At 51.7% G+C, this 141908-nt stretch overlaps 3 protein-coding genes and 1 long non-coding RNA gene across 10 annotated transcripts; 1 reads left to right on the top strand and 3 right to left on the bottom strand.

Moving 5' to 3' along the window:
* The first annotated feature begins 23169 nt into the window (after positions 1-23169).
* On the top strand, positions 23170-23997 carry LOC121817468 (uncharacterized). Its single transcript, XR_006057379.2, has 2 exons — positions 23170-23558; positions 23648-23997. It is a non-coding gene; the product is annotated as an uncharacterized LOC121817468 (long non-coding RNA).
* Positions 23998-33994: 9997 nt separating this feature from the next.
* Positions 33995-42519, bottom strand: GATD3 (glutamine amidotransferase class 1 domain containing 3). Of its 2 annotated transcripts, none has more exons than XM_060402237.1 (7): positions 42332-42519; positions 42082-42134; positions 40715-40828; positions 39762-39881; positions 37680-37772; positions 35059-35214; positions 33995-34535 (listed from the first exon to the last, which is right to left on the bottom strand). In XM_060402237.1, the coding sequence occupies exons 1-7, from the start codon at positions 42488-42490 to the stop codon at positions 34406-34408; spliced, it is 825 nt and encodes a 274-aa protein (XP_060258220.1). In that variant the 5' UTR covers positions 42491-42519; the 3' UTR covers positions 33995-34405.
* Positions 42520-45480: 2961 nt separating this feature from the next.
* Positions 45481-61231, bottom strand: PWP2 (PWP2 small subunit processome component). 3 transcript variants are annotated; one of them, XM_042237605.2, is made up of 21 exons: positions 61166-61231; positions 59817-59929; positions 58820-58914; positions 58051-58168; positions 57325-57468; positions 56308-56443; positions 55928-56151; positions 55582-55725; positions 54716-54786; positions 54284-54420; positions 53823-53971; positions 53530-53677; positions 53109-53259; positions 52341-52521; positions 51273-51420; positions 50654-50762; positions 50117-50182; positions 49427-49645; positions 49128-49278; positions 48911-48985; positions 45481-48763 (listed from the first exon to the last, which is right to left on the bottom strand). In XM_042237605.2, exons 1-21 carry the CDS (start codon positions 61181-61183, stop codon positions 48586-48588), a joined length of 2775 nt encoding a protein of 924 aa, XP_042093539.1. In that variant the 5' UTR covers positions 61184-61231; the 3' UTR covers positions 45481-48585. The 3 variants fall into 3 exon arrangements, with proteins under 3 accessions (XP_042093539.1, XP_027816832.1, XP_042093545.1); XM_027961031.3 differs by having other exon boundaries at positions 58051-58150; XM_042237611.2 differs by lacking the exons at positions 58051-58168; positions 61166-61231 and having other exon boundaries at positions 59817-59859.
* Positions 61232-62502: 1271 nt separating this feature from the next.
* TRAPPC10 (trafficking protein particle complex subunit 10) lies at positions 62503-139678 on the bottom strand. 4 transcript variants are annotated; one of them, XM_004003376.5, is made up of 23 exons: positions 139425-139678; positions 120576-120657; positions 116202-116337; positions 106651-106847; positions 104238-104433; positions 102176-102287; positions 99507-99754; positions 92850-92996; positions 92177-92291; positions 91272-91348; positions 90131-90222; positions 88009-88149; positions 87602-87714; positions 84522-85036; positions 83616-83757; positions 81942-82100; positions 80907-81136; positions 73432-73532; positions 71936-72062; positions 70773-70943; positions 68481-68658; positions 66047-66241; positions 62503-65738 (listed from the first exon to the last, which is right to left on the bottom strand). In XM_004003376.5, the coding sequence occupies exons 1-23, from the start codon at positions 139489-139491 to the stop codon at positions 65500-65502; spliced, it is 3780 nt and encodes a 1259-aa protein (XP_004003425.1). In that variant the 5' UTR covers positions 139492-139678; the 3' UTR covers positions 62503-65499. The 4 variants fall into 4 exon arrangements, with proteins under 4 accessions (XP_004003425.1, XP_060262067.1, XP_060262069.1 ...); XM_060406084.1 differs by lacking the exon at positions 139425-139678 and adding an exon at positions 120941-135203; XM_060406086.1 differs by lacking the exons at positions 99507-99754; positions 102176-102287.
* Between the last annotated feature and the right edge of the window lie 2230 nt (positions 139679-141908).

The following is a 141908-nucleotide window of genomic DNA, read 5'->3' as shown; positions in this document are numbered from 1 at the left end:
AGAACATGCATGGGAAATGGGCGCCTTTCTAGTAAAATAGAAATTACCAAACTCAGTCCTAGAAGAACTGTGACATTTATAAAGTCCAGCTTCCATAGAAAAAATTTAAAAAGTGAATTAAGTGAACAAAGATAGCGGAGGTAATGGAATTCCAGCTGAGTTATTTAAAATCCTAAAAGATGCTGCTGCTGCAAAAGTGCTGCACTCAATGTGCCAACAAATTTGGAAAACTCAGCAAAGGGCATGGGACTGGAAAAAGTCAGTTTTCATTCCAATCCCAAAGAACAGCAATGCCAAAGAATCTTCAAACTACCACACAATGCACTCATTTCACATACTAGCAAAGTAATGCTCAAAATCCTTCAAGCTAAGCTTCAACAGTATATGAACCAAGAACGTCCAGATGTTCAAGCTGGATTTAGAAAAGGCAGAGGAATCAGAGATCAAATTCCCAACATCTGTTGGATCATGAAAAAAGCAAGAGAGTTCCAGAAAAACATCTGTTTCATTGACTACACTAAAGCCTTTGACAGTGTGGGTCACAACAAACTGTGGAAAATTCTTGAAGAGATGAGAACATCAGACCACCTTACCTGCCTCCTGAGAAATTTGTATGCAGGCAAGAATTAACAGAACCAAACATGGAACAGCGAACTGCTTCCAAATTGGGAAAGTAGTATGACAAGGCTGTATATTGTCACCCTGCTTATTTAACTTACATGCAGAGTATGTCATGTGAAGTGCCAAGCTGGATGAATCACAAGGCGGAATCAAGACTGCCAGGAGAAGTATCAATAACCTCAGGTTAGCAAATGACACCACCCTTATGGCAAAAGGGAAGAAGAACCAAAGAGCCTCTGGATGAAAGTGAAAGAGAAGAGTGAAAACCTGGCTTAAAGCTCAACATTCAGAAAACTAAGATCATGGCATCCATCCCCATCACTTTATGGCAAATAGATGGGAAACAATGGAAACAGTGAGACTTTATTTTCCTGGGCTCCCTGGGCTCCAAAATCACTGCAGATGGTGACCGCAAGCATGAAATTAAAAGATCTTTGCTGCTTGGAAGAAAAGCTATGACCAACTGAGACAGTGTATTGAAAAGCAGAGACATCAGTTTGCAAACAAAGGTCCATCTAGTCAAATCTATGGTTTTTCCAGTAGTCATGCATGGATGTGAGAGTTGAACCATATAAAAGCTAAGGGCTGAAGAACGGATGCTTCTGAATTGTGGTGCTGGGGAAGATGCCAGAGAGTCCTTCGGACTGCAAGGAGATCAAATCAGTCAATCCTGAAGGAAATTAATATTTCTGAATATGCTGGAAGGACTGGTGCTGAAGCTAAAGCTCCAATACTTTGGCCACCTGATGCAAAAGCCAACTCATTGGAAAAGGCCCTGATGCTGGGAAAGATTGAGGGCAGTGTAAGGTGAGTGCAGAGAAAAAGAGAACGAGCCGGGGAGTCAGGCAAGAAAGGGGAAATTTATTAGAGGGAAAAGAGAGGGTGACTGGCCCTTAAGGAGAACCAGCATCCTCCCTTTCTGAGAGGGTCTTTCTTATACCCCACTAATGAAACTTCTCTGAAGGGATGATTCATTTTTAGCCTGTAGTTGAGTCCTGTGGTCATGTAGCCAGAGGTCTGGAATCTGGTGGTCTTGCAGCTTTGAGAAGGTAGGCGCCAGTGAGAAAACAGAATGTCATTTGGGCAATTCGGTCATTTTCAAATTTCACTGTGAGTTTATTCTTGGTTTGTGAGGTCAACATAATGAGCCATCTTAACAATGTGGGCGGTATCAGTCAGGAGGATAAGGAAGTGACAGAGGACGAGATGGTTGGATGATCATCGACTCAATGGACGTGAGTTTGAGCAAGCTCTGGGAGTTGGTGAAGGACAGGGAAGCCTGGCGTGCTGTAGTCCATGGGGTCACAGAGAGTCAGATACGACTGAGTGAACAACAACGGACTGAGATTAGTTAGTTCATCTGGCTGAATTCATCTGGGGGACTCAACCATGTCTGGCCAAGCGCTCCTCTCAGACTTTCCAGCGAAGATTGTGAGGTCATCTGGGCACATGGCCAGAGCGAGGATGAGCACAGTGGCCTGCTCTTGGAGAGCATGCCAGCACCCTGCCTGCAGGGTTTTTTGTGGACAGAGGGGCTAGTCCCACCCTGTGGTGCCTGGACTGAGCCACCCCCCAATCTGAGAACATGTCACCCTCAGTCTGGGTGTCATGGGTGAGTGGCTGTAGTCGCAGCTTCATACTCCTGAGGGAGGGGTCTGATGGGCCTCCTGGGCCCGTCACCCACCCTGGGCAGAGGTCAGCGCCAAGCTGTCCATGGAAAGGGTTCAGGCAGGAGCTCGGCAGGTCACAGAGACCGCCCATACCCGCTCACTCTCCCTGCCCCTCCAAGGAGGCCAGCAAGCAGCAGGCCAGGCAGGCTGGGCTGATAGCACATCAGCCAAGTTTGTGCTGGGGCTTCCACAGGGACGGAGAGGTTTACATCCTTGTGTGGCCAACACAGCCACAGTGTGAATAAGCAAAGCAGCTCTTCTTAACCTTCCCGCTCTCCTGCCGGAGGGGTGCCGTGACTGCCTGGAAATTACCGATGGGAAAATGGAGGCAGGGAGTGGTTAGAGAGCTTACCCATGGCCAGATACCTCGCCAGCAGGTGAGCAGACTCCGTTTGGACTCCTGGCCCCTCACCTGCCTGTGTTAGTGTGACGGCTGAGGACCACACAGTGCGTTTGGGGAGGACCACTGCATCCCTGGGCCAAGGCTCTCTGACGCACCTTCACCTGCGTGTCTGTGGGATCTGGCCTCTCCTGGGCCTATGGGGCCCTGGAGGAGGGGCGGGAGTGCTGGGTGGGCGAGGAGCCTGTGTCTGGGGGCTGCCCCCTCTTCAGGTCCCGAAGTCCTGGGACAAGTGGCTGGGGGCAGACAGGTGTAAGCAGTTCAGGGGCACTTGGGGAGCTGCTGACAGCAACGAGAGCTCTGTTCCAGTTCCCCCAGGCTTGCCTGGGTGGGTGCAAAGGCCTCCAAAGGGCAGACACACCTCATGGCCCGCTGAGCCAGAGCACCTGAGCGCACCATTGGCTGAAACCCAGGCGTGGTCGGCCTGCACATGGAAAGTCTCATCGGGGCCTCCTGACACTGGTGCCAACTGGTTGTTTCAAAGGATGCTGATAGTAACTGGAGGAGAGGCGTCGGGGATCCCAGAGCCCCCAGTGTGGAGTCTGAGCCACAAGGGCAGCCAGGACCCATGTGGGGACCTCAGCACTCTGGGCACAGGCAGTTGAGCAGGAAGCTCATGGTGGAGCCAGGCAGCAAAGCCCTTCCCAGACCCACCAGGGACAGCTCCTGGAGAGGATGGGCTGGGTCTGTGCCCGTGGGGCCAGAAGGCTGGGCACAGGCTGCCTGATGGAGCAGGGTGCAGGCCATGCAGAGGACCTTCTGCCCCAAGTAGAAGACGGAGCCTGCAGGGCCTGGCCCACATCAGGCTTCAGTCCATACGACAGAGAACCATGGAATTTCCCAGGGCCTCTCCTCCACTCTGCCTCCAGCAGCTGCAGACACCACCCACGAAGTGACCGCAGGAACCAGGAACGCACCACCAGACACAAAGGGAGGAGAGTCAGGAAGACCCACTCCCACTGTGTCGGGGGAATCTCCAGCCTCTGTGAGGAGTAAAAAGAAAAATAAAACTAGCACAGAACCGTTCATTGTTCTGCTCCATGAACTCAGGAAAGGGCAGCACGTACTTGGGAAAGAAATTCTAAAGGAAGTATAATAAATCCAGGCTGCTTTTTTCCACTCCATTTAAGAAAATTCCTATGTAGGAAATAAAGGCTGAGATGCAGATGAAACGGACTGAAATTGAGCGGAAATTGGTGGGTAAACGGATGTCCACTGAGATGAGAGCACATGATGTAGGGGGAAAGTGTGGAATAAAAACACAGTCTTGGAACTTCCCTCGTGGTTCAGTGGCTGGGACTCTGCGTTCCTGACGCAGGGGCCCCAGTTCTGTCCCAGGGAACTGAATCCCACGTGTCGAAACTAAAGACTCCACATGCTGCAGCTAAGACCTGGTGGAGCCAAATGCAGCTTTAAAAAAAAAAAAAAAAAACCTCTTTAAAAAAAAAACACAATAGTAAGTTGAAAGGACACTCAAAGACAAAAGCTAGAGCCTCGCCAAGTGCTTTTCCATAGGAAGAAATATATCAAACAGAAAAAAGACAATAATCAAAAATACAGTAGAAGAAAGTTTCTTAAACTGAAGGCCAATAACAATTTATTTAACAAAAAGTCTCGTTGGGTACCAGCCCAAAGTAATGGCAGTCTGGTGAAAAGCTTTCAGGTATAAAACATCAGACAAGCGCACACAAACACTACTCTGAGTTAGTCTAGAGAGTTGTGTACAAAGTGAAAGTGAAAGTGAAGTCGCTCAGTCGTGTCCGACTCTTTGCGACCCCATGGACTGTAGCCTACCAGGCTCCTCCGTCCATGGGGTTCTCCAGGCAAGAGTACTGGAGTGGGCTGCCATTTCCTTCTCTAAGTTGCGTACAAATAGGCACAGAAGTCAGGGTTTGCAGCCGTGGCATCAAGGCTGTGTTTGCCTAGTTGTGTACAAATGCCAGGCAAATAAACACAGCCTGATGCCACAGCTGCAAGCCCTGACTTCTGTACCTAGCCAGGTCACTGTGCGGTGACGTTCTACACATATGCAGGCAACAGAAAAGAAAGATCTTAGGTACAAGGGGCTCAAAAATTGTACCAAGAACATTCCATTCCTGAAAAGCCAACTCAAAAAACTATCCAGGCAAACAAGAGGTGACTCAAAATAAAGATCCTACAAACAGAGAAAGCCAGGTTGGAAAGGGTGAACGGGGGAATCAAGGTGGTTGAAGCTGGAGTAAAGTTCAAGTAGAATCTATGAATAAAATCTAAAAATTACAAAAGAACTATTGCTAAAGCTAAAACGTTCAGCTTGCAAGGAATGGTGGTTCTTTGGGGTCTCTCTTCATAGCAGACGAGTTTAGCACGGTAGGTAGCACCTGGGAGAGGTGTGTATGCTGTGACGTTCACAGCCAGCACCAGAGTCTCAGGGTCCCCTGCTCACCCAGAGCCCTTTGGCACAGGACATAGAAGAAGGCACACCAGCCCCATCCCACCCCCATAACTTGCACCCTTAGCCTAGGCACCTCCTTCCTTCCAGGTCCTTCCACACCTTCCTGTGGATTTCCAACTTCTTGTAACATTCGGTCTACCCATTTCTGTTGTGTCTGAGTCAGAGTTCTCCAGAGAAACAGAACCAATAGGGGATATATCCATAGTCATATCCACATTGGTATAGAGCTATGGAGAGAGAGGAAGAGAGGAAATTATATTCAGGAATCGGCTCATGTGCTTGTGGAGGCTGTGTGCTTAGTCGTTCAGTCATGCCTGACTCTTTGCAACCCCATGGACTGTAGCCCGCCAGGCTCCTCTGTCCATGGGATTCTTCAGGCAATACTGGAGTGGGTAGCCATGCCCTTCTCAAGGGGATCTTCCTGACCCAGGGATTGAGTCTCCCACATTACAGGCAGATTCTTTAACATCTCAGCCACCAGGGAAGCTTGCGTGTGGAGGCTGGCAAGTGCAAAGTCTGCAGGGCAGGCTGGAGTCCTGGGAAGAGTTGCTGCTGTTGCAGCTCAAGTCTGAAGGTCGTCTGGAGGCAGAGGTCCTTCCTCCTTATGGGACCTCAGTTGTGCTTTCTCTTATGGCCTTCCACTGATTAGATGAGGCCCACCCATGTTTTAGAGGGCAATCTGCTTCACTCAAAGTCTGCTGATTTAATGTTAATCTCATCTTTTTAAAACAAACAAACAAACAAACAAACAAACAAAAAACCTTCATGGCAATATCCAGATGTGTTTGACCAAATACCTGAGCATTGTGGCCCAGTCAAGTTGACACACAAAACTAATCATCCCTTGTCAATCATTTAAAAATTACATTTTGGGAGAAACTATAAGGAGAGGAAAATATCCTCCTTTTTGAAGAGTGAATCACCTAATCTTCCCTCACACAACATGAATTATTTCTACCATATATGTGCATATTTATTTTTATACTTCAAAAACAAACTTTTATTCCTAATTACATAGGTGGGGCAAGGGTGAGGGATCTCTAAAGACATTAGTCTAACCATTAATAATATTAGCACATTTTCTTTCTACTTACTTTATTAACAGTGAAGACTTTTCCAGTAAACCACAGATGCCGTGCCATTCCTCCCCAAAATCTCTGTTTGCCTCTCTTAAAAAGACAAATATTTCTCTCCTAAACAAATATCATCACCACCACCATCACAAAATCAGGACAAATTTTTTCATAATGTCCAACCCCCAGCTCATGCTCTGATTTCTCAAACTGCCCCAAAATATGCTCCACAGCTGGCCTCTCTCAAAGAGGACTGAATCCAGGCTGCACATGGTTTGTTCCAGTCCCGGATGTGGCGTTCCCAGACCACACGCCGTTTCCACAACATGGACATGGAGACCTGGGCTGGCGTCCTGGAGAGCATCCACTCCTGGATTTGCCTGGTGGCTGCTTGTCTTGTCATTCCTGCAGCTGGAAGTTCGCTCTGAAGGCCCGTTAGACTTGAGTTAATTGTTTGGGCGACAGTGCCCGGTAGCTGATGTCTGTGGACTTGCATCACAGGAAGAGACGCGAAATCCAGGCATCACCCTGTCGTGGAGCCAAGATTGACTCAGGTTCAGCCTTCAGCCAGCGATGCTGGCTCACCCAGCAGGGCAGCCACAGTGCCTGGCCCACCTGCCCACCCATCTAGAGACTACTCGCAGCCATTGTTCAGGAGCCCACGGGGCCATCTCAAAGCGGCAAGGCAGGTTCACGTGGAAGCTGGGGGCAGGCTGCCACCCTTGATGTTGCCAACTTTGTTGTGGTGCCCCCCCCCCCACTGTGGAGTGGGCAGTCCAGCTCCCGAGCAAGTGCGCTGCTGGGCCTTGGCCCCACCCGGGTGAGCAGGGCAGGAGGGCACCATGGCCAGGGGCACTTCTGTTGTTCGGTCACTCAGTTGTGTTTGCCTCTTTGCGACCTCATGGACTGAAGCACGCCAGGCTTCCCTATCTGCCAGAGTTTGTTTAAACTCGTGTCCATTGATTAGCTGATGGAATCCACTGAGGCCCCCAGTGCCTCACGGGGCCCCCACCCCCATACCGTGTGACCGTGTGGGCCCAGTAAGAGCTTCTTTCGCTGAATTACATTTCGGAAAGGAGCCTCTTCCTGTGGGGATGGCTATAACCCGGCAGGGACTTGCATCCGTGGCCTGTTTCTCCAGGTGGCTGTTCCTGCCTCTCGCTTTCCCCACACGGCCCTCTTTGTGTGACCACGTCCATCCCGCCCTGGGGTCACGGAGCAGCAGCTCCAAACTCACCCCCTGAGGCCAGCACAGCCTGTCCACATCCACCCAGCCTAAGGGGGGAGGTGGACAGAGGCCCTTCCCCCGGTGGGGGTTGGAGAGAACCAACAGGCTCTACAGGCTGGGCCACCCCAGGAACCAAATGCCTCTCCTGGGAGAAAAGGCCTGACTTTCAGTACCTGCCTCTGTCCACAGCATGAACACTCCACCCGGTAGGCTGGGTGACAGCCAGGTCTGACCGCCGTCCAGGGACCAGGGCCCCAGGAGACCTCGCAGGCTGAAAGCAGAGACCACATCCAGGGAGATATGGGCACACTGCCCCCTGAAAGCTGACCTCCAGTCTTCACAGTGTGACTGTTGGCTAGGTTTTGCTCACCCACTTCTCTGTAACAATACCCCAAACTCAGTCTACTTAACTCATGGGTAGAATGTGGCAGAGCTCCCTGAGGCCAGTCCGCCTCTTCTCCATGGGTACCAATGGGTGACACCAGGAGGCTGGGGCTGGAATCCCCTGCAGGCTGAGCTCAGACCTGGGGGAATGGGCTGCCAGCTGCCAGATGCATCCAGGAAATGCCACATAAGATGGTACACACTCTGCTCCAGGGCTGGAGGACAGCTGCTCAGACCGGGGGTGGGGTCCTGCCCTAGGAAGTGGGTGGGTGCCCTTGGCTGGCACAGAGCCCATGGGGCCACTGGGGACTCAAGGCCCTTAGTCTTTCTGTCCAAATTGCATAGGCCATGCCAGCTGCACGTGTAACCAGGATGTGTGGCTGTTGATGGCCAGGCTGCTGCCTTCGATTAACTGATGGCATTCGGCAGAGGCAGGCTCAGGGGCCTCCTGGGGCCTGAGCTTGGCCGTCAGAATTCTCATGCCGAACCTGATCCAGAAGCAGGCCGCCTGGGTGGTGCATGTGCAGCGGATGCCCCCGGCCCGGGCTCTTCCCGCCTCCTCACCGACCCCAGAGTCCCGTGAGGCCTCCCCCAGTGCTGTGCAGAAAGAGCCTCCACTGCCTGCACAGAAGAGCCCTGAGGGTGCCCATTGCTTCTCAATAAAATGGGGCTTGGGGGAGAAGCCTGAGTGGCACAGGAGATGTGGTTCAAAAGGGGGAGAAGCAGAAAGATGCTCACGCAACCAGACTCTGCGGCCAAGATTGAGCAGCACAGAGGCTCCGAATCAGGAGCAGTGCAGAGAATAGGAGAAGCTGGGGCCTCCCACTTCCCCAGGAGCCCTCATGGAGCCCCAGCTTCCCCAGGACCACATTGCCCACAGGCCTTGGTCTGCAGGTCTGCACCCATGCGCATCCCAGGCTCCTGGACGCCACTTGGGTCTCGCCCTCCTCGAAGGGCAGGTGGGCAGATGTTGGGGGTTGCAGGGTCCACGTGGGCTAATTACCAGCTAACTGCTGCTCTGCCCTGCCCAGCAGCTTTGTCACGGCTGGACACACTGCCAGCACTATTCTGCCACCCAGGGGTCTGTGAGAGACTGCACGGGCTGCAGTGCACACACACACTTGCACATACAGTACAGACACTCGCAGATGGAAGCGCACACACACACAGAGTCTCGAGCACAGCAATTGTGGGCAGAGCCACAGTCTGACCAGGGCAGCACGGAGCTCAGCTGGGGAGGACAGGGGGACCTGTCAGCCTCCATGGTGGGGTCGGATAGCGCCCGTGGGGAGGAGGTGACACGGGGCTTGGTTCTAGACGTGCTGCTCATGGGCATGGACAGTGGCCCAGCACCATGGGAGCGTGACCCCAGATCTCCAAGCTCCCCTGTGTTTCACAGGCCTCCGTGACTCGGACGCAGTCACTCCCGAGTTCTGGAAAGATGGGACTCAGGCTGAAAGGACAGCAAGACGACCCCAGTGCTTGCTCTGCATTGGGGGTCTTAACCCCACACTGCCCCTGCGGCCGTGGACACTTGGCAAAGAGATTGGAGCCTGTGATTTCATCATGAACCCCTGACCACCCCAGGGGAGGATCAAGGGGTCCTGGGGGCACAGCCCTCTGAAAGCAGAGAGTTGTCCCCACTGGAGTCGACGAGCCGAAGCTGCCTGGGAGACTGAGGGCCACCGGGAGAGGACCTAGTACATCGTCCAGGCCAGGGAGCTGTCCCCACCCAACAGCCAGCAAGAAAACAGGTCTCTCAGCTTTGCTACTGCAGGGCCCTGTGTTCTGCCCACGGTGCAGTGAGCATGAAAGAGGCCCTGTGCTTCAACTCAGCCCTGCCAGCAAGGGCCTTGACGGCGACCTTGAGCAGGACCCAGGCCCACCGGCTGCACTTCCAACCTACAGACTGAGCTGACCAGTGCTGATGGGATCTCCCATGTACTGCTTTGTGGTAAAGCAAGAAATTTACAGTTTTATCTCTACATCGAGCTGCACTAAGTACTTCACAGAACTGCACGGCCATTGCTTCTGTCTCAGAACCTCATCTTCCCAGGCATACCAGGTGGACAGACCCCAAGTTCATATCTTTGAAGACATACTTGGAGAAAGTGCGGGCCTTGGTCAGAAGCCAGAAGAGCCATGGGAAGCCCCAGCCTGGCCCCTGGGGCGGCTCATTTCCTCCCAGGCAAGCCCCACTCTGTTTACTTTCTCTGAGCTGCCTTCCCACTGGGGAAACTCCATGCCCAGCACACGGAGACCAGCTCCCAGGAGAACATTCCACCCCCTGAAAGCTGGGGTGCGGCGAGGAAGTGGGCGAACACTCTTCTGGGTGCTACCTGGTGGGAAAGAGGAAGGCATCTGCCCACTCTTGACCTTGGGCGCCGGGACAGTGGGCTCCCTTTCTCCGGACTTCCTGGCATCCCACCGGCACCTGCAGCCTGGGATTTCTGCAGGAGAGTGGGGGGAGGGGTTGGTTTGCACATGGCCCCCTAGGCAGCCCCTCTGCGCACTGCAGGTTCGTTCAAGGCAAGAAATCTGCAAGAGGCTGCCTCCCCATCCTCTCCCAGCCCCATTGCCTCAGTTATGTCTGGTCTCCTGGTCCCACGACAGGTTCCAAATGTAGCACCTCTCTGAGTGGACGTGAACACACACACGCGCAGGTGTACAAGCTCCTATGTACAAATGCACACGGGCCTCAGAGTCCAGGGGTCAGGAGGGCCCAGGTACCTTTTGGAGGCCACCTTCCTCCCCAGGAGCAGACAGGCACGGGGTGGACAGGGTGTCTCGGTTCCTCTTTTAACCTGAGCATGGCGCGTCAAAAGAGGAGCTGACATTCCTGTCCTCGCGTCTTCTTTCTGCCCAGCAAATTGGAAATTACTTTGGAATAACTCCCCCTCCAGTCTCCAGCTTCAGCTTGTTTATTTAGAAGTTTTCCTTTTTGCAGGAAGCCTGCATGCAGGCAGGAGGGGCCTGGCTGAGTGTGGGCGCCTCTTCTGGTGGTTTCCACAGAGGGTACTGTGAGCGGACAGATGCCCGGCCACTCCGCCAGGGCTTAGGAAACTTCTTGCCACTCACACACCCGCAGAGAGGCTGTGTGCCCAGCATGGAAGACACGCTGGACATGAGCACACGATGCATGAACCAGGTCCCGTGTACAGAGACGTGTCTGCTCCCATGAGGTCATGTCACAAACATGGATGTGTACAGCTTCAGGACACACCTTCCCACAGCTGTAGGGATGCATGGCATGCTTTCTGATGCACTTTGTGGGGAATTTGGAAAGTACAGAAGAACTCGGAGAAGAACCCGAAAATCACCCAGTTTGTGGCCAGCCACCGCCCAGGATGTTTAAGTCACGGGGGGTGGGTGGGGGCGGTCATATTAAATGATATGACCAAGTCGCCCACAGTGGCAGTGAGGACGGAAGTCTGTTAAATACAACAGGACATCCGTGCTCACATCCAGCCCCTGATCTGCCCCAGCAGCAGAGCGAGCATACAGCCAGCACGGGTGGGGGTCCCTGACTGAGGAGTGGGGCAGGCCAAGTCCCTGCAGGGTGGGGACAGATGTAGGGTCGTGGCTGGTGGCCCTCTCTGTGGCTGACGGTGGAGATGGGCTGGGGGTGGCAGCTGGCAGTTCAGTTGCCTGCTCTAAGTGAAGGCCCCTCCTGAAGTCCTGGATCCCCGTCCTGACCCCAGGGTCCTGCTGCCCCAGAAGCAGCTTCCCAGACCCCAGGATGCACCTTTAGGACCCTTGGGTGGGGTTCCGCCAGGATAGCTGGCCAATCTCCTAGAGGCTTGGCCCCTCCTTGACTGCCCCAGAGCAGGAATGAGAAAGCATTCCCCGAAACCATCCTCTCGCTCAGACCTGGGCGCCAGCCAGCATGGAGATCCGGTGGAAAGGGCTCCCTGCCAGCCGGAACCTCTGCCTCCCCGGCCTGGTCACCTAGCAGCTCTCTCCATCAGACTGTGACCCCAGGACTGCACTTGACCGCAAGGCAGCCTCCATGCTCCCGGCCCACCAGCAGCCCCCAGGAGTCCCTCATCCAGGTCCTGTGTCCCAGCCTTTCTGGCTCACAACTCCCTTCACTATTTTGCCACTTTTAGTAAAGACATGAGTTTAGGGTTAAAAAAAAGGTTAATTTTCTATCTGTAGCTTATTACAGATTTATTTAATAGATTGAAAGTGAAAGTGATAGTCACTTGTCATATCTAACTCTTTGTGAGGCATGGACTATAGCCCACCAGGCTCCTCTGTCCATGGGATTCTCCCGGCAAGGATACTGGAGTGGTTTATCATTCGTTTCTCCAGGGGATCTTCCTGACCCAGGGACTGAACATGGGTCTCCTGCATTGCAGGCAGATTCTTGACTATCTGAGCCACCAGGGAAGCCCCAGTAAAATTTAAACTAAATATAAGAAAGACCAATGTCAACCTCCACTCATCCACCTTTGTAAGAAGAACACACGTTTTTCTGAGTGATAACATGTTTAATGCACCACAAAGTGCTTGATTTGGCAGTAAACCTGCACCAGAACATAGACGGCATCTAGCTTCCTGTCCTGGCCGCAGGCCCGGGCACACCATCCTCGGAGGGGACTGTCACAGGGAAGTCAGCTGCCAGCTTTCATCGCATCCAAGCCGTCTCCAGGCGAAGAGCTTGATGCTGCAGGCCGCTTGGGTATGCTTCTTGTCAGAAAGGAGGGCAGGACTTCTGGCCCAGAAAGCAGCCTGTGGACCACACCAGGCATGGACCCACGGCACTGGCTCTGGTTCACGGGCAGCCAGGTGCGCGGCAGGTACCTCAACCTGCCGAACCACCCAGTTCCTGAGTCCCGTCAACTACAGGTGAAAGTGAGCCCCATCCTGAGCCCACAGCCTCTGCAAAGAAGGAGGTAGAAATACCCAATGCTTCTCAGTGAGGCTGGATGTGTGTGATACACACATCCTATAAAGCTGAGTTGGACACAGATCCCAGGACTGAACCACCTGGAGAGATGGGCCCAAGGCCCTGTGGGGTCAGGGTTGGGCAGGTGGACGCAGGCGAGAACTCAACCTCCAGCCACCTTTGGGGCATATGGGGGTCCCCAGATGGCCTGTCTTCTGTCCCAATTCCTTGGCAGGTTGGTCTTTTTACAGAAATCAAGCAGATGCTGCCCTAGGAACAAGAGGCCCCTGTCCTGGCCCCGCAGGAATGTGGCCCCCGAGGAGGCTGGCTGTCCTATTGTCATGCCCACTGCCCCCTGGACCTGCCCCTTCCTCGCCTCAGGCTCCAGGACGGTATAGCACAGCTGCCTGGCTGCCTTCATCCAGGGACATGATGTCCACTACCCTGGGGCCAGGACATCCGGCCTGCCTGCCAGTCTACCCCCACCTTTCCAGCTGCAAGATGTGGTGTGGATGCTTGGCACCCTGCTGCTGGGTGAGTGGGGAGCAGCAGGCACTCCCCACAGCAGGAAAGTGCCAGGGGCCCTGGGCACAGGAGCCATGGAGCCCCAGGGGACTGAAGGCTGCAATTTCTACTGCAGGAAACAAAGGCCTGGCCAGATGGAGGAGCCATCCTGTTCCCCGATGTCAGGAGAGGGGTGCCCAGGCTGCTAGCTTGGCCTCTGAACATGTCCCCCTTTTAACAACTACCTTCCAGCTTCACTGACTCCAAGCTCCAGTTCAGGGACTCCCCAGTCCTGCAGCAACATCGCACTCAGCACATGGGCTCCCGGCCAGCTGGGAGCTGAGGAGGTGGGCAGGGTGCCAGGGCACATAGCTGGCAGGAGTGCCTGCCCCGCCCACCCAGTGCCATGCCCGCCTGAGGCTCTGGGAGAGGGCTCACTTCCTCCTACTGCCTGTCTCAGGGTCCAGCTCCCACGTGAAAGAACGAAACATCAGGGCAAGTCCCCCGGCTACTTCCCAGGAAAGTCCCAACCGAGTCCCGCTCCCTTGACACTTTCAAGGCTTATTTTAGCCCAGGAGGAAAGGGGATTTCTCTCTCCTGTGTCTGACAGGCATTCTGGGCCCCTCATATGTCCCAACCCAGCCCTGACAGTCACCAGCTCCTGCTGCAGCCACGGGGCCTAAAGTTTCCAGAAGGCTGATGAGGCTGCACCCACACAGGTGGTGAGGAGCCCCCAGGCCAGTGCCCATTGCACCCAAAGGATTGGGGAACAGATCGTCCCCCAGGTCAGTGCCCACCACACCCCCAGGACTAAGGACAGACATATCCCCAGGCCAGTGCCTACCACAATCCCCAGGACTGGGGACAGATTACTCCCCTGTCCAGTACCCAACACATCCCCCAGGATTGGGGTCAGACCACCCCCCTAGGCCAGAATCCAACACACCCCCAGGATTGGGGTCAAACCACCCCCCCTAGGCCAGTACCCATCACATCCCCCAGGACTGGGGACAGACCATCCCCAGACCATCCTTCACTGCGTCCAGGACTGGGGGCACCAAAAGCACCGTCACAAGGCGCTTCCCCTCAGCAGCTCACATCATGCCTTTCCAGGCCTTTCTTGGGCCATAGATTCTGCAACCACCTGATTAGGGATACCCCTCCACCAAGCAGGGTCGTGGCCCCTTCCCACCGACGGGGCTCTGGCTGCAGTTACGAGTGGGGTGAGAGGAGGGGAACCTCTCAGCAGGGTGTCCTGTGGTACAGAAGTGTGGGGCCCTGGGGAACGTGGTGAGGGACAGTGGCCCAGAGGAGGTGAACACGGCTACAGGAGACGTACTCAGGCCCTCCTCCCTCTCACCCACCGGCAACCTTGACCTCACAGGGCCTCCTGAGCCTCAGTGTGCCTCCTTGAGCTGGCTGGTCCCAGCCCTTATTCCAGCCTTCTAAGAACTGGGACCATGCACACTTGCCTCGGTCCTGACACCCTGCCGCTCTGGTCTTTGTTCTCTCCCCGCAAACCCGAGGGGTCTGTACGTTGATCACTGACTTTTACCCAAGCCCGGACACGTGTCCACTCTCTGCCAGCTCTCCCTGGGCCTGGGGTGAGTGCAACTTGGAAAGGAGCCCTCCAAGCGAGAGGAATAGCCTGTTCAAAGGCCCCGGGGCGGAGGTGCCTGGAGAGAGCTGAGCTTGGAGAGGTCGGGGATCAGGGCGGGCCTGGGTGCAGCCTGGCAAGCCGGCACTCAGGGTGTAGGCTGGGGGAGTGGGTGCCGACTCCCACCCCTCTGACCCGGGTGAGGCTGCCCAGGATACTGGCCAGCCAGCCCTCTCTCATGCCGCCAGCTGACCTGGTGACTCCACTTTCACCTGGGGTTTCCCCGCGAGTGTCTCCGTGGCAGGGAGCCTGGCCAGGAAAGTCCCAGACCACAGGCGACAAGGGAAAGTAGGCTCCCGGCCAGACTGGGCAAGGCCAGGCCAGTGGTGCCTGGAGGACTCCCGAGGGCCAGAGTTCAGGCTCCAGTTCCTCCGAGGGGCCGTGGGGACCCCAAAGGGCCTGCAAGGAGACCCCTGACAGGCCTTGGCCTGTGTCCGGCCGGCCTCTCCGTCTCTGCTCTGCCCTCAGCCCTGAGGCCACAGCCGGATGTGGGCGTGGCCCACGGACCTCAGGGCCCGAGAGCTGACTGCCCTCTGGGAAGTAACCCCGATGCTGGGGAGTGGGGGTGGCCAAGAGCAGGGGTGCGGTGGGTGTGGGGTCTGGGGGATGAGGACCCCAATCTCAGGTAGAGGGGGCAGGTTCAAATGTGCGGGGCTGAGTGGCCACAGCAGGGGGGCTCTGGGCTCAGTGGGGGACGGGGTGGAGGGGATCTGAGAATCCAGAGTGAAAGGAGCCCCGAGAGGACATGACAGGGTGGAGGGGCGGCCGGGGATGTGCAGAAGTGCTTTCATGCCAGGAGGTCCTGCCCCTTCCAGTGCAGCCCCAGAGGTCAGAGGTCAAGCACGTGGACAGCGGCTGGGCTGTGAGGGGGGGCTCCAGGGCTGCAATAACAGGGCACAGTAGGGGTCATGCCCCAATAGAGAGGGACAGTGGGGCTGTCCTGGGCCTGAGCTGCCCACCTCCTCCCAGGGTGCAAGAGCACACGTAGTGAGGGGGGCCCCAGAGGTACCCTGTTCCCACTGGGGTTCCTGGGAAGCAGGTGGCCGGTGGAGGTCACAGTCCTGAAGGTAGGGAGGAGAGGCCCCCACCCGCTGAGGGAGATAGCCCAGGCCTCACCATCACCCCAAACGCCATGGCCAGCATGCACACGGAGTCCCTCTCTCCTCACCCGTCCTTCTCTGTCCCTGCGCTGGGGACCAGGGTTCCCTGAGAGTGTACAGCCCACAGGGAGCACATGCGGGTTCTCCCAAAGGGACCCCACTAACCAGAGTCCATTCAATGACAGACCTCGCTCCACCCTGCCAGTCTCAGCACCCTCTCCTTCTGGTCCTGAGACAGCTGGCATCCTGTCTGACCCCCCCACCCCGTGCCTCCAGGGTTTGCACCCCCGCCTGCTCAGACCAGCCTCTCCCCCGTGGCAGCCAGCTCTCTCCTAATCCTCCTCCAGGAAAAGGTCCAAGCCCGGGTTCCTGTCTGTGGACGGACGGGCTGTGACTCTCCCTGGGCCCTGACGTCATCTTGGCTGTGCCTTGTCAAGAACCCAGCCCCTGTCACCCTGGAACCAGTGCCCGAGTCCTGACTTCCACTGATTGGACTTCTTGGCCCCACTGACCATCACTGGCCCACTCGCCGCTCCTTATCTTGACCGTCCAGGCCCTCCTAAGGCAGCCAGGTGACCATCTAGAAGCCGTTTCCGGCATGCCTCTCCTCTGACTCCCGGGGGCGCACCAAAGGCACCAACAGCCCGTTCAAGTCCGCCGACAGTCCTGTGCTGCCGCCTGAACACGCACCCCTGCCCAGGATAGCCCGCACGCCCGCTGTCCCTCCAGCCTGTGTCCTCGGCTCTATCTGCACACCGCTGGGTGCACCCCTGCCACAGGGCTGGCGTCCTCTTGTGAGCAGTGGTGGGAGATACCGGCCACGTTTGGATGTGAGCAAACCATGACCCACCCCATGGAGTCCACTCCCCGCTGGCCTGGCCACATCCTCACGTGCCAGGGTCCACTGCTGGATGCATCCATGCCCCTCGCCTGCAGTGCCCACCTGGCTCCCCACAACCCTCAAGCACCTCAGGAAGCAGCTCCTTATTCTCCCCATTTCACAGGTGAGGAAGTTGAGGCCCAGAGAGTTAGGCGGCTCACCCCAGGCCACAAAGTGCAGAGGACGGAGCTTGTTCAGAGAGAAGGGGCCCTGCCCACGCCCACGGCAGCCACACCTCAGGCTTGCGGCGGGGAAGCCCCTGGAGGGAGCGTGCAGCTGCAAGGACAGGGCTCTAGCACCGGTCTGTCCCTGCTGACACTTCAGACATCAAAACAGTTTCAAGAGTGGAAGAAGTCTGTGTGCAGAGCACTGCTTTGGGTATTTGAGGAAACGGGGCTGAATGTCACACTTTCTCCACACTGACAGCACTTCCGTCGGGGAACTCAGTGCAGGCGGCTCGGAGCCCTGGCCTCAGGAAGCAGCCCGTCAGGGCCTGCGCTGAGCCCCAAGGACCACGAGGAAACCCGCACCTTCCTCGGAGCCGGAGACGGAGGCCGAGATGTGAAACCCGGGTCTCGTGAGTCATATCACGAAGTTCTTAGAAACCGAGAGTTTCAGGGCAAGGAGGAGGTGGCACAGACAACCACACGGCCGAGCCTCCCGATGTCGCGTGAGCGGCCACGCTGCCGTGCGTGTCCACCTGTGTGTTTACCCTGCGCTCCACATCCTAGCTAGCTCGATGCAATGATCTGGAGACAGGGACACCTGAGGCCACTGATTGAGCCTGGGCCTCGGCCTCAAATCCCCCTCCCTTCGGAAAGGAACCAGGAAGGAGGTGGGTGCAAACCCGCGAAGGTGGGTGGGGGGGCGCAGGTGCGGGCAGGAGGCTCTCGCCACCTGGGACTGTGGGTTGGGGCCACACTATGGACACTTTGAGGGTCAAACAGAGTAACGGCTGTGATCCACTGAAACACTCTGAATGAGTAAAAATCCATAAATCCAGAGAGATACTTTTAAAAACTCTAAGGCTAAATCTAAATGAAGACAGCAAGAGACTGGAGACAGAGGGAAAGGGGACTCGATAGTGGGGAAGCGAAAGCACCCCCACCTACCACCCCCTGAGAGGCGCAGGGCTGATCAGCTGGGCTCTGCAATTGCTCAGCACCACCCCCACCTCCTGGGACAGAGGCAGGGGTGGGGCCACCAGCTGAAGGGTCCCCGGGGACCAGGTATCTCTTAGGGTGAAGAGGGGTCCCCAGTGACTTAGGAGTTGCCCGGGGTGTGGGCCTGCCTGCAGAGAGGTCACAGGCGCCCCTTGTTGGCTGCCCTGGTAGAGGAGCAAGCTCTTGGCAGCACTCGCTGCAAGGACCTGGCAAGAGGTGTCTGAGCTGGAGCTCAGCAGCTTCCAGACCAGGGGTCCTCACCCTGAGGCTGCTGAGCTCTGGGGGGACAGCTCTGTGTGGTGGGGGCTGCCCTGCATGGTGCAGGGTGTTGAACCGTGCTGCCATCCCTGGGAGTGACTGCCCTGAATGTCTCTGGGTGTTGGTGACTATCTCCTGGGGGCAAAGTTAAGGATGACCACTATGGACCGTGGTTTCCTCCAGGTAACAGGAAACCAGGCAAGGGACTTGTGGGCAAGCCAGAGACTGCAGGGGACAGTGAGATGGATCCAGAGTGTGGACTGACTGCAGCCAAGTAGTGTCATCAACGAGAGTGTGGCCCGAGGCGGGCTGTGACCTGGAGTGCAGGCTGGTGGGCATCTGGGAGACAGGGGCAGGGAGGGAGATGGCGGTGGGCAGTGAGGAGCTACGGATATCCTGAGGGCAGAGAGGTCATTGTGGTGACCTCTCCTTATCCCAGAAGTTGGCTCAGGGATCCAGTGTCCAATGTCTACGACTCACTTTAAGTGGAACATCCAAAAACAACATATATGCTGATATCAGAAGAAGTGGAGTGAACTTGCTAACTGCTTTCCTGGGATACAGGATGTGGGTGGGGTCCTCAAACTTCCTAGACACTTAGCAGTTTTCACAATACACCCCCATTGAGATGACTGGGATGTAGAAACAAAGAAACAGGAACCCAAGTGTTGGTGACGATGAGCCTGTAAGGTGGTGCAACTGCCAGGGTGCAACCACAGGATGGTGGTTCCTCAACCAGTGAGAAATAGAATTTCCATATGACTCACTTCTAGGCATAGACACCAAGGAATTGAAAGCAGGGCCTCAGACAGGTCTTTTGAGATGTATTAGCACATCTGTGTTCATAGCAGCATTACTGACAACCGCTAAGGGGTGGACACCACTCAAGGGCACGTGCATGGATGGATGGATGGATGGACAAAACGTGGTCCATCCGCACAAGGTCCATCTTCCAGCCTTGAAAAGGAAGGAGGCCCTGACACCTGCTACACATGGATGAACCTTGAGGACACGATGCTCAGGGACCCCAGCCAGACACGAGACGAATACTGTGTGATCCACTGACCTGAGGTTCCTGGCGGGGTCAGATCCATAGAGACAGGAAGGAGATGGTGGGGGCCAGGGGCTGGGGTGGGGAAGGGGGACTGTTTCCTGGGGACGGAGGTTCAGTTTGAAAGATGGGAAGTCCTGGAGATGATGGTGGGAATGCTTGTGTACTTAACGCGAATGTACTTAACGCCACTGAGCTGTGCACTTAAAAACGGTTATGGTGGCAAGTTTTACATTATATATATTTTCCTACAACTTTAAAGAAGGAAATACTGGTTTCAAAAAAGTTTTCACAACAAAGCACTGGAGAAAACTTCCCTCAGACCCCAGGGTCCTTTCTGGAGAGAAGGCCCGCTCACGTCAGCCTGCTCATATCAGCCCGCTCACGTCAGCCTGCTCACGTCAGCCCAGCTCGGTGGCTGCAGCTGGTGAGTGGGGGGCGGGGGCTGGGAGAGGGGAACAGGGCCCTGGCAGCTCCAGTCGCTGGGCCACCACGGGGAAGGGGGTGGACTTCCGCTCTATCTTCCTGAGTCTGACAACTACCCACTCAGTGGTCCTAAAATTCAGGCCTCCCCACCGCCCACCAACCTCCAGCACTTCCCCAATATTTCCCGAGACCGCAGCCTGACACCCTGCTCTGAGGGAAGCCAGCACTGTGGCTGGAACATGCGCAGCTGGCCGCCCCCACCTGGGGGTTCTTGGATTTCTCCCCACTTCCTCCAGGGGCAGCTTCCTCATCTACCCCTGTCCTGTAGCCCACACTGTTCACCCTTCACTTGTCCCAAACCTGGAGGGGCCTGTGGGGCTGGGCAGGTGGCAGTCGTGGGACCAGGAACTGGCTCCCATCTGCAGCCACTCCTGGGCACCTGGGGAGAATGTGGGGGGTCACTGGGGCAGACACTCTAATCGGCATCACAGGCCCCCCGCCTCCAGTCGAGCCCCCCACACGGCTGTTCTCTTGGCACAGGGTGGCCTCCTCCTGGAAGTGGGGGTACCCTCCTGAGGTTGAGAAGTTTCCATAAAGCAGCTCAGCCATGGGGACCCCCGCGCCACCCACTTGCCCCCCAGACCTCATCCCTGTTCCAGAGGGACGTCCCCTCCCCTCTGGAGGTGACCCCTGCAGGTGACCAAATGGCACTCCTGGGGCTGGAGGTAGACAGGGAGGAATAAGGCTGTGGCTGGGCTGGTGTTGGCTGGAGGATAGGGGTCACGGGTCAGAGGGCACCTAGTGCCAAGGAGGGTGCCCAGATACACAGGGACCTGGGGCAGTTGGGTGTTGGGGAGGAGATGATCAGAAGAGGCCAACACAGAGCTGGACCTGGGGACTGGGATCCTGGCCCCCTCCTCTGGCTGGTGGGGGCCATGGTCCAAGCCCCATGGCCTCAGCCCGGGGCCCCACTACAGGGAGGCCAGGGGTCCTGGGAGAGGGCAGCCCTGAGGCTGGTGCTGCAGGGCAGTCTGGCCACCAGCTTCCTAGTGAGTCGCCACATGGCTCGGAGGACACTGTCCTGGTCGGGCTGTCACACCACAGAGACGGCACTGGTGTGACCCCTGGGGTCCTTCCAAAACCCTTCAGACTGGGGGCGTTTCCCTGCCTCTGGGTCTTCCTCAGGTCACTGCGGGCAGGTGGACAGATGGAGCGGCCACCCCTGTGCCAAGTGGGTGCCTGAGGCCACCGGCTCTGAGCCCAGGGGTGGGGGGGGCACGCCAGGGTGTGGTGCCACCTCCCTGCACCACTGGGGTCTCCTCCGCGGTTGACTCCAGGCTGGAATGCGGACGCTCAGGGCCCATACCTGAAGCTCCATGCGATGGCCGCACCGAGGGTCAGGGTCAGGCACTGCTCTCACCAGCTGGGCTCCCCCAGCGTCTGGCCCTGGAGGGTTGATGGCACTCTGTCAGGCGTCTGTTTCGCAACAGAGGACAGCCTGAGGTCCAAGTTCAACAGCCTGGGCAGGCGGGAGGTCTGGACTGAGGTCAGTGAGAGGAACTGACTGGGAGGGGAGGGGATGGCTCCCTGGGCAGCGGGGTCCGAGGCTGAGGCCCGCCTGGGGCAGACAGTGATCACACTGCAAACCCCAGCTGACACCCTGGCTGGCGGACAGGCCCCCACATGGCGCCCCCGCTCTTCCTCGGGCCTCTCCTGACCTAGGACCCCACGGACCCCAGGAGAGGAAGCTGACTTGGGAGCTGCCCACCTTGCTGGCCACAGCGGGCACCCACCTCCTTCTCCGACCTGAGTCACAGTTTCCAGGTCAGGCCCCGGCCTTCCTGCTTTTCAGCAGGAGGCCGAGGATTCTGTGCCCAGCCGCGGGTGCGGTGGGCTGCTTGGTGAGAACCTGGGGATCACCTTGAGGGAGTGGCCACGTCCACTCTAAGAGGGGCGGCCCCCACCCTCATTCGCCATTGTATCACTCCCTGGAGCTGCTGTAAGCACAGACATGGGCCTTCAGGCAACAGAGATCCAACCCCTCATGTTCCCAAGGCCAGGGTTGGAAACCCAGGTGTCTGCAGGGTTGTTCCCTCCTGGAGACTCAGGGAGGCCCTGCTCCAGCCTTGCCTCCAGCTCCAGGGGCTCCACGCGTCCTCCGCTCATGGCCACGTCATGCCATCACTACACAGCCTCCTCCTCTCACCGTGTTTCCTGTAGGGACACCTGTCCCTGGACTTAGGGCTGACCCTAGTAACCAGGACCATCTCATCTCAGGATCCTCAATGTAATCACCTTTGCAAAGACCTTGCTCCAGGAAAGGGGTCCAGGTGGAAGTATCTTTGGGGCGGGCATGATTCAACCCTCTATAGGATCTGGACCAGTATACTCCTTCCCAGAAAAGCAGCCGTGTCCAGATCATGTCCACATGTGCTCTGCAGACCAGCACCTTGGGGACGCAGGGTCCTGGACAGCACCCCCAGTGGGATTACAGACAAGGGGTGGGGGGATTGTTTATGATGCCAACGCCTTTAGTCCAGGTCCCAGGAAGGAGTTCCTCAGGGCAGGGCCCCACAGCATGACTGGAGCAAGATACAAGCAAAGGTTGGTGGGGTCGGTGGGGTCAGCAGGGTCTGTGACCCTGTGAGGTGTGTCCCTGGGAGGCATGTGCAGGACCCAAGATGTTCTCCCTTAAAGACGCTGGTTTGGTTCAGTTCCATTTAACCTGTTGTTTTCCTATACAGGAAAGGCCACCCACCCAGATATATGCTGGACACCAGGGCCCCTCCCCCTGCAAAAGAGGCTGGGCCATGGGCCTGGCCCTCCCAGGACCTGGGATGGTGCCCAGACAGGGGGCCTGCCCTCGCTGCACCCCCTCCACAGGCTCTCCATCGTTCTCCGCCACCCCTGGGGCTCCAGAAGGCCCTTGGGAGTGAGCTGGAAAGCAGGGCCAGCTGCTGGGCTCAGGATAGAAGCCTAGGAAAAGACTCGGGGTCAGGGTCACCTGGGAACCCAGGCTGGGCAGCGGTTACTTAAACCCAGAGCCCCGGCCCAGTCTGGAGGGAGCTTCAGAGGAAAAAAGCCATGTGACAACCCTTAATATGAGAAGGAGACACTCAGGGCCTCGGCTCAGCCTGAGTACCGGGGTGACAGAGGGGGCTGGCTGCTTGGAGATCCCGGGGCTGACAGGACTCCTGCTGGGGGTGAGTAGGTGATCAGATGGCTCAGGGGACAAGAGGGTGATGTGTCACATATAGAGGGTGGGGCTGGTGGGGAGGGAGGTGCACAGAGGAGCCTGACTGGTGCCTCTGCCCCAGGCTCTAGGTCAGCATGAAGAGGAAGGGGCACATCTGGCCCGGGACAAAGGCTGTGGCTGGATGGTGGCGGGGGCACGGGGGTGAGGAGACCAGGAGAGGAGAGAGGGTCGGGGGGAGCATGGTGGGGGGCAGGGGGCTGAACCTTCCTTTCCATGTCCTTCCCACGATTTGCCGGAGGTTCCAGTAGAAAGTCTCAGGGGAGAGGTGACCTTGAGGGCCAGGCTGGGGGCAGCCAGCGGACCCCTAGAGCCCCAAGCCCCACACGTGCTCTGACCTGCCTGGAGCCTGTGGTGACAGTGGGCCAGGGGGCCGGGAGTGGGGCCCTGGCCCATGGTCCTGAGCAGCCCTACCTGCCCTTGGATCCTGCCTGGAAGCTCCGCCTTTACCTCCTGACCCACTGCCCGCCCACCTGCACGTGCAGACGTCGAGTGTGCTCACAACACGGCTCCTCTCAGACAGCTACACAGACAGCGGGGCCTCCACCTGTCAGCCAGCGACCCCGTGAGCCCCGGACCAGGCTGTGGGGTTGCCATGCCCTCCTCCAGGGGATCGTCCCAACAGGAATTGAATCAAGGTCTCCCGCATTGCAGGTGGATTCTTTACCAGCTGAGCCAGGAGGGAAGCCTGTGGGAATGCCCAGCACAAGCCAGGACCACACGCATAGTGGAGGGACCTAACACGGGATTCCTGGGAGAAGGGCGTCTCTGCAGCAGCCCCAGGGGAGGCCTGGGGAGCCCCCTGCCCAGCCCGAGGACACCCAGCCCCTCCACCAGGACCCCGGCGGCCCCAGTCCTGGCCCGTCACGTTGGGAACGTCCCTTGAAGAGCAGCTCCCACCGTGGGAACCTCCCCCACTGCAGCTCAGCTGTGCCTGTTCACAACCTCAGTCCTGTAACCCGCTTCTGAGAAAATACTCCGAGGAAAAAGCCTTGGAGGCCAAATTGTTCTTGCCAATGTTACTTTCATCAGGAAAAATCGCAAACAACCCCAACATGGGTCACAGTAATGGGGAGAGGAGGGAGTTTTATGCAAAGGCCCCGTGGAGAAAACAGCACGGCCACTTGGAGGCCCCAGGTCCTGGCAGGGATGTCAGAAAGGCCGTGAGACCCAGGGCTTGTCAAACAGGCTGCAGGGTGCACGTTGAGTGTGCACGCCCCAAACATACCAACGACGACATGCCGCTGCTTTGGGGCCCCTCCCCCACATGACCACCGTGGAGGCGACTCAGCGGCCAGAGGAGCCCCTGGACAGCCCTCCCTCAGCTTCCCACAGTGGCGTCACGGGCCGGCCCTGCTTTCTCGGGTGCAGGGGAATAAAAGGCTTTTCCATGGGAAGGGCCGCCTCCATGTCCATCGGGGCAAAGGGCGGCATGGCCACCTCTGGACAGGCACTGGCCTCGGCTGTGCTGCCCACTGTCCCCCTCCACCCCGCTCAGCCTCCGGGAGCCTGAGGGGGACAGCAGCCCCACATCGTGCGTCAGGCGAGCCCCTTGTCAGCACAGTAGCCGTGAGCCAGTGAGGGGGTAGCCCCAGGTCTGGGTTGGGGGCTCCCAGGGTGCTGGTGTCTGCTCTGGTTTCCTATTGGCTCTACTGGGATTGCTGGGGAGGAAGGCAGGGTCCACCAAGTCAGACCCTCCCAGAAGCACCCCAAGATGCAGGTAACACATGAACTGGGCATCGGCCTGCTGGGACCAGGGGCCAGGCGGGGAGGCCCTGCTGCCCGCCCTCGCTCAGGAGCCCACAGGACTGAGCCCCAGCGGGCACAGCACGGACCTGAGGGGCTGGGCTTTAAGCTCTAAGGTGACTCACTTGCTAAGGACTGACCTTTCAGAGCCATATAGCGCCCCCATAAAAGCTGGTGCCTAAATAGAACTCCCCTACCCCACACAAAACCCCCACGGGCTCCAGAAACCAATTTCCTCCTCCGGACGGAGATGAAGGTTGTGCCACTGGCTGCCACCTGCCAAGCTCCAGACCTGTGCCAGCCCTGCCCTGCAGAAGCAGTCAGGCAGGTGAAGGGACAAGTAAGTCCTGCCCAGGACATCACGGGCCCAGAGCTGGTGGGGGACCATGCTCACTCTCACAGATCCTCTCCCAGCTCCTCCATCCTTCTGTGCCCTCATCCCAGCCTGCCCATGGTGGGCACTCGGGGCAGTGGGCTCCAGGAACCAGTCCTGAAGTCCCTACCCAGGCAGAGGCACCTGGGAACCCATGTCCCGGGCCTGACGGATGGGGCAGGGGCAATGGGAGCCCCACCCACCTTGCCGGCTAGAATCTTGAAGCTAACTCACCCTCTAGGGCCCAGGATCCACCTTGAGCCTGCCATGCTTGCCCGTCTGCCCATGTTCACGCCCCTCCTCCATCCTCCATAAACCCCTTGCCCCCCCCCCCCGCCCCAGGCCGCTTCTAGAGTGCTGGTCTGAGGCAGCCCATGGGAGCCCTGGCTCAGCAGAGGGAGGCCCTGTGGGCACCGTGGGGTCGCGTCCCAGCCCTGGGGCGGCCAGAAGAGGGTGGGCTCTGGGGAGAAAGCGGCTGTCAGGACTTCCTCAGACCCCCTTGGTGCTGGGGCCCTGCTGCTGTGCTCACAGACTGGTGGAGAGAGGCAAACAGGCTCGGGGCGTGGCCAAGGCTTCAGCACTGCCGGGAAGAGCTAGGGTCTGACACCCAAGGGGCCTCTTAATTTTTCCTCTGAGCATGTCCAGATCCAAAATCCATGTCCACCTTGAGCTGACAAGTCCCGTATCCGGGGTGACGAGGCAGAGTGCCTGGAACTGACTCTGCTGGCAGCCTTATGGCATCAGGATTGTCCTTGTCAACCACAGAACCATCTGCTTTAATATAGCTAAAATGGTGACAGCTGAAAACAACCTGTGCTCACCCCGGAAAGTCCATGGGCCAGGAGTGGGGTGGGGGAGTGGGGGCCAGTGCCCTCATCCTGGGCTGTGTCAGGGCCAGCTGTGGGCAGGGGCCCTGCAAGCCTGTTCACCCTGTCCAAGAGGGTCCACCCAGAATGAGCTCTGCTGTTAGACAGGCACTGCCTGACCCCAGGTGGTCAACAGTCTCACCTTCAGCCTCTGTACTGACTTTAAAAAAAGATGGCTTTATGAGTTGACTGGTGTCCTTCAAAATCTGTATGTTGGAGCCCCGGCCCCCAGCACTGGAAATGTGACGACGTGTGGAGGTGAGGCCTCCAGACCTGTGACTGTGTTATAGGGAGGTCACCGAAGCTGGTACAATTCAACCTGGCCAGCGTCCTTCCGACCAGGGGAGATCAGATATAGACAAGGGACAAACATGGGGGACATGGGGTGGGGACGGCTGTCACACGCGTAGGAGGAGGCATCAGAGGGATCCTGCTGACTCCCTGGTCTCAGGCCTCCAGCCTCAACTGAGAAAGAACAAACTTCTGCTGTGAAAGCCGCCCCGTCCATGGTGTCGGATACGACAGCCTGAGAGGACTGGGTTCCGAGCTTCCCCGAAGGACCTCAGTGCCTGCAAGGCTCTGGTGTCATCCCCAAGTCAGGGCCGGGCCTTTCCGGCTGAGGGCCCCGCCTCCCCGCAGGACCCCAGCCAGGGCCACGGAACCCGCGGTGGACGTGGAGACTTCCGGCGGCAAGTCTCAGGGAACTTGCTGTTTGGGGCCAGATCAGAGCACCATGAGACATTTGATGAGAAATATTTTAGTACTTCTGCTATTTGACCTCAGCCCAAACCAGGAAGTGCAGGGATGCATGCCACGGAGATAGAAAGTAAAGATAACATTTTCAAAAGGAGCCACGGGTTATGATGTCTGAATTCCATAAATTCTTCCTGAGTCCCCCAGTGTGTTCCTGGCCCTCAGTCCCTTCAGGAATGCCCTTCTGGAACCAAGAGGTCAGGCTGCACATGTGAGGGGGCTGGAGGTGGGGCCTGAGGGGCTGCAGCGTTGGCCAGAAAGGCCAGGGCGGCCGCTGTCTCCACGTGGGAATCGTGCGCAGGGATCAGCAGTGGAGCTCCAAACCAAGCACTGCGAGGCCCCAAGGCCCACAGTCCCCAGGCCAAGGCAGGAGGCTGGGCCCCGCAGGCTGGGTCAGGCCCCACCACAGCAGAAGAAAGTCACTGACCTCTGCTTTAAAAGCAGCGCCCCTCCCCGCCCAACCCTGTGGGGTCAGGACACTCCTGGCTTCCTGTTTCAGCACACCAGCCCCTGAGTCACCCTCCCCTCCAGGCAGAGGTGGGGACCCACACAGCCAGGCCCTCAGGAGCTGCGAAAGCCTTTCTTGGGGGCGGGGCCCTGGGCTGCTGTTGTCGTAGCAACAGGGGCAGCTGGGCCCTGAGGTCAGAAGTGACGTCCCACCGCTGCCCCTGGCAGTGAGGTCCAGGGCTCGAGTGACTGAGTGCTGGTTGTTTCTTATGGCTGCTGCGGTTTTCTAAGAAGGTAACTCATGCTATGTAATAGTAACAAAAATAATCATTACTGTTCATGCAAACTGGCATCTCCCTGACTACTCTAGACGCTGGCATACATGCACACATTAATGCACACAACACACACACGTGCACACACACCAACACGCGTGGATGTACCAGCACCACACAGAACCACACATGCCTATTCGTCTGTGCACACTCATATGACACACCAACATGCATGTACACGCCTATCTGCACACACTTGTGCGCATATACCCTCTACACACATGCACACACTTGTACACATACACCCTATACATGCATGCACACTTGTGCACATACACTCAACCACACACAGCCCAAGTCCTCAAAAGCCCCCATGAGCAGGCGTTGTCACCTCCATTTCTCTGTGGCCTCAGCACTCACGAGATTTGCCTGTGGTCACGCAGGAGAAGGGATCAAGGTGCAGACCAAACACTGTTCTTTGCCAGCAGTGCCCTGGGTCGGGGGGAGGGGTGGTGCTGCTGGTGGTCATAGGACTCATGTGCCCACAGCACAGAGAGGCCGGCAAGGACCTCCCTCTGGCAGCTGCAGTGGACTTGGAGCACCTGGACTCCTCCAGCACTCAAGTGCATGCCAAACGTCTACCCTCCTGGAAATCCAAAACACCCAACCTTGGTTCCCTGAGGACTGGCGTGGGGCCACTGGACCTGACTGCAGAGCATCCAGGGAGCCAGGCCTGCCTTGCTGGGTAGGCCTGTTCTAGAAACATCTGTTGCCCACTGGGGAGCTCCAGTCCACACATGGATGAGCTCCCAGCACACACAATACCTTGGGCATTTCTTCCCTGTGAGACTGTTCTGTTTCTCTCTTGGATGAACAACGGCTTTGGATTTTTACATGTGACTCCTGAAGCCCCTCACCACTCCTTTCACTGCGGACTCACCAAGCAACCCGGCTGCAGGGCCCTTTGCCCGGTGAGCCCCCTTCTCCGGATCCTCAAAGCCCAGGCCTGCAGGCACGCATACAGCATAGCTGGTTGGGGGGACTCTGGTGAGCTGGGCCAGTGCTGGGTCAGTGTGACCCTCAGGACTTGAGCTGCTAACTCGAGACCCTTCCTAGTAGGGCAGTCAAGGGCACGGAAGTCCCTGGTATCAGGAGACATCAGCCACACAGGGCTGATGAGGAAAAGGGACTTGACCATTGGCGACTTCACCTGAGGCCAGCTCATTCCCAGAATTCTCCAGGGCAAGCTCAGGAACCCCTCCCCTGTGTAAGCCCGTGTGTGTGGGTCTCGGTTTTGGAATTGACGCATTCTGAATCCAAATGCCCCTACTTTTGAAATTCATCTTCAATTCACAGCAAGGCAGAATTTACTTAGCTATTAAAAGGCCAAGGGGGGCTTTCCTGGTGGTCCAGTGGTTTGCTCAGTTCAGTTCAGTTGCTCTGTCACGTCTGACTCTTTGCGACCCCATGGACTGCAGCACGCTATGCTTCCCTGTCCATCACCAACTCCCAGAGTTTGCTCAGACTCTTATCCTTCACGTCGGTAATGCCATCCAACCATCTTATCCTCTGTCATCCCCTTCTCCTCCTGCTTTTAATCTTTCCCAGCATCAGGGTCTTTTCCTATAAGTCAGTTCTTCACATCAGGTGGCCAAAGTATTGGAGCTTCAACTTCAGCATCAGTCCTTCCAATGAATATTCAGGATTGACTTCCTTTAGGATTGACTGGTTTGATCTCCTTGCAAACCAAGGGACTCTGAAGAGTCTTCTCCAACACCACAGTACAAAAGCATCAATTCTTCAGCACTCAGCTTTCTTTATGGTCCAACTCACATCCATACATGACTACTGGAAAAACCATAGCTTTGACTAGATGGACCTTTGTTAGCAAAGTAATGGCTCTGGTTTTTAATATGCTGTCTAGGCTGGTCATAGCTTTTCTTCCAAGGAGTAAGCGTCTTTTAATTTCATGGCTGCAGTCACCATCTGCAGCGATCTTGGAGCCCAAGAAAATAAAGTCTGTCACTGTTTCCATTGTTTCCCCATCTATTTGCCATGAAGTGATGGGACCAGATGCCATGATCTTCGTTTTTTGAATGTTGAGTTTTAAGCCAGGTTTTTCACTCCCCTCTTTCACTTTCATCAAGAAGCTCTTTAGTTCCTCTTCACTTTCTGCCTTAAGGATGGTCATCTGCATACCTGTGGTTATCGATGTTTCTCTCGGCAATCTTGATTCCAGCCTGTGCTTCATCCAGCCCAGCATTTCTCATGATGTACTCTGCATATAAATTAAACAAGCAGGGTGACAATATGCAACCTTGATGTACTCTTTTCCCAATATGGAACCAGTCCGTTGTTTCATGTCCATTTCTAACTGTTGCTTCATAATCTGCACACAGGTTTCTCAGGAGGCAGGTAAGGTGGTCTGGTATTCCCATCTCTTGAAAAATTTTCCAGTTTGTTGTGATCCACAGTCAAAGGCTTTAGCATAGTCAATAAAGCAGAAGTAGATGTTTTTCTGGAACTCTCTTGCTTTTTGTATTATCCAACAAATACTGGCAATTTGATCTCTGGTTCCTCTGCTTTTCTCAATCCAGCTTGAACATCTGGAAGTTATCAGTTCACATACTGTTGAAGCCTAGCTTGGAGAATTTTGAGCATTACTTTGCTAGTGTGTGAGATGAGTGCAACTGTATAATAGTTTGAACATTCTTTGGCATTGCCTTTCTTTGGGATTGGATTGAAAACTGACCTTTTCTAGTCCTGTAGTCACTGCTGAGTTTTCCAAATTTGCTGGCATTATGAGTGCAGCACTTGAACAGCATCTTAGGATTTTAAATAGCTCAGCTGTACACACAATGTACAGCACAAACATTTCTGCTCTACAAAGACACGATCAGGAGAATGAGAAAAGCCACAGATTGAGATAATTACAGAAGACATATCTGAGAAAGGGCTGTTATCCAAAACATACCAAGAGTTCTTAAATCATAACAAAAAGTAAATGAACAACAGATTTTAAAGTGGACAAAAGATCTGAAAACATACTTTACTGAAGATACACAGATGGCAAATGAGCCTATGAAAAGATTCGCCACGTCACACGTTATCAGGAGGAAAATGGAAACAGCAGTGAGCTACCCCTAAGCACCCCTTGTGGGGCCAAAACCCCACGCCTGACACACCCAAGGCCAGGGAGGATGTGGTGCCCTGCCTCACTGCTCGAGGGAGTGCAGAGAGGTACAGCCATCGTGAGGAACACACCTCGGTCTCTTTCAAACTGAACGTACTCCCACCATACAATCCAGCAGCTGTGCTCCTGGGGTTTACCCAAAGGAGCTAAAAACTATCCACACAAAAACCCGCGCACACACATCTACGGCAGCTTTTTTCCACAACCGCCAAAACTTGGGAGCAAACAAGATGCGCCTCAGTAGGTAAAGGGATAAACAACAGGTCCATTCTGACAACGGAGTATCGTTTCAGCACCAAGGAGAAATAAGCCATCAAGTCAAGGCCTGGAGGAACCTTAGCGAATACAATAAGTGAAAGAAGCCGGTCTGAAAAGGCTACAGACTGCTTCCAACTGCACAGCACTCTGAAAAAGGCCAAACTATGGAGACAGTAAGATCAGAGGCTGCCAGGAGACGGGCTGGGAGGGCTGCCCAGGTGGAGCTGTTTTAGAGCACACCCGTCTGTATGATACCACCATGGTATCACTGTCATTACACACGTCATGGTATTACACGTCGTTACACGTGCATCTCGACACACAGGCTGTCCAACACCAGGAGTGACCCCCGGGTACACTGTGGACTCAGGCGGGTGAGGCATCGGTGCAGGCCTCTCAGCTGTAGCAGCTGCACATCTGGTGGGGTTGCTGACAGCGGGGGAGGTTGTGTGCATGGAGGTGGGAACCCTGTACCTTCCCACCAACCTTCCTGCAAACGTAAAACTGCGCTAAAAAATAAAGTCTGTGTAAGCCAAACAGAACCATGTTATCACAGGAAGTACTGCAGGAAGAGGAAGCTGCGGAAAAGCAGGTCTGTCAAGCAGCAGGGGCACAGGGCAGGCCTGGGGCAGGCTGAGGCCCTAGCCCGGCCAGCAAGCTACGCAGCTTCCGGTGCCCACTAGTAAGCTCACAGCCTGGTCCTGGGGAGACTGAGGAGCAGTCCAGTGTCCTCTCTTTCGGAGCTCTGAATCCTCGCGGATAGGACCAGTGACAAGTCAGTGATGAGAACATGCACGTGCGTGTACACAGGCATGCACACGTGGGTGTGCCTGCACACACACACACACACACACAGGTCACAAACCAAGAGTTCAAGGCAGCAAACCAGGGGGTACTGCCTCAGCCAGACAGCATGGCAAGCCCTCAGCAGGGTGACAGTGGAGCAGGGAGCTGAGGGCCGAGGGGCTGATAGTCCAGAAGCAGGCTTTCCAGGTGGAAGGGACTGGAGAGGAGGTGAGGTGTCGTCCATGTAGGGCCCCAGACATGGGGACAGGGAGGGACAGCGGGGGTCAGGAGGGCCTTGGGGAGAAATGAAAAGCCCTGCCCCCCTGGGTGCAGGAGGAGGCGGCTTGGGGAGGCTGCCCACCCGGACAGGGTCAACCCTGGAGCCTGCACCAGGCCTGAGGATGGCTCTGCAGCGCCCCTGGTGGCCGCCTCCTGTCAAGAAGCCTCCAGGGACCCAGAGCCCTGAGGCACCAGTGCCTCCCACCATCGGTGCCACGCTGTCCTTGACCCCAGGCCCCCTGCTGGGCACCTGCATGCCACTCCTGCCAGGACCACGCTTCACACACAGCCACCTGCTCGCTCTGCTGTTGACCCTGCTCAGATGGTGACCATCCCCTCCCTGATGGCCCTCTTGCCCCCCATGTCCCTGCCCCTTGCACCCCAGCCTGGGGACACTGCCTGGCATGAGGCAGGCACTCAGTCCTTGTCAACTGGACTCGTGCCTGGACTCCCTCTGGCTCTGGTTTGCTGGTCCCTCTGGGGCTTCTGAACATCTCAGATGTGTTTCCAGAGCCATGTTCTTTGCTGGTCTTGCTGCCTAACCTGGGCCCCTAGTTGAGGACCCCTCCTAGGGCTGGCACCAGGGCTAAGCGGGCAGATGCACAGTCCGGAGGACAGCGCGATGGCTGGCACCTAGACCTGACACCCAGGTGCTTTGTGTGGAAGAGTCCAGGGCAGACAACAGGGAACCACGTGACGCCACCCAGTGACCACACCATCGTCCTTGGGGGGCTTTCTCATGAGCTCTCCCTGCCCTCCCTGGTCACCTGCACTCTGGCCAGTTCACGGCAGGTGGCAGCAGAGGAGGTGAAATCCAGGGGCCCCACCCCTCAGACACTGAAGCCCCACAGCCCACAGGCCTCGCCCCCTGTCGTGGGATGAACCCGAGCAAGCGGGGCCCCTGGTGGCCTCGTGGTGATGGTTCCTGGGCCGCCACACCATGCTCTGATCCGCAAGCATGGCCCCGGGATTTCTGGAAGAGAAGGATGGAATGCGGAGCAGAGGGTTCCAGACCAACCACTGACCTAACACGGAGGCAGAGTAACGGCGGACCCAGGTTTCTGTGGAAGCACAGGAGAGCGCGACTTCCTTCCAGGGGAGGAAGCTCCTCCACAAAAGGACAGAAACGCAGGCGGCAAGGGGAGGCGCACATCTGTGACCCTGCACTCTGCCACCTGCACATGCAGGCACTCACGGGCACACACACACTTGTAGTGAACTTGTCTGTGAACAAGCTCCTTAGGAGGAGCTGTCACCCTCAGCTCCCTGACCTCCGCAGGCTCTGCGAGCCCTCTGCAGCCGCCCGGGGCAGGATGGTCCTGGCCAGCCAGGTTGATGCCCCCAAGGGGGCCCAGGAGCTTGTGTTCCAGGGGACCCAGCCTTGTGGGAGGACGACAGGCCACCAGAGAACGAGTTCTTGGGGAGGAAAGAACAGCAGACACGAAACACCAGGACGCTGAGGGGACTGGGTGGGTGTGGACTCAGGTTCTACTGAGCCTTCCGCAGGCCCCTGCCCCACCCACGGTACCCAAGAACCCAGACAGCCACTACAAGGGCATCGTTGTACCTGATGTGGGGTGGGGGGCAGTGTGGGGGACCTGTCCAGGCCCCTGCCCACAACACCCAGACACAGCTCAGTGTGGACTGGGTCCAGCAGCCTTCTCGGGACCAGGCATGGACATGGCAGCACTGAGCAGCGGGTCCCTGAGGACGGGTGGGCAGGGCTCTGCTGTGACGCGCGGCTCAGAGGAGGGCACCGGCCAACACCGCTCAGACTTCACGGCTCCGCCCTCACGTCCCGGTCCCCTTGCCCCCCTGCTCAGGGCCCAACCCCCAGGGCCCACCCTCCCTGACATGAGCAGACCTGAGCCCAAAGTGAGGAGCTCACATGGGCCGCCCCTTGTTTGCGGGCTCAGGAGGCCTGGATGGGGCGCCCTTGTCTGTCTCGGACACGAGTTTACCCACCCAGCCGATGGCCTGCTGCTCTAGAAAAGCCTCAGGTCGTTCTAATTAGGACACGTCTACTCCAGGTGAGAGAATCTTTAATTACCGATGAGATGATATTTTGGTCTCCTAACTATGAGATTTGTGAGCTTCAAGAACGTTGCCTTCCAAATACTACATAAGGTGCTCTAGGGCGAGCCCGACCTCAGCCTGGCATCACCTCAACCTGCTGCTTGTGCTGAAGAGCTGACTTGAGCTGAAGCCTGAGCCCGCAGAGCAAGTAGCCAGCGCTCCTCAGAGGGTGGGCCCCACCGTCCACTCCCTCCTTGCTGGGGTAATATCTCATGTCAGCCTCCCGGCCCCGAGTGTGTGCGAAGTGCCCTCCTTACAAAGACGACGTCTACACGTTTAAGCAAAGAGTCAGCCCCTGCAGGGTCCCAAGCCAACGGGAGGGTGGCTGTGCGGGGAGCTGGGCGGGCCTATGCCGAGGCCTCAGCGGCCAGCAAGCTCCAGCACCTTCCGCACCATGGCGCCGATGCCGTCGTGGATGTGGTGGAGAGCGGTGTCGCACATGAAGGCTGGGGTCGTGACCACCTTGTTCTTCTGGTCCACGTGAGCCTCGTGCACACAGGTTATGGAAAAACACCCGCAGCCAGGACCAGGACGATCTGGTGTCCAGCGCCACCCTGCACCCCCAGGAGTGCATCCCCCTCCTGCCCCGCAACAGCACTTGGAAGGGGCTTCTGGCACTGACTGTGCTGCTTCAGCAAAGACCCAAGACCAGCCAGCAAGCTGCTGAGACCCCATGAACAGAGCACCGCTTCCTGACCCACACCCCAGTGTCAAGCCACTGAGGGGCCAGCTGCAGGGCATCTCCACACCACATAGCCACCACCACCCCCACCCCCGCCACGAGCCCAAAACCATCTCCTTGGCCCACCCACGAAGCCCGAGTCTGGGGTGTGCTAAGATCAGCGGGCACCGCTGTGGGGCGTGGGAACAGAGCCACTGGGCAGAGAAAGCATCACCCTCACTGCCACACCCATCACTCAGGTGCCCTGGGCACCCCTGCCCTGCAGTGCCCCAGGGCAGCCCCGAGTGGCCAGAGGGGGTCCCCACGCTGCCCCAGCTGTTGGAAGGATATGGTCACGCCCATGACACAGTGCTTGGCGCCCAGAGCTTTGATGACCTCCGCGGTCCCGGCGTGCGGCCACTTGCCGCCTTCCTCCTGCTCGTGGCCCACAGTGACCTCGACGCCTCTGAGCACTTTGGCCGCAAGCACCGGAGCGATGCAGCACAAGCTGAAAGGGGACGAGAAGGGGTCAGCTCAGGACCACACATGGTCACCCAGCCGGGGGCACAGTGAGGCCACCTGGGGAACACAGTGAGCCTCAGAAAGGAGTGTGACCTCTGTGCTGTGGGCTCTGCCGGTTCCGAGGGCTACAGTCTGACCCCGACCCTGGGCTGCCTGCCTGACTGTGACCTGCGGAGCGTGGGGCAGTGCAGGGTCCGGTGCCAGGCTGGGGAGCCTCGGGGGGCAGTCAGCTGAGGCCTCGGCTGCCACATGTGCAACAGGCGCCCGGCAGCGTCCCAGGTCCCAGGGAGTGGACCGTGCATGGCAGCACTGCCTCTGGCCAAGGCTTCCGGCCGGTTTGTCACACGACACAGAGAAGCTGGACGGCACTGACTGGCTCCAACCCGATGTCCTTCTCTGGAGGGAGAGCAGGGGGCTGGGGGACGTGGTCCAACCAGCAGCCTCGCCTGGCCTGTCGAGTGGAGGCGAGGGCCCTGTCCTAGCAGCAGGCCGAGCCCACCCCTGCCCCCCACAGCAGACTGTCCCCAGAGGCGCCCAGCAGGTTCATGGGGACACCTGCCACGTGGGTGCCTGATCCGAGGTCCTGCTCTTCATCGAGGGGCTTCTGACCGGCAGCTCCTGAGCCCCTGGATCAGCAAACTTGAGTTCCACGGGAGCCAGGGCTGCACCAGTGCCCTGCTCCGCAAGACAGCACGTGTGACACCCGCCACAGCGGCTCCGGGCCTGGCCGGCCCCACTCCCCTGGGACCCAAACGCCCCCAAGGGGCTGCACCCCACCTCCCCCACCTGTTCATCTGGTCCTGAGCTGACCTTAAGACCAAGCGTGCACTCCCTGTCATAAAATGTCCTAAGAATGTAATCTTCACACTAATTGGTACCACAGCATCTGGGGACAAGATAAATCCTGGACCAGATGAGCGTCATCGGAACCAGTGCCCTGGGGGCCTGTCGTGTCGCCAGGCCACAGGCACCCAACTCAGCAGGCGATGCCCAGAGGTGCAGGCTGCCAGGGGCTCCTGCAGTGTGGGGACGAACGCAGAGGCCTGGCACAAAGCCTGCTGCTCCCCTACGCCATCCTTAATCCTGACGAGCAGGCCGAGGAGTGATGCGCAGGCAGCTTGGAAGGAAGATGTGAGGAGCCCTGACCTAGAAAGGGCGTTTTGCTCATGGTCGAACGACACTGCCACTTGTATGAAGAAACAGGTGAGCTGCTGTAGGAGGCACTGAACAGAGCTGCCCAGAGTGACCTGACAGCCACCACAGGGCGATGTCCCCGCTCTGCGCCCTTCCCCCAGCTCCCATGCAGCTCAGCTGAGGCGTCCGCTCACTGGAGGAGTGTCCGCTGGGAGGTGGAGGAGCGCCCACTGGGAGGTGGTCAATCTGCTGGGCACCCATCCTGTTCATCATGCCATCGAACTCTTAAAGAGCGCGAGGCGCTTATCCACACGCACAAGCCCTGCCTCAGCGAGGCACCACGGCTGATCAGCTGGGCTCTGCAATTGCTCAGAACTGCCTCCCACGGGCAGTCGGAGCATGGGGTGGAGGTGTTGTACGGGCACATGCCCTCTGGGGCTATGGCCGCTGCGGGATGTGTGTCCTGGACGTTGAACCCTTGGTAGGCTGTCCTCTCCAGCCTTAGCACTCTACACCTCCTTCTCCAGTTGGCCGAGAGAAAGCAAGCAGCTGTGCGATGGAGGCCTGGCAAGTTTTGCTTTCGATGCGTCTGTGTGCCACTGTGCTCCTGGGAGGACTTCCCCAGTCAGGGATGACCCCAGAGCACGAGAACCATGTGCTCCAGCACCGCCATCTCAGTAAAGCAGGACTGAGGGGCCCCCACGGGTGCTCGTGGACAGCACAGCCTGACGAGCAGGTCTGATGATGACGCGGCCATTTCTTGTCCCTGAGAGCCTCCTGGTGTGAGTTACAGCCAGTCTGTTGGGACCAGGACCAAGGACCAAGGACTGGGCAGTGAGGCGTGGCTGTGCCCTGAGTGTGGGCCCAGCGTGTGACCGCCACAGGATCTAGTCCCCAGGGAAGCTCAGCTGTGTCACAGGGGCCAGCACTGTGCTCAGGGCGGCTGTGGCTCCAGGAAGGACCGGCCAGCTAGCCTAGGGGCTGCCTGAGCCGGGAGCAAGGAGAGGCCTGGCAAAGGCTAGGGCCAGAGCAGGACCAGGGAACCTTCTAGACATGGACAGACTCACCCTCTCCGCTCCCTGTTATGTCACCCAGAAACATTAATGTAACCACACAACTTCAGAATTCTCAGAGCTGGAAGGCTTTGTGAACTCACACAAAACCCCCTGAGTTACAGTGAGGAAAGGGCCTAGAGTTTCCAAAACCACACAGCTCCAAGCCCAGCTCCTGGCTGGGGGACCCGGCACGGCCATGCTGCGGGCTCCACCATAGTCATCCCACCACCCGGCTACAGCCGCCCCTCCCCGCTGCACCTACCCAATGGGCTTTCCGGCCTGGTGGAACTCCTTCAGCACGCGCTCTACATGGCTGTTGACCTTGCAGGTGCCCCCATCCACGGCAAATGTGCTCCTGCCACGAGAAGAGGGCTCCTCAGACCTCAGGGCTTCACCTCTGCCAGCCTGGGGAGCACCCCCTCCTGGATCCCGAGTGCTCCGTCAGCTTCTCAGCAGCTGAAGGAAGTGACCCGTGTGCAAACACGTGTGGGCGCTCAGCTGTCTACTCGGTCAGCCCTGGAGCAGCAGGAAGTGCCGTTGGCCTGAAACCCGTGATGGAGCCTGTGTATCACTAACAGGGATGAGAGTCAAGTCAAACAAGACCCGTCTTCTTCACAAGACAAGAGCACCAAGGGTCTGGATGGTCCCCCTCCATTGGGTGGGCTCAGACCCAGCAACGCCACAGCACTCTCTGCCACGAGCCCCCTCTTGGCTCCGTCGGTCAAGGCCTCTGCCCCGGCAGGCTCTCAGGCTGTGTGAGAGCCTCAAAATGGGTCAGATTTTACACTTTAACTACACGCACATCAGCTAAATCCCCACAAGTGATGAAGATTCCTGGAGTCTCGTTAGCCCCATGTCACTACATGATGGGATCTGCATGCGCGGCCGCCCGTTAATGGACAAGTCGCAGCTTTAACTGAAAAATACAAAGTGCAGAACAAGAGGCTCCCATCTTACTGGATTTTTAAGACATGTGTGTGAATCTCACGGAAATCAGAGTTGGCAACGGTACTGGAGAGGGGTCCTGGGGTTCCGTGCAGGAAGAACTGGGGTTCCACAGGGAACAGGTCACGCTGAGCTCGCCTGCTGCCCCATGTGCATCGCACAGACCACTGGCAAGAAGCTGGCCTTTCTTCTGGAAAGGTCAGAGAGCTCCCTGGGGGTCTATGAGCTCACGGATAAGGATGCTGACCCAAGGCCCCGCTTCCTCACGACCGCTAAGTCACATGAGGCAGGTCGTGAGCCACACCAGAGACACAACCCCAACCCCCTCCCCGCCACACACACGACACAGTGGTGCCGCTGCCCTCAGACTGGGCAAGGTCTAGGGACTGGGGCAAGCTCTGTGAATCCAGCTCATGCTTCAGAGACAGAAGCCTGGTCCCGCCAGGGGGACGAGCCCAGCTGACACAGACGAGACCTGCTGCCAAGAGGCTCGGGAGCGTGGAGACGGTGGAGAGCACCCCAAGGCTGGCCGTGAGAGAGGCAGTGGGCACAAGGTGTGGCAGGAGTGCGGGGAAGGACTGTGGAAACTGCTGGGAATGTGAGAGAGGAGGCTCTCTGGGGACGCCCGCGAGCAGAGGGGAGCCTGGAGGTGAAGGGCCGGGGGTAGGGATGGACTCAGAATGGAAGCACCTCTGCCCTTGCTCCTGGGGGCATGGCACCCGGGCAGACAGAGCGCCAGCTGGGAGGCCATCGTGCTGCAGCAGAACCACCACCACTGAATGGCTCAACGGAGGAGAATGGTGGTGTTGGGCACAACACACCGTGCTGGAGCGCCAGAGCCGCGGGCATGGCTGTCTGGTGCCTCCTGGCATAGCCCCAGCTGCAGCGAGCCCCTCCACCACAGGAGCAGCAGCCCTGCGCAAGGCGGAAGGGATGTGCTGGGCCCACGAGGCCAGCGTAAGGGGACGTCCATGGAACGTGGAGAAGAGAGTTAACGGAACGGAGAACAGAAAGAGGATCTGAAAGCCAAAACACGTCACGGCTGCGGTCATGACGGCCTCCTGGCTAGAGGTCCAGTTACCCTCCGGTTCCCACAGGGCAGAAAGAACAGGGCGCCTGGCCTCATCAGGACCGTGGCCAAATGGCCCCACTGGGAAGGAAGGACTGTTGCCCCCCTGCAAGGTCCACAAGAGGGCGGGTGTCTGCGGGGAACAGCTCCGGGGAGCGACCCCCCAACTCCACGCCTGATGGATGGCCTGGTCCGGGAGCCTCCTCCCTTCGGGGTCCCGTCCTGAGGCAGCTACATTATCACTGTCCCCCAACAGCTGCTCCTGTCACCATCGTGTCCCCACCCGACGCCCCGGGGGAAAAGGAGGAGAGCCCAAGCAGCAACACATACAGGTTTTTGGCGGCCCCGAAGCCCCCAGGGAAGATGGCCGCGTCGTGGTTGACGGCAGTGAGCTTGGCCAGGTCGGTGATCTTGCCTCGCGCAATCCTCGCCGACTCAGTCAGAACGTTCCTGGGGATGAGCAGAGGCCCCAAAGGGTCAGTGCAGACAGTCCATCCCTCAGCACGGACGGGGGCGGGGTGGAGCTGCCCTGACACAAGAGGACCCATCCTCCCGGCTCACAGCCCACACAGTGACAGGGACCCCAGCGGGTCTACACTTAGTCTCCGGACCCTATCAAATGGCGCTCAGAACCACCACACCTGGTCACTCAGATGCCAGCGTAAGGTAGGGCCACCAGGTGGCGTTCAGTGAAGAGAGCAGATGGGACGGAACTGTGGGTGGAGCATCAAGAGGCGACTTTGAAGGACAAGCCACAGCGGGAACTTCTCCCCGCCCTATGGGCAGCCCAGGCCAGGGTCCTCACTGGGGGCCCTTCAGTCCCCGGACAGGGCACCATGCTTCCTTCCCACCACCCCGTCCCTCACTATCCGCACCCTGGCCTGAGGGCCCCTAGGAAACAGCCTCCAGGGGCTGTCACCCCATAGCCCAGGCAGGACGAAATCTGAGAGCAGGGCTGCACACCCTCAGAATAGAAATGCTGGTGGGAGTTGCTCACAGATATCTGGGGCCCAGGTGGGTGGATGAGGTTCAAGGCCAAAGGAACGCACACGCCTTCGGTCAGAAGGCAGGTATGAGACCTCACTGGGGAGACCCACCTTCACTGTTCCTGTAGCGTGGGAAGCGAGAGCACCCCAAAGCCCGGGACAAGCCCAGGACCACGGCTGTGAAGTCCACCTGAACACAGGCTCGGCTCAGAGCTAAGACGAAGCAACTGTGGGTGGGCTCTCAGGGAGTTTCAGCCCGCCCCGTCCACACTGAGGGACGAGGCAGAGGGCTCGTACCTGGTCTCGCCCTCGGAAGGCTGTCCCTTGATGTGGTCAATCACGTGCATCTGAGGGACATCAGGGGCGAAGATCTGGACCTCGGCACCCCCGCGGCTCAGGTGGACCAGGATCCTGCATGGGGGGAACCAGACCAGACTGACCTGTGCCCAGCCCACCCTTTCCTGCCCACAGACGCTTATAAACACAGGGTTTCAGCTGACGGACAGGCGCACACTCCTCACACAGGTTAAGCCTCCTTGCTCTGAAAACAGTTATAGCTGGCTCGCTAACAACCCAAATGCCCTCCATGTGAGTCGCCGTCACTGACCTGGAGGAGACCAGCCAGCACCCAAGCTCCTTCTACAAACCAGGGTATGGGGATGGGCGACCAACTGCCGTCACAGTCTGGATGTCTAGGTTCCCAGGCGGCCTCTGGGCACTCATCCTCCCACAGGCCAGCTGACAATGGCCTCGAGGGTTTGAGGAGGGCTACTGGTAGTCCTGGTCCCCTCAACCTTCCCCTCATGGGGGTGGGAGGCAGGAAGACACACAGGCATCCCAGGAGCTGCCAATGATAGGAGCGTTGCCCAGGGCTGCTTGGTGCCAGCCCGAGTCCAAACACTGGCATGTGATCCATCCCCGGCAGGGCTGTCACCACTCCCTTCCAGGGAAGGAGGTGGTATGAGAGCATGACCCCAAGAGAGATCACAGCCATCTCCTGGCAGGGCTGGGAACCCCTGGTTCTGGTCTCTGCTCCTTAAACTTCATGTACATTCGACCCATAAAATCCACTCCCTGTCCAGCCAACACCAGCACACGCTGGCCACCCCCAATGGGAGGGTTCAGCAGACACACCAGTGTCAGGGTCCTCTGGGGCCAGTGAGGTCCCAGGCTTGGGAGGGGGGGGTGTTCCCTAACCACTACGTAACTCTGCTGTCCAAAGAGCTTTGACTCTCACAGCCTCTTCAGTCCTGCTCACAGTAACTTCTCAAATAAATGAAAAACCAACATATAAACTACTTGGTAACAAGTGACAGGCTACACCAGTAACACCTGTCTACAGTGAGGTCATTGCACCACCCTTCACAATCACACTGTAAACATGGGATAGAGCTCCATCTCCAAAACACAGGATCTGGTGATTCCAACGTGTGTAACACAGGTGTGTGGAGAAACAGGAGGGGAGAGTGTTTACTGCTGAGTGACATCAGAGGCGACGCTAAAATGCTTATTTTGTGCCTCCCTGTATTTCATATGCATGATTTCAAACGTTTTCCTTCGCGTCCACCATGGTCTCTGCCTTTCTAACCAGCAGGAAGGTTTCTCCAGACGGTTCAGGAAAAGGGGAACCGGCCCTCCCGAGGGTGAGCCGCCCGGGGGCTTACGATGAGGCCTCGTGGAGCTCGGTTCCATCGTAGACCCCGCATCCAGACAGCACCTGCGGGGATGGAGGGCCGGTCACCAGAGTCAAGGGGTCCGCCGGGCGGCCGATCGCCTCCAACAGGGGGAAAGGCCGACTTCGGGGGCGGGAAAGGGCTGGGGAGCCGAGGGAGGCGTGGGTTCAGAAGGCGGGCCTCGGCGCTCGGCCCCCACGGCCCCAGGTTCCCATCTCCCCAGGTGCCCGCGTCCGCTCACCACTGCAACCCTGGGCCCGGGGCGCGGGGCGGAGGCGTGGAGGGCCGCGCGCGAGGAGGGCGCCGGTCCGCCGAAGAGCAGCGGCCACAGGCCAGGACGCGGCGCGAGTCCGGCGGTCACCGCCAGCCTTGACGCCGCCAGAGCCCTGAACGCCGCCATGCTGCGCAAGGAGAACAGGGTCACAGGTCACGGTGGGCGGGGCCGCGCCTGCGCAGTAGCCCGGGAGTCGGGCTTCGCCTCGCGAGCGCAGAGGGGCCCGCAGAGATCTGCGCGGCCTCGCGCTCGGTCGCCGCTCCGCGCCGGTTTCCCCGGGGCGGGACGACTCAGGGTCGCAGCCCCCTAGAAGCACTGTGCTGAGATACTGGTTCTGGAAAGTTAACTTTCAGTGTCGCCATAAGGCCTCAACGTGCCTGGCGACACCGAGTGGCCGGCGCCCGCTTGTCCAGCTCTCATCCACGGCCCCTGTCCGGTTCGCTGAGTTGGGACGGAGTGAGGGTCCCGACTATAGCGGCCTGGCGACCTTACCCCAACCCCCACCCGAGTTTCCATTGACCCGGTTGTGCAAGGGGAAGGTCAGGTAGAGGCCAGGTCTTTGCGGAGAAAAGGCTTTATCCCACGGGGCCAGGCAAGGACCAGGGGGTGAAGCTCAGATGTGTGTACCTGAGGGCTTTGGAGAGGCTGTTTATGCCCCTGGAAGTAAGAAGCCAGAAGGGAAGGGTGGGATTGATGGAAAGCAGCCTTATGGAGAGCTCTGCGCTGGGGCAGTGGCGGCACTTCATGCCTCTTCCCAGGTCCATGTGCAGACTGGAAGTAGGACACGGTGGGTCTTCGGCCCTCGATGACTAAAGTTCACAATCTTTCATTCTTGTCTTTCATGTGCCCGCGTGATTCTTGGTCAGAGGGACTGTCAGCAAGCTGTTTCCCTGTTCAGTTGGTTGGTTGTGTTTGACTCTTTGCGACCCCATGGACTGCAGCACACCGGGCTTCCCTGTGCTTCACCATCCCCGGAGCTTGCTCAAACTCATTCTATCGAGTCAGTGATGCCATCCAGTCATCTCATCCTCTGTCATCCCCTTCTCCTCCTGCCCTCAATCTTTCCCAACATCAGGGTCTTTACCAATAAGTCAGCTCTTCACATCAGGTGGCCAAAGTATTGGAGCTTCAGCTTCAGCTTCAGTCCTTCCAGTGAATATTCAGGACTGACTGCCTTTAGGGTTGACTGGTTTGATCTTGCAGTCCAAGGGATGCTCCAAAGCCTTCTCCAACACCACAGTTCAAAATCATCAATTCTTCAACCTCAGCCTTTGTGGTCCAAGTCTCACTTCCATACTTGACTACTGAAAAAACCATAGCTTTTACTAGATGCCCCTTTGTTGGCAAAGTAATGGCTCTGCTTTTTAATATACTGTCTAGGTAGGTCATAGCGTTTCTTTCCAAGGAGCAAACATCTTTTAATTTCATGGCTGCAGTCACCATCTGCAGTAGTTTTAGAGTCCAAGAAAATAAAGGTTGTCATCATTTCCATTGTTTCCCCATCTATTTGCCATGAAGTAATGGGACCGGATGCCATCATCTTCATTTTTTGAATGTTGAATTTTAAGCCAGCTTTTTCACTCTCCCACTTTCATCAAGAGGCTCTTTAGCTCCTCTTTGCTTTCTGCCATAAAGGTGGAGTCATCTGCATATCTGAGGTTATTGATATTTCTCCCAGCAATCTTGATTCCAGCTTGTGCTTCATCCAGGCTGGCATTTCTCATGCTATACTATACTCTGCATATAAGTTAAATAAACAGGGTGACACTATACAGCCTTGATGTACTCCTTTCTCAATATGGAACCAGTCTGTTGTTTCATGTCCGATTTTAATTGTTGTTTCTTGACCTGTACACAGGTTTCTCAGGAGGCAGGTAAGGTGGTCTGGTATTTCCATCTCTTTAAGAATTTTCCAGTTTTTTGTGATCCACAGTCACCCCTGCAAACAGGCTTGGTTTTCTCTGTATCATTTCCTACCTCGTGGGCCTTGTAACTTACAGGGGTGGTTTTAGTCCATGCCTGTCTTTGGGTCATTCCTCAGTCTTGAGGGATGGAGGCAACCACTGCTTTAGCTGCCTCCTGTTGCTAAGGGGCATAGGCCTAGCAAGGGCTTGGGGAATAAAACAGTTTGATGATGGAGATATACACACTCTCGGGTATGCAAACTGGATGGTTGGAGGGACTGCTATCTACCGGCTCAGGGTTGACACAGGGGTTGACAAAGAGGAATAATCTGGTTGCCTGTGGCCTTAGGGAGACAAACTTGACATGAAAGTTAAGAATTACAGGCCCAAACAGAGGAATCAATCGTGCTGTAACTAAAGAAGTACCAGCGGATAAAGCTAATTTTACTCAAACTTACAGGAAGGTCCTTTATAGAACCCCATGCTTCCAGGACAGAATCAGCAGGGCTGTGTCCCCAGCTGCCCCGTTGGTATAGTTCCTTTCTGTCGTGGCCACTCATTGGGTGGTGGCCATGCACAGCAGCAGGTGTGGCAGCCACACAGACACCTTGTTCTGCCAGGAGAGAACTGAGGACTGCTCTATTCATCACCATGCTGTCTACACAGCTCTCCACGGTCTGTAGTCTAACCAGAGGCTGGTGTTTCAGCCAGTTCCTCCACTGAGGCGGGTAGATCTCTGATAGGCCCCCCTTCCCATGGTGAGCTCGTCCTGGGCTAAGCTGGCACCCGTGATCATCAACCCTGAGGCCTGCTCTGCCGGGGTCCAGCCCCAGTGGATCCAGGGTAATTCGAAGAGCGGATGGAGTCAGCGTCTAGGAAGGAACTTATTATAGATATAAAGAGAGATTAGGAGAAGACAGTAGGAAAATTAGTGGAGAAAAGAGGCTGATATTCCTTGGTTTACATGGAAAGCTAATAAAGTCTCAAGACAAGAAACTTGCACCATCTACATTAGGCCACAGGCGCCCGCTTGAATAGCGGAGGGTGCCCCCCCTTGGGCTCCCTCTCGTGTGGGTCTTAGAAGCCCGGGCAAATAAGTAGACACGGAGAGCCTCTGCATTCCAAGGGATCGGCCTGAAAAAGAGAGGGAGGGAGGGAGAGGGAGAAAGAGAGAGAGTCGACATGGGGGGAGCCAGATTTCTGAGAAACTGGTCCGAGAAACTGGTCCGTCCTTTATTTTCCAGGAAAGCTCTTTATACTTTTGGTTGTACATAGAGATCAATGGATAATACAAAGTCATGCAGGGTCGGCAGCCCTGACCCTTATCGAGACCAGGCTTTCTCTCTGCATACCTAGTTGTATACATAGGTCTTAGGTGATTTACATCATCTTCTGGCCAGGAGGCCAATAGCATTTTAATGGCCCTTTTCTGATAAGGGTCCGTCAACCAGAAAACTTATTTGCCCTAAAAGTGTTGTTCTTACTAAAGTCTGGTGCCACTCTCAGAAAACACTAATTAAGGTTACATTCTTACATAGCAAGGACACAACAATTTATAACAAGGAAAGAGGAGTACAGTGATTTAAAACAAAGAGAAAATTCATTAACTCAAAAGTCTAGTATTGCTAACATCAAAACTACTATATTCTTTTTCTACATCCCAATTACATTGATTAATATCCTCTAGGTGCCTAAAAGATAAAGGATATGGAGGCCTGGCGACAGTCATTAACGCAACAATGAAAACCTACACCGATATAATTTTTAGCTCTTTAAAAAGGGGCTCTATAAGATGCTTTAAGCTTTGTGCCTCTCGCGGTTGGGGGGCTATAACAATCACATGCATAGTTGTAAAAATCTGGGTAAGCCTGTCAGGCAAGTTAGAGAGCCATCAAAGGGGTTTGATCTGAGACACTCCTTTTATATGCAGAAGACTGTTAACTGGAGCTCTAAGTTTTCCAGAGAAAGGTGGTAAGGGATAGCCCCTGTTGATGTCAGAAATATAGGTGAAAGGCATAATGCAGCAAGGCAGGCAGACTCTGGTTTTTGGGGCAGATGCACGAGCAGACCCAGCGAGGCTCCCTTAAGGCCCGACTCGCCTTTGCCTGGCCCCTTAACCTCATAACCTTTGCCACAGGCGGGACTCCTTGTGCTGGCTCCCGGCACTGCTCCCTTTATATCTGCTCTCCTGGGTGAAAAATACTTGTCTCCAGATGACATGTTACAACCCTTGTGAGTTGGGCGCCACCTTCTGCTCGCTGTCACTCGTGCCAGTAGATGGAGACCAAGTTCAGTTCAGAAGCAAAGGGAAACTATTCTGTAACGATGAAGAGTGAGCAGTGTGAGCACGTACCAGAGCGCACAGGCTCGACCCTGAAAGGCTGTAGGTGACGCTGCTTTACAGTCTGCTCCCAGAGGGAGGGTTGGAGTTGTGGGTCAGGCTGGTCGAGGTGTCAGGCACAGTGACTTTACACTGGGAACTCTTTAAGTAATTCCTGTCTGGGGACCTGTTACACTTATTTTACTTGAACCCATGCTTCATACTCGATGGGCTCTTGGTAGCCAGCATGTTCTAAGGCTGCCCAGACAAGTTAGGAGCACCCTGGAAGGCTTGTCCATCTTTGGTTTGGGTCAGTTCCTTTGCTGACTCATTTTGGATCCCCCTCTGTGGAATAGATAACAAGCTGTAAGGTTAGTTTGCGGCTGGCACCCAATTGCTAGGGTGTCCTGGCTTGCGGATAATGGCAGGTCCGAGCTCTGTAGGGAGGCATTTAAGTACATCGTTAAGGGACCTGTCTAGTGGTGTGCGGGCTTTCCTAGTGGCTCTGGTGCAGAATCTGCCTGACAATGAGGGAAACATGGGTTCAATCACTGGTCCGGGAGGATCCCACTTGTCAGGGAGAAAGTAACCCCACATGCCCAAACTACTGAGCCTGCCTGCCTAGAGCTCGTGCTCTGCAGTAAGACAAGCCACCGCAGTGAGAAGCCTGTGCACAAGGAAGAGTGGCCCCGCTTGCCACTAGAGAAAGCCCACCTGCAATGAAGACCCAGTGCTGCCAAAAATAAACACACAAAAATCTGTAAAGACGAGAACTGTATAGCTGCATGTAATGGGGAAGTCAAATTAACACAGGAATTTTGTTTCAGGAGAGATGTTGGGGCAGCCTCTAGAGGAAGGTCAAGGTTACATTACTCAGTCCTCTTCTGATTATTAGTGGGGGAGCCTGACCCCAAGATGGGCGTGGGAAGACAGACCCTACACCGCTCTTCACCGCCTGCTGCCGTAGTGGCTTTTGACAGTAGATTCAGAGTATTTGTGTCCCAATCTTGGTGGGTGACAGCCACGAGCAGGGAGTGGGGAGACAAAGGTCTGTCCGAATTCTTTTTAGGACCACGGGGATAGCTTACAGATGAGTTATCTGTGTCTGAACATACACAACCATCCATGTGTTTATTTTATAGCTTAAGACCCAGTGATGGAAGAGGATCTGATAGATATTATATTTACAGAACACACACGTTTCACAAGCAGATAGGAGAGCCCCGCAAGGTGACACACCCGACAAGCAGGAGCCTGCCTGCTGCTCTTCCCAGTAACGTCCAGTGACTCCTGGCCATACCTCTGGAGACCTGCAGGCTGGGGCCTGTGTCCCGACCCTGGAGGCTGTCACTGCTGAGAGACCAGGCGCCTGGCTGTGGTCTGGACCACCCTCGTGGTGACCCTTCCTGACGGGCCTCGCGGGATGGAGTCCTCCTTGGAGCTGGCAAGCAGGTCCAACAAGTCTCCCTGGGAAGCCCATCCAGGCCCAGCCTTGGGGCTCCCAGGCCATCTCCAAACTCAGAGTCCAGCGATGCTCCTTGCTCCAACCCTGGGCAGGGAGATGGGGCTGGTGGCCAGGCTACCTGGCCAGCTCACCTGTTCGCCGGCATGGAGGTGCCAGCACGACAGTGACACCCAGGATGCGTTACAAGCACTTTAAATTCAGAGATCAGCCTTAATACATATGTTTTAGAAATACATGTCTTTTTCATCCCTAAAATTATCAAAACTTTATATAAAAAATATAAAAATCCTCATACAAAGTTTGCATCTACACACGTTGGCCCACTAGCCTCTCTGCAAGGTGTTTTCAACGGCAGCCGCTCCCGGGCCCTGAGTGCTGAGCCATGCCCACCGGGAACCCAACCCCGCGGCGGTGTTTGGTGCCTGCCGCGGAGCGAGTCCCGGGGCTGGGGCTCTGGCTCTCCGGACGGCTGCTCCCCGCGGTGGTGGCCCCTCCTCGCCCAGTGTCCCAACCAGAGCCGTGGGGTGCGGCCCTAGGCCAGCGGCCCGTCCGCGTGCCCAGGCCCTCCCCCGAGCAGGTGCAGACTGTCGTCGTCGTCCTCGGACGCGTCTGCCTCCTCCCCACTGCCCGGTGGCTCTGAGGGCCGCTTCAGGCCCCGCTGCTTCGAGACAGCCAGCGCGTACTGCAGGTTGTAGCGGTTCCAGTCACAGCTGTGAGGACACATGGGACTCGTGTCAGTGAGACCGACGCGGGGGCCCTTTGAGCCCAGGTCTGACAACATGGGGAGTGACCCTGGCTGGACCAGCTGGCGACAGTGAAAGCCCCCTTGCTCCCTCCCACCGGGAGACATCACATACAGTTTGGAGACATCATCCAAGTGGCGCTGAATGTTCTTCTGAAGGAACTGAACCACTGGCAGCAGCGTCCCCACTCTGGAAAAAGACGTTCCTCAGCATGGGCTGCCACCCGAGGCCCCCGGGACCCACTCCACGCTGTCCCCGGGTAAAGGCTGCCGCCCCCATCCCAGCCAGCGGCCCCAGTGATGGGAGTCCACGGTGAGTGGGCAGGGTGTACCTGGATTTCAGCTTCTGTCCATGCACCATGAGCAGTTTCTGAGTCCATATGAGGTAGAATTCTAAATGGCGAGATACTTCAAAGGATGAAGCTAAAAACTCCAACACCTTCTCCACGTACAAGTCGGGCAGGGAGGAGCTTATGACCTCAACTGTGAGGGAAGGACAGCCACACTCAGCCCACAAAGACCCCGTCAGGAGAGATGTGCTCACAGCTTGTGGCCTCTGCACGTGCAGAACTGGCCAGCATGTGTCAACGCAGGCCCCTGGGGCACCCCCGCTCCTCTGGCCCAGGCTCACTCTCGTCCCAGGGCACCGCCTCCAGGGTCTCCTGCAGCAGCTTCCTCTCGTTGAGCCGGAAGGCTAGGAGGATGGCCCTGGTGAAGTCCCGCTGGCGCAGCGCCGCCCGGATCCGCACGGGGGTGACGCTGGTGTCCAGCTCGAACGGGTCAAAGAGCATCTGGGCATCCAAGGAGTAAATGAGGAGCCCCTCGGTGGTGGTGGCCGCCCAGCAGCGCCCTGCAACAAAAAGCAGACTTGAGAAAGTCTTCCTGAACATTTATTTCCACTTTCCCCCTTTTTTTGAAGCACAGGTCCTAAACACATCTGGGACCCCAAGTGAAAGTGTGGAGGGAGCCTGGGGATGCTGGCCCCTCAGGAAGGGGTGCCTGGGCCTCTGTTATGGCCCCTATGAACCCCAGCCACTAAGACCCTGTCCTGTCCCCGCCAAACACTCCAGGGGTTGGGGCGGGCGGGATGAGGCCCAAGGACGACACCACTGTGGTCGGGTGGAGGAGCTGCCTGCCTCCATGCCCCCACGCCAGGCACGTCTGCAGCCACATCTGCCCTCCAGCAAGGACACAGATGACATCGGACCCCAGGGGGACTGAGGTGCCCAGAGCTGGCCCCGGGAGCAGGGTGACAGGCCCAGAAGCCCATCGGGACCAAGCCCACCTCTCCCACCCTGATGACCCGAAGCCCAGGGCTCACCGGTGGGGGAGAAGCGGAGCGAAGTCACCCTGATCTCAGGTTTGAAGTGCCGGGAGCTCATGTCACCTGGGAACAGAGATTCCCCCTACTCAGAGGGCTGCACACACCTCAGCACCCCCCCACAGAGGGAGGTCCATGGTGCAGGGCCTCAGGTGCTGCTTCGCGGGTGCTGGCGGCCTCCACAGGCAAGCCCTCAGTGTAGACACTCCCGTGGGCTAGGGCCCAGCCTAGAGCAGACCCCTGCGCCTAGGGAAAGCCCCGCCCAGCCCAGGGCTGCCAGGCAGGGGAGGCCCTGCACTCCTGACACAAGGCTTTTTCTCTGGCCACATTGGGGCAGGTACTAGGAGCAAGGCACAGGGCTGGGCGCCAGCCAGACATCCAGCTGCTCACAGAGGGGCCCACCCAGGCCAGGTTCCTGGACATCAATTGCTATAGCCTCAACAAGGGAGCAAAGCTGCTATTACCCAGGAAAATGGCCAGGGAGCAGGACAGCCCGCCATGGCCTGGCTGCGGGACACGAGAGAACCCCCTGCTCACCTTTCTTCACACCCGGCAATGGTATGACAACCCCGCCCTCCTCCGCAGCATCTTGGTCAATGAGTGCCAGGTTGCCAAACTCCGTCATTTTCCTTCGGTTCAAAAATTCCTGAAGGGCGAAACCCAGACATCTCACTGTGGGAGGTGGGAAGGTGCACTCATCTGCCCCACCTCCCCCTGCATCACCAACATGGGGCCCAGTTCTGCCTGGAACCCACACGGGACACAGGGAGCCCGAGACAAGACAGCCCGGGGCCCACAGTCAGGCCTGAAGAGGGCGGGTTCTCGTAACTCAACGTCTGAACAGAGGGTGTGCGAGAGCCTGCAAGGGAGACGCACGTAGGGAGACGCACGTGGGGAGCCTCTGCTGCCACTTGCCTCAGCCTGTCCTGGGGACATGATGAGAATATTCCAGCCCAACACCTCGGAGGGGTGGGCTGCAGCCGCACAGAGAAGCCCCTCACCTGGCACAAGGGCCAGGACAGATGAACCCAGGCGAGCACACCTGTCTGGAGGGTCCCCAGGTTGCCTGCGGGGCTAGGGTGTGAGGAGGCCTCCAGGTGAGGCCAGACAGCTCTGGGGACCACGGAGCCCTGCAGCGCCCCCGGAGCTCACACACCTCCATGGCGTCCAATGACAGGTTGCAGGAGATCTCGAACTTCTTCCTGAGAATCTGCTCCCTGACGTGATAGATGCACACGAACTTGGACATTCCTCCTGCCAGGATGCTCTGGCCATCCGCAGAGTAGCACAGAGTGGTGAAGGCCCTGGGCAGAGGGCATGCGGGCTTAGTCACCATCCAGAGGGCAAATGGCATGCGCCTCCGGCCCCTCCAGGGCTCCAGCCCAAACCCTGCAGCCCCGTCACCCGGCTCCCTGTGGGCAGCACGACCCCTGGAGGAGGTCAAGGACTGCAGCGCTGCGTCAGGGCGCTTCCAACTGAAGTCAGCACAGAGACGGGTCAGCCCGCCCACCACCCCCAGAGCGGCCACGGACAGGACCAGAGCTCAGGCCTGCGCTGCCCTGGCTGGCTCCCAGGACTTGGACTGCAACCTGGGGTTTGGCAAAGGATTCTTAGATATGACACAAAGAGCTCTAGTGACCAAAAAAAACAAGTGGGGCTTTGTCACAGTTAAAATCGTTTGTGCTTCACATTAACATCCTTGAGAGAAAGTGGAGACGAGCGACTGGGGGAGGAGGTATCTGCAGATTGTGTATTTGATGAGGCCTCATATCTCGAGTCTGCAGAGAGCCCTTGCAACTCGGCACCACAGACACACACCCATTAACACAGCCCACACATGATGGCCTGTCAGCTGATGAGCAGATGCCCAGGAACACCAGCGCACGGGGGATGCCAAGCCCCAGGCATGGCTATACCGCCCTGCCCCCCCGCAGCACAGCTGTGACTGTAAACCAGAGTAAAGAGCACTGCTCATGACGTGGGGAGACTAGAAGCCGCTGCCCTGGATGGGCGTAAACGGTGCAGGCTCTGAAAGATGGCCTGCAGGGCAGCAGACTGCCAGGGATGCACCCTGAACCTGATAACAGGACCCACAAACACTTATCTTCGGGGTGTGAGAACATGGATACCTGTTAACCCACATGGACCCCAGGACAACCTGCTCTCTCTGAGGTCCCAGCCACGGAGCCCCCAGGCTTCGGGACACACCCCACTGGGCACTCACTTCCCCTTGGCTGAGTGCTTGGCGGTGATCTTGTCCAGCTCCTTCCGGCCCGTCTTGAGGTCATGTCTGCCCTCGATGGAGCCCGTCTGTACTGCATTCTCAGGGTCCCAGAAGGTGATCTGTGCGTTCAGTGTGGCCACGGCCAGCTCAGCACCATCAGGGCGAAAGGTCACGGCCAGAGCTAAGAAGAGACGTGTAATCAGGGCCGGGGAAAACCCTGGGCTCCAGCCATTGGGCAACTCTGCCCTGCCCTCATCCTGGCACCCTGAGGGTCTGGGGGCCGCAGGACCCACACAAGCATGACCAAGCTGGGCAGCCTGGTGACAGAGTCTGGGCAGGAGGTGCCACGCGGAGGCCGTGAGTAGGCTAGAAACAGACTAGCTGGAGGCAGGGTCAGTACAGGGACCCCGAGAAGATGCAGGGCCCAACAGCTAAAAGTCTGAATCAGACCCGTGTGGGGTAGCAGATAGCCTAGACCACCGCAGAGACTGAGAGCCTGGGGCCGACGACTGGGTTTTGTGAAGGCTGGGCATGGGCAGGCGGCAGGGTAGGGCCTCACTCCCAGGAACGGGAGGGAAGTCAGCTGCAGCAGGGCCCTCACTCGCTCGCTCTGCTGGGGAGCCCGATGCCAAGCCACACGGCTGTGCTGCCAACCCCCACAGCCTACCAAACTCTGGGGCCACCAGTCCTGACAGCCCATGCGCTCGGGACCCTGGGTTTACCCAAGCATGTGACTAAGACAGAGCCTTTCCCCTGGGTGCCACTCACCGTCAGAAGTGAGGGCCAGCGTCTCTGTGGTCCTCCAGCTGTCCGCCATGTCCCACAGACGCACCGTCCTGTCCCAGGAGGCACTGGCCAGGACCGACTTCATGGGGTTGAAACACAGTCCACTGATGGGCCCCTCGTGGCCAGACAAAACCTGTGGCCATTCAGAAGAGAGCTCTGAGGACCTGAGACCCTCAGGGGCCCTCCACCCCGGGGCTGAGCTCGCCTGCTGGATGCTGGTGTGCAGAGGCCACGGGCCCTGGGCTGGGGGTGAAGGAACCCCACCTTGGTTGGGCCAGGGAGTGGAGCCTGCCAGGAAATGTATGTAAACGGTGCCACCTCTGCTGGACGTGACCCCTATCCCCACTCTTCTCGCTAGGCCCCCTCCCTGCACCCTGGCTCCTCCCAGACTTGTGGCCCTTACATCAAGCAGCCGGCCTGTCTGCATGGACCAGATGAAGACCTCGAAAGAGTCCTGTGCTCCGGCAGAGACGATCTCCCCGCTCGAGTCCACAGCCACGCAGGAGAACTGGGTGGGGCGTGGGGATGTGAAGGTGCGGAAGTTCCGGTACCTGTGGGCGGACAGCCCAGTTGGGACAGTTCTGGGGTCACATGCCCTCAGTCGTGTCTTCCTGACAAGCCCGACCCCTTGACCTTGCTCTCACAGCCCAGAGCTCAGGGGGACCCTGAAGAGCCAAGGTCCCCGCAGGAAGTCACCTGTGAAGATCAAAGGCGCGCACAGTCCCGTCCATGGAGGAGGTCACGATGACGTAGCCAGTGGTGGTGAAGGTCACGCCGGTGACCCCACTTGAGTGCTCCGTGAAAGTGACAAAGCAGAAGCCGCTGAGGGTGTTCCACACCTTGACCTGAGCAGGGAGGCCACAGCTCAGGACAGCCCACGTGGGTGCCCTGGTGAGTGAGGACTAGGGGCTGCAGGGGGCCTCCTGTGTCAGAGCAGCTGCCGGCAGCACGGCCCCGAGCCACGTAAGGAAAATCAAGTCAGGAAGGGAAACACGGTACAAGGCTCTTCGTTCCGACACTGGCGAGCCTGTGAACGGCTTCTTAGGAGCCCGGGGGGTTCCTTGCTATCGGGGCAGACCACCAGTGTCGCACCCCCCAGCCGGTCAGCAGAACAGAGACAGGAGGGGGGCCCCCCTGACGCGACACAGCCAGCCCACCTTGCCGTCGTCCCCGCCGGTCACGATGTGCTGCCCGTCGGGGGAGTAGGCCAGGGACACCATGCTGTTGAAGTGGCCCTGCTGCTTGAGCACGTAGGACTCGCTCTGCCACTCCCACACCAGCAGCTGGCCCAGGCCTGCGGGGCGCACAGGACCACGCGTGACCCCCGCTTCCTGCCCGGGCCTGAACACGGGGACCCAGAGTGGAGATGCTGCCTCCCACATCGCCCCCAGAGGCCGGGGCCACAGGCTAAGCGTTTCAGGTGGCAACGGGACTCGGAGGAGCCTCTGTTCTCAAGGTTTCATCAGCTGCTTCTTCACAGTGAGCCAGCGGCCTGCCAGCCTGGCCCCGGAGCCTCGGGAGCGAGCTGGGGCAGGGCAGGCTTCCCAGGGAGGAGGAGCTCCACTCGGGTCACCTCACAAGGCACCAACCTGAACACCCAAAGGCGATCCAGTCCCCAGAGCTGTTGATGGCGACGGATGCAACCCTCTGATCCGAGATGCTGGGGAGACACACAGGACCCGGTCAGCACAGCAAGGCCTCCGTCCCCACCCCAGGGTGGCTGCACAAGCCAGGACGGGGCCAGGTCTCCTGGCTGGCGGCACCCACCTCCTCCCCACCCGGTTACTGTGTTTACTTCCCTCAGAACAACAGAAAACCCAGAGCTTCTGCACCCCATGTTCAAAAACTCAGAGCTTATGGCTTCATGAAACCAACACTTCGGTTTCCTCTATACTCTGAAGATACAGGAGGGAAAATGAAAACGGAAGATAAGAACAGCATGACCCGCACACACCTCCCCGTGACTAGGGGTGGGAGCGGCACGTCTGAGATGGAGGGTGGCACAGCACCCCAAGCCCCTCAACCCAGGACAGAGGTGAAGATGGGTGTTCGGGAAGCCAACCATGCAGCCGGTCGGGCCTCCTGATTCCTCCATGGCCCTCAGTCCTGGCAGCCATGGTGTGGCTTCCACCCACCCTGCCTGGCTGGTGGACGGAGAGCTCACATGTACACACGACCACCCACACAGGTACATGACTGTACACACACATGTGTACGCAACAGCACACACAGGTACACGACCGCACACACAGGTACACGACCGCACACACAGGTACACGACCGCACACACAGGTACATGACAGCACACACAGGTACATGGCTGTACACACATGCATGTACACAACAACACACACAGGTACACGACCCCACACACAGGTACATGACCACACACACACAGGTACACGACCGCACACACAGGTGTACACAACTGCCCACACACAGCAGAGGTGCTGACCTCAGTGAGTGGATAAGGTTGAACTCTGGGAGCTCGTGAAGGTGGAAGATTCCAGAAGCAAAACCAGTGACCAAGAGGTGGACCTTCTTGTGATATGCAGCAGCCGTCAGATTGTTAAAATCTCCTTCTTTGTTGAAAAAGTACCTAAACAGACAGGGACACAAGAACTGTGGGAGAGGGACCAGAGAGCCTGGCTGGTCCCACACCCCCACCCCAGCCTCCGCCCTGGCCCCCCGGGGCAGGTGGAGACCCCAGCCCCCAAGGGCAGGCGGGGGACAGCAGGTTGGCGCTGCCCTGCAGTGCCCCCGGTCCTCACCCCCCGCCCCGGTGCAGGATGGGCACCTACTTGGCCAGCCGCGAGTACTTCACTTTCCCCTGCTGCTCCTCGGCGGCCGGCGTGGCCTTCCCGCGGACAGTGGTCTCCCTCTCTGCCCCTTCCTCCTCTTCCTCCTCCTCCTCCCTCTGCAGCAGGTCTGCCTTCCAGCCTGTGGGGGCCTTCAGCCTCAGGCCCTCAGGAAGGGTGTCACACTGCCACACGCACAGGGCGCCATCCTGGCTGAGCGTGTACAGCTGCAGAGGAAGACGTGTGAGCCCAGGTGGGTTCCCCAACCCCTAGCCCACACCCACCCAGGCTGTGGGGACGAGAACGTGGGCCGGTGCAGCCGAAGCCTGCCTGGCCCCCACGGCCCCTGTGTCCCCAGGGGAGGGGCTGTGATGGGGACGTACGTCCAGGCTGCTGGCCTCGAAGAAGCAGGCCACGATGGCATCCTTGTGTCCCCCCAGCGCGTAGTAGATGAGGTTGTCCCAGCGCTCGGCCCCAAACACCCACGTGGACATGTCTCTGCTCCCGACTGCAAAGCACCTGGGGACAGGGGGCCACAGCTCGGCCTGGGTTCGCGGGCGTCCACCTTCCAGCATCCCGGGGCACGGGGGTGACGCCCGAGGTCGGCTCGGGTCTGCGTCCGCCCTGGGCGGGGGCTGGGTCCACCTGCGGTTCTCCCAAGACCAGGAGTCTCACTGCACGTGTGTCGCTGCCCCTCGTTGCAAAACAGTCTCTCCTCTTGGCCCACGGGGGCCCAAGGACTGACCCCTGAGCCCAACGGAGGGCCGCCTGGGGGACCCTGTGCCTCCCATCTCCCTGACCCCAGTTGGAGCCAACTGTGCTCTTGGCAGGAGGAAAGCCAGATATCGGCCCAGGCCATGCAGAGGGCACGACTTCTTGGCTGTGGCAGCCCACAGACCACCAGCATCTCCCACAGACACAGTGTGAGCCTGGGGCTGTTCCTGCACTGCGGCCCAGAGAACGTGGGAAGAGTCGGCCTGGTCTAGAAAGTGGCAGCCACCCCCAGCCATGCCCCCTGACTCCCTCCCCTCGCCCCCTGAACGCAGGGCAGCAGACACAGCCCCAGGACGCCTTTGGGACAGTTGCCCAGAGCACTGCCTGGGCAGCCAGCCTGGGAGACGCTGCCAGCGCTCCCGCCGCCCACGGCTGCCATGGAGGCTGGGCCGCAGCGCGCTGGCTCGGGCCGTCCTCACCCTGGGCCATGCTTCGCTCTGCTCTCCAGTGACCAGGGTCAGCAGACCTGACTCAGACTCAAGAGCCAGGCCTGTGTCCAACCCTCACGAGAGGCTTGTGACAGGCCATTTGAAAAAGAGCTGGGGACGTGACAAGTCACCACATGTGATCAGACACTTCACAGGTGCCCCTTCAGGCCCCTCCTATGTCCAGCACCCCTGCCTCACCGGGAGTCGTCCGTCCAGTCAATGCATGTGGTCTCGTCATATGGCCCAAAATAGGTTTTGTCCAGGACGAATGCGTTGAATTCCCGCTTCCTCCCAGGGGCATGGTACATCTGAGCAATGTTGCCTTTGGTGACGACGAATTTCCTGCCGTAGAAACGGTGTCGTCAACATCGGACACCAGGGCAGGTCCTGAGCCCGAGGCCAGCTTCCCACAGGAGGCAAACCTGGGTGGGGCCCTAAGCCTCACCCTGCCTCTCACGGGCCCCAAGTTCCCTCTCCTCTGGGTGGACAGTTGGGGAAGAAGTGGACGGACTCTAGGTCACGCCACACTTTTGCCCTGGAGCAGACACCCCTTCAGGCCCTCCCACCAGTCTGGGAGATGGTCGCCAAGGTTAGGGCAAACTCGGACAGCCCCGGCCCAGGACGCCCTCTACTGTGTTTCAGCTGGGGCTCACAGCTGACCACTGGAGCGCCTCCTCCCCAACACGGCCAGGCTGGCCCAGGTGTGAGCAACCCGAGATCGAGCCCCCTTTCCTGCAGTCCAAGAACAGGCCAGGTCTGGCCCCGTTGTCCTCATGGTGGACGTCGGGGCCAGGGGCCTGTACCACCCAACACCAAGGCTCCCTCATGGCTCAGGGGCTGTCTGTGGCTCAGATCATGGGCCATCCGAGCCCAGCACATGAGTAATGCAGCTCCATGGCTCCCACCCCGTCCGCAGATGCGTACCTGCCATCGGGGGAGAAGGAGACGCTGTGCACAGCACCCTTGAAATGGAAGCGGTGCAGCACAGACCTGCAAACCAGGCTGACCAGCAGCGCATCGCCCCCTGTGGGGAGGGAGCAGACTGAGGGCCAGGCTGGCCAGCAGCGCACCACCCCATGAGGAGGGAGCAGACTGAGGGCCAGGCTGGCCAGCAGCGCACCACCCCCTGTGGGAAGGGGGAGCAGACTGAGGGCCAGGCTGCCAGCAGCACATCACCCCCTGTGGGAAGGGGGAGCAGACTGAGGGCCAGGCTGCCAGCAGCGCATCGCTCTGTGGGGAGGGAGCAGACTGAGGGCCAGGCTGGCCAGCAGCGCACCACCCCCTGTGGGGAGGGAGCAGACTGAGGGCCAGGGTGACCAGCAGCGCACCACCCCGTGGGGAGGGAGCAGACTGAGGGCCAGGCTGGCCAGCAGCGCACCACCCGTGGGGAGGGAGCAGACTGAGGGCCAGGCTGCCAGCAGCATACCGCCCCCTGTGGGAAGGGAGAGCAGACTGAGGCCCTGCACACAGCGTGCACACACTAGGCCCTGAAGGTGGGCACTGGGCCCTGCACTGTGGGCAGCACACTGCCAGGAAGGATGCCTCACATGCCCACCCGAGTCCCACCCAGGCCCAGATACAGAAGCAACCGAGGCAGTGGAGGGACTGTGTGGGCCTCGAACCCCAAGGGTCTCAGTGTTGGCCTCTAGTCATCTGGACACCACCACACCTGGCCCCCTGTCGAGGTGGTTACCTTCATCAACAATGATGGCCAGGCGGCCGTCCGGGGACAGCCCCACACACTTGATGTTGTAGCGAGTGGCCAGGGGCAGGGTGTTGGACTTGTTGCTGGGAGACAAAAACCAAAGCTGAGCCACTACACTCACGTCATCGGGGGTGGGGGTGGCGGCGGGGGCAGACCAGCCTGCACCAGCAACCCTCACCCCTGCACAAAACACATAAAAACCTTACAAATGCGTTTTGAACATGTCAGTTCTGCTTCTAGGGCCTCATACCAAGAGGACCTGCAAATATACAGTCAGGAAACCGGAAATGACCAAGCTGCCCGATAAGAGGGTAAGCCCAGGGACAGCAGGCCCAGTAAGGCCTTCTGCAGGAATGAGAAAAATGTGGAGTCGTGGGAAACTAAGTAAAGATAAGTAGCCACTGGGTCACACTCTAATTCTGTCCTTTATCGTATCACTTTCCATTGCTTCTTCAGCAGCCACGGGGCCTCGACCTTGGAGTGCCCCTGCCACACATCACTTAAACAGTTGACACCAGCAATGACCTGCCAGGAACTGGCCCTGGGTGCACCCTGCACTTCAGGAAACAACTCACAAGCACAGCAGGTACTGTGGCCCCATCTTATTGATGAAAAAACTGAGGCCTGCAGAGATCCAACAGGAGGGTCTCACCCAGGTCACACGTCTGAGCCAAGTGAGTGCTCAGTGGAGACAGTGAACCTGAGCATGCTGGCCAGGCAGCAGTCTAGGGCTGGTCCCATACCCAGGCATCCTCTACCAGATACTTCAGCCAAGTGATACAACCTCAAGACACAGGGTCCAGTGGAGAGGTCAGAAGGGAGAAACCAGGACCCCTATAGCCAGTCCTGCTGCTGATCCATTGGCACTGCGTGAATCTGCAGGCCCCTCTTGGGCTGTCTTAAGTAAAAGCTGTGCTTTAGGCAGGTGAGGAAAAAGCTGTTTTTACAAGGATCACTATTGCTAAGATCATTTTAGCATACTTACTTTTTCAAGTCGAACACAGTAACTCTGTTTCCCACAGGGCTGATAACTGAATTCCCATCACAGGTAAAATTTAAGTTTCCACACCGATAGACTGTCCCCAGCAAATTTGAAAACTGAAAAGAAAACAAAACTGTCTCTATAATATAAAGAAAATACAACTCTTGGAAACCACGAAGCGAGGCTTCTGGTCAAGGAGATGGTGCAGACTCTCGCAGTCTTCCTGATTATTCCCAGGGTCCCTCGAGCCACCCTCCTCCTCCCAGGACAGTTTCTGGGCACCTCTCAGTCCAGCCCTGAGCAAGACAGAATACATAAGCCCAGTCCCCAGGGGCTGTGAGCTTCCGCTGGGGTAGACAAAGGGCAGGGTCAGCGCAGGGAAGCCTCCAGACAAGAGGCGTCTGCTGGAGGGAGGGGGGGAACAGGACCCGTGCTGCAGGAAGAGAACTGCTGATGGAACAGCTTTCCGACTGCAGGTGGGGTTCAAGGCTTCCTGAACAGGGTAATCTGCCGGCAGCCGATCCGTTCAATCATTCATTCAACCATCAACCACCTGCAGGTCCCACGTCCTGCGTGTGGGCCACTGAGACAGGAAGGATCGCCAAGGAGCATCTGGAGCTGCTGGGAACCCCAGGAGGCTACGGGAGACTGGAGGGCCGGGGATGGACGGCACACCGAGAGGAGCTGGATAGGGGAGGGTGGGGTCACAGTGGGGGAGCATTCTGAGCTGGAAGACCAGAATGGGTAGGGGTAGCCTGGGTGTGGGGTGGACCTGAGGAAGCTCCCGCTGAGGCTAGGGCCAGGCCAAGCCTGGGACATGAGGAGCTGGGACCTGACAGAGAGAGAAAGGCTGGAAACGACGAACCTGCGGAGGAACAGCCTTCAGGGCAGTGGCAGCAGCAGGCAGGGCCGCGCAAACGCTCACGGCTCCAGACACACAGGTGGCCCGCTGTGCCAAGGGGACCGAGACGCGGGGACGATGCAGAAGCGCGTCCAGCGAGCTCGGCACCCGGCTCCCGCCCTCTGCCCCCGCGTCCTCCCCACGTCGCGAGCTGCGGAGCCTGGGAACCAGGACTTCCGTCCGGGCTGGCCTCCGCTGCCCCGCTCGGATCTCGGCGTGACCCGCTCTTAGCGCTCCTGCCCTTTTCGTCCGCGCGCGCCGCTCCGTCCCAGTCCGGGGCTCTGCGGCCCCGGGCCGGGCCTGTCTCAGGCAGCCGGGTGAGGAGCCGGTCGGTGGTGCCTGACCCAATCAACCCAGGCTCGGCTCCCTGACCCTGAGGGAGCAGTCTAGAGGAGAGACTCCATCCGGACCCCGAGTTAAGAACCCCTCACCACCCCTGGCCCGCGCTCACCCTGTATGCGAACTTCATCCCGGCAGCCACACGTGTGTTGCTCGCAGTCTCTGCGCCCCGCCCCTCGGCTCGCAGCAAGCACTTCCGGGGTGGGAGCGCGGCCACGCGCCACAGCGCCCCCTGGAGGCCTGGAGGAGCGGCGCGGCCCGAGGTGGGGTCCCTGCAGGCCGACCCCGCCCCCAAGGGTGGTTTCCCGGCTGCCGGTCCAGCCCCGGAGGCGAAACCCCACCCAGCGGCCCCTCCCCAAAGCGCGGGTTCTTTGCAGCCAGTACGGTCCCAAGGCGCAGCCCCAGCCCCCTGCTCTGCACCCCGCAGGTCAGGCTCAGGTCCTCTTGGGCTTGGGGTGGCTTGCCCGGCTGCTTTGACAAACCATTCCAGCACCATGGAGGGCGAGATCTGATCAGATCGTCCAATCCGACGCTTATTTGTTTAAAAGCTCTAGGTTAAGGGCGGGGGGGGGGGGGGGGGCGGAAAACAGCAAGACTAAGTAAATGGAAAACCTTTTCCGAAGAAAAGAAATTGTATTAGTGAAGATACCAAATGTGACTGAGGCAGCTACCTTGTCAGACTGTTGTTCAGGGGCTGCAACCCACTGGACTGTAGCCTGCTAGGCTCCTCTGTCCTCCACTACCTCCCAGAAATTGCTCAAATTCATGTCCATTGAATCGGTGATGCTATCTAACCGTCTCTTCCTCCGCCACCCCTTCTCCTGCCCTCAACCTTTCCCAGCATCAGGGTCTTTTCCATGGGTCAGCTCTTCACAAAAGGAGGCCAAAACACTGGAGCTTCAGCTTCAGCATCAGTCCTTCCAATGAATATTCAGGGTTGATTCCCTTTAGGATTGACTGCATCGATCTCCTTGCACTCTAAGATGTCAAACTGTAGGATGGCAAATATGTCTACAAAAAACCTCAAAAACTCTCTAGACTCAGATGTCTTACTTCTAGTGTGCTATTGGGCATTAAGGGGCTTCCCTGGTGGCTCAGCAGTCAAGAATCTACCTGCCACTGCAGGAGAGAGAGGCTGCATCACCGAGTCGGGAAGATCTCCTAGAGGAGGAAATGTCAACCTACTCTAGTATTCCTCCCTAAAAAATCCCATGGACAGAGCGGCCCGACAGGTTATATAGTCCACAGGGTCTCAAGGGTCAGAAACGACCTAGCAGCTAAACAACAAATGGGCAGTAAGTTGTGAAAAACAATCCCTAATGCTACCCCCAAAAGAATTAATGTTTAGTAGTCAGGAACAAGAATTAGGGAAAGAAAACAAGAATATTCCTTTTTTTACACACTCAATTTTCACACGCCACAGGATAGAATGAAGTCCAAGACAGCCGGTTTCTTCTTAAAATGTGTATTTTCAGAATTATAATGCTTACATTTTAAACAGTCTTAATACAATGGCTTTAGTCTAACAATATATTACAGAATAATGTGAAAAATGACTTTCATAGTAAACTATGAAAATGGAGTTAATACCTGCAGTATCAAAGTCACCAACTTGTCACCTTTTCCAGCCGCAGAACGCTAGCAAACCATCTTGACCACACTCTCAGGTCTTACAGCCTGGTGCACAGGGTGAATACATTTAGAGAAAGGGGCATTTTCATGAAAGTCAGATTTTAAAATCACATAGGATTTCTTTTAAAGATTACAGTTGACAGTAAAACATTTAGATCAGGTTAGTTTGTTGTTTTATAAAAAGTAGTACAAGTTTTCATTTCATATACACACCTGGAGTGTTTAACTTCATTTTGTAACTCAGTTTTATTTTAAACACTATTAGAATTGACTAGAAGCCTGTGTGTCTTTTCTCCACCAACTCTGGGATACCCAGACCCCATCACCTAAGACCAGTATGGGAACCTGGCCCATGAGAGGCTGAGCTGATAATGGAGTTGCAGGTAGAAGTCATTTTCAGATTAAATACAAGAATTTCCACATTAAAACAAGAAGAGTTATAATTTTTCCAGCCATAGGAGACCCTATGAAATTCACCAAAATCATAACTTACTTCCTTTTCCACTTGCTAGTATTTACATCTTCCCCAGATGTCTGTAAAATGGCTGCATACTGTTTCTCAGGATGTACACTCGATACCTGGCTTTACAATTGTTCAACAGCTGCTACATTTTTACCTACACAACCAGCTTGTCTCAAGCACATAAGCCTTATTTTAAACACAACAAAAACTCAGTTACAGCCTTTTAGACTAAAAAAAAAAAAAAAGTTTGAGGTGACACTCTTCATTTATGTTAAAAAAAAAATAACAATAGAGGTACCCACGTAACTTAGATTGAAAAGATCTTCTTGGGTAATCAAGGAAAAAAATAAACCTGTGATTAAATTTCATGTCAGTCAGTTTTCAGACATAAGAAACCACCATGGACACTTTGTACTTCCACTTCATTTTTTCCCTTCTGAATATGTATGTAATTAGAGAATTTCATAGTGGAATCAGAACCCAGTGCAAAAGTGAACTGGGTATCGGGAAGCACGGACCCATATCCCACTCCGGAAGGTCACACATGGAGGGTGCCGCCCTGGACTCCTGAGGCTCACCATGCAGATGGGTGAGAGGCTTTTCCAACACAATCAAGTCTCAAAGATCTCTTCATTCACTGGGCTTGGCGGATCTGTAGGGCAATCACCGATTTTTACAATAAAGCAAACATGTTAGAAACTGTTAACTACCATTAGATTCTGAGGTTCTAATCTGCTTAGTTTATTAGCTTTAAACTGCACATAAAGAAGGTAAATTTCTAAAAAATTTAATGAAATGTACCGGTATTTATCTTCTTTGTACATTTCTCTAATTTCTATAAATGAAAACCAGGGGAGCAAGGATCACCACCTTTATTTGTTAAACAAGCTGGAAGACCATATACTGAAGAGACTGTGATGCTCTGCTTTCTGTTCATTTTGCCCTGTGCCTTCTTGCCCCCAGGCCACCAGGAGGTGACAGCCAGGGACAGCGGTGGCTGCAGAAGCCTCCTTTTTCTCTAAGGCTCACACATTTGAGGTTATTCGTGAGGTCCCACCCTCTGCTGGACCAAGTACACTCACTTGCATTAATCTGGTCAGGTTCAATTCCAAGCACACTTTCCCAATGAATTAAGAGTTCTCTATTTCATATGTACAAAAATACATCGCTTTGGAGAGCTGGAAAAGGTTTAATACATACAACACTTATTTACAAGCTGTGACTTTCACACCAATAAAAACAAACACACATTTATTTTGTCCTTGATTTTTGGTGCAACTTATACATAAACATCAGTTAGTATGTACTTTTAAAAATAATAAATCAACCATATGTACAATTAAATGTACAACCTAAAGCAAATTAACCCATTTGTATGGTACGACTGCCATGTCGTAGGCAGGAGAGTAATAGTCCAAGACTCTCACCCTCATACAACCAGACCAGAAATACGCTGAGAAGACCCCTCTAATCGTCATTTAAATGGAACCTCTTAATTTCTGAGACTTAAGGTGCAAAAGAAAAATACTGATTATACAGTAACAATCACATGTAAAGACTCAAAAGGTGAGAGAAAAACACAACATATTAACCCCACATATAAAATGATAATTAAAATAAATATATATTTAATTCCAAGTGCCTATGATACCTAATCCACATGGGGGGAGAGGGGAGGAAGGGCTCCAGAAACATTTATGCCTAAATCATCTCAGTGCCGAGTGGTTTCTCATGCCCTGGCCTAGTCTTTAAGTACCTTTAAAACGGCTACAGCTGTCGGATGCTCCAGGCCCTCCCAGTCTGACGTCCCAAGGCACAGAAGGGGTTTTTATTCCCTCCTCACCCCCAACCCCCCTGCCCAGAGAGGGAGTTATTCTAGAAAAGCGCAACTAGATGACCTGGGGTAAAGGGCTGTGCTTTCCTCCTGAGGAGACACACAAGCCCGCCTGGCCCAGAAACTGGGCAGCCATGTGGCAGAAAGGCATACGCGTCACTAACAAGCCCACAGGGCCTGTGTGTCCACCTGAAAGACACCGGCTTCAGGTGAAGACTGGCAGATGACAGGCTGCTCAGGCGAGTGGGCTCCAGAAAGCTCTCCAGGGAGCAGGGAGGAGGAGGGAAGTGGTGGGGCTCTGGGCAAACCTGGAGGACATCACGGGGCAGGGGGAGGAAGTTAACAGCCTCTGACACCCCGGGTGATATGAACAACCAGCTGAGCACGGGGACTTCTCTGACGCTCCCACGGCCAGGCAGAGTCCACACAAGGCAGGTTAGAGCGAGAAGGCTACCATCGAGTCAGGATCCTTCCGGCGCACACATGCCCGGCCCGGGGACTGTGAGAGCCCTGTGCGTCATGTGACGCTGACTTCGAGGACGTGGTCGTCTTTGCTGGGGATGACCAGGACCTGCGTGCCCGCACTCGAGTTGAAGGCCTGGCCGGGGGGCAGTGCTCGGAGCCGGGGCATCGGCAGGCCTTTGTGCTCGCTGCTGGCAGCTGAGTGCACACTGCCCCTGCTCTTGACGCTGCTGCTGTCCAGCTGGTCATCCACGTGCTTGTCCACCGACAGGCTGTCATTTTCTATCCAGCTATCTGCAAAACAAACAGGAAGTGAGACAGAGGCTGCCCTGCGGTGGCCTCTCCCCACCCCGGGGAGCTGCCCGCCTCCCGAGCCGCCCTTCAAGGCACAAGGATGTCAAACAGCCACCACGCCTTTGGAGAGATCCCAGTACACAGGTCCCGGGTGGATCACCCTCGGGAGCAGGGGCCCAGGACGAGTGACCCTGACCAAGTGTTTGGTATTAGAGCACCCTGGTTCCGAGTGTGGGGCTGCTGAACAGCACAGAGCTGCCACACACCCTGTGCCGAGGGCGTGCTGCGTCCGTTACCAGGGTCCCTACCCGCGTCCAGCTGTGAGGACTGTGCAGAGTGGTGGGGGAGGTACTTGAATAGCCTGACGTCGGGGAGCGGCAGGTAGCCCGCAAAGAGCGGCATCACCTCCATGTGGACTCGGTGCGTGGCCTGGGCCGTCACGGGCATGGAGATGACTCCGGAGCTCTTCCCGCACACTGCCCAGTTGCTGCTGTTGTCCACAACTGAAACAAAGAGGGAAAGCGCCATGTTTACCCGGAAAGGGCCTCCAGGGTTCACACAAAAGAGGCGGCGGCCAGTCCACGCTCCAGAGTGACGTTCAGAAGTGGGGGCCTGTCCCATATCTTGGTGCCCTGGAGTTGCATCTCAAAGTAGAACACCTCTGACCAAGAAAGGAAGCTGCAGGCTGGCTACACGGGGGAAGATGGCTTCTTTCTCCTCACTTTCGTCAGTGAGCAGAGTCAAAGCTGCCTTGAAAGCCCCTTGAAAATGCAGTGTAACCTGCCACCCAGCACCGCGAAGGCGGCACCAGGAGTGAGGACAGGGTCGGGAGCTGGTTCCTCCGTTATGTGTGGTACTGACCAGCACATCTGATCCCACCTCTGCTGCTCACATCAGCCCCCAATGGTTTGGGAAGAAAAGGTACACGTGAAGCACAGAGCTCCTCTTCGGGAACCATGGGGAGGCCGCACACGGCAGGTGCTGCTAGGGACGCTATGAGACCATGACTGTGATGTAACTCAGTGCGAGTCAAACACTGGACTGAGCAGTCACCCACGGGCAAGGAGGGCAGGATCCTCGTCGGCTCAACAAAGGCCGATGAGGAAGGAGGGGCAGTAGAGGGCAAGCTGCCCGCAGCTGAGGCCGTGCAGAGGCCAAAGCGGCACCGGGGAGGGACATACTGGAGCGACGGATCGCACAGCTGGCCCTCGGGGCGCCCCTGAGGGCACCTGTCCGTTCCTCACTGTGCTGGCGCGCCCTCTGGTGGGAAGCCCGCAGGCCTGAGCGCTGGCAGGGCCACTGGCACTCGGAGCAGAGGCGCCGTGTCCCCCACCGCTACAGACTGCAGAGGAGAAACTGCTGCTGTCAGTCACAGATGCTCTGCACGCAACAGTCAAAATCCAGTCAATTCAACCCTTTCGGACATGTCCTTTTTTTAACTTTAATTCTGAGATGATGACACACTCACAAGAAGTTGCAAAATAGTAGAGAGGTCCACGCACCCACCACCCGGCCTCCTGAGCCAGGGGACACAGGCCCAAGCCCAGCACAGGTCACTGGGCACTGGGCTGGCAGCCCACGGCGGTGAGCTCCTTAGTCTCAGGTATTCAGCAGATGCCTTCTTAAAAATCAATGGCAAAAGCCTGGTGTGGAAGAGGCTGCCCGTGGTACAGTTTGAAAGTGACCAAAACTCAGCGTTCTGGGAAACGTGCATTTGCCACTGTGAGCTTGGTAGAGTCCCAACTCAGAGTGGTGTAATGATCCCAGAACCAGTGTGAACGCGTGACTGTCAACAGCAAGAAGGGCCGACGTGCAGTGGATCCGCACGACTCAGCAACCATGTTTCACAGACGCCCGAGGTGTGAGGGGAGGAGCAGCGCCTGGCTGAGAGCCTTTCCACATGCAGGACGGGGGAGAGCACCAGCTGAGCTGCTCACGTGACCTCAGACTCCAGCCGGAGCTGGCCTGTGAGAGAATGCCAGAGGAGTGGCCCAGTCCTCTGAAGGCCGTAACAAGAGTGCTCCTTTACCAACTGCGAATCTACTCGGGATGGGCGGCTCCCAGGCCCTTCAGCAGACTGAACGCAGCAGATGGGAACAGCGCAGGCACCTTCTGGGAGGCGGGCGCTGAAGAGATGTGAGGACAGCAAGACACCGTGCTTCTGTGTTCACTGCTCCGGAAACCAGTCCTTTCTCAAGAGCACCGTCATGTACTGGCTTTTCTAATACCTTAAAGAAAGTCAGTGGAGACCTGCCTCCCTAGCCATTTTTAGAGCATAAAGGGCCTGACGCCAAAACCTGAGAATCCTACAGAAGCGGCCCAGGCCCCAGAGGAGGAGGGCTGTCGAGGGGCGTCTGGGAGGCCGGGAAGAGGAGGGGCCAGGGTCTGGGTTGAGGGGTGGAAGGGGGGAAAGGAGGCTAGAGGTAGAGGGCGGGAGCGTGAGCACAGGACGCCTGGCCTGCTGAGCGAGGGGGGCCCCTGACTCACGGGCAGAGGACAGAGCAGCTCCAGGCACCACTGTGCCCCAGCCCCGAGCCCCACAGCCACTCCAACACCTCTCAGAGAAACTGCTCTGCAGTAACCAGGCTCAACACCCTCTGAGCCCAGGGCCACATCACACAGTGGGACATTCAAACGTGCTCTTTCAATTCTAGAATGTTCTCTCTTCAGACGAGGAGTACTGCACGTTGTGAGCAACAGGGCCGAGCACAGCAGTCAGGGGCAAGAAGCCTCCAGACCCACCTTCATACATCAGCTTTGTTGAAAAATACTCGTCAGATTCCGTCAAGGCTTCATCCTTATCCACCTCCAGGAGGTCCGAGAGCCGCGTGATGGTCACGTCCAGGGAGCAGAGTGAGCCCGTCCTACAATGCTCCGTGCCTGGAGGGGGCGATATCTCTGCTCTCACGTTGTACAAGGTCTGGGCCAGAAAGGAGAGAGGGCAAAGGAGACAGTCAACAATCTGAACAGACGGCTCTCTGAGGCCACTGTGGTGCTGCCCGCAGACTCGAAATTTCAAGAATGGACCAGAGGAGCAGCTGTGTGTTCACGCCCTCTGACCAACTGAGTCCCTGTGGAGACGCCCTCGGGAAGCCCCACCCCGAGAGCCTTAAACTCTTCTTAACATGAACATGGTCAAGCCTCTCAGGAGGAGGGAGGCTGGCCCGGTGACTCCGCACAGGCCTGTCACCAGGTCCCAGGCCAGCGTCACGCTTCACGAGCCTCCTCTCCCCACCAGCACACACTGACTTATCTGCCAGGGCTGCTATAAAGCAGGCTCCGGACCTGCCACGGCACCCTGGACACCTCAGACGAGTCACTAAAAGACACAACGCCATTACCTAACCAGCAAAATGAACAGAGTTCCTTGGAACTACCCCATATTAAGTCCATCCTGAATCTTCTCCACGATGTTCCCTTCTCTGTGACCTCCCTACCTGACAGTCACACCTGCTCACACTTGCCCACCACCCAGGACAAAGGCCCCAAACCCGCACAGGGGATGAGAGCCTGCCCCTCCACATGCTGGCAGCCCCACTGCCACAGGAGCGGTGAAGGGCACACCAGTGGGGCGGAGGGAAGAGGCCCGGCCTGGGAAGCCCACGGCTGGAGGCCAGCCGCAACAAAGGACAGAGTCCTGACATGCTCTCCAAGACGAACGAACGCTGGGAACATCATGTCACGTCAAAGCCGTCAGTCTCGAGACGATCACACTGAATGCGACTGTCCTTGCCCAGGCAAGGCTCAGGCACCCTGCTCTAGAGCAGAGTAGCTCAGGGCTGAGAACAGGAGTCGGGAGTGTGAATGGGCACAGGCCTTCTTCTTGGAAGAATGAATACCATCGTGGTGCTGATGGCCCAGCTCTTTCAATACACTAACTTCAATGAAGCAAACGCCCCAAACGGTGAACTTCACGGTGAAAGTGAAACTGCTAGTCGCTCAGTCGTGTCTGACTCTCTGTGATCCATCCGCGGTATGGCCCAGGCAAGAACACTAGAGTGGGTTGCCATTTCCCTCTCCAGGGGATCTTCCCAGCCCAGGGATCAAACCCAGGTCTCCTGCATTGCAGGCAGATTGTTTACCATCTGCACCACCAGGGAACTTCATGGTACAGAAATGAGACTTAAAACAAAAAATTCTGTATTTCTGGTCCTCAGAATACCAGTTTTAAAGAGAGCAATCCACCAAGTATTTTTCTCTGGCTTTTTTACTAAGCTTGTACAGGTCTAAACGAAAATTTTTCCTATGCTCAATTTGAAAAGGAAGCAAAAAAGACAAAAAAGTACCAGTGGAATCTGCTAATGAGTTCGTTGTCACTGGCAGTAAGCAAACCACATTAAGTTTCTGCAGACTCTTCACCATGTGAATAATCTAATGTTCAACAGCTATCACCACATCAAAGGGGCATCTACTTGTCCAACAAAATGATGAACTACACTAGTGACTGTGTTTAACTCTAAGGCCAATACGGAATGCTCAAGAAAACAGGTGGGTTTAAATAGTCTTTTGGTCAGAAGGAGGTATTAAAAAAATTGCTAATATCAAGAGCTATGCACACAAACACCTTCTCAAATAAAATGTTGCTTGACAGTCTCCGTTGTTAAGAGAAGAAAACACCACAAAGCTGTGTGTCCACGTTCTGGTTTGCCTAACGTTAAAGAAACTCTGCTTTCTTTTAAAGAACTGGAGATGTAGCAGCTAACGCTCAAGGTGAAAGGAACAGGTGCAGGACGTGACTAAGTCAGTGTAAGGAAGACAACAGGGAGGAGAGCTGGAGTCCTTTCCCTGGAGATGGTCATGCTCAGCGGGGGTCACACAGGAGGGCCCAAGGGGCAGACACGCCACTGACAGGACCAGGGCTCTAACCACAGCTGGTCGCTGCCCCCATGCCCCTAGCGCTGGCTCATTTCCATGACAGGTTGCTTCATTATATTGAAAGATTTTGTCTGTTTGACTTTTAGAAGGTAAAGAATATGACATCACCTTCCATGCTTCCACCTCAGAACCCCACCAAAAAAATAAGGTGATACATACAAAAAAATTTTCCACTTGAAATTCATAGGTGTAGGGCTTTAAGGAGATAGACAGCTGTTCTTCAGAAGCTGGGGAGAATCCGATGGAGAAGCGGCAGTGCAGAGATGGGGGAGGCTCCTGTGTCCACTTCAGCTCCCAGACAAAGAACACGGCCTGCCTGCTGTGGATGCACTGCAAGAGAGTCGGCTGTCACTGCACATGCCATGCACACGCAGGTACGCACACACACCAGATGCTCAGGGTAAGCGGTGTGTGCCCCCACCAGGTGAGCGGGAGGGAGCTGGGAGGCTGTCCCCAGGCCCGCTTCCTGACACCCCTGCGTGTGCTGCCGCGGCCCTGCCTCCCAGCACCTCCCGAGGCCCTGCCCGCAAAGACTGTCTGGAACTGGTCAAAGGGCTTGATTTCTCATGATTCCGTAAGCTCGACAGCACAGGGGCAAAGAATATTTCTTAGTACACAGTATCCCATACGTTTCCAAAGTGGGAAATGTCATCAAACAATTACAGGGACACCTTTACACCATGACAGTCACTATGACCTACCACTAAGTGAAGTGGGGAAAAGAACTGGTGCCACCTCAGGGATCAAGTCCGCATCTGCATGTGCGGACAGACTCGGGAAGCACTGAAGTGGGCCAAATGGGGGGAAGTCCTTAAAAATGCTAGACATCAGATACCCTTAAGAAAACCTTTGATCTTCTAAACACTCAGCAGACTGTCTAAAAACATACTCAACAAATAAACAGAAAGGCGGGGCCAGGATTCAGCCAGGCAGCACAGACACGAACATGACTCCTTTACGAAGCTACCCTGACAACCAAGAGCCCGCCACTGGGCGAGGCAGCGTGTAACTGTGGGCAGGACGCAGCAGCCACTGTTGCTGGGGTGATGGCGTCTACGCACCACCATGAGACTCGAGGAAGAGCTCAGAGTAAACCTGTGCGTGGAGTCTGACAAGCGGAAGATGTAATTTTTCTAAAAACACAATCTGTTTCCTGCTCTGCGCTGTGCCCCTTGGCCCACAGAGAACCCTAAGCGGGCATGTCAGGGCGCTCCTCCCTGGGCACGCGCGCCCCACTACTGCCTGCGTGGCTGCTCTCTGTACACAGTCAGCTCCGTTACGCCAGCACACTCTTCTCACTCTGCATTCTGCTGAGAGGTTACCTGTTCAGATTCCGTGTTCAGCGGTATTAGTCGCAGGTCAGTACTATCACGGGTGTCTACAAGACAACTATCTGACAGTTGAAAGTCAAGTTCTGACAAATTCTGGACACACACTTGAACATATTTCCTAAAAGAGAAAAAAAGATCCTGATGTTTGAGAACTTTATTAAATGCACTTTGGCTGTGCTAAGAAGATACTGGGGCACTTTCCTGGTGGTCCAGTGGTTAAGATTCTACCTTCTAATGTGGGGGTGGGGTGGGGGGGTGGCTACGATCCCACATGCCTTATGCCAAAAAACCAAAACATAAAAGAGAAGCAAAACTGTAACAAACTCAACTAGGTAAGTAGAATTCACTTGAATTTCTGTTATACGTAAGATAAATTTTGAAAAATCAGTCTCAAATGCAGCAACTCAGATTCTCTGTAGAGTCACTGGTGTTTTTAACCATTAGTATCTAAAGAATTGCTGAATCATTAACATCTGTAGAACTGTTGGTGTTTTTTTGTTTTTCTCTAATTATTTTTGGGCCGCACTGGGTCTTCACTGCTTTGTTGAGGCTTTCTCGAGTTGCGGAGAGCAGGGGCTACTCTCTCTAGCTGCGGTGCGTGGGCTTCTCATTGCGGCGGCTTCTCTTGTTGCAGAGCATGGGCTTTAGGGCAAGTGCGCTCAAGCAGTTGTGGTTCCCAGGCTCCAGAGCATGGGCTCAGCGGTGGTGGCGCATGCTTAGTTGCTTCGAGGCATGTGGGATCTTCCCAGACCAGCGATGAAACCTGTGTCCCCTACACTGGCACCACCTGGGAAGTCTACTGCTGGTGTTTTCAAGCACCAGATACTGCGTCTCCCAATGCCCAGACAGATGAAGTGCGGGACGACACCCGAAGACTTCCTTGTTCAGACACTGAATCTGAACTTGGTCAAGCCTCCAAAGCAGCGGCTCTCAACTGGAGGCAATGTCTAGAGACATCTGTGGTTCTCACACTGGGGGTAGGGAGGTTGAGGAGTGCCCCTGGCAAAAAGTGGAGGAGCTAGGGGTGCTGCCATTCACCCACCACGTGGGGTTACCTAAGGGAGTGTCAGAAGAGCTGAAGTTGAAAACCCCACCTTTGAGGTAAGACACAGCAGCTGACAGGGAACTAGTTACACAAACCCATGATGATGTGATCAGTGGAATCCAGGATGGCAGGTGACCCTGGTCTGTCAATGGGCCAGTGGCTTGAAAATAGGGAAGGAGGGATAAAAAGGGATCTCAGAACAGAGATGTGTCTGAATCCCACATCCTACAAACCAGCTGTGCAAACTCACTCCTGAGAGAGCTGGGGAAATCTGAGTAGAGCCTGTGCACTCAGGATCCAGGGAATGACTCTGAATTAGACAGGTGGACCGCAGCATTATGGCTGTGATAAAACATGCTCAGTGTCACCAAAGTCAAGCTCTGAGCAATAGGGCCTGTGTATGGGGGAGAGTGGGAAAGAAGCAGGGCCTGTGGTCCTTTACCGTGTCCCGGACGACAGCAGGGAGTGCGTGGTCCTGAAGGGCACGCTGAATGTGAGTGCGATGACGGTGGAGTAGATGGACCATGGGCAATCGATGGACACCTGAGGAGAAACAGGGAACAGGTCTTCAGACCACTTGTCACAGGGACAGCCACTGCCAACCCTAGCCAGCCAGATCTGTGGTGGCTGCCAATTTCCTAGACAGTTAGTGTGTTTACCATTCCTTATTCAGAAAGAAAAACCCCACCGAACATAGCACAAAGGAAGGGGACAGAAGTGAGTCACCGGCACAGTTTCAATGGCTCCCAAGCAGACACCGCAGCTGAAAGTGCAGACACCACCCGCCCAAACATACACACACTATTCTCACATACACATGGCCACAACACTAAATGCGCTCTTTAACATGCAGGAGGATATGACAAAGTGCTTTTAGTCACATATGTGCAGATGACGCTAATCAATCATTAACTATTATAAAATTGAATAAACTGTCCAAACTCTTAATCCACATGACACCGACCACATAAACCAACCAATCTGAGGGCATCGTGGAGACCAAGCTACTAACGTCCTTAAGGGCAGAAACCAGGTCTCAAACTTCTGTTTATTTCCCTCACGGAACAAATGCATATACTGAGTAAAGAGCGTGCACATATTGATGGAAGTCTCATCTCTGCTTCCTTCTTATCAGGTAAGGAGGGAAGAAATTCCAAGGACTGAAAATTAAAACATTGCCCTTCAGGTGCTGCCCTGTCTGACATTTGATGTCACAATCCTTTTGAAATGACTGCATTTATTAGCCTTTTATCTTACTACTTTTGTGCATATACTTCTTTTTGCACAAGTAACAAAAAACAAAAAACAAGTAACAAAAAAAATTCACCCCTTTTTCTCAATCCCTTCTCCATATCTCATGCAGCCACCAACCTATTCTCTGTCTATGAGCTTTTCTTTATTTTTATTTTCCAGATTCCACATATAAGTTAGATCACGTGGTATATGTCTTTCTCTGACTTATTTCACTCGGCATAATGCCCTAGATCCATCCTCCACCCATGCTATCACAAATGGTGAGATTTCCTTCTTCTTTATGGCTGAATAATATTCCTGTGTGTGTGTGTTCATCTTTAATTCATTCACTGGTGGGCGCTTTAGCTTGCTTCCGTGTCTTGGCCACTATTAGCAATGCTGCAGTGAACATGGGCTGCAGATAGCTCTTTGAGTTAGTGTTTCTGTAGTCTTCAGAAAAATACCAAGGAGTAGAATTGTGAGGTTGTATGGCAGATCGATTTTTAATTTTTTGAGGACATTCCCTAGTGTTTTCTACAGTGGCTGCACCACTTTACATCCCCCACCAATAATACGGAGGGGTACCTTTCCGCCAGCACTTGCTATCTGTTGTCTTTCTGAGAACAGCCATTCTGACAGGTTTAAGACGTGATCTCATTGTGGCTTTGATTAAACTTCCCTGATGATCAGTGATGTTGAGCATTTCTTTCATGAATTTGTTGGCCTTTTGTATGTCTTCTTTGGAAAAATGTCTGTTCAGGTCTTCTGCCCATTTTTATATTGGATTGTCTTTTTTTGCCAGTAAGTTGTATGAGTTCTTTATATATAGACACTTATCACATATATGATCTGGGAATACTGTCCGCCACTCAGCAGGCTGCCTTTTCATCTCGTTGACAGTTTCTTTGCTGGGTAGAGGCATCTTGGTTTGATAGAGCCCCATTTGTTTAATTTTGCTTTTACCGTTTTTGGTGTCAGACTGAAACAAGCATCACCAAGGCCTATGTCAAGAACTTACTATCTGTGCTTTCCTCCAGGAGTTTTACTGTTTCAGGCCTTACTTTCAAGTCTTTAATTCATTTTGAGTTCATTTTTGTGCATAGTGTAAACTCCAGTTTCATTCCTTTGCATGTGGCTCTCCAGTTTTACCAACATCTTTTACTGAATGTCCTTTCTCTAATATATATTCTTGTATCCTTTATTATAAATTAATTGACCATATATGCAAAGATTTATTTAAAGGCTGTCTATTCTGTTCCACTGATCTATGTGTCTATTTTCATGCCAGTATCATAAACACTGTTTGAATTACTATAGCTTGGTAATGTAATTTGAAATCAGAGAGCATGTTATTCCCAGCTTTGTACCTCTTTCTCAAGACTGCTTTTGCTATTTGGGGACTTTTGTTGTTCTGCATAAACTTTACGATTATTTCTTCTATTTCCGTGAAAAATGTCATTGGAATTTTGAAAAAGGCTGCACTGAATCTGTACATTGCCTTGGGGAGTATGGACACTTGAACAGTAGTAATTTTTCCAACACATAAGCATGCAATATCTTTCCATTTATTTGTGTCTTCTCCCATTTCTTTCATTAATGTCTTTTCAGTTTCAACATACAAGTCTCTTACCTTCTTCATTAAATTTATTCCTAGGTGTTTTATTTTTTGATGCAATTGAAAACAGGATTTTCTTAATGTCTCTGACAGCTCATTATTAGTGTAAAGAAATGCAACAGATTTCTACATATTGATTTTGTATCCTGCAACTTCATGAAATTTGTTTACTAGTTCAAATAGTTTTTTGTTGGAATCTTTAGGTTTTTCTATATATAAAAAGGTGCTTCCTGGTAGCTCAGCTGGTAAAGAATCCACCCGCAATGCCGGAGACCTGGGTTTGATCCCTGGGTTGGGAAGATCCCCTGAAGGAGGGCATGGCAACCCACTTCAGTATTCTTGCTTGGAGAATCCCCATGGACAGAGAAGCCTGGCGGGCTACAGTCTATAGGGTCACAAAGAGTTGGACACGACTGAGACTAAGCAAACAATAGTTTTTTGTTGGAATCTTTAGATTTTTCAATATATATAATATCATGTCATCTTCAAATAGTTTTATTTCTTCCTTTCCAACAGGGATGACTTTTATTTTTCTTGCCTAGTTGTTCTAAGATTTCCAATACGATATTAAGTAAAAGCGGTGAGTGTCCTTGTCTTTTTCCTGATCTCAGAAGAAGAGCTTTCAGCTTTTCACCATTGAGTACGATATTGGCTGTGGGCCCATCATATACGGCCTTTATTATGCTGAGGTGCATTCCCTCTATTCTGACTTGGTTGATAATTTTATTATAAATGGATGTTGAATTTTGATAGGCTTTTTCTGTATCTATCAACAAGATCATATGATCCCATTTGATCATGGTGCATCATACATGCTGAATTTGGTTTGCTAGTATTTGGTGCAGGATTTTTGTACCTATGTTCATCAGAGATATTGGTCTGTAATTTTCTTTTCTTGCGGTGTCCTTATCTGGTTTTGGTATCTGGGTAATGCTGGCCTGATAAAATGAGTTTGGAAGAGTTCCCTCCTCTTCTATTTCTGGGAAGAGGTTGAGAGGACTGGTACTTGAATGTTTAGTAGAACCACCAGTGACGCCATCTGGTCTTGGACTTTTGTTGGGGGTTTTCTGATTTCTGATCCAATTTCCTTTTTAGTAACCAGTCCATTCAGATTTTCTATTTCATCATGATTCAGTCTTGGTAGGTTGTATGATCCAACAGATGTTGGCAATCTGATCTCTGGTTCCTCTGCCTTTTCTAAATCCAGTTTGAACATCTAGAAATTCTTAGTTCACGTACTGTTGAAGCCTGGCTTGGAGAATTTTGAGCATTACTTCGCTAGTGTGTGAGATGAGTGCAACTCTGCAGTATACTGTTTGAACATTCTTTGGCACTGTCTTCCTTTGGAATTGGAAAGAAAACTGACCTTTTCCAGCCCTGTGGCCACTGCTGAGTTTTCCAAATTTGCGAGCATATTGAGTGCAGCACTTTTACACCATCATCTTTCAGGATTTGAAATAGCTCAACTGGAATTCCATCACCTCCACTAGCTTTGCTCATAGTGATGCTTCCTAAGATCCACTTGACTTTGTGCTCCAGATGTCTGGCTCTAGGTGAGTGATCACATCATCTGAGTGGTTATCTGGGTCATGAAGACCTTTTTTGTACAGTCCTTCTGTGTATTCTTGCCACCTCTTAATATCTTACGCTTCTGTCCTTTATTGTGCCCATCTTGGCATGAAATGTTCCCTTAGTATCTCTAATTTTCTTGAAGAGATCTCTCTAGTCTATTTCTTTGCACTGATCACGAAGAAGGCTTTCTTATCTCACCCTGCTATTCTTTGGAACTCTGCATTCATAGTCGCCTCTTAAGACACTGTATTTCTGTGAGGTCAGCTCTAACATCTCTCTCCTTTCTGATTTTGAGTTCTCTCTTTTGTTCCTGGTGAGTCTGGCTAAGGGTTGGTCACTTTTATCTTGTCAAAGAACCAGCTCTTAGTTTCACTGATCTTTTCTACTGTCTTTTCAGTTTCTATTTCATCTGTTTCTCCTATGAGCATCTGTAATTTCCTTCCTTCTGTTAAATCTGGGCTTTGCTCTTCTTTTCCTAGTTCCCTAAGGTCTAAGGTTGTTTGAGACTTTATTTCTTGAGGAAAGCATGTATTGCTACGACTTTCCCTCTCAGGACTGCTTACAATGCATCCCAGAAATTCCGCTATGTTACATTTCCATGTGCATTTGTCTCAAAGTAAGTTTTTATTTCTCTTTTGGTTTCTTCTTTGACCCACTGTTCAACAGCACGTTGTTTAATCTCTAGATATGTGTGCATTTTGCAGTTGTCTTCACGTAATTAATTTCGTTTTATACCACTGTGGCTAGAAAAGATGCTTGCTATGATTTCCATCCAATTAAGTTTACTAAGACTTGTGTTGCAGCCCAATATACTCTATCTTGGAAAATATTTCATGTGTAATTCAGAAGAATGTGTATTTTGTTGTTTCTTGATGGTATGTTCTGTAAATGTCGTGTTAAATCCATCTAGTCTAACACGCTTAAGGCCAATGTGTCGTTATTCATTTTTCGTCTGAGGGATCTGTCCATTTATATAAGTGGAGTATCAAAGCCCCGTACTATTACTATATTGCTATTTCTGTATTTAAATATGATAATATTTGCTTTATATTTTAGGTGCTCCTATGTTTGGTGCATAAATACTTACATATGATATCTTCTTAATGGACTGACCCCTTTATCATTACCTAACACCCTGCCTTGTCTTTTATTAAGTCTTAAAGTCTACTTGGTCTGATATAAGTGTAGCTACTCCTTTTCATTTGCATGAAATAGCCTTTTCCATGCCTTTACTCTCAGTTTGTGTGTGCTTACATCTAAAGTGAGTCTCTTGTAGGCAAGTTAAAGATGGGTCTATTTATTTTTATTTATTTATTGTTCATTTGGCTGTGCGAGGTCTTCGTTGCAGTTACGTGGGATTTTTATTTGCAGCGCAGGAACTCTTAGTTGTGGCGCGTGGGATCCAGTTCCCTGACCAGGGATCAAACCCCGGGCCATTATCATAATCAGCACGGGGAGCGCAGAGTCCTTGCCACTGAACCACCAGGGAAGTCCCAGATCTTGGCTTTCTAATTCATACAGCTACTTTGTCTTCTAAGTGGAGAACTTAGTCCACTTACATTTAAAGTAATTAGTGACAGGTGTATGCTTACTGTCATTCTGTTAATTCTTTTCTGGCTGTTTTTAAAGTTCGTCTTTGTTCCCACCTTCTTCTCTTGCTTGCTTCCTTTGTGGTTTGTTGCCTTTCTTTAGTGGTATGTTTCTATTCCTTTATCTCTTGTACACTTACTATAGGTTTTTGCTCTGTGATTATCATGATGCTTATATATAACAAATTATATTTATAGTAGTCTATTTTAAGTTGATTAACAACTTAAGTTTGATCTCATTCTAAAACTCAACATTTTAACTACCTCCTCCAATTTTTGCCTTTGAGATAATCATATTTTACATCGTTTTATCTTGTGTATCCATTCCTCTTAACTAATAATTGTAATCATAGCTATTTTCACTTTTTAAAAAACCCTTCCATACTAGCTTTATAAGTGAGTAATCCATCTCCAGTACTTTGGCCACCTCATGTGAAGAGTTGACTCACTGGAAAAGACTCTGATGCTGGGAGGGATTGGGGACAGGAGGAGAAGGGGACAACCCAGGATGAGATGGCTGGATGGCATCATGGACTTGATGGATGTGAGTCTGAGTGAACTCCAGGAGATGGTGATGGACAGGGAGGCCTGGTGTGCTGCGATTCATGGGGTCGCAAAGAGTCAGACACGACTGAGCGACTGAACTGAACTGAACTGAACTGAATCCATTACCTTTATCAAATCCATTACCTTTTCATTGTGTTTCTGTTACTATAATTAGCAGTATCTTTTCATCTTAAAGAAATCTCTTTAACATTTCTTAAATGGCCAGTTTAGTGGTGATAAACTCCTTTAATTTTTACTTTCTATCTTTCCTTCAATTCTGAATAACAACTTTGCCACAAATTCTTAGTTGGAAGTTTTTCCCCCCAGCATTTTAATATATTGTGCCCTCCTTTCTGGCATCTAGTCTGTTGCTGAACCCCTCTAGTGTATTCTTCAGTTCATCTATTGCACCCTTCAGCTCTTATTTGGCTTTTATTTGGTACTTTCTTATGTCTCTCTCTTTCTATTAAAGTTCTTGCTGTTTTCGTCCATTTTTCTCCCAGTCCGATGAGCATCTTTCAGACCCCACTTTGAACTGTTTATCAGATGAATCACTGATCTCTGTCTCACTAAGGTTTCTGCGGAGGCGGTACCTTGCTCTGTCGTTCTGGAACACGCTCCTCCGCTCCTCTGTTTTGCCTGGCTCTGTGTCCGTGTCTACACAGCGGATGAAGCAACCACCTCTCCCAGTCCTGACGGAGGCCTCACGCAGGAGACAAACGGTCTGCTTCGCCCCAGCTCTTGGTTGTCTCTGTGCTTGCCCAAGCTGCCTATTATACTTTCAATGGCTCCAGAAGCTGAGGATGCACCAAGACCTGCCACTGTCCCAAATGGGAGGATCTCAGCAACTACATTCAGGCTGTTTGGAAGCTAGACCCTCAGGCAGCAGCTTTTAAAAGTATGCCAGAAAGAGTCCCATGGGAACACAAGTACACACTTCAACCCTTGGGTTGTTCAAAAGCCCTCAGAATGGATATCTGTGTTACGAGACATGGACAAAATCAGAGTAAGCATGATGCTAGTGCAGGTTCTGTGAGCTGATGGACTGTGGACTTAGGCAAAGGGGCCACAGGGGCAAACTGCTGCCCTCTAAACAAAACCTGTATTTCTTACAGTGAACCGTCCTTCCTCCAGGTGGGACAGAAAAGTTAACAGCCTGTCTGTCTGTCTTTGAAAGATGTACCCCTTATCTAAGGAAGGCTGATTCACAGATATAAATGCTAAACCCAACCAGAACCTGTGGTGTTAGGAACTTGGAAATCTGCCCTCTCAACAGAAATCATTTTGAATGTGCCGTCTTCAAATCTAGGAGGACAGGCAGAAGCTGCCCCCACAGGCTGCACAGCTCCAGTCCCTCCTTACTTTGTGGTCCGTGGTAGCCATGCTGTGGCCAGTCTTCTGCTTGTCCTTATGCTTCCCGTGGGGCTCTGTCACCCCCAGCAGGGTGCTCTCCCCTCCTGCTGCTGGAGCCGAAGGTAAAGAGAGAACTTCCAGCTCAAATTCAATCAGGTGGTATGTGGGTGCAGCTGGCAGACTGATGCTTGTGACCTTGTCAGATGACTGAACCCGGAGCAGCGCGTCAGAAACCTTTTCTAGGAAAGAGAAAAAGTCACCTTTAACACAGTGCCTCCATTTCCTTGCTCCTTTCTCCTCTTGTAGATAGACAGTCCCGTAGTGAAGCTCCAGCCCAGCTCCTGCTGCGTGTGCACATGTGCAAGGGTATAATCAGGAAGGATTTCAGAGGAAGAGAGACAGGAAAATCAGGGACAGAATCCCAAGACAAAGCAGCATTGCGTGAAAGCTGTCTGGTAGAGCTGGGCTCAGAGAACGGTCACTGTGCTCAGTCTGAAGACAAAAAAGAGACCCTCCCTCACAGCCCACCCGAGAGGGCCTGTGTCCCAGCGTGATGTGGCCCCACCCCATCCCACCAATCAGACCAGGCCCCACTCAGGAAGAGTGCTGAATCCTTCCGGCTCCAACCTCAAGGCTGGGGACTGCAGGAGGTGGGATTTTTTTAGGGCTTCCAACCAGTGCCTTCAAAGGTTGATTTGCTTTTGCTTTTGCAGAGGAAAGTTGAAGGGGGTGGAAGGAGGCTAGAGGCCACCAAAGCATCGCCAGGGAGCACGAGCCAGGCGATAATGCTGCATCACAGACTTGTAGCAAGGCCCACACCGCCTGGCTGCAAGGCACGGCACAGTTCTATGTCTATCCCCTCAAATGTCACGCCACGTCTAGGGGCAGGGTTACTGTCCACCCACAGGCGGAACACTGCCAGGAGAGAGCTGCAAGGAGACAGGTCCTTGGATGCCGCCCGAGGATGCGCGGATGACAGAGCCTTAGAGCCTGATGGTGCGCACCAAGGTCAAAGGCCTGCCTTCGCCCATGAGTACCCTTTACCTCTTGCGTTAGAGTAGATCACGGCTCTGTTCTCCTCAGGACACAGGATAAGCATTGCGTCTATGTTGCTGAGCTGGAGGCTGTCCCCATTTTTTACTGTATAATGGCCAGTAGTGACAGTGAACTTGACCTTCTGAGGAATACCAGCCAAAAGGCTATCTAAAGGGAAAAAGATGGCAATTAGCATTGCTATCAACCAAGAGGACCAATGGAAGGCCTACTGTAAGTTAGAAGAGTGTGTTTTCTCTTCTAGAAAAGATCTGTTCACTCTAAATACTCCATCCATTCACTCAGTGTCCACCTGTCCCACCCTCACTTCTCATCTCAATTACACAGACTGCAGAGCTGAGGGACCCTCGCTTGGAATAAGAGAATCTGTGCGCCTGGGGGAACCTCATCACCACCTCGGTTCAGAAAGCTAGGGGTCATGGTGGCAACCATGTCTATGAGGGTCTCAAAATGTACCTGCTTGTCAGTTACTAAGAGAGAATCAGATAATAATGACACTAAAGAAAAAAACTAATGAAATCGCATGTGCTGCGGCTATTCAGATTTTCCTCTGGCTTTTTCAGGTCAGGCCTCTTCCAGATCTTTGGTTCAGAAGCAGCTGGGCAGAAGACACAGCTACCTTTTCTCCTGGATGGAAATGGAGGGGAGGGAATGGGCTGAGGTTTCTGAGAATCAGCTCCAGGGAAGGCCGAAGGAAGAAGCGAGACGAGACACAAGGAGGAGGAACAGCTGACAAGAACCGGGGGTGGGGGTGGGGGGCGGCGTGGGGGTGGGGAGAGGTGGTGAGGGAGTCGGGGCCTGGAGGAGGGTGGAGGCACAAGCCAGCACCTCCCAGCCACACGGCCCAGCCTCTCACAAAAGGTTCCCTGATGAAGAATCATTTGTGAGACTCTGTGCTCCACACCTGAGGGCCTCTCCAGGAAGTCAAGGGAGTAGTTTCAAAGCATAAAAATGGGGAGTTTGGAGAGATTAAACAGCAAAAAAGGTTTCCTTGATTTTTTTCCACAAATGGAAGAAATGAGCAAATAAATACACTGCTCCCAGCCATTACCTGAGACACTTAATCGTTAGTGTTTTACTAAAGTGCTATGTCATCTTCAATAATTCGTTTATACCAAGTCCTCCTAATTTGAGAACTTAACAAAAAGGACAGCAGCACTGAATTCTCAAATGCCATGCCAGGGGTCAAGGTTAATCAACACTTTCAGTGGAAAAGACTTTTGATCACAGTATAGATCATAACTAAATCTAGCATTTAGCCTTTGGAATTCTAAGCAGGAAACTGTAATATTTACTGATTAAATTCTCTGCAGCAGACATCAGCTGATTTAGCCAACTTTTCTCTTATTTTTCATATTTTCAGATACAGACTGTTTAGTAAACATGAAAGCAGTAATTACAGAGAAGCAAATATTCAGATGAACAAAAGAGCCACAGTACCCAGGCAAAATCTCCACGATGCTCCCAACAGTGTCACCTAGAGAGGACACGGTCGCAGAGGGCTGGAATGTGATGGAGGAGAAAGCCTCCTCCTGAGTGCCTCCCTCCAGTAAAGGAGCAAAGCACAGCCCAGACACCTGCACAGCGCCTTGCCCGCTGCGGGCCCCACCCACCCCAGGCCCTTAGACATCTGCACAGCGCCCCGCCCACCCCAGGCCCCCTCACCGGCCAGCGGTTCCACAAGCAGCTGCGGCTCCTGTGAATACACGTCGTACTGCACCAGCGGGTAGATGTGAGGAAGTACAAACCATACTGGGCCCAGCGAGGTGCACAACTGCCGCAGCGTGTACGTTCCCGGCTCCCTGGCCTACGGGTGAGACAAGCGTTGGCACAGTCATCCCCACTTGTGACGACGAGCTTCTCAAGGGCAAGCTGAGCCATAACCTCCGAAGGGACCGCTATTCTCACCCTCTTCATCCTGCCGCCCTGTGCTAACACATCTACATTCGGGCTCTTCAAAAGATCCCTCAGAATCTCCTAGTTGAGGTCTAGGTGAGTAACTGATGGTTAAGTTTGACTTGATGCTTCTAACAGTGCTTTCTCAATTTAACAAGCTTTATCTGTGGCATTCTCTTCTGGAAAAGGTAGTCAATGGAGACACGGAGCATGAAATTTAAGACTTGCTCCAGGACTAGACTGAAAACACATATGGCAAACAGCGGTACTTTCCACCAACCTAGCCTCTGTGCAGGCTCAGAGGCACCAACAGAATGCGCTGCGCTGACTGGGGGGGGGAGGGGGGGAGAGTTGTATCGAGCGGACGGAAGAGACTGTTCTGACATCCATTTCAACAAATGAGGATGCATTTTAATATAAAGGGAAAAAGTCCAAATCCAGTGAGAACACAAATAATTATCTACGTTAAGAACTTTATGCACAACTCATCGACTGCCTTACAACTATGCAAGTATAGAAGATTTTTTTCAAAACACCAATCTATTTTTCTGTAAGGATAAACCAGAGGGAGGCTAATGGTGCAGAGGCCACCACTGGACTCTCAGCTTCTCCAGATGGTGCTTGCAAGCGCCACCGTTCTGACCGCCCTAAAGCCAGCTCCTGCTCGGCACATACCTGCGTCTTGAACACGATGGTGTTGGGCCCCGGCTGCAGGGTCACGCCGGCACATCTCAGCACATGGGCCCCGTCCTCCAGAGCCAGGCCCGAGGATGCCTCCAGAGACGTGCCGCTCTCCTGCCTCCGCAGGAGCATGTGGACGTTCTTGCAAATGATCCCTGTGGTGTTCAAGGAGTTGTCGGAAGGACTCCTCTCAAACATCTCGTACAGCTCCAGCGCAGGGAGGCTGCTCTGGGATGTGGGAAAGGGTGAGGCCTCCGCCGGGAAGTTAATAACCCCGTTGGCTGTCTTGTGCTTGGTGAGCCACTCGGCAGTCTTCCGGTAATTGTTCTTATCGATGCTGAAGTGGACGTGGATGGCAATCTGCTCCACGTGGATGGGCACGGGCATCTGACTGCACACAGTTATCTCCACAGACAGGACGCCACCCACGTGGACCACAGCGTTGGCAGGGGTGAAGCGGAGATCGCGCAGCTGTGCGAAGGAGTGCATGGGGAGGGCGACCCTGTGACCTGTGGACGCACAGTACACGTTTCACTCCCCGGTCACACTGTCTGAGGCTCAGAGTCACGTCGGCCGGAAGCAGTGAAGGGGCACAGAGACAGTTTAGACCCTTCCGACCCCACGCCACCTTCACACACCAAAAGGAGTTACTCTGTCAAAAGTAGTTACTTTGTAAAAAGCAGAACAGGAGCACATGCCCAGGTACCTCCTGGAAATCATAAAACCTGAAGAAATTTAAGGTTTCTCACTCCCATTTTGGCAAATACAGGTAAATACAGGTAAGTACAGGTCAACTAACTCCTCAATTTCAAAATGAGATTTGTAAGTCCAAGTCCTAGAGCTGTTTCAGGAAGTCCACCACCCTCCCAACCCACACAAGAAGTTCTCTAGTGAAGATGCCGGAGTTTCCCCCCTACATCTGGAAATAAGTAAGTCCAGGTGTGTGCCACCCTGGGAGCTCAGCCAAGGATGCGGGGAGTCGGGAGGGCAGTGAGTCCCAGCCCTCGGGCACCAAAGGGGCAAATCCACTGCACCCTCCGCCAGCACGGTGCGTCAAGAGAACCCACCAGGCCGCTGGACTGACCAGGAGGGGTTCATAAACACCCAGTAACTGAAGGCTGGGCTGAGATTGACGGTATAAAACCACAAGAAAACAGGGACAAGCACAGCAGAGCTTCTTCACGGAGAGGCCACGGAACGGTGGAAAAGTGGAAGTCCACGGTCTCACACACTGGAGACGTGGCACACAGCCCTGTGATGCCAGTATGGGCATCCTGAAGAAACTAACACGCAGACCAAGGCCACGCTGGCCCTGAGAACCCCTCCAGATGGCTGTGTGTGAGGGGCGCCCAGCAGTCAAGGACCACATCAACCGGAGGCCCAAACCTCTGGACACACCGACTTCCCAGCAGTCAGCACCGGCTGTGGACAGCATGTGACCCCCGCAGGGTGATGGTGACTGGAAGTGGCTCCCGGGGGAAGTTAGTTAGGGTTGGGTGAGGTCAGGGATGGTCACGCCCGTACAGGAGGATGCACCAGAGAGCTCCGTCTATCTCTGAATCTGTCCGTCTCTCTCCTGTCTCGTCTCTCCTCCTGCACCCCCGGTCATGAGAGGAAAAGTCAGGGAGAGAGGAGGCCTCGTCAGGAGCCAGCCGAGAGGGGTGTGGGCCCTCGGTGGTCAGCCTCCAGAAGCCACTCACTCGGTCTGCGGCATCTTGTCACGGCCGCCGAGACACACTAACGGAGACAGTGACTGTTTAAAATAAACCCTCATCTTGACAAACTGAATGTGAGAAGCTGGATATTACCATAAACCTAAACTTACCACACAGCGATGTATATAAAGTATATTTGCTAAGACACTCAGAAGCAAAGTCTTTCCGATCTACTGTCCTGTTGGACACGCCCACAAGCAAACAACAAACTTCAGAAGGTGACATGGTCTGTGAGACACCTGGCTCACCTTTGAAAAGCCAGTGTCTTTCAACCCACAACTGCTGAGGGGCTGAGTGTGGTCCATCCACCCAATGGAATGTTATTCGGCCACGAAAGGGAATGAAGTGCTGACACACGTGGCAACACAGGCGGATCCTCATCGTGTGCTGTGTGAAACAAGCTGGTCACAAACCCACACACTGTGTGGTTCCACTTACGTGAAATACCCATAACACATATCCTCAGAGACGGAAGGCAGGCTAGCGACTCCCAGGAACTTGGCGGGGTAGGGGGTGTGAGAGAAGGTGGGGGTGGGAGAAGGTTGGGAGGAAATGAGTCTGGGGCGGGCTGCTTTTGAGGGAAAAAGTGTTCTAAACTTCATGGTGGTGATGGCTGCACATACCTGTGACTAGAGTGAAAACCACTAGGCTACACAATGCCAGTGGGCATGACATGATATGTGACTTCTATCTCAGTGACACTTACAGTTTAAAAGGTCAGTGTTTGGAAAAAAAAGATGGGAAGATGGTAAAGGAGAATTGAGATGTAACAATCAAATGCAGTATGTGACCCCTGATTGGACTAGTACAGGCCAGTGATTTTTAATATAAAATAATCGTAAAAACACTGTTTGAAACAATGAGGGAGACCTGAAGAGGGCTAAGTGGAAGCCCGAGCCAGAACACCGTCCTTCTGCGGGCAGGGAGTTTAGGGGACCACTCTTGCTTTCAGAAGACGCGACACTGTCCCAAGGTGGAGTGGCCCTTGTCGTCTGGAGTGGCTCTGAAGTTCAGCAAAAAGAAACAAGTAGGAAGATGGACACACACGGGTGCTGCACAGCAAAACATTAGCAACTGCGGACTCTAGGCGGTCAGTATACGTCACCTATTATACACAGTGTTATTCTTTTTGCTTTTCTAGGGTATTTGACATTTTTCACAATAAAGTTTTTTTAAGCCTTTATTGAATTTGTTACAACACTGCTTCTGTTTAAAGGTTTGGGTTTTATGGCCGAGTGCCATGTGAGATCTTATTCCCATATCAAGACTGAACCCAAAGCCCCTACACTGGAAGGTGAAGTCTTAACCACTGGACCACCAGGGATGTTCCTGTAACAAATTTTCAGCAATGAGTCTCACCCGGGCTGTTCGTCTGCTGGCTGGCGAAGCTGAGGATCTCTCTGCAGAAGTACTCCCGCTCGTCTGTGGTCAGGTGCTGGTCGCTGGCCAGGAGGCTGCTGGTCTGAAGGTAGCTGGGTACAGAGTCAAGGGGCCGGAGAGAGCCGCGTGGTGGGGCACCGCACACACAGCCCCCAGTCCCGGGGGTGCAGCCGGCAGGCACACCCCTTCCTCGAGGGCCCTCAGGACTGGCACAGAAGTCAGGCAGGCAGACCCCTGACCAGCCTCTACCCAACAGGGGTGCACGTCAAGGCAGGCTTCCCTCTCCTAATTACCAGGCACCTATGGACTTGCAACTGTGGGCACTGCTGCTATACAGACAGACAGCAATGCTCCTATTCCGTGAGTGTACTCAACTTAAAGGATACTTCTCAATCTGTCCAAGGCGCTTCTGACATTCGGCGAGCTGCTTCCTTGTGTGTGTGATTGGCAGCGCCCAGCCCTCAGCCAGGTAATTTTTCAAGGCTCCTTGAAGGTACATCTCTGCCTTCTGAGGAGACTTCTTCCTCCTTGCAAATCAACAAACAGAAGCTTTCATAATGGGTCACGATAATCAACAAACTCAGACCTTTCATAGCTTGCTCCCTACCCTTGGTGATCTCGGCGACACCACGACACTGGTGCCATCCAGAGTCCTCTTCTGACCACTGCCCCCCACCCAGCCCTCGAGGTGAGAAAGAACACAAAATCAGGAACACATAACCAGACCCGGGAAATGTGCCAGGCTGGTAACCCCACACACGCTGTTTGTCCAGCATCCTACACTAGCTGAAGGGCCTTCAGAGTTCAGTCTCTGGATAAGAGTGTAAGGGCATCACTTATGACTTCAAGCTGCTGTGAGGCCGCCAAGCATGAAGGAAGGGGAAGGATCTGCCTACCGGCACAGAAGCAGGTATGAAGGAAGCTAGAAACCTGGGCTTGGAGCCACCCTAGCTCCTGAAGACAGACCAAAACAGAATGGTTTCCATGAACCAACCAATGGGAGCTTGGGCCAACTCCAAAATGCAGGCCAATGCTCTGAGCAGGTTTCAAAGATTTACAGAGAACTATGAAGGATTCAAATAGCAACACATATCACATAAAAGCACATCTTCCCAGGCCCAAGATATTCAGAACAAACCAAAGTTTAAAATACGATTAGTGAAGCTTGCCTGAGCTTCAGTGACAACACGGATGCCCTGGCCTTTCCCAGAGGGCTTGGGACTGCTGATCTTGCAGGATAAAGGCCAATAATGAACAAGCATCTGCTCTCCTGGCATCTTGGGAAAACATCTTAGTCCTCAGGACCTTACTCTGAAACAGTAAGAGTTCCCAAATTCTCAAATTTCAAGCCTATCGAATTACATATGCCAGTTTTTCTAGACTTTTCTGGTCCTCTCTCATCCTGTCATTTAAAGGCTCCAGAACCTTCCATACTTCTTCAGTTAGTATCTCCAGCCAATGATTTGTACATTGCAGTGAAGGATGGGAGACCACAGCCACTCAGCCCCCAGAGACGCAGGCCGAGGGTCACCCAGCTGGCTAGTCCACGGTGACACCAGAACCAGGACCCAAGTTTCCCATTAGCAGGCCAGCGTCACCCCACCACCGTGCCAGCCTCAGGGGGCTGAGCTCATAGCATCTGAGGACATGGCTTCTCTGTTCCACTAACCAATAATAACTCACTCCTCAGGACACCAGATGGAGACTCAAGAGACCCCACCTCAGCTCTGTGACTGCTGGCTGCTCCAACCACACCTAAAACATCAGGACGTTCCCTTAGATGATCTACTAACCCATTCCCTGCCTACTCAACCAGTTACAATACACTATTCTTTCCTGTTTCATCTAATAAAATGACAAACTGTATATATCCAGATACCACTTCAAACACATATTTCTTTTGAGAAAACAACCATCTTTTCCCTCATAACTTGTATCTTTTCCAGTGCTTTGAATTAGCAGCTGCATTCCCAGCCAGGGTTCTTCTCTTTGATAGGTTATTTACCAAATACATATGAAATACACCAGGTTTTGAGTCTTTTCTCTGGAATCCAACTCGGAAGCTGGAGCCAGACGAGAAATGTTCACCATCTCTGTGCACTCCGGCTCCCAGGCACATCACAGCTCAGCCCTCTCTAGTGGAGGTGACACATGCATGTACCCCACGTCACTGACCTCGGGGGACACGCACGAGCAAGCAGGGAAAACGATGTAGCACACACACCATATACTGCATACAACAGGGCACATATTATCTACATACGTGTAACATTTATGTAACAGTTCACAAAATTAATTAAAGAAACACAAAGATCAGTAACAATTACTATGGTTAATAAACTAAACTCTGATATTCAGAAGGAATCGTCTGGAAAAATGATGTTTGGTTAACAGTTTACATTTTCATTCTACAAAGTTAGGTACACTTCATATTAACTCCTACATAACAAACCTCTTACTACACATGGGAGATGTCTGAAATTCAGAGAAAAGTTCAAAATCAATTACATGTAAAACTCTGCCAGATCCTTTCCAACAAGCTTAGCAGATCGAATCCTCCCGATACTCGTGAACATTTCGATGGTGGCGTGGGACAAGTCCTGTGGAAAAGCAAAGACCGAGTAACTCTGTACTTCAAATTTAATGCTATACAGACCTGACATTCATTTACCCAAAGCTGAAGCAAAGGACTTCCTTATTAATATAATAATTTTTTACTCTGGATCTTTTTCTGTTATTTGCATTTTTACAAAACAGTGATTTATGCAAAGTCATCAACTTGTATATAAACTATGAAGCATAATTAGAAAGAAACATAAACTCAGCAGGCATAGAATAATTTTTTCCAGTGTATTTTCCACATGTAGGTAACATTTTTAGCGTTTTTTCACTCTTTGAGTAGCAGAGACAACTGTCAGATGCTCTTCAATTAACCGTGACTTGGGAACGCAGGTGGTCCACTGAACTTCTACTGCACTGTTTTCTAAGACTGCCCAAATTTAAGTCCTTTAAAATCAAGTACAATAAGCCCTGTTCAGGTTCAAACTGTTCCTCTGTATACAGAAAATCAATCACTAGCCTCCAGTACTAGCCTCAATCACCCCACTCCAGTACTCTTGTCTGGAAAATCCCATGGATAGAGGAGCCTGGAAGGCTGCAGTCCATAGGGTAGCTGAAGGTCGGACACGACTGAGTGCCTTCACTTTCACTTTTCACTTTCATGCATTGGAGAAGGAAATGGCAACCCCCTCCAGTGTTCTTGCCTGGAGAATCCCAAGGACGGGGGGGAGCCTGGTGGGCTGCCATCTATGGGGTCACACAGAGTTGGACACAACTGAAGTGACTTAGCAGCAGCAGCAGCAGCAACTTTTCTTACAATTTTTGCTCTACTGAATGAGCAATCCCATGGAGAAGAGAACAATAAATATCCAAGGATGCTTCTATGCCTAAGTATGGCACTGTGGATACTGACCCACCAACTACTCCAGGTGCATCCACAACTCCCTAGGAAACTGAGGAAACTTGACAGGCCAGCAAGGAGGAGGTCCATGACACCAGCTCACTCCCAATCCGAAATGCTACAAAGGTAGCAAAGTCTCAGAGACAGGCCCTCTGCCACCAGTGGACAGGGAGCACTTGAAATACTTACTAAGTAGTGCTTTTCAAAAGCTTCTACTGATGATAACGCTTCTTTGAGTTTCTTATAAGGACTCTGAGCTGTGTTGGCTTAAACAGAAAGAAATAAGAATCCTTATTCATCTTCATTACATCCAGTCACGACTTTATGTTCAGCCTCAAATGTCACAGGTAGAGGACTTTGTCTGACGCTTGCGGAAACTACCAACATACCCATGTCAGCTGAAACCACACTACTACTCGCGTTCTTGTCCAGTTTATATACTCATGAAATAGTCTAAACACTTCGTACAATGCTTTTATCTTTAACTAAGGCTAGAAGTCGCTAAGCGTGTATTACAAATCCTACGATGAACTGAATTACTTTCCGAATGCTGTGAAGTGGTCTCAGGTTGAAACAGAGCAACACACACGTCACGCACTCTCCCTGAGGAACTGATCCAAGCCAGCGGGGTCCCCTCAGGTCACTAGGTGCGCTTCAGTCAGCACCAGCCCTGCTAACTCGCACTCACCATTACGCTAAAAGGATCAGCAATGCTCCTTTCAAAGTGCTCTATCACCTAGGAGTGATTGACTCAATAAAAGGACTTATCTGGCCATATTATCAGAAAAATAAATCACCTGTAACTGGGGGAGATTGGTGCATTTAAACTTCATGAGGGCTGTACAAAGTCCTGACCAGCTCAATATACGCCTACCAGAAACTCAGACACAGTTTTAAGAACCCTTATACTTTCTTAAACTATTTCTGACATCTCTTTATGTGATTAAAGGGTAAAATATCCCATGTCTTAATCTGGTCAGCTAATAATGAGTGTAATGTCCCAAATGGTGAGCAGTTCTATTGCCAGAATCTGAGTTATACATGCCACGCACAGCCCACGTTCTCGGTGCTTTTGGGTACATTTCAAAAAGTACCTGTCTCAGGCCGCTCGGCTCCCAAACCTGCCAAAAGATCCACGGTCCTATTGAGGTCCTCTGAGTTAGGTCCCTTTTCTGACACAAGTCCACACAGATAGCCCAGGGACTTCAGCTGTTGAGACAGACCCCAAATATCAATTAATCTGCTGCAAGAATGAGTAAAGAATTTACAAATTTAAAGTTAACATCCATCTAAATGCAAGAAATTTAGCTTTCCTACCCAAAAGATTCTTATCTGGATATAAAAACACATCTTGCTATGATCCTTCCAAACTGAAACCTTCTACACGATCATCCCGGGAGTGCCTCTGACTCTGGTCATTCCCAAGCTGCAAGGCCCCCACTCTGCACTGCCACCAAGCTTTCCTGCTGCCACAGGGGACCACTGTGCTCATCTGATTTCTGCACGGGCTTCACGCTCACCCTCTTTGTCTCCACCGCCCTCATTCCTGGAGCAAAAGTCCACCTTTAGCACGAGCACAGTAAATGTCTGACGTCTACTGGAGTCAGAAACTGGCAGGGACCCACCGCGTCCATGTTGCTACTGGACGCCCCTGAAGCAGCCAGAGCCACAAGGAGAGACCGCGTGTGCAGCACTTCCCCAACAGCGAACCCCCTCCCCACCGCGGGGGCACAGCCCAGACAGGCTCCCTCTGCACTCTGCAGCTACCTTCTCCGTAGCGTAGCTCCACAAGCCCACGGTGTGGGCAATGTTCGAGTCTATCTGTGCCCGGTCACAGCACCCTTCTATCCTCTGCAGCACCTCCAGGCAGCTCAGGAACACCCAGCAGTCCAGGGCACCGGGCGGCACGGAGACCTGGGGGCACAGGTGTGGGCGGTGAGGAGGGCGCTCGGGGAAGCCCCTCCCATCAGCCACCAAGACTCTGCACAACCACAGGGAAGAGAAAGGGGCATAACGACAAGGGCAGTGGCTCAGCTACAGGAGGAAGGGCCATCTGTGTCCAAAAGCAATCAGCGGCTCACACTCCCGATGATGTGGATGGGCTCAGCAGGGGTTTGATCTCAGCAGTGTACTCAAAAGCTTATTAAAGATGCCTGCTAGAAGGCTGACTGTCAGCACGTACTCTAGGCTTGGAAACTGGTCATTTCTCCGTTTAAAGAGCACACAGTGTGAAGGTGGGAAGCTAAGACCTCAGAGGACCACTGGAAAACAGTTCAGATGATATATCAACACAGAAATCTGAGTATTAAGTAGATATTTGATGGCATTTGAGAACTGTTATTAATTTTTTAGGTGTAATTATGTTTGTAAAAATGGATGCCTGTTGCTTGGGGATATAATAAACATTATACTGTCAGATATTCAGAAGTATCTACTGTATGTGATCGGTTCTAAGGTGGGCTTTCCTCTACACTTCAGGGTCTTTGAAACAGGAGTGTCTCACAATTGACAGCACCTTCATGCCCACACCTGGCAGTTCAGACTGCCTTTTCGGGGGCACTGACGTCATGAGGTGTCTCACAGCTGGGGCCCCAGCTCTGGTGAGACCCACCAGGTGGTCCTAGTCACGATGGGGACTAAGAAGTGATACCACATCAGCTGACAGGGGAGGAGCTGCACAAGCTGACGAAACCAACTTCTGTAAGAAAGACTTCTTCAACACACCCTGAGCATACATGGAAGGACCTGGCACCAGCCGGGAAGACCCAGAGAACGCTATTAAATGCTCCCACACATGCTCAATTGCCCAGTCTTTGAAAAATGAGACAAACTACTTAGATCCTTTAAATGAAACATCAGTATGGAAAATAACGACATGATCAGAAGCAACTTTCATAAGGTGATAAAGTGGTATGACTCTTGTCCAGACAAGGGACCAACCTCAAAGGGATGCAGAGAGCTGGCTGGTGGGATGCAGTTCAGGGACCCTGTCCAGAGCACATACGCCCCCCGAGTCGAACTGCGGTGCTCCACAGGGGGCGAGGCTGAGGAGTACAAATGGCCCGCAGGGGTCTCACCCTAAAGCCACATACCTTTAGACGGTGGCAGGCTGACTTCCTCTGACGGCCACCCCCGCCCCCCCAGTGCCCCACGGCCTGACAAAGAGCAAGCCCTGTCTCCCACAAGGGACAAGCCCTAAGCAAGCTCAAGGCTCCGCCAGTCCACCTGGAGCCCAGCAGCATTCTCGGCATCTAGACACTTCATGCACCCTAACAAGAAAGACACTGAGTGCCTTCCCGTAGACTTCGGGGCCCTCTGGATAAACTCATTTGTGAACAACAGACTTTTTAAAACTAATTTCTTCATAAACATTCTTTACCTTTCTTCAAACCTCTCTCCTTTTCTGATATCAGTATTATTGGTCATGGCAAGAGCTGTCTTACCATTTTCCAAGCATAAAATTAAAGATATTCTTTTGTCTTTTCTAAACCTATGTTTTAAAACATAATGCAAATACTGAAAACCCCAGTGTCCTATATGGACCACAATGGGGCCATGCCCACCACACACCTCCCAACACGCCTCTGGTGCCTCCTTGTGAACTTGTACACACGAGATCAACATGCAGGCACGTCTTGGGTCTGACTCCTCCAGCTTGACTCTGTGTCCACAGCCTTGGCCACTCCAAGTTCACTGATTTCTGCGGCCACACCCATCTGCTGTCCGCGCAGACAGCAGTGACTGCTTCCCTCGTATAGGATGGACATTTGGGTTATTTCCAGGGTCTGGCAGTTACGGTAAGGCCACCACGAGCGTCCCTGCACTGCCTCCTGGACAGAGTAAGAACAAATCACCGGCTCACGGGCAGCACAGGTTTGGCTCTAGCAGATGCTGCCAAACAGCTTTCCTAACATGGGTGCCCATTCCTACTCTTCTTGTCAAGGAAAGAACTCCAGGTACTCCCTGCTCTCACCAACACTGATCAAGCCCTTCCACTTTAGCCACTTGAGGGGGGGTGGTAGATTTCACTGTTATTTTAGTTTGCATTTCTCTATAATGAATGAGACTGAGCACCTCTTCCTCTGCTTACTAGCCAACTGGATATCTTCATTTGCCTACTTTCTACTGATGTTTCAGTCTTTTAAGCTGATTTGTAGGGGTTCTTCCCCTACTCTGGGTAAGAGTCCTTCTTAACTATATAGCCTATGGACCTCTGTCCCCTCCTGGCTGCCCTGTCACCCCCTCTCCGTGGTGCTGACTGATGATGAGAGGCTCTGATTTCCAGGCTGCCCATTTTCCACACTCCTCCCTCCTGGCCCAAGCCTTTCTGTCCTACTTAAGCAACATTTGCTAATCTCAAGGTCATAAAGATACTTCCCCACATTATCTTTCAGAAGCCTTGCTTTATCTTTCATAAATAATAATTATTTGTGGGTGGTATGAGATTCAGTTGACTCAGACCCGTTTATTCATTGAATCCATTTATATTCCATTTATTCAAAGTCTACCCCAGTGCCTTTGCTCCACTTCACGTTTCTCCCCAGGTCTCAGCCGAGTCTCCAACTCTTTTCCGCATCTCCTCCTAACCGGGAGCCTCTCTCTGCCCTCACCTCTCACAGCACCCCAGCTTTCAACCCAAGGGTGGCTCCCCACTAGTTGTAGAATAAAAGCCAACTCTCAAGGTGATGTATGCTTTCAAACCTGGCTTCCAAGACCTCTGGAGCCTCACCTCCATGTCCTGCCTCAGCCCTAAGTTCTACCAAGACCAAGCTCCTCAAGAGTTCCTTCTCAACAGTGAGTTCTCTGCCTGGAACTCACCCTGCCCGCCACCCAGGCCATGTCCACCTGGTGGGTCCGGACTCAGCTCACGGGGTGAGGAGGGGTGATGTTGGTCTGTCGTGCTCGCTGCTAAAAACACAGCTCCTAGAGTGAGTGCTTGGCCAGCACAAAACAGGTGCTCAACGAGTAACTGCTGAATGAATGAAACTTTAAAACCCAGCTCACACAAGACCACCTCTTAACCCCCACCCCTAGACACGTCAGGCAGTGTCCATGCGCCTACACAAGCTGCCCCTCTCTCCTCGATTCCACACCCACCCGCCCACCCCACCCTGGAACAGCTTGCTCTGATGGCCCGGCAGCTCTGGGCTCTGACAGCCCACTCACACAGCTGGCTCTGTGCACAAACTGTGGGTTTCCTGAGGTCAAGCAGGACTCGTTTGTTCCTCATGTGTGGGCCCTCTCTCCCCTTATCACTGTGTGTCGTCAGCTGCTTTCTGAATGGTGCTGGGCAGTTCCTTCTCTAACCCTTTCTCCCTCTTCCTGAGGCTCATCGGCTCTTATCGACATCAGCGCCTTCCCCAGTTTCCTCCTGCTCCGTCCACTCCCACTCCTCTCACAGTTCGGGTCCTCCCTCAGGGCTCAAGGTCCCATGATGAGCAAGTACTCGAGGACCCTGAGGTTCACTCCTCTGCAAAGCCTCTGCTCTGTCCTCTGTGGGGCCTGAACCCAGGAATGCCAACACCAGCTGGCAGGCCTGGATGGCAGGCTTTGTCCATCCTGGTCAGCCTGCAGCTGCTCCCACACACAGTCTGGGCGTGGGCTTCTCATGCACAGCGCTGGCCAGGCTCTAGATCCTAAAGAGTCCTGATCCCTCTTGGCCAGCCCTGTCTGTGAACATAATCAGAACCTATGCTGATAAAAGACAAGCCGGTACTGAGAAAAACACATTAACACAGAAATCCTTTGGGTAGTCATTGTAACAAACATAAAACGACATTCTAGAAAATATCCTCCTTATATTGTTCTCACTTACCAATCTGGGAAAGATGAAAATATATGCACATATTACTTTTTTTCTTACCATAGATGCAGGAAAAGAGTATTACTAGTGCAACTAAAAACGGGACGATCTTTCTAGAAGGCAATTCGATGATGGACACTAAAAGCGTTACAGACAAGCGCAGTCTTGAACTAGCCATCCTACGTGCGAATGCACTGAATAAGGGGGCGGACAAGGATACACACTCCTGCAACGGCAGACACCGCTCAACAATCCCCAAGTCCAAACAGTCCTTCTTCACACAGAAAGGCCACAGGCCGAGAGGAGAACCTCTTACTTTAGAATACGCAGTGACAATTTCTTCTGCAGATCTGTCTGTATTTTCCAAATTTATGCAGGGAATACACTACACTTTTGGTAAACGGGTGGAAGGGGGGGTTAAATGTCTAGACAACAAAGAGAGACTCTGTGACGGAGTCATCTGAGCCCCCACAGACCTGACGCAACTTTAGGGCTATTGCTCCTGACGCCAGTAGCGTGGTGGGCAGGCACCCTTTCCACGTTCACACACTGCCAAGCCCGGGAGCTGGCCCCCCGCCTCAGCAGGCACCGCTGGGGGTGACGACCCCAGGCCACACCACAGAGGTGGCATCTGGCCACCTCAGCGTCCCCTACCCTCAGAGAAGATACTATAAATCAACTGATGCACCAACAAGGAAGTCACCATGACTTGCTTTACAAACCACAAAGAGCAAACACAGGCATTTTCTGCAAAAGAAACATCACAATAAGAAATGCACAAAATGGTTGCAATACATACGCTTTTGGCTTAAAAAGGATAAATGACCAAACCTAACCCTGGAAGCACCACATACTGGCCCAGCCTGCAAGCGGCCTGAGGACGGCTCTGCAGTGGCAGTTCTGCCCAGCTCTGTGTGGGGGAACCCAAGGCCCTACGCTGGCCTCTGGCCACGGACATGACTGTCAACAGCAATCACCAGGAAGAAAGCTAGCAGACACAGGAAATGAGTTCTAGTTTTGAGAGCGGAATCAAATCTGCAGAAAAAATAAATAATTTTGAGTCTTGAATTTTCATTGTCTCCATAAAAATTTAAAGAAATTCTAAGAATAAAACTCATCCGCTTTATTGCCAACCACAAAACTTCCTTAAGATATAAGGACCACCCCCAGCTCCCAAAACAACCTAGAGAGAGAATCTCAGATGAGAGAGTAGAGAGAGGAGTTCTGTGCTTGACGCCCCACGTGCCCTCTCCAGTGAGAACACCATCACTAAGTCCTGAAGAGCCCTCCTGGGTGACCCCAATTTGAAGGTGCCAAGGCTGGACTGCTTGGGCTCTTAATACACTCCCCTGTTTTCCCCTGATCCACTAACAACAGAAAAGCTCTCAGTTAGTAAATCTCAAGGCCCCATGAACACAGGCGGCCCTGTCCCATTAATGAGGCAGCCCCCTCGGCCCTGGAGTCTGTACAACTAGAGTGGAAGGCCAAAGGAGATTATCTCAACCTACTCGGTGACAGGTGGCCACAAGAACATCACCTCAAGGTGCAAAGTGTTCTTTTTTCCTCGTGTGCTCAATTAGATGTCCAAAGAAGAAAAATAATTTGATAAAAAGTCCTAAATTCTCAAGTTTGTGATTCAGCTAGGCTAGGCATCTCTTCTTTAGAAATTAGCAAAACAGTTTATCTTATTGAGTCTGTTATTTAGCTTTGTAGGGAACATAAAACAGAAATGTCTATGATATGAAAACTACCCCTACCACCAGTGCCCTGGGTCTTCATTAACTGTGCCTCCAGAGCCCTGGTGTGGAGCCCAACAGAAAGGACTGCAGCCTGCCAGGAGGATCTGAGTCTGTGACGAGTTAATTATGTTACCCGTAAGTGACCTAACCACTCCCACACCCACTTTCCTCCTTTATAAAATGGAATTAGACCACCCTCTCAGTTCTTCACCAGGGAGTGGGAGTGGGTGCCTAAGAATCCTCTGAAAGTGTATGTAACATTTGGAGTGTGTATATGTGCAGTTTCCCATGTAAAGAGGTCACTAAAACAAAAAAGGTGAGAACCCCCGGAATGGACAGTCAGTCACTAGAGCTCCCCTACCTCACTAAAATGTTTACAACGCTACAGGCAGGAAAAGCGTCCAGAGCCCCAGGGGATATTAATCTAGAAAAACAAGTGTTTCACTACAAATGAACACCTTCAAGCTAACTGTGTTCCTTCATACATGTATGCATACATGTGTTGTAACATACCTCCATTAAACTGTGAGCTACTGATTAACGTGCACAGCGTGCTGTGTGTCACTCACATTTTTACTGGCGTGCTCGTGTGCAAATTCATGTATCTGAAAGGATAGCTCCGAAAGAAAACAATCACTGCCTGTGAAACCTGGTTCTGCGTGTCCCCCAGGTGAGTGATCTCAATCAGTGAGGCCCAGCTCCCACAGAGCAAGCCAGGCTTACCGTAAAAATTATATTGAGAAATTGATCTAGGAGGCTCACTGTGGGCCAGTGTGAACTGCACTGTGTTTGAGAGCAGAAGTTGTATTTTCTAGCAATTACTTAATCAGTTTCTACGCCAACAGTCAGGAAGCGGGTAAATGGGGAAAAGAGACGACTCACTTCCAAGAGCTTCAGCTCCTGCACACAGCTGTGCAGCAGTTCTAGGGCGCGCTGAGCCACCTCCCACGGCCTCTGCAGGAAGAGGAGCAGGGTGCACTGGCGAGAGAACAGGTAACTGCGCAGATCTAACAGGGTGGCTTCTTGCCTCTGTATCAATTCGCGCTTCTCCATATCTATGGGCTTTCGGAGGATCAATCCATTCCAGCTCTTCACCGGCTGGCAGAAAAAAGTCAGCCAGTTGGCACCATCTAAACAAACACACATCGTGAAAGGCGCTGACTGCAGATTCCTTCACCTCACTGCGTGGGACTGTGAGCCCTAGGGGACCGACGGGCGGCCCAACTGCTGTTCGGCCCAAAGCGCCAGCCCCCCCTTGAGGCTGTGGGGAACCCAGCAAGGGACATAGGACAGGGTGCTCACTACAAGGACACCCACTTGGCAGCTGGCATGGGGCGACAGGACGGAGGCCACAAGGCAAAATGCCATTCCAGGCCCCGAAGGTCGTGAACAAGCCAGGATGCGACCAGGCCGCCGGGCCGAGGGTCGGGGACACCTCAGGCTCCACCGTCAGTCACCTGGGAGGAGGCATGAGGCCCAGGTGGGAGCGTGCTATCAGGTTCTTCCCTACCGTGTGCGGGGGAGCAACCTGGCCACGGGACAGTCTTTATCTTCTTTCATCTCCACACTCTTCCTGACATGTTTAAGCCTCCTGCCTGTCCGCCACTCAACCCTGTCAACACCTGAGTCCAGTTCCCAGAGGAAGGGCCCACAGGCACGAGGAAGATGTAGCAGTGGGAAGCAGAGGGAACCTCCTCTCACGGTCAGAGATTTCCAACAAGGCTCCCCGATTCTAACAGCCCAAAGACTCAAATATGGTTTTAAATTAAACACAAGCGTCTACAATAACAGGGTCATTCAATCTAATGGAAAAAAACGTTTTAATCTACCTTTCTCTCTCACAGCCACCTCCCTGGAAGTCCACATCTACACTGGCACGGTGGCACTGCTTCATGGCTGCAGGGCCAGCAACGGCAACAGCCTCCCTCACTGACCTGAGCTAAGACTCAGCGGCTCACTGCCCATAAAGTGAGGTGTCCCCCCTGCCGTCAGGCCCTTCCTCAGCAGATCCCTCCGCTGGGGCCCCATCTCCAGCACTTTCCTGGCTCCCCCGTTTGGTCAGGCCTCTCTGAGAGGGCCTCTTAGGCCCCCATCTGACACTAACCAGCCTCACCGCCACCGCCCCCCATACCTGCATCTTCCGCCCAGCCTGCACTTGCTACCCTCACTACCTGACTCTAGGTGACATACTTGTTTTTCCATATGTCTCCCTTTCATGTAAACTCCATCAAAGAAGGAATTTTGCTGTGTTCCCTACTGTATTTAGAACAGGGAGGGCTCTCAAGAAGTATGTGTATAAATGAACAAAAATGAACCACCTAATCATTTCACTGTAAAAGCTGGTCCGGGCTTACTTTTGGATTTTAAATTGCCCCAGGTTTATTTTAAAACTGAGAGAACAAAGAAACTATGTGAAATATAATGTAAGAAACATGTAAGCTATTTGAGACACACACACACACATATATATATATACACACATATATATATGTATAATATGGGTATGTAAGATATAAGAAATGTAATTTAACTCCCTTTAAGTTTTCAAAATCTAACTAGTAAATTGCTTTAGTTATATGCTTTTGTCTGTGTCTCAGCAAAGTAAGAGATCCAAAGCTGAACTGCATGAAAACCGCCTGGAAGTGGGCCTCAGTAGGTGACATCGCATCACTCTGAGAACCAGGGCGGGGCCCACAGGCCAGGGGGGCGGCCCCTGCACCTCACTCCCTACAGGTCTCCTAGCAGACACGACAATGGCTCCTGGGAATCACGCTTCTCTTCAGACACCGTGACAAAGGTTCTCAAAAGATGTCTATTATGGCACTGCTTGTGGTAGCAAGAGCGGAGACAACCCAAATGCCCAGCACCAGGGGTGGCTGAATCAAGTCTAAGGAATCCACACTGTGAAGCACTCTGCAGCTACTGTAGAAACAGCTTTAGCACCTGACCCGTCAGCCTGAAGAGATGCCTGCGATGGACTGCTAGTAAGAACAAGCTACAGACAAATGTCATGATACTGGGATGCCATTTCTACCAAAATAAATACCAAGCAAAGAACAGTGAGCACAATCACAAACTTTTTTCTTTGTACATGGGTCACTGTGCTAATTTCGTATTTTTAGAAAACTTTAAGACATCGTTAAAAAGATGAACACCCTTTACAATGGTGTCATGTAAGACTCACTGTAGTGAACACTCAAATATTACACAGACAACCTCTTAACCAAAGAAAAAGATCCCCCACACTATGTTAGCAAGGAGGCACAGAATCGGGAGCATCCCTAGACAGCTCAAGCTATAAAAATGACACTTTATATCTGAAAACAACTCCTTCAACACTTTCATTCCTCAAGATTCTTCCACAAGTGTGACTAACACCTAACTCTCATTTCATTCCCTATAGCAACCATGAGAATATATCCTGCATAATCTATTTTTCAAAAAACACAGAAGATGATTTAATCATTAGGCAAATAGCAGCTTCCATACTAGTCAAAAGTGGGGAAAGCTATGGTGAGAAAAAAACTTGTTTCTAGAACTTCACTACTCACCCCCAGCACCAAAGTTGACAACATACTGAGAAAACAAGGCGTCCAGTTCATCGTACTGCACCAGAGCGTCTTCAAACTGCTGCAGCATCTCAAAGACAAAGGCAAGCTCCTCCTAGTCACCCAAAAAAAGTTTAAAAAGGAAAACACAAAATTATAAATCAATGTTTTGAAACAAGAAGCCACAAAAGATCGCAACAGAGAAGAGCAAGCAGCATTCTGAATAATGTTTATGCTAAGAAAAAGAAACTCAAGTTAACGACCATGCACAGACAGAAGCAGAAAAGGCCAGCATGACTCCTAGAGTCCCTCTGTGACGTGCCAGGCCTGAGTGCTCGGCCTCTCGTCCTTGGTACTTCCCTTGCCTCCCCGGACACACACTCCCTAATTAGAATTCTGCTCTATGGAACAGCGGAATCTTCTCCTTCATTTACTTATTAAACCGACTACTTATTTATATCTGTGGAGACACAAGGATACTAATTCTGTCCCACAGGGTGACCCTCTGGTCTGTCATTACTCATTTTCTGCACACACTGCTCCTGCTTTGGGTGTCAGGAGGCCCCTGGAGGTGGTGTGTGTGCTCCTTTGACAGACGTTCACCTTTTTCTTGAGCACCTGCTTACTTTCTGCTTCTAGAAAATATTGTATTTTCCCTAATTAGCCCTGGAACCAATCATGTCCACAACGAGCCCTGGCAACTTTTATTGGAGAATGCAGTTTAGAAACCAAGATCTTAACACTAAGTCTGCTCACTGCTACTGAGGCGTCATTTTCTCTAGACCCCATAAGAGGAGAGAGCAAAGCAATATTTACATGCACACGTATTAACCCTCCCTCACACATACGTCAATATTTCTGAATCTATCTATCCAGCCATCCAGTTATCCAACCACGAGTTCACACTGATTCTAAACCAATACCACTGTGTTCATTTGGACTCTTCTCTTTCCTTGTCACTTACTCTTAGGAAATAAGTTTAATAAGATTGAAGGGTAAAGAGATAGGGTAATCTGAAAGTTCTGTCACAGTCAGTCATACAGGGAATTATGAACACGTTCAAACTCCCTTATGTTACGCAAATCACCCAAATATCACCACGATAACAGCATCAGAATTAAGAGACAAACTTCAAAATTTCTAATTAGGGTCTTTTATTGATTCAAAGTGCAGTATTTCTTCAGTAATTAATATACAAGTGATATTTAAATATGAAAATTATGAAATATGAAAATCATGCTTTTCCAGGCAAAACATGGTGAACAAAGAACAAGGACCCTAACAGCAACACTCTTATCCCTCTGCAGTGCAAGGAGAGTCTCCTCCCCCAAGCTCCTCTGTTTCACATCACTTTGTTCACTTAACACACTCTTCCTCTTAAAAAACAAGAGAACTGATTATAGACCACAATTTTTGGAAACCTGAACACTTTTGTAAGCTAGAATAAAGAAACCAGCTTAAGACAATCTTTCATTGGAACCCAAAGTTATAAAACTATGAGGAAACATACTTGGGACTCAGCACCAGGCAGGCAGTAGACATCTCATCATCAGGGTCATCACCAGTAGACAACCAGGAGGCCCGAGACACTAACAAAACCAGAACTGCTCTGAGGACAAGGTCATTTCATAAAAGGCTAGATGCCAAGCTCCGAAGCAGCGAGGCAGCTGACACAGGAATTACTCAGGAGACCATCTCCGATCTTCCTTAATAAGCCAAGAGAATGAAGCTGGCCACTACACTGTCATTTGGTCTTATAGGAAAGGAAAGTCGCTCAGTCGTGTCCGACTCTTTGCGACCCCATGGACTGTAGCCAACCAGGTTTCTCAGTCCATGGGATTTTCCAGGCAAGAGTACTGGAGTGGGTTGCCATTTCCCTCTCCAGGGGATCTTCCTGACTGAGGGATCGAACCCGGGTCTCCCGCATTGTAGGCAGACGCTTTACCCACTGAGCCACCAGGAATATGTCCATATCAATGACCATAAGAGAGCTGCCTTATTCACAAGAATGAAGAGGGAGGGAAAGAGAAGGAAGCAGTCTCACTCTATGTAATCACTCAGGTACCTGCACCATGAAGTATTCACAGAAACTCCAGCCTGGCTCGGTTCTCTTCTCCCTCAAGGTTCTCATGTCATCCTCAAACTTGCCTAGGTTTTTTGTAAAAGACATAAGTAGTAATGTCCTGAGTTTGGTCAGGAAGGCATTCCAGGATTCCTGAGTTCGGGAGGAGTCCTTCAAGGGATCGGAGAGCACGACACACCTGTGAAGACATGAACAGACTATGCAGAAAACACTCCAGCACAGAACCACTGCCCAACAGCGACCACGTTCTTGGGATGCAAACTGGCTTCCTCCCTCCTCTTCCTTTCTTCCCTCTAGAACTGGTGAAAAACATCAGGCAGGTGATGAGACCTCAGATGAGGAAATGGTTTCATCGTGAGCTGGTCTAAGGCCATGTAAGCAGTCAGTGAGTGCTGTTACGAGAGAGGTGCTGTGGGATGGATGGGGGGGTTATGATGAGTCACAAGACTCAGACCCTATCTACAGGGTGCACTGGAAAATAAGGTGATTGCGCCTCAGTTCCCAAATCCCAGGTGCCCTGCCCACTTCAAAAACTTCTTTGGGTTCCCTGCGACTGACAGACTAAAATGCAGGTGTTTTACATGGTACCTGAGGTACATGAGGTACATGACAACATGGACCAGCCCGGTTGTCCAGTTCTGATTCCTATTCTCTCCAGTTCAAGCACACTCAGCTTCTCAGGCTCTCCTGTCTTTCTACCAACACCTTTCTACTCACCCCACACAACCCTGCTCAGCTGACACACCCTCACTGACCCTCTCCCCAGCCCTCGCCCCAGCTGCTCCGAGCTCAGCCCCACCGACTCCATGACCAGTGCGGTCAGTGGCCCCTGGAAACACTTCTCACTGTTAGTCTGTCTCTCCCAGCAGCCTGAGCTCAAGAGGAGCGTCAATAAACAATAAATAAAGGCTTAGAAGGATGGGGCTTAACTTCTGGCACTTCCCTGGTGGCTCATACAGTAAAGAATCCACCTGCAATGCTAGAGACTCAGGTTCGATCCCTGGGACAGGAAGATCCCCTGGAGAAGGAAATGGCAGCCCACTCCAGTATTCTTGCCTGGAGAATCCCAGGGACAGAGGAGCCTGGTGGGCTACAGACATAGGGTTGCAGACTCAGAGAGGACTGAGGGACTGAACAACAACAACAAAGGTAGGATACAATTTCGCTACAAGAAACTCTGTATCCATAGTGTACAAATCTCAAAGCATACAGTTACATGTTTCCAGTGGATCTGGAAAAGATAACCTGTTCATCCAACAGGTTGGAAAAGGTAACTTTCTCTATCCTTGAAAACAATATAGAGAGATGAGTAAATTTGAACTCAGAAATAACTTCTAAATATTGATGCTATGAATCTCAACATTTCTCCTCTATAAATATTTCACCTGAATTACCAGCAAGTGGCAAAATGAACAGATTTTTAGTTTCATTTCCTTTTGGCCCCATCATCCCCGCTGCAGGAAGGACCGATTCTATGGATTATCAACCAGAGGACAAAGGGTCAAACAGCCATAATCTAGATGGCCCACCAGATGAGTAATCAGCACCAAGAAGGAAATTTTAAAACTGGTAGCTAGCCTTAATTTCAGTCACCCCACCCCATTAGATACTGTTTCTTCCCCTGAAAGATAAAGGGGTCTAGGCAGCTCACTCCTAACCCCCCTCCCCAGTGGGAGTAATATGCATTTGTTCACTGTATGAGCTGCTAGGGTCTACTGGCCCAGTAGTTTCTCCTTAAGGCCTTAAGGATTGCAATCATCCACGTTTATTTCCGACCAGATGCAGAGTTCTCTACTACAGGGGTGGATGAAAAAAGAAACCTACATGAACAGCAACCACCGAAACAGTATTTTCCTTCAGTGCTTATCAACAGACAATACATCCGTTACACTCTCCATCCCTCATTAAGACTGTCAATGTTTACTGTTTCCAGATCTTCTCCTTATTAATTAAAGCAACAAACAAACTAAGCTTCAGAAATTCCCATCAAGTGTTGTTAACTCAGAAAAGGAGAACCCAAAGCAGCAGATGAAGTCAGGGCTGGTGGGGGCCGATCTGAGCACAGCAGCGTCCACAGAGCAGGCACCGGCGTGGCAAGGAGCTCCGGGCAGGGCCCTCCCTGTCACTGGGACGCCGCTGCAAAGACAACACGTGTCAGCAATACTCACCAATAGCCTGGAAATGCACAAAAACTTCTACCCAATTTTCCTTTTAGGGACTCGATTAAGGAGACAATTAGGGAGGGGCCTGGTCTCCTCTGCTGCATCCGCCACATGCTCAAGCACCAGGCGCAGGGCAGGCGCTCGCAGAGCAAATACTTACAATCACCTGGGAGCCAGTAAACTATCGAACCTAGACGTCAGCCCAATGAGGTTAACCGCAAACACACACGTACCTGTCACTCTGTTTATTACAGAAATCATTTCTTATTTTGTCCACAATGGAAGTTCGAGGAAGTATGTTGGTTTTGTTTTTTTTCTTGGCATCATTTTCAACCACCACAATTAACCAGTCCACGGAGCTATAAGCTTTCAGAACATTCTGCCACTTGGTGAGGTCATCCTTTACCGTAGCTTTATATACTTCAGTATCCTGAAAATAAATGAGTCACCGTGAACGCAGATTTATCAACACCCTGTAGTTTATTTGGCAAAAGAGCCTGATAACAGAGAAGGCAGCACGCTTTTCTGCTCTGGGACACAGACACTCCATGGAAAGTCCGTGGCCGGTCCCAGCTACGGGCGCTCAGGGCAGGCTCCCACCACGTCCCAGGTGCACGTTGTCCCTGAGCCCAAGGGCACCGAGGGGAGGTCCGCCAACGTTACGAGGAAGAACTGGAAAGGCAGAGGGCCGAGCACACTGCCCACCAAGACACACTCTGCTAAGAAGGCTGGGATTTTAAAACCCAGGTCTGCAGGGCTAGGGCCCTGGGCCCAAACACAGCAGGCTCCCCTCCCGTCATGACCCCGCCATGACAGGAAAGGGGAGCGGCCGGTCCCGCCGCAGGCCCACTGCCACCTGGGGGCGGGGGCCTCCCCATGGTCTCCTCCAGAGCCCCATGGCACTCCAGGAGCCCCCAGAACCACTCCAATCTCAACGCCACTCGCAGGCCATGTCAGAGACAAGGCAGCTGTAGAGGTGACCCAGTCAAAGAGGACAAACCAGGACTTTTGGAAATGTTTCTCATTCCCATGGCCTCAACAGGGGAGCCAACATGGGACTGGAAATCAAGGCTACTCCTGACTTGGGGCCTAAACGCCAGCCTGCTGGAGACAGTAGTCCTTCTGCCTCGATAATCAACAAGCCCAGCCTCGGCTCTCCTCCAGAGAGAAGCAGGGAGACACAAATTCTCCTTGCTCTGTAATTGTTTACAACTGATCTTATGCTCCCTGAATCCACTCAGCAGATTAAGAGCGAAAATCGAAACCAAGATGCTTAACTCATTTCAGCATCAGGTATTTAAAAACCTTTGGAAACTATAATTAATAGCTACTGTCTAAACATATTCTTTCCCTCTTTGAAGAGAAGGGTTCCTTATTATTCTGCCCACCCATATTTTCTCTGGATTTCTTTAGTCTCTTTTGAATAATACTCATGTGACTGATCCATGAATGAGTTAAATCTCAAATTCTGTATCAAGTACCTCCCTTTGATTTAATCAGTAAGTGAAAAGTTTCAAAAGGCAGTACTTAAAAATGTTAAAAACTGCTATGTCCTCAGTGTAACTCTGAAACAACTACAATCTGAAAAAGAACTTCTGGCTAAAAAGAAAACCATCCCGCAAAATTCTGACTTCTGTGAATTAACATCCAACAGTAACACACTCACATAGTGCTTATTTTCCACACAATGGCAGTGCTTAGGACCAGAAGTTTTACAAGGTTGGTGTTCTGTCAGAACCCAACCTGACCCCAGGAAAGTGAAACCAGAAGGCCAGGGGGCGGCAGCCCTGGATCCGGCAGTTTCAAAATCAAAGCACAGATGCAGATCCCAAGGCCCACCAGACAGGGAGAAGTGAGGCAACATGACAAGCTCCAAGGAGGCCTTCGCCAGAACCCACCGCAAGGGGGGCAGTCACACCCCAAGGGGACACCAGCCCCTCTCCTGGGGACGCTGTGGGTGGCAGCCTGCAGGGACTCTCAGAAGAGGCCTCACTGAGCAGCAGGCAGGACAGAGTCCCCCAAAGTCCTAGAGGAATCAGGACAGAGGCCAGCCCATGGCTCACGATGGTGAGCAAACAACAAACGTTCCAAGAGAGGCTCGGTGACTCTGCAGAAGAGGAACCCAAGCTGAACCCATGGGGCTAAGGGTCTCTCAGGAAACCACAGTGAAGAGAGGAAAACCCCATCATGGAGGAGAGTGCCTGGCTTCTCCAGCTGGAGAAAGTCACACACACAGAAAGGGAAGGAATGAGGACTGACCCTGTGTGCTGCACTGGAACTGGGCTGTGTGTGTGCACACGTTCACATGCATGGGCACAGAGAATTACGTATGGAGGTAAACACCTGTGTAAACACACATGTGGGGGACACATACACATATACACACATATATCCTCCAACCTAGTGCTGTTCTTAGTCTCTCAGCCTTGTCTGAGCCTTTGCAACCTCACAGACTGCAGCCCACTAGGCTCCAATCTAGACAGTGTATTAAAAATCAGAGACATCACTTTGTCGACAAAGGTCCATATAGTCAAAGCTATGGTTTTTCCAATAGTCATGTATGGATGTGGGAGTTGGACCACAAAGAAAGCTGAGCACCAAAAAAGATGCTTTCAAATTATGGTGCTGGAGGAGATTCTTGAGAGTCCTTTGGACTACAAGGAGATCAAATCAGTCAATCCTAGTGGAAATCAACCCTGAACATTCATTGGAAGGACTGATGCTGAAGCTAAAGCCCCAATACTTTGGCCACCTGATGCAAAGAACCAACTCATTGGAAAAGACCCTGATGCTGGTAAAGATTGAGGGCAGGAGGAGAAAGCGGTGACAGAGGATAAGATGGTTGGATGGCATCACTGACTCAATGGACATGAGTTTGAGCAAATTCCAGGAGATAGTGAAGGACAGGGAAGCCTGGTGCGGCTGCAGCTCATGGGGTCGCAAAGAGTCGGACACAGCTTGGCGTTTGAACAATAACGACAACAACAATAAAAAGGATCGAATTTAAAAGTAACTTAAATAAAGCACAAGAAAATTTCTGGGATTACATAAAATAACATCACCAAACAAGATAAAATTCACAGTGACTAGCATCCAATAAAAAACTGCCAGGCAGGTAAAGAAATAAGAATATAAAATCTATAAAAAGCGGAAAAATCGCTCAAAAGAAACAGACTCAGTAAATACAGATAACAGAGTCAGTAGACAAGGCCATTAAAATAGCTACTGCTGCCATATTTCATATGTTCATGAAGGCAGAGAAAGACTGATGCTAAGCAGAGACAGGAAAGATATTTTTAAAGAAGGAGAAGACCTCTGAGGAACTCAAAGAGATGAAACGCAATGTCTAAACTGAAAAATACACTGGGTAGGACTAAGAGCAGATTAGACACTGAAGAAGAAACAATCAGTTAACGTGAAGGCATAGGAACAGAAATTATCCAAATGAAACACACAGAGAAAAAGACTGATGAAACAGCCGCAGTGCAGTGACTTGGGAGACGTCAAGTGACCTCATACAGAGATAACTGGCGTCCCCAAAGGAGGGAAGAGGATCAGAAAAAATATTTGAAGAAATAATGACCAAAAATGTTCCAAATTTGATCGAAATTATAAATCCCAAAAGTAAAAAAGCAAAAACAAAAACCCAAAATCCAAGCACAAGAAATGAAGCTCCACCATGGCATATCATAATCAAACTGCTTAAAATCACTGATACAGAAAAAGAATCTTAAAACAACAAAGGAGGGCTTCTCTGGTCGTCCAGTGGTTAAGAATCCACCTGCCAATGCAGGGAACACTAGCTCCATCCCTGGTAAGAGAAGATACCACATGCCAGGGGACAACTGGGCCTACGTACCACAATGCTGAGCCTGCGCTCCAGAGCCCACGAGCCACAACTACTATGGCTGCACACCTCAGAGCCTGTGCTCCACGAGAGAAGCCACCACAATAAGAAACCCACGCGCCACAACCAGAGCGTAGCTCTCACTTGCCACAACTAGAGAAAGCCCATAGGCAGCAACCAAGACCCAGTGCAGGCATAAATCAATCGATCAATCTGGGGAAAAAAAAACAAAGGAAAGACATTTTACGTACAAAATAACAGTCAAAAATCAAAGATGTTTCATGGGTAACAATGGAAACCAAAGACAGTGAAGCAACATCTTCTAGGTGCTGAAAGCGGGGGCGGGGCGGGGAGAACCTTCAAACAAGACCTCTCTATCAGGGAAATATTTTCCAAAAATAAAGACAATATAAATAGCTCCTCAAATATTTAACGGCTGAGAAGAACTCGTCACCAATGGACCTGTACTATACAGAAATTGAAAGAAGTCCTTCAGGCAGAAAGAAATTAATACCAACTGAAAATCTGGATCCACACACGGAAGGGGATGCACTGGAAATGGTAAACATGCAGGCAAATACGAAAGACACACTTTCCCAGGTTTATTTTCTTAAAATCATGCTTGATGGTTTACAGCAAAAACAACAACAATGTACTGTGGGGCCTACCACACACGTAAGACTGAGTGTAAGCCACACTAACCCAAGGCAGGGGCATGAAAGGCAGTGCTGTGACTGTCGCATACTGTCTCAAGCAGCACAACAGATGTGGAGGAAGGAGGTGTCGCTTACAGTGTGGACTATAAACCCAAAAGCAACCACTAAAATAACACAACGGAATTTTACTTCTAAATCTAAAATCCTAAACGTTGTCAACTTGTTCCAGGAATTTTTCTCAATAAAAGGAAAAGTGAAAGTGAAGTCACTCAGTCATGACTGACTCTTTGGGTCCCTACAGACTGTAGCCCACCAGGCTCCTCTGTCCATGGGATTTTCTAGGCAAGAATACTGGAGTGGGTTGCCATTTCCTTCTCCAGGGGATCTTCCCAACCCAGGGATCAAACTCAGGTCTCCGACACTGCAGGCAGACTCTTTACCGTCTGAGCCACCAGGGAATCCCATGGTGGGATTCTCCACCCATGGAAATTTTCTTAATAGATGATAACCAAAACTAAAACAGAAAAATAAAAAATAAAAAACTCCACAGGATTCCTACTAGGAAATATAAGTTTAAGGAGGAAAAAAATCATCTATAATGTCCACCTGATGCAAAGAGCCAAATCATTGGAAAATACCGATGCTGGGGAAGACTGAAGGCAGGAAGAAAAGGGGACAAGAGAGGATGAGATGGCTGGATGGCATCACTGACTTAACGGACACAAGTCTGAGCAAGCTCTGGCTAGTGAAGAACAGGAAAGCCTGGCGTGCTGTAGTCCATGGGGTCGCAACGAGTCGGACCTGACTGAGTGACTGAACAACAACATAATGTCCGTAAACACTAAATACATCATGCAGTAAAAATGTAAGACTTTTATGAAAAACATAACAAAAACACAGTACAAAAGAACATAAAGAATGGTTCCCAGAGGAGAAGATTCATCATCATTAAAATTCTTCTCAGATGAATGTATTAATGATTTCAAGGCAATCCCAATCAAAACACTTCCAGTCCTCTGCTTTTCTCTTTTCAATCAGTTATCTATGACTTTGTAACAAACCACTAAGAACAGAGTGGCCCAGAAGACTGACTGCTCCCAAGTCTACAGCTCGCCTGCTCCACCTGGTGTCAGCTGTGGCCCTGGGATATATTTAAAGTCACATCTTTAAAGATCTATATCACTAAAAATTTAAGAATGAAGATAAATGTATTTCCAACTCAAAACCATTAGGAAAAGAACAAAGTAAACTATAAGAAAACAAATGGAAGGAGACAGTTAAAAAAAAAATGAAAGCAGAAATTAATGAGATAGAAAACGTACCAACTGTGTATCAGACTAACAAATGAAAATCCTGGTTCTGGAGGAAAGGGGAGAATCAAGCTAGCTAATTTCATCAAGAAAGAAAAAAAAACACCAATATACAAATAAGAAATAACAATGGAGAAGTAACTATTGACAGAGCACATTTTAAAAGTCGAAAAGATTCTACTTCATACATCTCAATGGAAAGAGATTTTAAATTTTAACTGAAATGTAAAATTTGTAAGAATAACACAGTTTATCAAAGTAGACAAATGGTTAAAACAGACCAACTTCCATGGAAGGGACACAGAACATAATCAAGAAACTATCCAATGAGAGTGCCGGGCCCAGATGGTTCCTCAGGAGAACTCTGTCAAGTTATGAATCAAGCACGACATTGATAGCTAAACCTTATAAACGCAATACACAAAAAAGTTAAAGACCAAGCACTTGTGAATGCAGATGCAAGAACTCCTAAATAAAATGAGCAGACACCAATGTCACATTAAGAAAATAATACTCTGACCAAGTGGAATATACCAGGAATACGAGTATAGTTCAAAAATACCCATTACCAGTAATGTAATTCAACGTGCTTTACTGACTATGCCAAAGCCTTTCACTGTGTGGATCACAATAAACTGTGGAAAATTCTGAAAGAGATGGGAATACCAGACCGCCTAACCTGCCTCTTGAGAAATCTGTATGCAGGTCAGGAAGTAACAGTTAGAACTGGACATGGAACAACAGACTCATTCCAAATAGGAAAAGGAGTATGTCAAGGCTGTATATTGTCACCCTGCTTATTTAACTTCTATGCAGAGTACATCATGAGAAACGCTGGACTGGAAGAAACACAAGCTGGAATCAAGATTGCCGGGAGAAATATCAATAACCTCAGATATGCAGATGACACCACCCTTATGGCAGAAAGTGAAGAGGAACTAAAAAGCCTCGATGAAAGTGAAAGAGGAGAGAAAAAAAGTTGGCCTAAAGCTCAACATTCAGAAAACGAAGATCATGGCATCTGGTCCCATCACTTCATGGGAAATAGATGGGGAAACAGTGTCTGACTTTATTTTGGGGGGCTCCAAAATCACTGCAGATGGTGACTGCAGCCATGAAATTAAAAGACACTTACTCCCTGGAAGAAAACTTATGACCAACCTCGATAGTATATTCAAAAGCAGAGACATTACTTTGCCGACTAAGGTCTGTCTAGTCAAGGCTATGGTTTTTCCTGTGGTCATGTATGGATGTGAGAGTTGGACTGTGAAGAAGGGTGAGTGCCGAAGAATTGATGCTTTTGAACTGTGGTGTTGGAGAAGACTCTTGAGAGTCCCTTGGACTGCAAGGAGATCCAACCAGTCCATTCTGAAGGAGATCAGCCTGGGATTTCTTTGGAAGGAATGATGCTAAAGCTGAAACTCCAGTACTTTGGCCACTTCATGTGAAGAGTTGACTCACTGGACAAGACTCTGATGCTGGGAGGGATTGGGGGCAGGAGGAGAAGGGGACGACCCAGGATGAGATGGCTGGATGGCATCATGGACTCGATGGACGTGAGTCTGAGTGAACTCTGGGAGATGGTGATGGACAGGGAGGCCTGGCGTGCTGCGATTCATGGGGTCGCAAAGAGTCAGACACGGCTGAGTGACTGAACTGGACTGAACTGAACTGAAGTGAGAAAAATCATATGATTATCTCCACCAGGTATGACAAAGCCTTTAACAGAATTCAACAGTGTATTCCTAATTTTAAAAACTCTCAAGAAAATAGGAATGGATGGAAGTTCCTTCACACACTGACTCAAATCCACCTGATTCCCACAGCCATCGCCCTACTTACTGGGGGGTACCAATCACAGGCATTCCCACTGAATCAGGAACAAGGAAAAGATACTCACTGTCTCCACCACTAACAGACCATGTCCTAGACCAGGAAAGTACTCTGAGACATAATTGAAAAGGAAACAGTAAGACTCTCTGCAGGTGGCATCATAGGATGACTGGAAAACCCCAGACTTTGGGGCCTGCAAACACTGGTTTTGAGAACCAATGACAAAACAAACTCAAACAATAAAAAAAAATTCAGCAAGGTTAACATGAAAAAAAAAACACAAAAAAAACCAACCCAACAGTTTCCATATACACAAAAAATCACCAACTGGAAGATATTATAATGTGAGAAAAAAATCCCACTGACCATAGCAACAAAAAAGGTAAAATACTTAGAAAAGGAATTTAATACTAAGGTTCATATGAAAAAATAAACATGCCAGGGCAACTAGGCAAACACTGAAAAGAATGACCCCTGACAGTGACCAGCCCAACCAGGTCTGAACATGGGCTGTCAGGCCAGGGAAAGCACGCACTGCACACAAGCTCCAAACTCTTCTCAGCCAGCCTGTTTCAGGCTGTCGTGTGGGTATGGCAACTCTGAAACTATACTATGCACACTGCAGGCCTGAGCAGATAAGTGAATGTGCCCACGTTGTCAGGGCCAGGGTGGATACAAACACAGAACAGGTTAAGGCAAGAAAGCGCCCTGGGGTAAGGCTAAAACCAGAGGCATCAGTACTGAGTCATGATTTCTAAGACACGTGCTTTCAGAGCCCCGTGGAGTCCACTGGCGCAGTAGCAGGGCCACTCCCGCCATGCCAGGGGATCAAGGCCTTGAGAAAAAACGGCTGATTCCAACACAGGGGTAGCAAAGGGACAAGAACCCAGAATACTGTCATGCCGAAAGTTAGAAAGTGCTCAGAAGGCCACAGGAGCCAGTCTGAAGTGACTCTCACTGGCCAAACCTGAGATAACTTGAACATCAAAATAAGGATAATGAACTGTAAAGCACTGAAAGAGAAACCCACACGGGTTTCTGATAACTTGGGAAGGTGTGCAGGCTGTGGTGATGTCTGGGTCAGGAAGAGTCAGCCTTGGGCTAAATCCAATCTGGATGTTGGAGGATTCCCGTCACTGTGCCACAAGAGTGCCTCCCTGCACACACACTGCGCCCATCACATGGCTTGTGCTGACCTCTGTGCTCCCCAGGAGTTCAGAGCACTGCTAGGTGCCAGGCAGAGGCTGCCTATGTGCCTGGTCCAATAAAACCCCAGGCGTCGCATCTCTAACGAGGCCCCCTGGTGGACAACACCTCACACAAGCTAGCCTAAGAGTTCCCAGGGAAGAAGCCTGTCCCATGTGACTTCACAGGGAAAGGCTACAAAGTCAGCAACGTCAAAAGCACGTGGGGTGAAGGGAGCCCAGGCGTGAGCTTCCAGTCCTTTCTCATAAGAACTACAAAAACTACTCTGGCATCCTCAGATCCAGGTTAAAACGTCACAATGTGTAATGATTCATGTACTCTGTACAATGCTAAATGCTTATTTTGTTAGAGTTGAAACAGATAGAACAAATGATCCACAGAATTTTCTATTCATTCATGAAAGAAGAATTCAGGTTCATGAGTACAGAACTGCCAAGTACGAGTAAAGGCCAGGGTGCCCACAGCAGCAGTGTCTGCTCTCTCAACGGGCCATCACAGAGCACTTCCTGCACCAGACTCGGGGGGTGAGTTGGGAGACAGATCCCTGCCCACAGAGAACCTGCCAACCAGGCCCAGAGACAGGCAAGGATTCTCAAGGAGAATAACAGCCATGTGGTGACTACAGGGTGCGAGGAAAACAAAGCTGAAAGGAAATGTTAGAAATAGCTAGTGCCCACCAGGACACAGGGAGACGGCTCACAAGAACTGGAAACACAGGCAGTAACGTGGCGACTGTAACTTGGTGATTACGATGAGAACACTGCACTGCGCCAGAGCAGAAATAAGCCATGGCAAAGTCACACACTGAAGAACAGAGAAAAGAGAATACCAAAAAACTAAAACAGTAAACTTTAAAAAGTATAGCTGTCTCAGCAAAACCCAGACCCGTGAGTTCTCAACCCATTGTAACATTCCCCGGAATGAATACTCACACAGCACTCTGTCCAGTAAATGTGCAGGAAGGGGAAGGTCAGCAGGGCTTTGTTCCCTTCTTTGGGCAGCAGCTCCTCTTTGAACTGAACGAAGTTAGACTCCAGGTGGATCATCTTTGGAGCCCGGCCATAGGACCTATTAACAATTGTGAACGAGTCAGAGAAACGTGAGAGCGTTCAGCAGAAGGAAAAGGGGAAAAAAGACAACAATCCAATCATATCTGTGCGTTCAGAAGTGCATAGGTGATACTAACCCTGAGTTTTAACTAGTATATGTTCCATTTGAAAAGATGCTATAAATCACTTTAAACACAGTTCATGTGTCAAAGCTCTTCATAACTCCATTTGCAACAATACAGACTTCTGAGAAAAATAAATGTCAGTATACAGTCACCATAAAGGAAGCAGAGTGTTTCCCAAATGTCAAAAGTGCAGTTTGAAACTACCAAAGCTTTAAACTGCTCTCGTGTTTTTGCAACAAACTGCATTATCCAAAAAAGAGAACTGTCTGGTGAAAAAGAACAGGTTTCTGTTTGCACAGCATAAACAGTGGTAACCACCCATCCTTCAATTTTTTTAAAAGACATCTCAAGAAAACTTTTTAAAACAACTTTTGAATTTATTGTCGGCTGCGCGGGGTCTTTGCTGCTTTCGTGGGCTCTCTCTAGCTGCAGCGAGTGGGGACTACCCCCCGTTGCAGAGCCTGGGCTCCGGGCACGCAGGCTTCAGCATCTGCGGTGCGCGGGCCCCCGTTGCAGGGCCTGGGCTCCGGGCACGCAGGCTTCAGCAGCTGTGGTGCGCGGGCCCCCGTTGCAGGGCCTGGGCCCCGGGCACGCAGGCTTCAGCAGCTGCGGTGCGCGGGCCCCCGCTGCAGGGCCTGGGCCCCGGGCACGCAGGCTTCAGCAGCTGCGGTGCGCGGGCCCCCGCTGCAGGGCCTGGGCCCCGGGCACGCAGGCTTCAGCATCTGCGGTGTGCGGGCCCCCGTTGCAGGGCCTGGGCCCTGGGCACGCAGGCTTCAGCAGTTGCGGTGCATGGGCTCGCAGCTGCTGGGCTCTAGAGCGCAGCCTCAGTGGCTATGGGTCACGGGCTTATTGGTCTGTGGCACATAGGATCTTCCTGGAACATGGACCAAACCTACACTGGAAGGCAGATTCTTACCCACTGCATCACCAGGGATGTCCCATCCTCCAATTTTCCTCAATCCAAGAACAAAGGTCCCACAAGCTACACGCATCTAATTGATGGCTATCATAGAGTATGGACACTGTTTAATTATACTTCTAAAAATAAATTAGACTACATACGTCTCTTTTGCACACCTCTGTTTTCCACCTCTAGTGAGTTGTGTCTCTTTTAAATATCTACAGGTGGATTTTATTCTTTTTGTCTAACCTAAGGAGTCTCCATGATGAATAAACTGAAAACCACCATACTGAATGCTATTATGCTTTAACTTGTGGATTTTCTATTTCACGCTAGTTTTTTTCTGTCTTTGGTGAGATTAATCAAGTTTTCTTTTTCCTTCCTTTTTCTATGTTACCTTGAAAGTTTAATCTTCTATTTCTTTTCTGTTATTATTTACATTTTAATATTTAAATGCATAAACTTTAATTTCCCTTTCAAAAACTACAGTTAAGTGTCTATCCTTGAACGGGACAAAGATATTACAGTTTTCTTTCTGCTTTCTTCCACACTCTGAAATTTTATATTTTTAATTTTTAAAAGCACTGACACCATAAAATAGTGAAATATTTGTTATGACTTGCTTTCAGGCAGCTGCTCCCTTCACTCTGTGAATTCAGGGTTCATGTTCCTGACACGTGTTTTCCTTGGGACACATTCCTTAATTACTTCAGAGACAGTAGTACAGCTTCTGATCATACACATCTGAAGGTGTTCCTGTTGACAGTATGTTTCCAGCTATTTCCATGCTGTGGCGGCAGCGAATGTAAGACGGGAGCAGGGCTCTGGAGAGCACGGTGTGGTGGTGCGCAGACACCCCGGGCCCAGCCGGTACCCTGTCTCAAGGCCGGGGGAGGCTGAGACCGTCTTCCTGCTGCGTGACTGGGAATAATACACAACTCTAGAGTCAAGATGGGGCTTCTCAGAGCTCAACTCTCAGTCTCCTTAGAACTCAAGTCAAGGCGGGGCTTCCCTTGTGGCTCAGCTGGTAAAGAATCTGCCTGCAATGAGGGAGACCCGGGTTTAATCCCTGGGTTGGGAAGATCCCCTGGAGAAGGGAAAGGCTACTCACTCCAGTATTCTGACCTGGAGAACTCCATGGACTGCATGGGGTCGCAAAGAGTCGGACACAACCAAGAGTCAAGGTACAGCCTTCGATTCTGGGTGCTCCTCTTCAGTGCTCTATCTTAGGCTGCATTTTAATTGCTGTTAGAGACTGCAGACTCGGTTTTTCTTTTCTCCCTATTTCCTGATGTGGCTTTTTGTTCGCTTGGTTTTGTTTTCATTCTGCTTCACATCCAGCAGCCCCCGAAATCTCTGAACTCACTTCTGGGAAAACCTGGACACCAGTTCCTCAAGCAGGGCTGGTCTCTCCACCCACTCCACAATCACTTCTGAAATACCTACTACAGAGACATGGAAACCTATGGACTTAGCCTTCACGGCTCAGCTTTCCTCTCGGACCTCCATTTCTGGCTCTCAGCTCTCAACTCCGGAGTTCCCAAGTGCAAACTCCCAATTCATCACTCTGTTCTTCAGCTACACAGAAGTTCAGTGCATGAAGTCAAGTTTCTGCTTCAATTTTGTTTCCCAATATCTAATCAATTACATTTTTGCCAAAGTGAAATATACATACTTTAACATGTCAAACAGTACTAAAGAGCCACACACACACACACATACACCCCTCTGCACTTGGTCTTGGTCTTGCCCTTTTCTCCCAAAGTCCTGGGCCCTGTCACCTGTCAGGGACCCGTCTGCTTCTCAGGGTGTCCCCTCTGCAGACACACAGAGGGCTTTCCCTCCCATTCCTCTGTCCATCCTTCTGCTCCCAGAAAGATAACCAGGTCTCTGCTGCTGCCTCCTCTGCCTTCTCTGTCCTTAAACATTTAGGCCTTTCCAGTACTCTTCTCTCAATTAGTTTTCAAGAAGGTGAAGAAAAGAATATGCGTATTAAATATATGCAGGGTCTCCATTCCATTTTTTCCTCATAAGCCCATTTCTCATTTCTTTTATCTTTCTGAATGTTTGAATAATGTATACTTGTTTGAAATCCTTTCCAGATCACTCCATTTCTTCAGATATTATTAAATTCTTCCATTTGCTGAATTGTTTTCTCTCATTCACAGCACTGGGCCTCAATAGTTGAATAATTTTCCTGTAAGAGAATTCTCCCAGTCCTGTACATTCTTTATATTACATTTTGGTAAATAAATACATTCCTTGTAACACTAAGCAGGCACAAAGATTAGACTAGACTCAACAGAGACCCTGGTAAAGTCATCCAGAATGTTAATTCTTCAGGTCAGGAGGGTAAAAACTGGTGGTCAGAAAGGAATAATGTAGCAAGAAACAGAATTACATGAGCATGAATAACAACAGGAAATTTTTCATTCACCTTGGTTAAAATCAGACTGCCAGTATTAACAGGTATTAACAATATAAATATTATTAATAAACAGGGTTAACAATCTAAACACTTTCTACAAATAACATCTAATCTTACCAGAAGTTAGTTTTTCAGTGAAATAATTAAAAGTCAGTTAAGGGAAGGGAAGGGAAGTTGCTCAGTCGTGTCCAACTCTTTGCGACCCCATGGATTGTAGCCTACCAGGTTCCTCCGTCTGTGGGATTCTCCAGGCAAGAATACTGGAGTGGGTTGCCATTTCCTTCTCCAGAAGATCTTCCCAACCCAGGGATCGAACCCAGGTCTCCCGCGTTGTAGGCAGATGCTTTACCATCTGAGCCACCAGGGAAGTCAAAAGTCAGTTATTTCCTCAGAACAAGTCATTAGAAATTACAAACAACAGAGCCAACGGGAGGACTGATCTGATGGCACTCCTAATTTTAAAGATCATCCTCTGTCCAGTTTCTCATCCTTAAGAGCCCAGGCACTCAGGGTGACAAAGCCCTGGTTAAGACGCAGAGGCACCAGCTCTACTGAGGAATATGGGTGCACATCTCCTTAACAGAATGCCACCAGGAGTCAGAAGTCACCTCTATACAAGGGGCCTGCAGCTCTGAAGACGTGTCCCATTTCTATCATCCTAGGTCTTGTTCAGAAAACAAGCCTTAAAAAAGGCTCACAGATTACGGGGCCTTCTTCTCAGTCTCCTTAGAACTCAGGCTCTCACTTTCACTGCTTCACTCACTCACACAAACACCTACAAAACAAGGAGGGAGATGCCATACCTCCTCCATTCCATCGGTTCTCTTGGAAGCTGCTGGGAAAGTGTCGGGTAAATGGAGGTAAATAAATTCTGATCTCCAGCACCTACAACAGGAATGAACAACTGTTAGGTAAATATAGGGGAAATGGGCTCTAAAACGTATTAATTGGTATTTTTAGACAATTTAATAATTTAGCAAAATGACATCACAAAACAGGTTGTTTTGTATCTTTAAAGAAGTGGTCTCTAGAAAAGCCAGCACTTGATCTAACTTTGCGCCCACCTGGCCTCCCTGAGGAGATAAATTCTCCCCAAGAGCGAGAGGAGGAGGAAGAGGTCTGACAGCTAAGGAGGGCGGAGCTGGACCAACCCTGCCCAGCCGCGTACCTGTGTCGGCTCCTACAGCCACTTCTTCAACTTGGATAAAACAGCCATGAAACTCCAGACAGAAAAGGAAGCCAGGACAAGTGGATGTGAGTTTCTTCACCAAATTACAGCAGGCGCCAAGACACACAGGCTGCTCTCTGGTACCCAGGACACCAAACACACCTGCTCTCACTCGTTCTCATGGGAGCCCTGGAGGCAGATCCGACCACACACCGAGGAGAGAGGAGCTGCAAGGGCCCGGCGCTCAGAGTACACAGCTTGCTGGTGGCAGAGACCAGCGAGGAACTCGGGAGTCTCTGACTTCACAGCTCAGCTGTTAACTCAGCTCTTTCATCCCAGCCTTAACAGAACTGGAAAATCCACTTGGCTCTCCTAAAATGACAGTACAGCCACATCCTGCTTCAGCCTAGAAAGAGCCTTTCAATACCAGTGGCTCCGTCTCACACTCAGGAACCTCTACCGTTACGCAAAACCTTTTTCCAAGCTGCATTTATATTGATGGTAAAGAAATCATTGGGAAGTGATGTGGACCACTGACATACTTACCTATTTTGCTACCACAAGCCTAAAAAAAAAAGAAAACAAAAACAAGACAAACAAAACGGAACCTTTCCCAAACCACATAACAATGTCAAGTCACTACAGAGAGGAATGATGTTTCTGGGCAACTGAGCTGATCCTCAGAGAAGCAGTGAGGCATGGGGACTGGACACAGATGCTGGAAGGTTGACCACCTGGGTCCCTTCTGAGCTCCACCACCTACTAGCCGAATACGCTTGGGAAGACCATGTATCCTTTCTGTGCCTCAGGGACCATCTGTGAAATGGGAAAATAAGAATAGCTTCCAACAGGGCTATTGTGAGACTGAGTCAACACAATAACCTTGAACAAGGCCCAACACAGAGTAAATCGTTAATAAGGGTTACTATTAATAATTTAGTTACCATAAAAACAGCTTTTAGGTTTTAACTCATCAGTTTTTATTGCATTCATGTCTTTGGTAATTGTCTTAGAAATCATTACAGTAAGAAAACCTTTAGTTAGCTTCTAATTTCTTATCTTTGAGTGCCAACTCCTGCTGCCTCTTGAAAAGGTTCTAGAATTAACATATTTTAAAAAAATCACTACTCTCTGCTAAAAAGAAATTAGGGCAACCACAGGGAAGCTTTCTTCTCTTTCATTTGGTTTTTTATATATATGCTCCTTGCAATAAAGTCTCACATAAAGGTACAAGTAACCTCTGCAACAGGGTAAACAAATGAAGCGCCTCCTACACACCCCCTTCTCAAGTGTCTCCCACAGGAAATCCTGTTATACAAGATAAAACTTGTCCAACTGGAGGCTGTAAAGTACCAATTTTTCTTACATTCAATCATGAAATAAACCTTTAATCTGTGTCCTAAATTTAATTTTAAAAGATTACAGGTCAATTAACCCATCTGTCAAGGGCAGAGACATCCTCTGATAATAACTGGGCACTGAACATGTGACCATTTGATCTCAGCCCCTGTTAAGGAGCTGAACTGTGTCCCAGCAAAACTCATACACTGAAACCCTAACCCCTCAGCACCTCTGTTATGTGAGTGTATCTGAAAGAGGTGATTAGGTGAGAACAAGGGCTTCTGAATGGGCCCTGATTAAATCCCTTCAGAAAGAAAGTGAAGTCACTCAGTCATGTCTGACTCTTTGCAACCCCATGGACCGTAGCCTACCACGCTCCTCCATCCACGGAATTTTCCAGGCAAGAGTACTGGAGTGGGTTACCATTTCCTTCTCCAGGGGATCTTCCCGACCCAGGGATCGAACCCGGGTCTCCCACATTGCAGCCAGACACTTTACCATCTGAGCCACCAGGGAAGTCGATTAAATCCCTCAGGCATCCTTACAAGAGAAGATGCGGACACACGGTCATGGGGGCGGGAAGGACCACGTGAGGATGCAGCAAGAAGACATGGCCCCCGACAAGCCCCCAGAGGAGGCCTCACGGCCAGCCCTGCCGACACCCTGACCTCGCCTCCAGCCTCCAGACAGCGAGGAATAAAGCTCTGCTGTTTCAGCTCCCCCACCCCCAGTCTGGAGGGTTACCCCGAGCACCCAAGCAAACTGACACAGTACCCGCTTTTCATTCCTACCCACTGAAACCCTATGCTGACTGCACGTGAAGAAAAGCCACCATGATTTTCTCAGAATACACGGCCATTATTAATGACAATACTCGCAAGTTTTTATACTGAGTATTATGGAAAACAGAGGGAAGTATCTTTGAAAATGAGCTAGAAAGAGCCATAAAAGACAGACAGGAAAGAGCTTATATGTAAAACCTCAGAAGAATAAAATCTCCATTCACTTGACAAGTAATTAAATTAACAATGTGTATTAATACTTTGTAGTGCCCCAAAACAGCCCAACCAGTTAGCAGAAAAGCCACTGGAGTGCTGAGGCCTGAACTGTAAGAGCAACTTCGTTTTGATGAGAACAACAGGGGCTCAGCTGTCAGAATACAGCCACTAGAAGCAAAAATGAGGCTTAAGACAACGTGTTGAGAGAACTTTGTTCAGAAAACTACTGTGTTTATTTTTCTTTCTCAAGAGGGCTACTAAGATTCACTCGGACTTCCCTGGTGGGCCAGTAGTTAAGAATCCGCTTCCAATGCAGGAGACACAGGTGTGATCCCTGGTTATGGAACTATGATCCCACACACATGCTGCGAGGCAACTAAGCCCCATGTTCCACAACAGGAGATGTCTGAGAGAAAGGCAGGCAGAGCCCTGGGTTCCTGACTACCTACGCCTCTCTTATGTCTGCCATTTGTGATCAGACTCTGGTCCACACACTCAGATATCTGAGGCAGACCTTCACTATTTTCTGAATTAGGACTGCATTCTCTGAGATTTTTAGAAGCATATATTTATGTATTAGTCACATAATTTTAAACTTTTTATTTTAAAAGCAGGTAAGAACTAATTAAATATGGCCAGTGTGTGTGTGGTGGTGAGGGGGAGGTGGTTTTTAAAAAAGATGATTTCATTGACTTAAGTATATATGGGTCACATTTCAATAAACTCAGCTGAACATTTTCTTAAAATTTTAAAAACAGAAGGACTTGGGAACTCAATTATAAAATAGTTGCTTTCACCAGCATTGAGAAGACACTGACACATGTTCAACAGAATACAAGTAAATACAGACAAAGATGTGTCGTTTTGATTTTCACGTGCTAGCAAGGTAACACTCAAAATCCTTCAAGCTAGGCTTCAACAGCACCAGATGTACAAGCTGGATTTAGAAAAGGCAGAGGAACCAGAGATCCAATTGCCAACATCCACTGGATCACAGAAAAAGCAAGGGAAAAAGAAAAAAGAAAAAGCAAGGGAATTCCAAAAACATATCTACTTCTGCTTCACTGACTAAGCTAAAGCCTTTTTGACTGTGTGGATCACAACAAACTGTGGAAAATTCTTAAAGAGATAGGAATACCAAATAGGAGACTTATCTGTCTCCTGAGAAACATGTATACAGGACAAGAAGCAACAAGTAGAACCAGACATGGAACAATGAACTGGTTCAAAACTGGGAAAGGAGTATGTCAAGGCTGTATACTGTCATCCTGTTTATTTAATTTATATGCAGAGTACATGATGCATGAATGCATCATTCATGGATGAAGCATTAGCTGGAGTCAAAACTGGGAAAGGAGTACATCAGGAAGAGATATCAACAACCTCAGGTATGTGGATGATACCACTCTAATGGCAGAAAGTGAAGACCTGAAGAGCCTCTTGATGACGGTGAAAGAGGACAAGGAAAATACTGGCTTAAAGCTCAACATTAAAAAAACTAAGATCACGGCATCCAATCCCATCACTTCATGGCAAACAGATGGGGAAAAGTGAAAACTGGCAGCTTTTCTCTTTTGGGCTCCAGAATCAATGTGGACAGTGACTGCAGCCATGAAATCAAAAGACACTTCCTCCCTGGAAGAAAAGTGAAAGTGAAAGTCGCTCAGTGGTATCCAACTCTTTGTGACCCCATGGACTATAGAGTCCATGGAACTCTCCAGGCCAGAATACTGGAGTGGGTAGCCTTTCCCTTCTCCAGGGGATCTTCCCAACCCAGGGATTGAACCCAGGTCTCCCACATTGCAGGCTGATTCTTTACCAGCTGAGCCACAATGGAAGCCCAAGAATATTTGAGTGAATACTGGAAGAAAAGCTATGACAAACCTAGACAGTATATTAAAAAGCAGAGATATCACTTTGCCGATAAAGGTCTGTGTGGTCAAAGCCATGGTCTTTCCAATAATCATGTAGAGATGTGGGAGTTGAACCATAAAGAAGGCTGAGTGCTGAAGAATTAATGCTTTCGAACTGTGATGCCGGAGAAGACTCCTGAGAGTCCCCTGGACTCTCCTGGACAGCAAGAAGATCAAACCGGTCAATTCTAAAGGAAATCAATCCTAATATTCGTTGGAAGGACTGATGCTGAAGCTGAAGCTCCAATACTTTGGCCACCTGATGCAAAGAGCCGACTCACCGGAAAAGACCCTGACACTGGGAAATATTGAGGGCAAGAGAAGAAGGGAGGCAGAGAATGAGATGGTTGGATGGCATCACTGACTCAATGGACATGAGTTTGAGCAAGCTCTGGGAGATGGTGAAGGACAGGCAAGCCTGGTGTCCCTGGGGTCGCAAAGAGTTGTAAACTACCCAGTGAATGAACAACAAAAAGAGACAGTAAGAAATTGGCTATTTTTGAAACAACTCTAATTTCCAAAGAAGTCAATTATAACTAAAAATAGAAACCTGTAGGCCAGACAGTCTTTTAGACCCAATACACCATCACTAAGATCAGAGTCTAAGCAGAGCCGACTAACATGTCCAGACCAAGCCCAGGAGGGCACAGCAGACCCGCCCAGCCGCACTCAGGGCCACTCACAGCTGAGGTCAGTCACACAGCATCGGCTGCACCCTCCAGCAACATAAACAGCAATGGAAACTTTCACTTTCAATCATTTCTTCTTTTAGGATCCACTAGAACTGCAACGTCACAAGGTTATTTAGTGTCAAACCATTTTAAAATCCTGATTTTCAGTTAACAGTCAACTGCGACCAGAACAAAATCAGTCTTATGCTGATACTTAAAGAGCAGAGGCTGAGTCCAGGGTCCTGTTCTGCGTGAAAGAGCCTCCAGCAGAGGAAAGGCACATGAAGCTCAACCCTGCGGGAATCAACATCCAACCAAACCATGTGAACTGGCTCTGTATGGGGTGGAGGTTAGAGAAAGATTCCCATCTGCATCTCAGCAACACTGCGTGTCTAGACTAGGCTAATATAAAGGCACCTAATCTCTTAATTGAGAAGAAAATATTTGTATCTCTGTTCAAAAAGCTATACGTTTGTTGTTGCTAATATAGCTGCAATATTTATGGTTATCCACTCCAGTGTTCTTGCCTGGAAAATCCCAGGGACGGGGGAGCCTGGTGGGCTGCCATCTATGGGGTCACACAGAGTCGGACACGACTGAAGTGACTTAGCAGCAGCAGCATATGCAGTATTTATGTATATGTAATATTTATGCAATCATTTTTTTTTTAATTTTAAGATTTGATGATGACATAAGACTGTATTTAGCACTAAGCCATCTACAGAAAGGGTAGCGTAAATGAACAAACGTGGTGCGAGTGCTCCAAAGCTACCAGTCATGCCTCGGGGGGAACAAAAGGTTAAACAGAAGAGCCACCTATTTGTTGGGAAGGACACAGGGCTTTCATACTTATAGAATCAGACATGTGTCAAGGGCATTCAGAAATTGACAGAATCGTCCCGCTCCCCTGGGGCCTGTGAACATGTTACATTACACAGTAAGGAAGAATCAAGGTTGCAGATGGATTAAAGCTGCTAGTCAGCTGACCTTAAAATAAAGAGATGATCCTGGCTTATCCAGACAGGCCCACTGTGCTCCCAAGGGTCCTTACATGGGGAAGAGCCACAAGCACAGAGATGGCATCACGAGAAAGACCAAACTGGGGCCCAGAGAGAGAGTCAAGGGAGCAGGCGCCTCCAGCTGCTGGAAAGGGGATTCTCCCCTGGAGCCCTCAGAAGAAGCAGCCCTACCCACATCTCAGTCCAGAGAGAACCATGTCAGAATTCTGAATTCCATGACTCTGAGAAAATACCTCTGTGTTACTTTTAGGCACAAAGTCTACGTAATTTTTTACAGCAGTCACAAGAAACTGACACAACCATGAAAAGTGAAGTCATGGGACTGATTTAAAGCAAAGAAGGAAAAGCATTTGAGTTGCCATTCCCCGTCCCTCCCCCTAATCTATGTACTACTCCCAATCTGGTGATCCGGGAGGACTTGCTATTAGCACTAGAGGGTTTGGCCCCAGGTGAGAACTAGCTGACAGAAGTCAGAGGAGGGACCACTCGTTTACTGCGCAGTTGCTCATGCACTGTAAACACGCTGCTCAGTCCCCCGGAGTCCTCCCAGCAGCCCGAGGGCCACCCCACACAGGGAAGCCCGGGCACCCACGGCTCCCCGCCCAGGTGAGTCAAGCAGCTCGTCAGCGTAAAGCTGCCCACTCTGGACTCAACATTATGCACTGCTGCTGCAAGACGCTTCTCTCGTTTTATTGTTTCTTGGGCTTCCTGGGTGGTTCACTGGTAAAGAATCAGCCTGCAATGCAGGAGATGTGGGCTTGATCCCTGGGTTGGGAGGATCCCCTGGAGGAGGAAACAGCAACCCACTCCAGTGTTCTTAAATCACAACCCGGCCCATCCTGCCATCTCAGCACTGGCTTTCCTGACAGGTCTGGTCACCAGCTTCCGCAGCCTGCCGGTGACAAACACCTGCTCGCTCTCCCCAAGCAGCTTCCCTTGCTCCTACACCCAGTTACGCAGCCAGCACCACCCTGCCCGCAGGCGTGGCCAAAGGGACGAAGTGCACTGAGGGTTAACTGAGTTCCATGCTGGGAGTTTGCAGAAAAGAAACTACAGCCGATGCAGAGGCCGCCCGAGTCAGAAAGTCCCAAAGTCTCCCTTTTCAAAGAAGAAAGACGAGATAGTAATGACCTTCTCTAGCACTCAGAGACCACATTAGACTCCAAACCCAGGAATTTACCAGAAAAAGAAAGACTGGATAAATGCATCTATATATAAGAAGACCCAAGAATCAGCCTTTGAAAGTTTACGTAGTTTTAAAATACAGGGAATGCAGTCAAGCTGCAGCCGTTTGAATTACGGCATTTGAGATTCAGGAGGACATCTTGCTCGCTCCAGGCACACCTGGACCAGAGGCTTCTCCCAAACCGCTCTTTCCCTGGATTTCCCTCACCTCCTCAAAAGTCCGTTTGAAGATCACTCACTTTTTCAATGGGGTCTCACTATCATTTTCAAAAGCAGCACCGTTTTGAAGGGGGATTTAAACTAGCAAAACTGTGCATACCACAGCCCCAGCAATCCTCACAGTGATAGACCCCAAAAGATACATGGGGAAAATACATTTGATTGCAAGACTGTGTCAAACAGCAAAAGATGAAACCATTCAAATTCCACTGATGGAGGGCCAGAGTAAACCATGGCATGCCGACATAACAGGGCTCTAGGGACTGTAAACAGGAGAGTAACCACCTCTACACTCTCTTCTCCCAGAAATCTTCGGGGAAAGCAAAGTCGGAATGTGTGTGCAGTCTGCAATCTCTTATCTAAGAAAGGGGAATACTAATACAACATGTATGACTGTTTCCTACAGGAGATGCTTCAGGTCAGGGAGGGGCAGGGCAGAGAGGACAAGGCTACACACGCGATTGCTGCACTGCTGGTGGCAGTCACAGGGCTATCAGAGGCTGTGTGAGGTGGACTGAGGAGGGCCCGGGACCCACAGCACCCGGATCACCTGGGCATCTGCGAGAGGGCCTCACTCCCAGCCCCCACCCCATCCTGCTCCATCAGAAACTCTGGCCCTCCACGAGCACTCCACGGGACTCTGATCCTGTCTGAGGACCTTGTACTATCATCCCCAAGCATGCCTGAAACTGGAAGAAAAAATACACGAGAGAGAGAGAGAGAGCAGGGAGAAAGCACATACAGAGGACAGAGCAGTTAAATAAAGCCCTGAAGTCCTGAATTTGAACTGAAAAGATCAGAGTGAATTTAGAGCCCAGCTCTTCCCCCTATAAAGGCCCAGCAGCACCTAGAAGCCCAAGCACACAGACTGGGATCTCCAAATACCATCTCCCACCAGAAGGAATCGGGGCTCCCTGAAGAAGGGCTGATTCCAGGGCCAGAGCAGGAAATGCACAAAGTGAGTCTGGAACATCATGTCACACCAGAGAGCAAAGAAACTAAAGATTCCTCCAACAAGGATTCCTGCACCTCAGAAGCCAGCTGGCAAACAGACACAAGGCACACCCTAGACTCTTCAACAAGCGATAAGGAACCACAGAGGGTGAAAGGGAGACTAAGATTTCAAGACAGAATGAAAACATCAATCTAAAAACCTATCGACACTGAATAATTTAAAGAATTTTTTTAAAAAAGACATTTCAGACACACTGGAAATGTAAACACTCAATATTCGATACTAAGGAATTGTATTTTTAGACGTGATAAAGATTTTGCAGTCATGTTTTTTAAAGTCCTTATCTTTCAGGGCTACAGGCTGTCTTAGCTCATGCTGCCATGATAGAACACCCCAGGTGGAGTGGCTTAAACAATGCATACAACTGTTTCCCTCCTCGTTCTAGAGGCTGAAGACCAAGGTGCCTCCTTGTGGCTTCCCAGGGAGGGCTCCCCCCTTGCTGACTTGCTCTCCCAGCTTCTCCTCCTCTTATGAGGCCGATGACGAGGTCCCCACCCATGTGATCCAAGCCAATCCTAATTATCTCCCAGAAGGTCCCATCTGCAAATACGACCACATTAGTGGTCTGGGCTTCAGTGTAGGAATTTGGGTGGGGCATACAAATCTGCAGTCCACAACACATACAGGTACTGATAAATGTTCCATGCCTGAGATTTGCTTCAAAATAACAACAGGACTGGAAGGAATGGGCAGGGGTATAAAGAAGCAAGACTGTCCACTTTGTTGTTGAAACTGAGTGACAGGCTTGGAGGGGTTCTTCATACTATTTTTTTTTAATACAAGTTTTCAAGCTTCTATAATAAAACATTTGAGATGTTAACAATTCTCCCATTTCTCTTACCCTTTTCTCTTTCTCCTTTCCTCCTAGCATACATTACCTATTACATGATATCATTTACCTTGTATGCACATAATCCACTCCTTGTATGCACACTCTCGCTGGAACGTAAGCTCTAAGACGGCCAGGAACAGATGCTGAGGACATGCTCTGATGGTGAATCCAGGGCCTAGTTCTACACTAAACAACACAGGGCCCCCAAAGGCCAGGATATCCTACAGCAGATGGAGTGATGGCACTGGCTGTCAAGTTCTCAGAAGATGAATTTAATTTTAGAATCAGTAAGATTACACTAAAAACTGCCAGTACGGCTACCCTACTCAGTTCTTCAACTGCTGAACTAAAGAAAGTGATGTTTCGATTCTACTTAGCTCTATGACTAAGGCTTTCTCTCAGGGATAACTTGAGAGACAATCCCCTTTCTGCGTGGGCAGACGGAGTCTGATTCCCCCACCACTTGGCAAGGTTGCGTTGGACGAGGAGTCGGCCACCTTGGGCCCGGTCCTCGTTGCGTCACTAAATACTGAGGGGCCTTGGTCAGGCACAGAAACTGGCCCTCAGGTCTTCAGCCTCAAAATGACCTACCTGCTGGCCCTTCCCGCTGTTCACCTCAGTGCTTAAGGAACTTTCAAGCTGACCTAGCCAGACTAAGAGTGCCTACACATGGTGAGCTGTGAATGTAGTAAAAACTGTTACCACAGGCGTTAGTGTTAGTTCTAAGACTCTACCTAAACTTGCAGCTCTGAAATGTATGCAACTACGCCTAAACACTAAACAGATGAAAAAAGGAAAGATTTCCAAACACGTGACATGACACTCCCTGGTGAAAGCAAGGTATAAGCCTGTTGTAGTTTCTTCATAATTTTTCTGTATTCATTGTTTTTAAAAAATAATTTTATTTACTGATGCAGTCATTCATGTATTTTATTTCTGGCTGTGCTGGGTCTTCGCTGTTGCACAGGTTTTTCTCCCATGGCGGAGAGGGGGCTTCTCATCGTGGGGGCTCCTCTCGTGGTGGAGCACAGGCTCCAGGGGGCGCGGGCTTCCGCAGCGGAGGCACATGGCTCAGCAGGTGCAGCTCGCGGGCTCTAGGGCACAGGCTCAGAAGTTGCGGCACACGGGCTCAGCTGCTTCATGGCCTATGGGATCTTCCTGGATTAGGGACTGAACCCATGTCTCCTGCATTGGCAGGCAGATTCTTAACCTCTGAGCCAACAGGGAAGCCCTCCCTGCTCACTTCTTTAAAAAATTTGGCAAACGAGGGCCTACAACAACATTGAGGAATGAAACATCATGTAACGTGTGCAGGAAGCCAAATAAAAACATTTATTTTCTTGGGGGGAAAAAAAGGAAAGAGAGGTTCTATAACAAGTTCGTCTTTTCTTAAGAGATCATCCCACCTTAAGTCAACATCTCAAGCCCAAAATTCCAGATACCATGGACTTGCTCAGGGGTCAGGAGCACAGTAAGGACATGCCTCTAGACGGAGAAAGTGCTATAAAACCAAAGACACATGAGGGACGCTGCCGACGTGCACCTGGATGCCAGTGCAGACGCCATAATCAAGGAGCTGACCAGCACCCCTGGACGGTTTGTCCACATCCTGACCCCCCCGCCCCAGGGCCTGGGAATGAACCTTATTTGGAAAAAGGGGTCTTTATAGATATGAGTAAGTTCAAGCTCTCAAATAAGATCATTCCGTATCATATACAGATGGGCCCTACATCCAATGACAAGAGGTCACTTGTCAGGTCAGATAAGAGGCAGAAGGGAAAACACAGGGAGAGAGAAGGCCATGTGAAGACAGGGCAGAGACTGGAGTGATGTACCTACAAGTCAAGGAACAGCAAGGATTTCCGGGTGCTGGAAAGAGGCAAGAAAGGACCACCTCCATCCCCAAGGCCTCAGGAAGAAGCACAGCCTTGCTGACACTTTGAGTTTCAACTTCCAGTCTCCAGAACTGTGAGAAAATAAATTTCAGTTGTTTTAAGCCACTCAGTTTCTGATAATTTGTTACAGCTATCCTAGAAAACTAATACATGTGGCGTAAAATACAAAAATCAAACGCACATCTTCCCTAGTGCTCTTCCAATCCATCTTTTAGATATGTTTTTGGCCATACCACTTATATGTTGAAATAAACACAGATGAACAGGAAATTCTCAAGAGGTACAAGCACGAAGAACCACATAAAAAGGACCTCGCTAATCATCAGGTGTATAACACCAAAACTATGATAGAAGATGGCCTTGGGCTGGTCAAAGAGTTCTTAGATACGCTATTGAAAGCATAAGAGAAAAAAATGGGTAACTGGATTTAACATTTAAAATGTTTGCACTTCTGAAGACAGATTAACTAAAAGACAACCAAAGAATAGGAGAAAATATCTGCAAATCACATATCTGATAAAGGAGTCCACACACTGGAATACTGGACAGCAAGAAAAGGAGGGGCCAACTGTAGTTGGTGCAACACGAACGAACCTCAGAAACACTGCAGAGCGAGAGAAGCCAGAAAGAAGACTGCACGCTACACGACTCACTTCTGCGCGACGTCTAGAAAACGCCAGTCTATAGAGACAGAAAGCAGATCAGTGGTGTCTACGCCTAGGGGCAGAGATTAACTGCTAACAAGCTCTTGGGGTGATGGAAATGTTCTAGAACTGAACTATGGTGACGGCTGCACAACTGTGAACATTTACCAACAGTCTGAAAAGTGTACACGTACAACGGATATTAATTTTATAATATGTAGACTAAAGCTCAATAAAGCTGCTCAGAGAAAGAAAAAACAAAAAACTATAACCTGTCCACTAGACTGGCAAAAATTAAAAAGATATCTCCAACCCAATAGGGCAGAGTATAACTCGGAGGGCAGCTTTTTCACAAGGCGATTCGGGCTCTCCCCTTCTGACCCAACAATTATACTTCTAGATTCCATTCTTCATAATGAAAATGTATTCCTGCTTTATTTATATACTTTTAAGGTTAAAGTTTCATTTCTAAAAGTTATAGCTGTATGTTTTTCAAAGGCTTCACCCAAATGCCAGGTTGACAGTCCCTCAATCCTAAATGCTCCAGAGCAGAAGCTGAATCACAGACCTGAGAATGCTTCGGTTTGTTCATACATTTCTCCTGACTTGAAGCAAAGAAACCATATCTGAACACAACTGAGAAGGACTATTTCCAACATTATGGGCCATGGAACTTTTCTTCTACTGGATTAATATGTATTTCCTCGATTCAAAAACCCCAAAGAGAAAATGCTCCGGCACCAAAACACAAAGAACCACCTAAGTGCATAGCAGTTTACCTGAAACCAAGTCTCAGCGGCCAGAACTCAAACTCTCCAAACATTTTCCTACAAAGCTATCTAATCTTGACAAAGACATGTATTTAAAGAAAGTAACTACACCATTAAAAGCTCCTACCTTACATATAACACAGTTCCCCCTTTAGAGTAATGTTTACTCACTTATTAATTTCCTCTACAAATATGTACTGAGCACCAACTACGTGCCCAGCACCATCCAGGTGCCACAAATACAGCAGTGAACACAGCAGATGAAGTTCCGAACCTCACATTCTATTCCAGGGCAGCCTGGGCTGTGGTGGAGAGCAACAACCACAGGGAAAAAAAAAAAAAAAAAATTTGTCAGGGTGCTGAGCCAGAAGACTGAGCAAAGTCCAAGAGATGCCAAAGGCTCACAGGCCTGGGAGGTGGCACATGAGCAGCCCCAGTGCGAAAGGGAAACACCGAGGGGGTCAGGAGAGCGACAGGACAGGGGCTGCTGCGCCCTGTGGTGTGTGAGGCCTGGCCAGGAGGCCAGCTGGGGGTGGAGATGGGGGACGTGGACAGAGGGTCTCAGAGCCCACAGGAAGCCCTGAGAATACTATCCTGAGAAGGTGGGTGGCCCCTGGAGAGGAGGAAGCCAAGGAATTCTGTGCCAACTTCTCTCTTGGAGGGACTGCCCCCAACCCCAGAGAGAATCAGCTTCAAGGGTAAGGCCAGAAATGAGCCGGGCAGCTGGAAGGCTGCAGGGGTCCCAGGGAGAGGTGAAGGGGGCCAGGGTTTGGGGGAGCAGCAGTGAAGGCAGAGAAAAGGGGCTGAATCCTAGATCAATTTCAAAGATAAAATGGTATTTGCTAGTAGACAATATTGGTTATGAGAGAAAGAGAGAAGTCAGAATGACTCCAAGGTCATCAATTTTAAATTTAAAAACCAAGTATTCTCAAAGAGCAAAATACTGCGAATACACTTAAAAGTCACATTAAGCACAGTCCCACCGGGACGACCTGACTGAAAGTGGGGAACGAAGGGAGTAAAGGCAGAAGGGAAGGTGAGGGGAAGGAAGGGGCGACAGGGAGGATCTGTGGGGGCCCGTGTCCGTCATCCAGACCCCCCCAGGCCAGAGCAGAGGGAGGGAGGAGCATCAGGGAGCCCTGGGGGACAAGGCACCAGCACGCCGTCAACTGGCAAAAATCTGTTTTTAAACAAGAAATTCTCAGGTGAGTCACTTGCCTTTTCAAGAAAAGGTGACCAAGGCCCTTCCTACCTCTCGCGTGGACCAGCCAACTGGCTGTCTGCTCCCCTCCAGCCCAAGCCTGCCTCCTGTACGGTGTGTGCCGTGTTTCTTTCAAAGAGCTCAAAAAAACTCAGACCCTGAGTCTTACTGCACAAACCAAACTTCACTGGAAACTCTTCAGGAACACATCTTACAAATCAAGCCCATGAGCTGAAGTTCAAATGGAAAAGGAAGTTTTTCGCATCTAAATGACTGATTCAGATCCACCCTAGAGTTGGGCTAACATACTAGTAACATCGGTTCCCCAGATGCCCCAGGGTACCGCAGCAAACCCACAGAGGCCCAAAGGGTGTCCCAAATCTACAAGGGGAACAGCAGTACCAAGCCATCCCAGGCCCCAGGAGAGTCAGTTTCAGTACTACATCGGCTGTATTTCTTTCAGTGACATCATTATCATCACAAAACAGGGTAGCTGTTGTGATGAAAGGCAAGTACCACCCCACCCCACCCCAAGTAAAGCGAGCCACTGCGTCCAATCTGATCCCCCGGTTAGAGAGGTTGTGCAGTGCCCAACAGGTGCAACCATCCCAATAGTATGCTACTGTGGTTATCTAAGACAGAAGTAAAAAATTTTCTTCCAATTTATGTGTATTTTTTTCAAATAACTTCTGTTAAGACATAATACTTAATAAAATTACTTGAATCTACTTAATAAATGGAATTACTAAGTGCTCTTCTGAGTCTAGAAGTGCCATGAAAACACCACTGAAGACACCAAAGCCACCATGGAGACAGAAACTGAGGAATCTCTGCTGAGAAGCTAACATTTTTTGCACATTCATCATTCTTCTGAGTACTTTACACATACTCATTCAAGCCCCTATCAACCCTCTGTGACTGGCACCGTCCCCGACCCTGGGTCACAGGTGAGGAAGTCATCACACAGTAAACCATGCCTGCTTTTACCTGAGCACAGATGGCAGCGCCTTCTAAAGCCAGGGAGCACAGGCAGTAACTCCTCCAACCATGGCCCAAGGAACTGCGGTCTCCTGAGGAGACACATTCCCCCCTCTTCTCAACTGTTACTTCTCTGCTGACTTAAGAATGCACTGTGGACCAAGACCTGCATTTAAGTGTATCAGTTTAAAAAGAGGACATTTTAAGTTACTTTTCCAACAGTGAAACTGAGAGTGGTTAAATCACAAACACCACACTTTTATGCTTGGTAGAAAATCACAACCGTGCGAATTTAAAACCTTTAACCCACAGGGAGAGAAAAACAAACTCCAGCCAGGTACAAAGTGTTACAGATCTACTCATTTCTTCTATCTTTTCCCCCACTATGAAAATTCATAATGCCATATCCAGAATTCTAAATATAGAGACTGAGAAAAATTAAAGCGGCAACATCCAGTGCAACTGGGTGAGAACAGATCATCATTTGGATGGAACACTGCTATTTTTCAGATACTACACAATCTCATGTTGATGCTTTCGAACTGTAAGGCTGGAGAAGACTCTTGAGAGTCCCTTGGACCGCAAGGAGAAACCAATCAATCCTAACAGAAATCAACCCTGAATATTTATTGGAAGGACTAATGCTGAAGCTGAAGCCCCAGTATTTTGGCCACCTTTTTCAAAGAGTGGACTCACTGGAAAAGAAGGGGGGCAGCACAGGATAAGATGGTTAGATGGCATCACTGACTCAATGGACATGAATCTGAGCAAACTCCAGGAGAAAGTGGAGCACAGGGCAGCCTGGTGTATCACAGTCCATGGAGTCACAGAGTCGGACACAACTGTTCAGTTAGCAACTGAACAACAATTCTGGGTAGGATACCAACAAATCATAGCTTTGCCTGTTAAACGAGACAGCTGGAAAGGAAACACCTCTTTCCTAACGTATCCTTAGATCAGAAACCCCAGTCTTTATTCCAAAGCAGAGAACTGATCCAGTGGCTGAAAGAAAAAAATCGAAGCTCCAACTTAAATTTAGACTGAATGGATCTGCTGAATTGGTTTCAGTTTCACGGTACATCTTTCATGATTAGTAAATTATACTATAGATGTTCAAATTGCTATGGCCACATGATTCATCACCCAATGTCATCACACCAGCAGCACCCCTGAGAGCTCGGAGGACAACCCCGGGCATTTCAGACACATCTCCCAACACTGAGACGTTTCTGAAACTTCCCAACCCTGGAAGTCTAAGCAAATCCTCGACTAAGGTGGTCATCCTGCACCAGAGGCAGTTGGGCAGTGGCTCTGGAAAATTTTTATTATGAACTGAAAGTCATTAAAACTTCTAGATAGCTTCAGAATATTATTAAAATAATTTAACAAGGTTTTCAAGTAATGATGTATCCTGTTTACCCCTAATCTCTGGGGACTTTCCCCTCTTCTCACAGTTGCAAATAAATAGTTCTTAAATTTACCTGAACCAGTAACATTCTACATTCGTCTCAGAAAGGCTGATGCACAATTCATTCAAAGTAAAATGTTCTAAATTCTATGAAAAAAAATCTGAAAATGAGTTATCAACTCTGCTGTCATTTTTACGATGAACAAACACAGACTTCCTGAGGGTGCAATGGCTGGAAAAAGTATTAAACAGACTTTTGAAAATTAAAATGCTGCTAAGGGGGCTATGTACACAACAGCCAAGCCTCCAGATGGACTTTTAAAGCAGTTTTTCTGCTACCTTTATCTACACTGCTTAGACTAGGGGCTCCCATCAAACGTGTGCTGCAGAAGGACTGGAACAAAACGAAGAAAATATGATGCAAAACCAGGACAGCAGGTGCTTACTGGAGCTCCAGTCCAGACACACCAAAATGGAATTCCAGGTGTGAACTATGCCGTCAGCTCTTCTAAAAGTTAAAAAAGCTTTAAATTTAAAAAGATCTTTTTTATTTTTCAAGCTAACTTTCTCTGAAAGTTTACTGAAGCCGTTAATGAATGAATGGTTGTGCCTTTGAAAACAGAGATACCAGTACAGACAACAGCTTTAAACACCGGAAAAACCTCCACCAGTGTAGCTTTTACAGTAAATCTGTAGGAAAGGAAACTTTCCCAGAGTTGTCTGTCATGTATGTGAAATGAAACCAAACATGTCACACGTATCTCTAACACCATGAGGACAACAATCTCCCCACTGAGTCAAGGCTGAACCAACAGAGCTTTAGGAACCTTCTCTTCAAGTATGTATTTACACAATGCCTACAGAAACACAGCTAGAAAAATGGAAGCTAAAGGCTATGAGGTATAATGAGACATCTGGATGTCTCCACAAGTAATACTGATCCAGCACTCAGAGCATGGAGGGCACTTAGGGAGAAGTCCCCAGGATCTGGGAGACACTGAACCCGAACACGAGCACCACCCAAGTTTGGCTCCTCTTCCCTCAGGATACAGAAAGCACCTGGGGATTAACTGCAGGGCCTCCAGATGACCACTGCATCCACCTGCTCCCTCAGACTGAAGGTGCAGTCCTGAGTAAGACTTTCAGTTGGTAAGTGTCCTGGTGAAAAGGGAAAACCTGGCTGAATTATGCAAGTGTCTAAATTCACATGTGACAACAATCCATTTTCCTAAGAAACTTTATCAGCTAAACATAAAGCAACAAAATCCGATGTTAAATATACAGTTTCTCAGCAATATGACAAGAGGAAACACACAATATCCATTAATCAGAAAAAAAAAGTGAAAAAGAATGAGAAAGAGAAACTTTAACTTTTAAAAGGATCTTCTACCTACAGAACTGTCTACTATGGCCTAAGCGCCTGCCCCCGGATGTTGCTATAAAAAGAGCGCTTCCTTTCAAAGTATAGAAGACCATCTGAAAAAAATAAACTGACAAAAGCACTGTCAAAAGTCAAAACTCCTAATAGCCTGAAATATCTCTGCAAGTCAGCAAAACGTCAGCCAACATTTCAACACTTTCCATAAACTCACTGCTTTTGAAAGTACTGAATTCTGAGGTCACGACTGTAAATATTAGAGGGAATTTTGTAACAGAAAAAGTTCTTTGTGGGTGCATAAATGTGGCACCAAAAAAAAAAAAAAAAACCTGACAGCCAAAACGTCGAGACACCGGTCCAGAGCGCTGAGAGCTCGCCGAACCTTTACACGCCATCTGTGAAATGGGTCTCTGCTCTGTGCCGGCGTCGCGGGCGGGGAAGTCCTGGCCCGCGGTCCCAGCCAGGCAAGGCAGGCTGTGCACGGCTCTGCCGGGCGTCCTGCGTCTCAGACCCACCACTTAATACGTTCCTGAAGTGCACACCCCGTCTCCTAACAGCACAGCCGCACGCAAACTTCGTCCACGCTTGTGACCGAGGGCCGGGAGACCCGCTACGGGGTCGGAAGGAACAGTATGCCCGGAGGAGACAGTCTCCGCCGCGAAGGACGGGCCGCGAGGAGCAAGCTGCCGACCCTGTGGCCGGACGGGGCTCAAGGCGGGGGCCCCTCGGGGCGCACCTCAGTCCGGGCCGCCCCGCCTCCCCGGCGCTATCAACTGCAGCCGAACAACCTGGAGGGCGTCCCCGGTGAGGTCAGAGGTCGCCTCCAGGAGAGCTAGGAGATCGGCCCCGGGGAGGTCGGAGGTCGCCCGCGGGGTTAGAGCTTCGCCGCAGCCGCCGCCCCGGCCACACCTCTATTCCAGGAAGTGGCCGGGCCGGAGCGCGGGGCCCAGGAGCCGGCGACCTGGGCCGCGCTATCAGCCGCGACCGCCGCCCCCTCCCGCGCCGCCGGGCACTCACAGGTGACGATGGGCTTGTTCTCCATGGTGTAGATCACCGGCGGCAGCGGCTCCTCAGGGGCGTCCATGGGCGTCCGGCGTCACCGGCCCGGCCCCTCGTGCCCCATGGGCAGCCCGAGGCCGCGCCGGGCCAGCCCAAGCCTGAGCGGCGCCGCAGCCGCCACAGCGACGTCCGCCCGGCAGCGCTAAGCAGCTCCAGAGCCGGCCGCCCGCCGCCGCCGCCGCCGCCCGCCGGCCGCATCCACTTCCGGTGCCGGCGCGCGGCAGGTACCGCTTCCGGGGCGCGCTCTTTAAAGGGGAGGCCTTTCCGCCGTGCGGGCGCAGCCCTCCAACGGAATGGGAGCTGGGGCTGCGCGACGATTGGTGGAGCGCTCCTCTGTGCCTGGGGGCCGAAGCACCCGTGAGCCGGCCGTGGGCAGCTGTGAGTCCCTCCTGGGCCCCTGCCGTAGAGGCTGGACGGCTGAGAGCCGCCACCCCACGCCGGCGCCCTCGGGCAGACGGGACTGGCTTGGAAAGGGCCGCCCAAACTCGCCGCCGTGGAGCGCCCAGGATCATCGCCCCCGCCCTGCCCCCACGCCGCGTGCCCGACGGCGAGGACCGACTCGGGGGTCGCTGACAGCCGCGTGCGGACACGGAAGCCACCTGGGGGTCAGTAACACTGACTCATGGACCCGGGAGTCACCAAGAACAGCAAGTGAACATGGGCATGCCAGTTTCTCACCGGTGTGGGACTGTGGCCCATAACCTAGCATTGTTATCTTTACCAAAGACCTGATGCCTGGGGGGGATCAGTTAAGACACCGGGTTAATTCCCACCACTGAGCAAATGGCAGTTACCCCTTGCAAAACTCTTGGTCTTGTGTTTCTTGTTATTCTGGTTTTATGAAGTAATATTGCTGCCGTGAAGTAGAGCAAGATTATATACCTTCTCGATACAACCTGAACTCTTCAGCACCATCTCCTGGGAGGTCGATCCCCACAAATCCTCTCCCTCTGGTTGGAAGCAACCATCTCTGAATTTCCACAACTCTGGTTTCCTGTCTCCATGGCACTGAGAAGTTCTTACAGTAGGGGTTGCCTTTCACTTTTGTCCCCAATCCGCTCCCCTCTCCATACCCACCAGGGCCTTCCGTGGCTTGTGCACCTTTGGGGAATGCACAAAATAAAACCTTACTTTAACTGCATGTACATTTCTTATGAAAGGGAAGTAGGTTTGGGATACCTTTTACAAAAGCAACAAATGTATGTGAAACAGTTTGAGTGTGAACACAGCTGCTAAACGTGTGTGTGTAGTGTGTGCTCTGTGGGTGGGTGAGCAGGCAGAGGGCAGAATCCTGGACAGCTGGAGCCTGTGAGGCAGAGCACCGATCTCAGGATGGGGAATGAGAAGTCTGTGTGGGGGTACCTTGTATGTGCCCCATGCCAGCTGGCCTCAGCACTTTCTGGATGAGATTCCAAGAGACCCACTGAGAAGAGAGTGAGAAGAGGGCAGAAGTCCACAAACTTGATGATAAATGTTGACTTACAGATTCAGAAACTCAGGACAACTTCAGTAGGGTACCTGCAAATAAAGTTGATAGGGACAGAATGAAGGGACAAAATAGGTGATTAAATAGTTAATCCCACTAGTAGATTGTAAGTAAAAAGAACATGGTTGACCCCTGTAAGTTAATGATTACTCGAGAAAGCAGGTTTGCTTAACAACAGAATCTTGCAACAGAAACACGAGACATACCCCCAAACAACAAAACAATGGTGACATGAAACCACATCCCACCCAGTGAGCTGAGTGAGTTAGTAGCCCCCGAAACATGTTCTTTGGCCCCTAAGACAAGTTTTTTACACAATGCCCACAAAAAGATAAAACAACAGTAGAAAATGGGGCCTGCACCCTGCCCAGTGGTGTCAACCGGTCAGTGACCCCGAACCAAGCTCTATGCACACAGAAAACAATCATTTATGGGAAGGTGACTTCAAAATGAAACACCTTCATTGTACTGAGACCTGAAAATAGTTTTCCAAAGTGCTATGACAGTCCTGGCCTGACCATCTAGGGAGGGACAGGTAAACTCCCCTGCCCCACCTGGGGAGGAACTGATGATGGAAACATGGCATCTACTCGAGAAAGACAGAGAAGTTCTCTCCTCCCCACTTTTCCTTTGATGAGAAAACTGTCCGATAAATTATCAGGGTGTGGCATTTCTCGTGCGCCTGCTTGTAAGTCTCACAGTGTCCTGTTCTAATAAATCACTTCTCATCTACCACTTTGCTCTCACTGTATTCTTCTCTGCAGAGACAGAAAGAACTGTGGTCCCGGAGCTCTTCAGAGCACCCCCTGAAATAACACCAAGTAGTCTCAAAATCATACCTAGGCACACTGTGGTCAAACTGATGAAAACCATAAAGAAGAAAGTCTTGAAAGCATCCAGCCAAGAAAAACAAGTTACTTTCAGGGGGAAAATGATAAGAATTTCCACCGACTTTG

The sequence above is a fragment of the Ovis aries genome, chromosome 1 (genome assembly GCF_016772045.2).
Source record: "Ovis aries strain OAR_USU_Benz2616 breed Rambouillet chromosome 1, ARS-UI_Ramb_v3.0, whole genome shotgun sequence".
In the NCBI taxonomy this organism is placed as follows: Eukaryota; Metazoa; Chordata; class Mammalia; order Artiodactyla; family Bovidae; genus Ovis; species Ovis aries.
Note: the sequence above shows the minus strand (reverse complement) of the source record. Positions and strands in the feature narration are given on the sequence as shown.

Bases quoted from the DNA above. Each gene is read 5' to 3' on its own strand.
- GATD3 (XM_060402237.1), bottom strand. From the start codon at position 42,490: ATGGCGGCGTTCAGGGCTCTGGCGGCGTCAAGGCTGGCGGTGACCGCC. The intron at 37,773-39,761 runs GTATGTGTTGCT...TTCTCGTGGCAG, and splicing joins TTCGGGGCCGCCAAAAACCT to GAGCACATTTGCCGTGGATG. The intron at 34,536-35,058 runs CATATCCTTCCA...AACCTGTGTGCA, and splicing joins CACTGTGTCATGGGCGTGAC to CGAGGCTCACGTGGACCAGA.
- TRAPPC10 (XM_004003376.5), bottom strand. From the start codon at position 139,491: ATGGACGCCCCTGAGGAGCCGCTGCCGCCGGTGATCTACACCATGGAG. The intron at 116,338-120,575 runs GTATGGCATCTC...AATTGTTAATAG, and splicing joins GAACCGATGGAATGGAGGAG to GTCCTATGGCCGGGCTCCAA. The intron at 88,150-90,130 runs GTAATTGATTTT...TTGATTTGCAAG, and splicing joins GATCTGGCAGAGTTTTACAT to GAGGAAGAAGTCTCCTCAGA.
- PWP2 (XM_042237605.2), bottom strand. The intron at 52,522-53,108 runs GTGAGTGGCACC...GTCTCTTCTTAG, and splicing joins GCTGGCCCTCACTTCTGACG to CTCTGGCCGTGACCTTTCGC. The intron at 48,986-49,127 runs GTACACCCTGCC...GTCTTTTTCCAG, and splicing joins GGACAGAAGCTGAAATCCAG to AGTGGGGACGCTGCTGCCAG.